This window comes from Carex rostrata, chromosome 14 (genome assembly GCF_964058835.1).
Source record: "Carex rostrata chromosome 14, lpCarRost1.2, whole genome shotgun sequence".
Lineage (NCBI taxonomy): Eukaryota > Viridiplantae > Streptophyta > Magnoliopsida > Poales > Cyperaceae > Carex > Carex rostrata.
The window spans coordinates 5,167,482-5,283,455 of NC_135931.1; the positions used below are offsets into that span (position 1 = coordinate 5,167,482).

At 33.4% G+C, this 115,974-nt stretch overlaps 12 protein-coding genes and 1 pseudogene across 14 annotated transcripts; 8 read left to right on the plus strand and 5 right to left on the minus strand.

The window, feature by feature from the left end:
• The first annotated feature begins 4,698 nt into the window (after positions 1-4,698).
• On the plus strand, positions 4,699-10,913 carry LOC144565213 (uncharacterized). The gene is made up of 6 exons (XM_078314897.1): positions 4,699-4,842; positions 5,936-6,025; positions 6,297-6,362; positions 6,634-6,725; positions 7,136-7,183; positions 10,490-10,913. The coding sequence occupies exons 1-6, from the start codon at positions 4,765-4,767 to the stop codon at positions 10,605-10,607; spliced, it is 492 nt and encodes a 163-aa protein (XP_078171023.1). The 5' UTR covers positions 4,699-4,764; the 3' UTR covers positions 10,608-10,913.
• Positions 10,914-16,950: 6,037 nt separating this feature from the next.
• On the plus strand, positions 16,951-19,254 carry LOC144565670 (peroxidase 5-like). The gene is made up of 2 exons (XM_078315484.1): positions 16,951-17,243; positions 18,401-19,254. Exons 1-2 carry the CDS (start codon positions 17,025-17,027, stop codon positions 19,166-19,168), a joined length of 987 nt encoding a protein of 328 aa, XP_078171610.1. The 5' UTR covers positions 16,951-17,024; the 3' UTR covers positions 19,169-19,254.
• A 1,463-nt stretch (positions 19,255-20,717) lies between these two features.
• On the plus strand, positions 20,718-24,129 carry LOC144565866 (uncharacterized). Its single transcript, XM_078315711.1, has 6 exons — positions 20,718-20,861; positions 21,941-22,030; positions 22,302-22,367; positions 22,640-22,731; positions 23,142-23,189; positions 23,709-24,129. Exons 1-6 carry the CDS (start codon positions 20,784-20,786, stop codon positions 23,824-23,826), a joined length of 492 nt encoding a protein of 163 aa, XP_078171837.1. The 5' UTR covers positions 20,718-20,783; the 3' UTR covers positions 23,827-24,129.
• An 11,006-nt stretch (positions 24,130-35,135) lies between these two features.
• LOC144565566 (peroxidase 5 pseudogene) lies at positions 35,136-37,100 on the plus strand (annotated as a pseudogene). Its single transcript, XR_013514912.1, has 2 exons — positions 35,136-35,339; positions 36,312-37,100. The product of XR_013514912.1 is annotated as a peroxidase 5 pseudogene (transcript).
• Positions 37,101-40,540: 3,440 nt separating this feature from the next.
• On the plus strand, positions 40,541-40,897 carry LOC144565567 (uncharacterized). Its single transcript, XM_078315356.1, has one exon. It carries the CDS (start codon positions 40,541-40,543, stop codon positions 40,895-40,897), a length of 357 nt encoding a protein of 118 aa, XP_078171482.1.
• Positions 40,898-48,240: 7,343 nt separating this feature from the next.
• LOC144565568 (peroxidase 2-like) lies at positions 48,241-50,210 on the plus strand. The gene is made up of 2 exons (XM_078315358.1): positions 48,241-48,444; positions 49,443-50,210. Exons 1-2 carry the CDS (start codon positions 48,241-48,243, stop codon positions 50,208-50,210), a joined length of 972 nt encoding a protein of 323 aa, XP_078171484.1.
• A 2,051-nt stretch (positions 50,211-52,261) lies between these two features.
• On the minus strand, positions 52,262-53,942 carry LOC144565862 (peroxidase 2-like). The gene is made up of 2 exons (XM_078315705.1): positions 53,634-53,942; positions 52,262-53,117 (listed from the first exon to the last, which is right to left on the minus strand). The coding sequence occupies exons 1-2, from the start codon at positions 53,856-53,858 to the stop codon at positions 52,359-52,361; spliced, it is 984 nt and encodes a 327-aa protein (XP_078171831.1). The 5' UTR covers positions 53,859-53,942; the 3' UTR covers positions 52,262-52,358.
• Positions 53,943-58,669: 4,727 nt separating this feature from the next.
• On the minus strand, positions 58,670-60,095 carry LOC144565570 (uncharacterized). Its single transcript, XM_078315360.1, has 2 exons — positions 60,033-60,095; positions 58,670-59,164 (listed from the first exon to the last, which is right to left on the minus strand). The coding sequence occupies exons 1-2, from the start codon at positions 60,093-60,095 to the stop codon at positions 58,670-58,672; spliced, it is 558 nt and encodes a 185-aa protein (XP_078171486.1).
• A 5,870-nt stretch (positions 60,096-65,965) lies between these two features.
• On the minus strand, positions 65,966-67,620 carry LOC144565863 (peroxidase 2-like). The gene is made up of 2 exons (XM_078315706.1): positions 67,322-67,620; positions 65,966-66,767 (listed from the first exon to the last, which is right to left on the minus strand). Exons 1-2 carry the CDS (start codon positions 67,541-67,543, stop codon positions 66,012-66,014), a joined length of 978 nt encoding a protein of 325 aa, XP_078171832.1. The 5' UTR covers positions 67,544-67,620; the 3' UTR covers positions 65,966-66,011.
• Positions 67,621-79,141: 11,521 nt separating this feature from the next.
• On the plus strand, positions 79,142-80,105 carry LOC144565571 (uncharacterized). Its single transcript, XM_078315361.1, has 3 exons — positions 79,142-79,399; positions 79,460-79,996; positions 80,082-80,105. The coding sequence occupies exons 1-3, from the start codon at positions 79,142-79,144 to the stop codon at positions 80,103-80,105; spliced, it is 819 nt and encodes a 272-aa protein (XP_078171487.1).
• Positions 80,106-87,795: 7,690 nt separating this feature from the next.
• On the plus strand, positions 87,796-89,368 carry LOC144565423 (peroxidase 2-like). Its single transcript, XM_078315176.1, has 2 exons — positions 87,796-88,026; positions 88,590-89,368. Exons 1-2 carry the CDS (start codon positions 87,805-87,807, stop codon positions 89,343-89,345), a joined length of 978 nt encoding a protein of 325 aa, XP_078171302.1. The 5' UTR covers positions 87,796-87,804; the 3' UTR covers positions 89,346-89,368.
• A 12,965-nt stretch (positions 89,369-102,333) lies between these two features.
• Positions 102,334-105,077, minus strand: LOC144565528 (peroxidase 2-like). The gene is made up of 3 exons (XM_078315320.1): positions 105,036-105,077; positions 104,761-105,003; positions 102,334-103,202 (listed from the first exon to the last, which is right to left on the minus strand). The coding sequence occupies exons 2-3, from the start codon at positions 104,977-104,979 to the stop codon at positions 102,438-102,440; spliced, it is 984 nt and encodes a 327-aa protein (XP_078171446.1). The 5' UTR covers positions 104,980-105,003; positions 105,036-105,077; the 3' UTR covers positions 102,334-102,437.
• A 7,043-nt stretch (positions 105,078-112,120) lies between these two features.
• On the minus strand, positions 112,121-113,815 carry LOC144565407 (peroxidase 2-like). Of its 2 annotated transcripts, XM_078315154.1 has the most exons (3): positions 113,543-113,815; positions 112,218-112,983; positions 112,121-112,180 (listed from the first exon to the last, which is right to left on the minus strand). In XM_078315154.1, exons 1-2 carry the CDS (start codon positions 113,762-113,764, stop codon positions 112,228-112,230), a joined length of 978 nt encoding a protein of 325 aa, XP_078171280.1. In that variant the 5' UTR covers positions 113,765-113,815; the 3' UTR covers positions 112,121-112,180; positions 112,218-112,227. The 2 variants fall into 2 exon arrangements, with proteins under 2 accessions (XP_078171280.1, XP_078171279.1); XM_078315153.1 differs by lacking the exon at positions 112,121-112,180 and having other exon boundaries at positions 112,213-112,983.
• Positions 113,816-115,974: the final 2,159 nt, after the last annotated feature.

The following is a 115,974-nucleotide window of genomic DNA, read 5'->3' on the forward strand; positions in this document are numbered from 1 at the left end:
TTCTTGTAACTGACTTTGGACACGTGAAAGTCGTCTGCCAGAAAGACAACGGTGAGTTCCTTCACAAATCTTTCTTTGACATCACGTTCTTTCACGGTTCCTTTGAAAGCAATAAATCTAATTTATTCAATTCATATCAAAGCAGTAAATCTAATTTACTTATATACGGGAGCAAGTCAGGTATATTATCTATCAGTTACCAATTCTTTATTTTGCAGCTATGCTCAGTTCTTATTTATACCATTTAAAGCACATAAACAATTTATATGTTTTAAAATCAGATATTCTTTTCGTTCCATAAAGCAATTTGGTAACGTGACAAAGTTCCTTTTGGGCCAGCCATTAGGACACGTGAAAGGGGCTCCCAGGAAAGATCGGGGTCACAAGGACAGCTAAGACTCAATCTTTCCTAGACAGAACCATCTCTTTCTTGTGTGGAAATGACAGCTCTTACTCAGGTACTTTATTGCTTCATCACATTCTTCGATGAACTTTACTTATCCGAAGGTTTTCGAAAAGGCAAAAACTTACTCTAAATTTTGCCATTTCAAAAGCATAGAGTAATTTGGTAACGTGACAAAGTCCCCTTTGGGCCAGCTATCAGGACACGTAAACGAGGGTTAGACGAAAAGTTGAGACTTTTCTTGTCATTAACCTTGTCGTTTACGGGTGGAGATTAACAGTTCTTACTTGGGTACTTTATTGCTTCATCACATTCTTAGATATACTCAAATGCAGTTGAAAGTTTTGAAAACGAAAACATAAAGAAAGCATAAAATCCTATTTTATCTTTCTCGGTCGGAAAACCGATCCAAGAAATGTAAAAGTTTACATTTCATAAGAAAGCATAAAGAAAGCTTAAATCTAATTTAACTTTCTTAGTCGGTAGAACCGATCCAAGAAAATCTCATTTCTAATCGGTTTTGGACTTAAGCTGCAAATGTAAGAATTAAACTGATATGCGGTATATGCACCTAATTTGCATAAGTTATAACTTTTAGAAAATCAATCAGCGGGAAAGCCTTGTGCTCTGATACCACTGCTGGGTTTTCGGATACCACTTTTGGGGTTTCGCGGTAACCAAAACCCTTTTAGGCTTAAGCTGCGGAAAGAACGTAAAACAGAAATTTTTACTTCTAACTCAAGCCGTGAATTAAAAGGGATATGCCGGAAAGACCAAAGCAGAGTTCCTTCTGAAGTCTTTCATTGCAAGGACCCTTTTAATCCTTTTTACAGATCTACTCCATGATTGATTTCTAAAACTTTAATCTACTTACAAATTAAATAGATTAATATAACATATTTATACCTTGTTTCCAAATCACAGTTGGAATGCAGACCGAGCGAGTAGAGCCTCACCAGGGAAGGAGTCGACTCGGAGTATCACACGTGTGATACCTCTATCGGTTATCCACCAGGACTAACCGGAGAGCGGTTTATTTCTTCTGCCAGAAATACCGTAAACCGCGGAATTATGCAAAAACACTATTCACGGGAATAAGACGAAAACCCGTAATCACGAATTTTCGGTTGCTCAGTTTCATCAATATGCAAAACTGACATACCGCGAAATTCGGTAAAACACTATTCATCAATCCCGTAAATATTCTCCACAACAACCCGCAAGATTATACGTCAACTACGTATAACTTTCTTTTCTCAACCGAAACACTATTTGGGAGAGAAACCGAGAAAGAGAGAAAATACCGATTCGTTTCTGCACGAAAAGATACATGTGAATGTGCATATGTATATATGTGAATATATCTTTCTCTCTCTACCCCTCCACCCCTATTTATAGTGTTTAGAGTTGGTTGCAAAAGACCAAAATGCCCTCCAAGTTCGGCCTATTTACAAGACATGCCATTGACACCTCATCCTTTTTATATGTGAAATGACCAAAATACCCCTTCCACACCCTTCCACATCCTTCTCCATGCTTCTACACATGCAAGGTGGCATAGGTGTGAAATGACCATTTTGCCCTTGTGGATAGGATTGATGACATGTCATCTGGATAGGATCAATGACGTGTCATGCGGATAAGCTCGAATCTGAAAAGACCCGAATGCCCTCGGCCCGAACACAAATAATATTCGTATAATTATTCTAAACAATTATATATATATTTTTCTTTCGGTTATTTGTTTCGGTAATTTATACAATGTGTCCTGCACATTTATAAATTAACCGGTTAACTTTTATACAACGTGTCATACACGTTTATAAATTAACCAATGTTTTTGCTTGTTATTTTTACATAACATTTATAATTTAATTATAACACGTATAATTAATTATAACCATCTTATCATTGATCATAACCAATTTATAATCAATCAAAATAAGATTCTCCGATTAACTCCTATATGGTGTGACCCAATAGGATCTGTGTTATGTTGGTAAATAGAGTTAAAACCGTTTTAACTTCTATAATCATGGGTGGCGTCTGGCAACACATCATGACCATCCAATTACACAGATGATGCTGTACTGTACAATATCACGATCCAGTAAACAATTTACTTGTGTCTGTTCTTCTGTCTCATAGCTATCAGATCAGTTTCAAGGTAGATGTGTGTCATCCTTGCTAACTGAATCTTTTCTTGATCTTGAGCAGATTATCAAATATAATCACTCTTGTAATTATACCGCGCGCTGATAATCTTACTCTATCAAGGGGCCCAGTGATGCTATAACTCGTATAGAGATACGAGGGACAAGTAGTATTCTTGGCAGACTATCACTTCCTCAGCTAAGCTATATATATCGAAATGCTACCGTTATGACTGCTTTTTACGGACAGTGTTAGATAACACTCACACATATATATTTCTTAGTGGGAACGATAAATACCTCATACTTTAGAACGTGACACTGAATGAGAAACATTAATGACACGAACAAAATTCTATTTAATGTCTCATTCGGGGTCTGTCAAATACCATGTTCCTAGAACATGTATCTATGTGATTAAAATGACATCTCGTGTCAAATGGTTTGTAAAACTTAATCATCTTTTAATCCACATACTAACCTTATAGCGGTAATTAGTGTTCCTGCTAATTACCTTGGTTAGTGACCTTTTAAGATTAAGAGTATATATCATCTATATTATGGAGTTTCACAATTTCAGTCATGAACTCGAAATGATCCATAAATTCAATAATACTCAAGGCAACAAAATGATATTAATCATCCAATTCATGAACAAAGCTTTATGATAAATTATCGTATTATTGACTTCTAGATTATTACAAACTAACAGAGAGCGTGGTGCACCGTCGAGATCCGGCGAGGAGAGCGTGGTGCACCGTTGAGATCAGACGAGGAGAGCGTGGCGCACCGTCGAGATCTGACGAGGAGAGCATGGTGCACCGTCAAGATTCGGTGGGGAGAGCGTGGTGCACCATTGGAGGGGGTCCATGCTAGCCCAGCGAAGGTTGTCACAGTGCAACATATGAATACTTTATTAGTTAGATATGAATACTTCAGTTATTAGATATGCATACTTCATGTTACATATGAATACTTCTTAGAAGAGGTGGGATGAGAGAGATGAATCTGACTTTGAATTTTGAATTGTATAAATTATTTCGAACATGTATGAATACTTCGTAATCGTCAGTATGAATAATTCTTTAGTTAGATATGAATACTTCATTGTTTTAGATATGCATACTAGTCTGTTGAGAATATTTCTTGGTCCCAATCTGGGCAGGTGTGAATATTATTAGTGTCAGATGTGAATATTGTTAGTGTCATGTGTGAATACTTCATTAGTTAGATATGAATAATTATATATATGAATATTTCATTTGTTAGATATTGAGTACTTCATTAGTTAGATATGAATACTTCATTTGTTAGATATGCATACTTCATGTTAGATATGAATACTTCTTGGAAGAGGTGGGTGAGAGAGATGAATTTGACAATTAATTTTGAATTGTATAAATTATTTCGAACATGTATGAATACTTCATAATTGTCAATATGAATACTTCTTGGAAGAGGTGAGGTGAGAGAGATGAATCTGACTTTGAATTTTGAATTGTATAAATTATTTCAAACATATATGAATACTTCGTAATCGTCAGTATGAATACTTCATTTGTTTATATATGAATACTTCTTTATTTAGATATGAATAATATATAGATTCGCTATAGTGGTCCCCAATCTTGGCAAATGTCGCTTTCAGACGATTGCGGTCCCCAATCCAGGCTGTCACAAGACGTCAGCGGTCCCCCTGGTCGTTACTGGTCCCCTCCAGCTTCTGTTTACATATGACGAATGCAACTGATAATAAGTATGAATACTATAAATTCATAGGTATGAATACTATACGTTTTGACTATTAATAAAATAGCATTAATCTTGCTCTTTGGTGGTAGTTAGCACGTTTTAACTATTTTTTTTTGTCTTTTAGTGCGGGGGACAGATAGGGGACTGAAGTAGGGGGACTGTTAGTCGATCCCAAAATAATATCATTTTACATATAAAAAATAAAATTTCTTATTAATAATGCTTTTGAACTGGTCTGACGGACTTTCTAGTTCCAATAGAGGCAAAACAATTTTCAAGGAGCAACAAAGTGATACTATGCCTGTATTTTTTCATTGAATTTTAAAATCTAGAGAGGGACAACTGCACTGCATCTAACGAATAGTTAATAATAATTTACAAAATACTGAAGAGGCTGATGAACTTTTAGATTCAGATTTGGAAACAAATAGAACTAAAATTGATGATGGTACTGTAATGGGGCCTTACGACATGAAAACTGGAAAAGAGAGAAGAGCAGGGCATTGGGGCTATGTCATGCAAATTGTATACCAGGTATGGAATGAGTAGCTTTGTAATTGTATGGCACTTGTTAGTATGTACTATGTAGTATCATATTGATTTCCTGCAGGCAGGGGCAAACCCAGGAATTTGGCCAGGGTAGGCAAAAAAAATTAGACCCGGAGGATGGCCGATGGGCATCGAACCAAATTCTGTCCGATGCACGGTCAGAGCCGTTCAATTCGTGTCAAGATTTGTGCATACTTGATAAGCACGAATATTGAAGAGGCCGCACAAATCTTGAAGTCGATCGGACGGTTACAACCGGGCATCAGAAATGAATTTGGTCCGATGCCCATCAAACGTCCCCTTCTTCCAAAACAATTAGGGCTACCAGATAAGCGTGCCTCTCATCTCACACAAGTCAGAAAAAAAAAAAAGAACATCCAGAGATAGGCAATTTTTTTTTTAGGGGTAGGCAAAAGCCTGATAATACATGGGCTCTATTTTTTTTTTTTCAAAATCCAGGGGTCGGCAGTTGCCTCCCCCTGGACTGGGTCTGCCCCTGCCTGCAGGTAGGTACTTACTGGTATAGCTTTGAGGCACATATCTGGTAATTACATGTGGGTATTTGTTAGCCCTTAAGTACTGGTTTCTATTACCTGTTGGGTGTCACTTTTTTTTTTTTTTTTCTCTCTAATGAAGGTTAGCTGGCAAAGTGCCAACTATCATGTTTCAGTAAACAAAAAAGTTTACAGACGTACAATGCAAGAAATTAAAGTTACATAAATAGAAAAAACATTTGTGAAAAAAAAAGAAACTCATAATCTCTCTATTTGGGAGAACTTTTTATTTGTATGGCTCAGTATGTACAGGTAATGTGGTGCTGCTGCAGTTGATATAAAATCTGAGACCATCTTCTTTGGTCAGGGGCATTTACTAATTTCATACAGGGGTTAGTGTTGTACTGTTAGCATACCTGTAATTAAACTACATTTATCTCCTTCTAATTTACATTCTGACAGTTAAACATGTATGGTTTCATGCGTGTTATATGGAGATCCTTTTTAGCTACTCTCTCTGTCTCTCTCTCTCACACACACACACACACAAATGGTGTTATTAACATGATATTCGTAATTAACAGACTAGTGCAGGTGCTGCTGTTCTCACAGATTTGACATTTTGGGGTCTGCTTGTTCCTTTTTTCTACTATGATTCCTTCACTCTAAAAGATGTGAGAAACTATTTTAACTTGCTCTACAATAAGTATAAATTTAGGCGTTCATGCAAATATCTTTTTCTTGAATACGATTCTGAGGTAAGTCAAGAAGTCGGTAACATAAGAGCTAGTTTTAAGAGGCTGTTTAGATATTTGGTTGATATTACCGGGCAAATTAATGTATCAGAGACTTGTTTCCACTCACACATTAAGTGAATAAGGGGATTATTGAATGGCGAAGACTTAAATGCTACATTATTGAAGGGTATACATGCAATATTTTCAGGTGACTGACGGAATGCACTCGCTCAACCTTTTGTTTCTCCTGGTTGACACATCTCTCAATAGGATGGTAATTATATTATTTATTCATATTTCTTTTGGAAAACCTTAATATTATTTATCCTTTTACTTTCAGAAGCATGCTTTTCCTTTTTTTTACCATGGTTGTTGGCTTCATAAAATACAAACTGTATTTACTATCAACATAAAGCAAATGTTTCTTTCATCATTTTATCCCCCATAAATTTGTAGGTTTCTAATGATTTTTGTGTGAAAGCTGCCATTCTTTGCCTATAAACTCTATTATATTTTCTTAATAAACTTTTGGTTCTTGTACTCAGAATTTTCCATGGTATGGCATAATATACTTTGCATTCTGGAGCGGTGCATATATCACGTTTCAGTGGGTTTCACACGCCTGTGGGGTTTCCTGGTGAGAGAAAAACTTTCTATTATCCCATTTGTTTGCATATTTAGAAAGAATTATGCTAACGGGATGCTTTTATATCACTATGCAGCACCTGCAAATGCCGCCAGAAATCTTATCTTGTTTTTATTGTTTTGGACTAGTTATAAACATAATGCTAAAATTTAGCGTAATTCAATGGAAAAACCCAAATATGTGGTATTGTGGTACTGTACCTGCATAGATACTGGCATCAGCGGTAATTATTTATGATTCCAAGCTTGATAAATATTGAAATGAATTTAAGAATTTTTATGCCTGATAGCTAGATCTCATGGATATGTTTACAATGAAAAAATTACTGTGGTTTGTTTCTGTTCTGTGCTATCAGTGGTATATTTGATGCTAATTTTAGAAAATATTTAATTTATCTCCAGGTGGCCATACCCCTTTCTCAAGCTTGACACACCTTGGGCACCTTTATGGTAAGCACAATATTTTGCTTTACTTTAAACTATTCGATTTTTATCAGATGTCTAAATAACCCATTTCTTATATTAACCACTCCGTGATTCAGGATTGTGAGAAATTATGTGTTAAAAAAAACGAAAACCATTGCTATTTATTAGTTTAGACTTTTTATCTAAGCCCATTTCATATTCTTTTTAATCAAGAGATGTGGTATATTTACAATTTTGGATGGTTGTTGGGAGAAATTTACTAGTTGTGGGTTTAGATTGGTATTATTGGTCTTATATTTTATTAACATATAATAATTTATGTATTAACCATCACGGAGCCACCCCCTTCTCTATTTTTTAGACCTGAAAGTCCAAAATTTTTTTATTGGCAATTTGTTGTCATTTCTTAAAAAAACTTTACAAATCCTAACTATGTTATAATTGCTGGCAGTTTCATTGATTGGTAACTATAGGTATTAAATAGCCGACACTAATACTCATTAGTGGCGCATTTTTATTAAATAGCCGACACTAATACTCATTAGTGGCGCATTTTTATTAAATAACCGACACTAATACTCATTAGTGGCGCATTTTTATTAAACATCCGACACTAATACTCATTAGTGACGCATTTTTATTAAACATCCGACACTAATACTCATTAGTGATGCATTTTTATTAAATAGCCGACACTAATACTCATTAGTGGCGCATTTTTATTAAATAGCCGACACTAATACTCATTAGTGTCGGCTATTTAATAAAGAGCCGACACTAATACTTATTAGTGTCACATTTTTAATAAATACCCGACACTAGATTTTTTTTTTCAAAAAAAATAAATTTTATTATTTGGCCAGCTAACATATATTTTTGTTGGCCTATATATAAAACAAGCCGTCTGAAATAAAAATATCAAATAACACATCCTAATTTACAAATAACACTCACTAGATAAAATATCACATTTACAAAATCAAAGTTTATCATTATTCAAGACACACAATTTCATAAATCTAGGAACTAAGCTTAGCTCATGTAAGCCCCTAGTGGTACCTCTAAAACCCCAAAATGACTTCCTGTGACAGATCAGTCAATGCAGACTTATCACAAGTCCAAACCTGAAAATCAAATACACAATCAGATAGAAGACTTCAAACAACCAGATTAGAGCTGAAATATGCATTTTTAGCATTTTTATTCGATTTTATATGATTTTCCAAAGTCCAACTTTCAAAACAAGAAAAACAGCAAAAATGCACCTTGAATTTTCTCACAGCGAACAAAGGAGCGTTATAGTCATTTCCTCCAAACTCACCCAAGATAAATAGGGATCTAATGAACAGGTCCTTGCATTCTACAAACAATTCACTGAACAAATTAACTAAACATCTTTAATAACTTAGTGGTGTAAAATGTCTATGATTTGAAAAATTACCTTTCGAGGTCCCATTTATTGATTGCCATCAAATTAGTCAATGTAATATTGATTGCTTCAAAATCATAACCCTTGTCAGAAGCTGTGTATTTGAATAATAAAAGGCACACCCATTAGATTAGAAAAAAAAAATATATAGTGAATACAAATAATGAATTATGTCCATAAACATACAAATAGTGAATACAAAACAATCTTGAGTACAACCTTGTCAATATGTCAATTGGGTATCCGTTTGTCATCCGAAACTGATTGGCGGTTTAGACAATTCTTTAATGTTTTAGTAAAATGGATAGCAGGGGACGGCTGCACAATTAGACTATGGGAACATGATTGGGGAGAGGGTATATTAAAAAATGTGCTTCCAAACTTGTATTTGTATGCCTTGCATTGTGACACACTTATGCACGAGGCAATGGAAGGAATTGACATCAATTCACTGTTCAGACCTAACCTATCAATTCACTGTTCAGATAGCTTGGTACTTAAAGTAATACACTGACAACAAGCGGGAAGCACCGTTCAGAGATACTGGTTGAATTGAGCGTGCTGGTACAAAACAGGATGCCACTGGTACGAACAAGACCATCACTGGTACAGAGGAATTTCTTTAGTGTCTTTCTTCAGAGAAGCCCTCTGAAAATTTTGCTTAATCTATTTTAGTTTCATGCTTTATTAATTTTCTGTTTTGTTGTTTATTTACGTACTACAGCTCAACTGTCTTGAGCTTGCCCTTTTAATTTTTCTATAAAATGTCAGAAACCTGTTGATTTTTATTCATCAATCAGATGGTACAACTTTGGAGATACCTTTTTCTGCGATTTTGAGCTGAACCACTGACTTGATGCTGATGAGGCAGGTTGAATTTGAACCCCACCTATACAAAATAAGAAAACCAAGGAAAGAAGGCTTCACCTGTATTGATGTCACAAATTCACCAAAACCAAGGAAACCTTGTCGCTTTGAGTCAGCAAATGCCCACACCTTCGAAATGTATAGAAAAGCTATATCATTGCAAAATTGATTCACATTTCACCAGAAATTAAGTTAATTGAACATTACACGACCAAAACCTAAGGCACAGATATACATCGGGATTGAGGAGATAAAGAGAAGAAATTACTAAATGGCACAGATATACATCGGGATTGAGGAGATTGAGAGAGAGAATGAGTTTACCTACAATCGGGTTATGAGTAGGATCGCCGGAGCTAGACAAACCGGAGGCGGCGCTAGCAGCTTGGCAAGATCGATGCTGGTGCTGATGCTGAGGGCCGTCGGTCTGAGGCCAGAGAGAGTTGGTGCGTCCAGAGAGGCGAGAGAGCGAGAGAGCATGAGAGAGAGATGCTGTCGGTCTGAGGCGATTTAGAAATGGCGGAGGGAGACAGGTGCGGAGGGAGAAAGGAGTTGTACACAACCCTAGACGCGTTTTGGATGAGGTGCTTGCGCGCGACTTAAAATGATTTTTTTTGAACAATTAGTGTCGGCTTTTATAACAGCGACACTAAGTATTAGTATCGGCTTAAATTTAAAACCTGACACTAAGTATTAGTGTCGGTTGTTTACAATTATCCGACAGTAATTGTTAGTTATTAGTGTCGGCTGTTTATAAACAGCCGATACTAAGTATTAGTATCGGCTAAAATTAAAAATCCGACACTAAATATTAGTTATTAGTGTCAACTAATTATAAACAGCCGACACTAATTGTATTAGTGTCGGTTTTTTGTAATCGACCGATGCTAAAGTATTAGTGTCAGCTTTTTGAGGCGACACTAATTGTACGTTCTCCACTAGTGGTAGGATGTTGATGCGGTTTTGCTCTAATTCATTCCTTTTTTTGCTTATACAATTGTTGCATCTGTTGAACTAAAATTTTATTTTTCAAGGTACCTTGCTCTGGCATTGGTTCATGTGCCATGTTATCTCATATATTGGATTATTGTCAAGGCCAAGGATAAATATCTTTCAAGGTTCTTCCCAGATGCTTATGAAAATTTACCCTAGAATTCTACTAAATCGCTTCTATGTATATCTTTCTCATGATATGGAAATCATCAAATAAGTTGTGATATCGACTGTGCTAACATTAATGTATGATGTCAACATATTCTTCAATAACGGTACGTGACATCTCTTTGTTATAATGATGACTAGATATGTTTTACCGAGGAGAGCCATGGAAAGAACAACAGACTTGTATGAACTGTATCTTTGTAAATATACATTTCATTGAGAGATTGACAGGTTTATGTATTAAAACCTTTGTTGGTTACATGAAAAAATATATATGAAGTGTGAAGTCACATAATATATGGCGATGAGTTCGTCTCTACAGAGAAATACAGGTTTAATTATGTAAGAATCATCCAAAAAGAAATGAATACCGGAGTTCCTATAAAACATTCACATCACTAAATTCTTATTTGGTATGTACAATTTTTTTTTTTTTTTGAAAGAAATATGAAGATGAAGCCTCCAAATTCCATACTCTTATTACAACAAATGATTTATCTATCCGAATTTCGAATCCATAACTTCTCACATCAGATATCATGTCTTTAGTATGTACAATTGTTAATTTTTCCAACTTACAACATTCATATCATTAAAAAAAAAAAAATCCTAATTCTAATTTGGTTTGTACAATGTTTAATTTTATTAATTTACAACATGCGCATTCCTAAATCATAATTTCAGTTTAATCGGTACCAATGTAAATTTTATCAATTTACAACTTAGCATTCTTAAGTCATAATTTCTGTTTGGTATGTATAATTCTAAATTTTAATGAATGGACACTTCACCATTCCTAAATCATAATTCCAATCTGGTCGGTACAAAGAAATTTTACCAATTCACGATTTACATTATATGTTACAATTTTTAATTTATCAATAACATGCATGTTATCAGAACCGAACCGTACCGATCTGTTCGACCAGCAAAAATTGGATGTCATTCCGTCTTGGTTCTTTAAAAGAACTGAAAGTTTTAGAACCGTTAATACTGAGTCCGGCTAGTATGACATTGGTGTCATATGACATCAATTCGAAAATTTATTGGATAAATTTTAAACGATAAATCCAAACCGTTCAAATCAATTTAATGTATGAATGATATGTTTATATGCCAATTTTATATAATTTCAAGTTATTTTAGTATCAAATCAAGTGGTCAGAAATGTTGAAAAATGAATGCATTAAAATTAGCTTAAAAGCTCCCACATTTGACTGCTTGATTTGATACTAAATAAACTCCAAACTTTATAAATTTTGCATGTAAATGCACAACTAATGAAGTAGATCGGATTGAACGGTTTGGATTTTTCATTTGAAGTTGATTTAATAGATTTTGGAGTTAGTGTTATATTGACTGAAATGACACTAATGTCATATTAGCTAGACTCGTTAATACCGGGTCAATTGACCGGTTATTGGATATAAACGGTAAAAGGAAAAAAGCGATGTTTTACATAATCCACAGACTTCTTAAATATTCAATCTTTCTCACGGAGCCATTGTGACATTTTAGCAACACTGTAATAAAAATAGGTGCCCAAAGAATTTAATTTCTTGATCGATGTAACTTTTGCAAGCTTGAGCCGAAAGGGTAGCAATTTTAAAGGCTTATAGGATTATTCATTTAATGTAATCCAAAATAATTAATGTTAATTTCAAGGTCATTACCAATGAATGTTACATCTGGGAAATGAACCTTGAGAAAATTGATACTAATATACATAATTTTATAGATGTAAAAAATTGAGCATTGTTAAGTAGCTTAACCGTATTCTTTCAGCAGAAAATGTTTATATTCTTCGGCTTTTGGACTCTGAATCCTGGTCTTTGATTAACACTTGGAAATTAATTTTAGAGTTTAGACTTATTTACATTTTATCCAAATAAAATTATGTCTGGTAGCGATACTTCATTTGTCATTATTATTGATTTAGAAGCCTAATTAAAGCTGGGTAAGAGGCCCAAACAATTGATCCGAAATCTAATGCAAGATCCCTATAGAAAACAATGCAAGGTAATTGAAGTTCAGATAATTTATTGTTACAACCTCCATTACACAATTTATTGTTAGAATATTACATTACATTAGTTAATTGTTTTACTACTAATCCTTTAAATATATATTTTTGAAATTTGGAGATCGGAACGAGATCACCTACCCTCCGGGGTGCAGGAAATTAATTCCTGCCCCTAGAGCCATTGGCGGATGGAGCCGGGGTCACTTTTAAAATTTAAATATTTAATCTGGGGCCCATCTCGGACCCACTCGCAGTGATTCTAGGGGCTGGAATTTCCTACCCCTTGAGGTGCAGGAGATTCGGTTCTTTGGAGACCTCTATTGCAACATCCACAGAACGACAAGTGGGAGGGGGGCGGATTCTCTAAGATAACTCAAAGTCTGAATTTGGATCCTAACTATCTGATCATAATTCGGTCAATCCAATCCAAATTAAAATTCAGAGGAATTCTTTAATATTCGTGCATATTCTGATTGAATAGTTTGAATTCAAACTCAAACTTTGAGTTACTTCAGGAGATCCGAACTGGAGGTGGGGTAGTGTGCGCGTCTGGGGGGAGGAGTTTGTCGCAATAACTGAATAACATAAGGGTGCAGGCAAATCAGACAATGATAAGACTATATAGGTACATCTGTTTTTATTTTTAAGATACAAATATAGATCGGATATTAATTAAATATGAATATATATACAGATATAATTCAAATATCTAATTTAATTATTGTGATAAAATTAACAGGTTATTCAATAAATATTTTTTTTATCAGAAAATAAAATAACATAAAGAACATATATATTTCGGATATTCGATCATTGTGGTGGACAAAATAATATCTTTGTTATGTTAAATTTGTTATCTCATTAATAAAACTTAATCAATATAACCATATTTTTAATTAACAGATATATACCAACAAAAAAAATATTCTTCTCTATACACGTATGATTCTAAAACAAGCGAATAAAAACATATGGATACTAATAATCATTCGCATCTGTATCAAAATCCTCACAAATGAATATCCAAAAAATTATAAAGATTCGGATACAAATGATTATCCGTATCCATATCCGCTTTTGAAGCCAAAACTGTATCTGTGTTCGTACAAATCATATCCGTATATGTATTCCAATATCTGAATATACTAAAAATCTGGATACGGAGATATAATATCCGATCACCCCTGGCCTACCACGGCATCAGCGCAAAAGAAAATGTTAATGGGTTGCATGAACTCTCTAGTCTGGAGATACTTCACAATGACGCTCAGTAATGGTAAGCCCGAAACAGCTGCAGAGATTTGGGCTCATACACGTTTTTCTACTTAATTAAATATATGTAGGATTGTGTGGTCGGTTTTTATTTTATTCATGCTAAAAATTACAAGTAAATTAATTTAGTCAAATCTGCATGGCAAACGTTGTAACGCATAGAATTTCATATGAGTCTGTCTAGTTGTCTGTTTGACAATTGATGACCAAGTGGAATAATAAAAAGCAATTGTGGCTAAATTAGCTAGTTGATCAACTAGCTAGCAGGTTAATCGTGTTACATAATTGAGTTAGTTACACATTATCTAAATTCGTGCATATCGGTTGTTAATTGGTTGGTAAATATTCCTAGAAAAAAAATATTCAAAGTAAACTCTCGAAAGAATTAGGTGGAACTAGGCCATGTGGAGATGTTGGATGTTTCTTGTGGATTTTTTATTTATTTTTAATTAGGCACATATATCATATATTCCATTGTCTGCTTAAGATAGAGTTGCCAACTAGCGTACTATGTAGGGGTGGTAAAAAAGCTCGTAGTTTGTAGTTTGATTGTGACTCGCACTTGATTCGTTCGCTAATAGTTTGTTTGTTACTGGATTGAGTTGTTAATGAGCCAGCTCGTTACTATCTCGGTTCAAAATTAAGGAGTTCAAGTTGGAGTCTAGCTTGCTCGTCAGTTCAGTTAGGCATCAATTTGTGAATTTGTATGAATTTGTGTGCATTTTATACTGTCCAGCTCGATCAAAAAAGTTTGTATAATTTATTTTCTTCTTAAAAATATACCCAATGAGCCAGCTCATTAGCTCGCAAGTTAGCTCGATCAAGCTCATGATGATTTCAAGTTAAGATTTCAGCTCAGATTTCTAAAGTTATCTCGCTCATAACTCGGAAGAGCCAGCTCGTAATGAATTCAAAATAGACCAAACTCGTGACGAGACAACTCCTTGCCACCCCTAGTACTATGTAATATATAGGAAGGTTATACAAATATCAAATGTACACCAATTAACCGTAGTCTTTTTATTGTATATATAATATAGAGGAGGGTTCAAATGCCTCCATTTTTTGTGCCTCCACTATGCCTCCATTTTTTAAAACTTTAATAACTCAAAATTTAAAACTTAAAAGTCAAAACAAAACCATTAGATGTGATCTAGGTTATTTTATCTAGGTGCTCATAAAAAATTATCACATTCCAATTTTGTTTTTACGTGAATCAATAAGTAGAAAAACCAACGTCTAGAAATTATTCATATTAGTACATTTTTTATAAGCTCTTGATGACAACTAAAATCAAATTGAAATGTCATAATTTTTTACACGTGCATAGATAAAATGATGTAGATCACATCCAACCATTTATTTTGAATTTGAAGTTTTAAATTTTGAATTATTAAAGTTTTTAAAAATGGAGGCATGATGGAGGCACAAAAAATGAAGGCATTTGAACCCTCCTCTATAATATATAGGCAAAGTCATCATATATTCATATCCCTATCTGTAGTACACTGCTGGTTCTTCATAATGAAAACCACATTTAATCTACAAACTATAAAACATTGATCGTAATTCTTATAAGAGTCTTTTAACTAAAATTGAGTCAATGCCTGGATCAGAGTGAGTTGAAGGACTTCAATTTTCATCTCATTTAAAAAAAGGTAATATGATATATAAATAATTAAAAGATACAATATATATTCCCAAGAGTAATAAGACATGCAATAACTAATTAAGAATTCCATGTCTGACATTAGACAAGTTATAATTTGTGTGGAGGTTGCAAATTCGAAATCTAGCAGGTGTGAGCATTAAAAGTTACAATAATTGACCTCATTCATTGTAAATAAATAAATAATTTTATTTAAATCTCGATTTATATATAGAAGTAAACTAGGACTGTAAATCTTTTTTAATCATCAATCGAATTGTTGGAGCTATTTGGCTTCCAACGTACCTTAAAAAAAAGAAAAAAGAATCAACCTCATTTTTATCTAAAAAACTATAAGTTCTTCAATTAAAAACTTATCAATCACTTGATTTGTAACTGCAAAGCTATAAGAATCTGTTTTTATCCACGAGGATAAAAATGACTATTGCCGAGAGTAAATTGACATAAATTGTTATTTTTAAGAGTAACGCTATTGCCGACGAGAATATCCGCAAGAATACTGACACTGTTAAACAATTTTATTCTCACAATAAAAGTGTTGAATCAGTTGAATAATATTTTTAATTTAGACAGATTACAATGTAATTTATAATGTAATATTTTAAAAATTATTTTATATTATTATGATAAAAAATATATAAAAGTTTAATTTAGAGCAGTAACTTATTTAGATAGTTTAAAACTAAAATGTTTGATGAGAGATTTTTAAGGAAACAAATATAATATAAGAAAAAAATGTCTATCAAATTCAAATATATACTTACAATCCTGAATTTGATTTGAACCCAACCATTCAGATTCAGAGGCAAATTAATTATTAGTACTTGTATATAGTTGTATATCTTCAACTCTGGATCATGGTACGTAATTAAACACATACCCGGATTCGAAATAAATTGTCAGTATTCTGTATACCGAATTACGTACCGAATTTTCGAGGGTATGTTATGAATTATGAATATTATCACTTGGTCCCTACCGACACCTTCAAGCACAAAAAAAAGAAAAAAAGAAAAAAAGTAAAAAAGAAAAAGAACCCTCCAAATATGACTATTCAATAATTAGCAAGAGAAGATCAATCAAAATATATACATTAGTATAATTATCCTATCTTTTTAGGTAGAATACATTAATCATATAGTTGTGTGCCGTCCACTTCTTGATACTGTTATTACGTGCCAAATTAATTTCAACGAGAAGGCCATCAATCATGCATGATTTCCTTGAACTCGAATGCTCGATCATGAAATCAGGAAATGAATATAATAGACTTATAATGTTCCATCGGAAGCATGCACCTATCCTATAAATAGCCACTCTTTGGCCTCTATCTTATGCCCATCAAACACTTGCACTATTCTTCTATTTCTCTACATCTATATTACCAACGCTGTATAAGAAAAAAAAAAACAGCAGCTAAAACAGGAGAGATAAGCTCGCCACAATGAAGAACAAAGTATTGTTGTTCTCATTCTTCCTCCTCTATGCATCGATTCCCACCAATGCACGAGAAATAGGCCTAGGATATTACAAACACAAGGGGACTTGCTCCTGCTCCGATGCAGAGTCTATTGTTAAATCCGTCGTTGAAGAAGCACTGAACAAAGACCGTGGTGTTGGAGCTGGCTTGATCAGGCTTCTCTTTCATGACTGCTTCGTTGGGGTATATATACATCACTTCTTTCTATTAAATAGTATTGCTTTGCTTTGAAGTGCTTGAGTCCAATACGTACTTTGAAGACATACCGTTAATTAAATATTAATAAATTTAAAGAAGTGAGTCTTGCATTAAGAATTGATCATAGTTGGACATATATATGTCAGAAACTTCAAATATGTATTAAGAATTAATGTTGAAGAAACTTCAAATTCCTGGACAAAAATGAAGCATGTCCGTGATTTCCTTCTGTTTAAAAAGAGAACAAAATGTTGATATATATTTAATTTATTCAGTATTGCATAAAAAATATTTTTATTGTACATTTTAACCATACTTCTATAATTTTTTTAATAGAATTTAACGGTTCCATGATGCCTTTAACAATAGACTCTGCATCTTTATTGTACATTTTAACAATATTTCTATAATTTTTGTCGTTTGAATTGTGTTTATTCACTATCGACGAGATGCCTTTATTGAATTTGAACACCAGAATTAATTCAAAAAACCTTTTAATAATTTAATATAAGTTTAATCGTGGTTTTTTTAAAGATTTACTTACAAGTAAAGATTTTTTTCCAGTACTATTTGAAATTTGACATTAATTATATGTTTCATTTATGAGTAGACAGTAGTATAGTTGGCCAGTTAACATGACCAACAGAAGTATTGTCCAATCTAGTGACTGGAGTACCTTGTTGACGAACTGGCATCTTACCGTTATTAAGCGGTTGTTATATATTATTGTCATTTAATGTATTATGCCAAAAATAATTAGCATTTTGCACATTATATTTGGTTAGATGTGTCTTGCAAACAATGACAATTACCATGTATATGTTTTCAGTACTGTTTTTGTTGGGTCAAATATACTCAAAGATATTTGCAATTATTTTTCATATAAAAACTGTGGCTAGCATATATTAGAATATACAGTATATTAGCAAATACATGCAAAAAAAAAATGTATACAAGTACGCAAGTAGTTGTCATCATCTTCTGTTCTTTTTCAAAGTGTTAATTAAGTCATTTCCGTGGCAAAATTAATTGCTCAACACCAACCTAAATTCTCAACAAGTTATAGCTAATAAGCATATATACTATATAAGTACATAATCATATATATATATATTTATATATAATGCCGTGGCATGTGGCAGGGATGTGATGGTTCTGTCCTCCTTGATGAATCTGATAGAAACCCTTACCCGGAGAAGAAGGCCAGAAACAACATCGGCTTACGTGGCTTCGAGGTCATCGACGAGGCAAAAAGCCGCCTTGAGAAACATTGTCCCGGTGTTGTCTCTTGTGCTGACATCCTCGTCTTTGCTGCACGTGATGCAGTAGAGATCCTCAATGGCATCGGGTACAGTGTAACAGCAGGAAGGCTGGATAGCAAGGTCTCCTCCGCTAGCGAGGCAGACCAGATCCTTCCACCGCCCACATTCGACCGTCAACAGCTCGAAGACTTATTTGTCAATAAGAAAGGCCTTACAGTCGAGGATTTGGTTGTACTTTCTGGGGCCCACACAATCGGGCGGTCCCACTGCTCCTCATTCACGAACCGCTTGTACCCAGACATTGACCCAACACTGGACGAAGATTTTGCAAACAAAACCCTCAGAAAGCAATGCCCTGAAAATGCCTATGTTGATGGTGTTGTTAATCTAGATCATGTGACAGAAAATGCATTAGACGGCCAGTATTATACAAATGTCCTTGATCTGAAGACTGTGTTCTTCTCAGACTGGTCACTGCTGACAAGTCAAGAAACGCGGGACCTGGTTGTGGAGTACGCAACAAAACCTGGCGTCTGGGAAAAAGACTTTGCAGTGTCGATGCCCAAGTTGAGTAATCTCAATGTGATCACTAATCCTGCGGAAGGTGAGATCAGGAAGTCTTGCCGTGCTGTCAACAGCTACTACTAAGCTAATTAAATTCTATTATTTGCATATGATTGTACTTTGCATATTTGTATGCTTTGTGTATTTACATTTTAATTTTCATCTTTAAATTCTGCATATTATTTGTATCATTTTTCTCAAGGTTCATTTTATTCCAGAGGTAACGTTCATTATTGTAATGACCATGAAATGGCGTATTAATTTACTTATTTTGGATTACATTAAATTAATGAATGATTTTATGCTTGCAAAACTTACATATCCTTCATGCATGTTTGACGGATCAAGATATTAAATTCTTTTGGACACCCATTTTGATAGTATTGCTAAAAAGTCCAATGGCACGCATCCAACTAGGGGCGGATGCAATTTAGGATGGGACAAAAATCGAGTTCAAATAACCTATCAGATTCAAACTCATTAACAATTGGATTCTAGATAAATAAATAATCAACATAATAAAAAACAATAAAAGTAATATACTCTTACATAATAAAAACATAAAAATAATATCATTTTACATATAAAAAATAAAATTTCTTATTAACAGTGCTTTTGAACTGGTCTGACGGACTTTCTAGTTCCAAGAGAGACAAAATTTTTTTCAAGGATAATAGAAGATCAAATATAAAGTATTGGAGATGATAGTGGGTGCGAATTATAGGAGTTGATTAGCATTGTAATAGTGGTAGGTAGGAGATGCTTAGTGGAGTTGGTTATGATTGTATCTTAATTAAGTCTATAAATAGGTCTTATGTCATTGTACTCAAATATACAAGATTAATACAAATTCTCTCTTTTATGAAATCCTTTATGGTATCAGAGCTGGAATGGAGAGTTTTGAGGCATAATTCTTGGAATAGGCGCGAGCCTAATTCCAGCTTTACCAAAGCTTTACCAATGCCGGGCTCCTTCTTTTCTCTTCTTCTCTATCTACAAATGCTTCTCAAAAATGAGACAAGAGAGCTAAAAAGCCTCTTGAAACCATGTACTTATCACAAAGCCATGAGCTATTCAATTTTTGTTTTCTTTCTTTTTATTTTTCAAAGAGGACTCAAACGAGCCTCTCTCACGTACATGGAAGCATTCTTGAGCCAAAAGAGCTCCTTCTCTCTCTACCTTCTTCTACCTTCAAGGAGACCCAAACTTGATGATTCACATCGCAAGAACAATGGCATTGAGATATTGGCATCGAACTTCTTCTTTTCGGAGCAAGCTCAACATTGCTACCGCACCATGTTTCGCTTGAGGGGGCGTAATAGAAGATCAAATATAAAGTATTGGAGATGATAGTGGGTGCGAATTATAGGAGTTGATTAGCATTGTAATAGTGGTAGGTAGGAGATGCTTAGTGGAGTTGGTTATGATTGTATCTTAATTAAGTCTATAAATAGGTCTAATGTCATTGTACTCAAATATACAAGATTAATACAAATTCTCTCTTTTATGAAATCCTTTAAAGGAGCATCAAAGTGATACTATGCCCGTATTTTTTCATTGAATTTTAAAATCTAGAGAGGGACAACTGCACTGCATCTAACGAATAGTTAATAATAATTTACAAAATACTGAAGAGGCTGATGAACTTTTAGATTCAGATTTGGAAACAAATAGAACTAAAATTGATGATGGTATTGTAATGGGGCCTTACGACATGAAAACTGGAAAAGAGACAAGAGCAGGGCATTGGGGCTATGTCATGCAAATTGTATACCAGGTATGGAATGAGTAGCTTTGAAATTGTATGGCACTTGTTAGTATGTACTATGTAGTATCATATTGATTTCCTGCAGGCAGGGGCGAGCCCAGGAATTTGACCAGGATAGGCAAAAAAAATTAGACCCGGAGGATGTCCGATGGGCATCGAACCAAATTCTGTCCGATACACGGTCAGAGCCGTTCAATTCGTGTCAAGATTTGTGCATACTTGACAAGCACAAATATTGAAGAGGCCGCACAAATCTTGAAGTGGATCGGAAGGTTACAATCGGGCATCAAACTGAATTTGGTCCGATGCCCATCAAACGTCCCCTTCTTCCAAAACAATTAGGGCTACCAGGTAAGCGTGCCTCTCACCTCACACAAGTCAGAAAAAAAAAGAACATCCAGAGATAGGCAATTTTTTTTGAGGGGTAGGCAAAAGCCTGATAATACATGGGCTCTATTTTTTTTTTTTTCAAAATCCAGGGGTCGACAGTTGCCTCCCCCTGGACTGGGTCTGCCCCTGCCTGCAGGTAGGTACTTACTGGTATAGCTTTGAGGCACATTTCTGGTAATTACATGTGGGTATTTGTTAGCCCTTAAGTACTGGTTTCTATTACCTGTTGGGTGCAACTTTATTTTTTTTTTTAATGAAGGTTAGCTGGCAAAGTGCCAACTATCATGTTTCAGTAAACAAAAAAGTTTACAGAAGTACAATGCAAGAAATTAAAGTTACATAAATAGAAAAAACATTTGTGAAAAAAAAAAGAAACTCATAATCTCTCTATTTGGGAGAACTTTTTATTTGTATGGCTCAGTATGTACAGGTAATGTGGTGCTGCTGCAGTTGATATAAAATCTGAGACCATCTTCTTTGGTCAGGGGCATTTACTAATTTTATAAAGGGGTTAGTGTTGTACTGTTAGCATACCTATAATTAAACTACATTTATCTCCTTCTAATTTACATTCTGACAGTTAAACATGTATGGTTTCATGCGTGTTATATGGAGATCCTTTTTAGCTACTCTCTCTGTCTCTCTCACACACACACACACACAAATGGTGTTATTAACATGATATTCGTAATTAACAGACTAGTGCAGGTGCTGCTGTTCTCACAGATTTGACATTTTGGGGTCTCCTTGTTCCTTTTTTCTACTATGATTCCTTCACTCTAGAAGATGTGAGAAACTATTTTAACTTGCTCTACAATAAGTAGAAATTTAAGCATTCATGCAAATATCTTTTTCTTGAATACAATTCTGAGGCAAGTCAAGAAGTCAGTAACATAAGAGCTAGTTTTAAGAGGCTGGTTAGGCATTTGGTTGATTTTACCGGGCAAATTAATGTATCAGAGACTTGTTTCCACTCACACATTAAGTGAATAAGGGGGTTATTGAATGGCGAAGACTTAAATGCTACATTATTGAAGGGTAGACATGAAATATTTTCAGGTGACTGACGGAATGCACTCGCTCAACCTTTTGTTTCTCCTGGTTGACACATCTCTCAATAGGATGGTAATTATATTATTTATTCATATTTCTTTTGGAAAACCTTAATATTATTTATCCTTTTACTTTCAGAAGCATGCTTTTCCTTTTTTTTTACCATGGTTGTTGGCTTCATAAAATACAAACTGTATTTACTATCAACATAAAGCAAATGTTTCTTTCATCATTTTATGCCCCATAAATTTCTAGGTTTCTAATGATTTTCGTGTGAAAGCTGCCATTCTTTGCCTATAAACTCTATTATATTTTCTTAATAAACTTTTGGTTCTTGTACTCAGAATTTTCCATGGTATGGCATAATATACTTTGCATTCTGGAGCGGTGCATATATCACGTTTCAGTGGGTTTCACACGCCAGTGGGGTTTCCTGGTCGGAGAAAATTTTTCTATTATCCCATTTGTTTGCATATTTAGAAAGAATTATGCTAACGGGATGCTTTTAAATCACTATGCAGCACCTGCAAATGCCGCCAGAAATCTTATCTTGTTTTTATTGTTTTGGATTAGTTATAAACATAATGCTACAATTTAGCGTAATTCAATGGAAAAACCCAAATATGTGGTATTGTGGTACTGTACCTGCATAGATACTGGCATCAGCCGTAATTATTTATGATTCCAAGCTTGATAAATATTGAAATGAATTTAAGAATTTTTATGCCTGATAGCTAGATCTCATGGATATGTTAACAATGAAAAAATTACTGTGGTTTGTTTCTGTTCTGTGCTATCAGTGGTATATTTGATGCTAATTTTAGAAAATAATTAATTTATCTCCAGGTGGCCATACCCCTTTCTCAAGTTTGACACACCTTGGGCACCTTTATGGTAAGCACAGTATTTTGCTTTACTTTAAACTATTCGATTTTTATCAGATGTCTAAATAACCCATTTCTTATATTAACCACTCCGTGATTCAGGATTGTGAGAAATTATGTGTTAAAAAAAAATGAAAACCATTGCTATTTATTAGTTTAGACTTTTTATCTAAGCCCATTTCATATTCTTTTTAATCAAGAGATGTGGTATATTTACAATTTTGGATGGTTGTTGGGAGAAATTTACTAGTTGTGGGTTTAGATTGGTATTATTGGTCTTATATTTTATTAACATATAATAATTTATCTATTAACCATCACGGAGCCACCCCCTTCTCTATTTTTTAGACCTGAAAGTCCAAATTTTTTTTATTGGCAATTTGTTGTAATTGCTGTCAGTTTCATTAATTGGTAACTATTGGTCGGGAAAAAGTAGCATCGATGTTGATGCGGTTCTGCTCTAATTGATTATTTTTTTTTTTGCTTATACAATTGTTGCATCTGTTGAACTAAAATTTTATTTTTCAAGGTACCTTGCTCTGGCATTGGTTCATGTGCCATGTTATCTCATATATTGGATTATTGTCAAGGCCAAGGATAAATATCTTTCAAGGTTCTTCCCAGATGCTTATGAAAAGTTACCCTAGAATTCTACTGAACCGCTTCTATGTATATCTTTCTCATGATATGGAAATCATCAAATAAGTTGTGATATCGACTGTGCTAACATTAATGTATGATGTCAACATATTCTTCAATAACGGTACGTGACATCTCTTTGTTATAATGATGACTAGATATGTTTTACTGAGGAGAGCCATGGAAAGAACAACAGACAATTGTATGAACTGTATCTTTGTAAATATACATTTCATTGAGAGATTGACAGGTTTATGTATTAAAACCTTTATTGGTTACATGATAATATATATATGGAGTGTGAAGTCACATAATATATGGCGATGAGTTTGTCTCTACAGAGAAATACAGGTTTAATTATGTAAGAATCATCCAAAAAGAAATGAATACTGGAGTTCCTATAAAACATTCACATCACTAAATTCTTATTTGGTATGTACAATATATTTTTTTTTTTTTTGAAAGAAAGATGAAGATGAAGTCTCCAAATTTCATACTCTTATTACAACAAATGATTTATCTATCCGAATTTCGAATCCATAACTTCTCACATCAGATATCATGTCTTTAGTATCTACAATTGTTAATTTTTCCAACTTACAATATTCATATCATTAAAAAAAAAATCCTAATTCTAATTTGGTTTGTACAATGTTTAATTTTATTAATTTACAACATGCGCATTCCTAAATCATAATTTCAGTTTAATCGGTAATTCGGTACCAATGTAAATTTTATCAATTTACAACTTAGCATTCTTAAGTCATAATTTCTGTTTGGTATGTATAATTCTAAATTTTAATGAATGGACACTTCACCATTCCTAAATCATAATTCCAATCTGGTCGGTACAAAGAAATTGTACCAATTCACGATTTACATTATATGTTACAATTTTAATTTATCAATACATGTTATCAGAACCGAACCGTACCGATCTGTTCGACCAGCAAAAATTGGATGTCATTCCGTCTTGGTTCTTTAAAATACCTGAAAGTTTTAGAACCGTTAATACCGAGTCCGGCTAGTATGATATTGGTGTCATATGACATCAATTCGAAAATTTATTGGATAGATTTCAAACGATAAATCCAAACCGTTCAAATCAATTTACTGTATGAATGATATGTTTATATGCCAATTTTATATAATTTCAAGTTATTTTAGTATCAAATCAAGTGGTCAAAAATGTTGAAAAATGAATGCATTAAAATTAGCTTAAAAGCTCCCACATTTGATTGCTTGACTTGATACTAAATAAACTCCAAACATTATAAATTTTGTATGTAAATGCACAACTAATGAAGTAGATTGGTTTGAATGGTTTGGATTTTTAATTTGAAGTTGATTTAATAGATTTTGGAGTTAGTGTTATATAAACTGAAATGACACTGATGCCATATTAGCTGGACTCGTTAATGCCGGATCAATTGACCGGTTTTTGGATATAAACGGTAAAAGGAAAAAAGCGATGTTTTACATAATCCACAGAATTCTTAAATATTCAATCTTTCTCACGGAGCCATTGTGACATTTTAGCAACACTGTAATAAAAATGGGTGCCCAAAGAATTTAATTTCTTGATCGATGTAACTTTTGCAAGCTTGAGCCGAAAGGATAGCAATTTTAAAGGCTTATAGGATTATTCATTTAATGTAATCCAAAATAATTAATGTTAATTTCAAGGTCATTACCAATGAATGTTACATCTGGGAAATGAACCTTGAGAAAAATGATACTAATATACAGAATTTTATAGATGTAAAAAATTGAGCATTGTTAAGCCTAAAGCTGGGTAAGAGGCCCAAACAATTGATCCGAAATCTAATGCAAGATCCCTATAGAAAACAATGCAAGGTAATTGAAGTTCAGATAATTTATTGTTACAACCTCCATTACACAATTTATTGTTAGAATATTACATGATCCCTATAGAAAACAATGCAAGGTAATTGAAGTTCAGATAATTTATTGTTACAACCTCCATTACACAATTTATTGTTAGAATATTACATTACATTAGTTAATTGTTTTACTACTAATCCTTTAAATATATACTATATTTTGGAATTTGGAGATCAGAACGAGATCACCTGCCCCTCGGGGTGCAGGAAATTAATTCTTGCCCCTAGAGCCATTGCCGGGTGGAGCCGGGGTCACTTTTAACATTTAAATATTTAATCTGGGGCCCATTTCGGACCCACCGACGGTGACTCTAGGGGCAGGAATTTCCTGCCCCTTGAGGTGCAGGAGATTCGGTTCCTTGGAGACCTTTATTGCAACATCCACGGAACGACAAGTGGGAGGGGGGCGGATTCTCTAAGATAACTCAAAGTCTGAATTTGGATCCTAACTATCTGATCATAATTCGGTCAATCCAATCCAAAGTAAAATTCAGAGGAATTCTTTAATATTCGTGCATATTCTGATTGAATAGTTTGAATTCAAACTCAAACTTTGAGTTACTTCAGGAGATCCGAACTGGAGGTGGGGTAGTGTGCGTGCGCGTCGAATCTGTATCCTCTGTAGTACTATAGAGGATCACCATCACTTTACGGTTTGAGATTAAATCTCAACCGGTTTGAGATTCGGGTCGCAATAGGAGGCAGTATTTTTGAGCTTTGAGATTTGTGCCAAGTTAAAAGAACGGTCTGGATCCATCAATTAGGGAATCATTCTAAAAGATTCCCTTGTGCGGTACTACACTGGATCCGAATTCGTGCGCGTCTGGGGGGAGGAGTTTGTCGCAATAACTGAATAACATAAGGGTGCAGACAAATCAGACAATGATAAGACTATATAGGTACATCTGTTTTTATTTTTAAGATACAAAATACAGATCGGATATTAATTAAATATGAATATATATACAGATATAATTGAAATATCTAATTTAATTATTGTGATAAAATTAACAGGTTATTCAATAAATATTTTTTTTATCAGAAAATAAAATAACATAAAGAACATATATATTTCGGATATTCAATCATTGTGGTGACAAAATAATATCTTTGTTATGTTAAATTTGTTATCTCATTAATAAAACTTAATCAATATAACCATATTTTTAATTAACAGATATATACCAACAAAAAATATATTCTTCTCTATACACGTATGATTCTAATTAAAACAAGCGAATAAAAACATATGGATACTAATAATCATTCGCATCTGTATCAAAATCCTCACAAATGAATATCCAAAAAATTATAAAGATTCGGATACAAATGATCGATTATCCGTATCCATATCCGCTTTTGAAGCCAAAACTGTATCTGTGTTCGTACAAATCATATCCGTATATGTATTCCAATATCTGAATATACTTGTCAAAAATAATAATAATAGAACTGTCAAAAAATAATAAAACAACTCAAGAACACAAGATTCTCATGAATCTCCCTTCCCTCCCTTATTTTTTATTTTTTTTCTTTCTTGATTGAATTACACAGCTCTTACATGCCTATTTATCAATTCAAAAATATTTTGTGTATCATGCTAAACATGGAAACCAATCCTTAGAATTAATGACAAATAATCAAATACTATTTATTGCCTATTTCACTAGATATTATTGATATCCTTCAATTTCTTTTTTCCTTCTTTTGAGTAGATATAGATCTTCTAAAGGATTCGGCTTGATCTCCAAGTTATGCTGGAACCGAGTGTAATCTTAACAATACTAAAAATCTGGACACGGAGATATAATATCCGATCACCCCTACCACGGCATCAGCGCAAAAGAAAATGTTAATGGGTTGCATGAACTCTCTAGTCTGGAGATACTTCACAATGACGCTCAGTAATGGTAAGCCCGAAACAGCTGCAGAGATTTGGGCTCATACGCGTTTTTGTACTTAAATATATGTAGGATTGTGTGGTCGGTTTTTATTTTATTCATGCTAAAAATTACAAGTAAATTAATTTAGTCAAATCTGCATGGCAAACGTTGTAACGCATAGAATTTCATATGAGTCTGTCTAGTTGTCTGTTTGACAATTGATGACCAAGTGGAATAATAAAAAGCAATTGTGGCTAAATTAGCTAGTTGATCAACTACCTAGCAGGTTAATCGTGTTACATAATTGAGTTAGTTACACATTATCTAAATTCGTGCATATCGGTTGTTAATTGGTTGGTAAATATTCCTAGAAACAAATATATTCAAAGTAAACTCTCGAAAGAATTAGGTGGAACTAGGCCATGTGGAGATGTTGGATGTTTCTTGTGGATTTTTTTTTTTTTTTTTAATTAGGCACATATATCATATATTCCATTGTCTGCTTAAGATAGAGTTGCCAACTAGCACTAGTGGAAAAACTGGAATCAGGATCGGCCTATCTGGATCGGTTATATAGACACCCGATCCTAATAAGTATCTGGATCGGTTTATTTAAAAAATCCGATCCTAAAAACTATTCAGATCGGTTTTTAGTAACAACTGATCCTACTTTAATACTATTAGGATCGGTTTTTTGTGGAAACGGTTCCTGATACTATCAGGATCGGTTTTATATTAGAACCGATCCTAATAGTTCAATCATTTGGATCGGTTTTTAGTAAAAACCGATCCTGATAGTATCAGGATCAGTTTCCAACAAGAACCGATCCTGATAATTAAAATATCTCAAATAAATCTTATTAATTGAAATATATCATAAAATAGCATCTGGATCGGGTCTATACATAATAACCGATCCAGATAACTTAAATACATCTAACAAATTAAAATATATCAGAAAATAGCATCTGGATCGGTTCTGTACATAAAAACCGATCCTGATAGTATCTGGATCGGTTTTATTGCTAAAAACCGATCCAGATAACTTAAATACATCTAACAAATTAAAATATATCAGAAAATAGTATCTGGATCGGTTTTTAGCAATAAAACCGATCCAGATACTATCAGGATCGGTTTTATTGCTAAAAACCGATCTTGATTTTTTTTTATTTTTTTTATTTTTATTTTTATTTTTTATTTTTATGCACAGTGACAGCTTCAAATAATAATACAACGTCAATATAGATGCAGAAAAAATAGTATTAGAATCAAATCCTACAAATGAGAAAGGTAGAGACAGCACTGCAATGGTGAAGGATTTAATTAGTTTTATATTTTTTATTAATTATAAAAAATTTAAAACTTAAATATAAAATAAAATAATTAGATATTATCCATATTAAACATTGGTATGTATTTTAGATTAATATCTTTATTTTCAAAATGAAAATAATCGATCTGATCATGAACCAATCTACATAATCTTTATAAAAAAATATAGATCAAATTTTATTTGCGAAGCTGGATTTTAAGACCTGTAAATAATTGTTTGAAATAATTTTAGATGTTTCTATTTATGTTTCGGCAGTCTAATTCGCCTAATTAAGATTTATAAATATACGATTTATATTGCAGAATGATTAAAATTAGTTTAAAGATATATAACCGGTGTTTAAGTAGGTTTTTCTAACACCGGGTTTTTTTTAATAACCGGTGTTAAAACTATTTTTAACACCGATAAATTTTAAACAACCGGTGTTTAAGGTAGGTTTTTCTTAAATACATCTAACAAATTAAAATATATCAGAAAATAGCATCTGGATCGGTTCTGTACATAAAAACCGATCTTGATATTTTTTTATTTTTTATTTTTTAGAACCAACTTTGAAAAAAAAAATAGTATTAGAATCAGTTATTTCAAATAACCAATTCTAATACTATTTTTTTTTTGTTTGCAGAACCAACTTTGTGTGGTGCGCTGTATGTAGTCTAAAATGCTCTGTTCGGATTGAAAGCAAATTGGCACAGTGACAGCTTCAAAATTGAGATATCAAATTTCATTTTATAATTAGTTTTTTTTTCAATATTTTAAAATATTTATGTTTGTAATTTTAATATTGAGAAGTATATGTAATTAGGCATTTGTGTTATATGTAATTAGTGTGGTGATTAATAGAATATATATATGGTTGTTGTATATGGCATATGGTTCAATTATAAAATTTTTTTGATGAAAATTAATGTAATTTATATTATTAAAATTTATGTGATAATATAATTAGTTATTTGACATTGATATTTCATTTTGAAGTCATTTTGACTATTGAATTTTTTTATACAATCATGCATGATGCATCAATGACTTGTGCCATATAATAATATACATAGGACTTGAACCCTTGTTGTGTGGGGTTGTGAAGGAACGAATACGAATATTAGCATTTGGTCGATCGGAACCGTTAAAATGAAAGAATGTCATATTAATTTCACCATTATAAAATTTGATACAATTCGGGATTCGTGTACTACTTCATCAAAGCAAAACAATATAGCAACATCGCACGGCCGTAAATAATTTACGTTGGATCAAAACTTACAGTTGTTGGGCCTTCGGCACTTTTACGTTATTAATGTTCCATGTTATATCTTGATCATTTTAAAAATTATTACATGTCATTTAATTACAGACCCACTGTTGGATGATCATGCAGAAATGAACGGTCTGCATTCCATTTAACAATTTGATGCCATTAATAATAATAAAATTGTACAAAATTGATCATAGTAGAGTTGATTTGGCCATACAAACACAAATAAATAAATTTTATATTTTTCACATTTTTCTTAATATTTATCTGTGTACATGCATTACCAACAGAAAAGAAAATAAATGGTAGCCGTTTGATGGTTGATAGACCATCAATATGAGTGGGGTTTACCGCAGTGATCTTTCTTATATATAGTATCAGGATCGGTTTTTTATATAAAAACCGATCTTGATAATCTTTTTTTTTCAAAATGGGTTCTGCAGCTAAAGCAAAAAAAAAAAAAAAAAAATTATTAGGGTCGGTTTTTTATAAAAAACCGATCCTAATAGTATCAGGATCGGTTTTTTATAAAAAATCGACCCTAATAATTGTTTTTTTTTTTTGCTGCAGAACCCATTTTGAAAAAAAAATTATCAAGATCGGTTTTTATATAAAAAACCGATCCTAATAGTATCAGGATCGGTTTTTTATAAAAACCGATCCTGATACTATTTTTTTTCAAAGTTAGTCCCGCCAAAAAAAATTAGTATTAGGATCGGTTTTTTATAAACAACCGATCCTAATGATAACTCCCTATATAACCTGTTTAGGGTTCTTCTTATTTTCATTCCGCGCCTCTCATTTTCAACTTAGCGTCTCTCTCTCTGTCTCCGTCTCTCTCTCTGTACTCTTTGTGTCTCTCTCTGTTCCGTCTCTCCCTCTCCTCCGTGTCTCTCTCTCTCTTTCTCTCCGTCTCTTCCTCTCAAAGCCGAGCCTCTCGCACCTCCGGCTCGGTCGATCAACTATCACGGTATTAACTTTATCTAATTTTCTCATTATTATACTTTAAAAACACATTTTTTTTGTATTTTTTATTGTAAAATGTTTTTCCATCTAATTGTTACATTTGTTTTTATTTTTAGGATCTTTTTTAATCTCAAGTGATGTGATTGCAAAAGAGGTAATTATTGATTTTTTTATTGTTGTGCTTTACATTAATTGCATAAATGTGTGTTAATTGAAGAAATAGCTCAATTAGTCACTTGTATGTTTGTTAATTAATTTTTTTTGGATTTAAATTTCTTGTTATAATATGTAATGCTTCACAAAACTTTGTATGAACATGAATTTTTTGTAATAATTTAAGATGTGTATGATATTTAATTTATGATGTGTATATGATATTTGATTATTGTTTCTTACTGTGCAAAAAAAAAATATTTAGGATGCTGGCCAGCAAAATATATATGGAAGCTGGTCAAATAAATAAAAATATATTTTTTTAGCTTCAATAAAACATCAGGATCGGTTATTTTAAACAACTGATCCAGATTTCAGATCCTCATTCCAAAAAAAAAAGGTATCAGGATCGGTTTTATATAAAAACCGATCTTGATAGTGCGTATCTGGATCGGTTTTTATTCAAAAACTGATCTAGATATGTAATTTTTAATAAAAAAAAAATTCGAAAAACTTATCAAGATCGGTTTTTATATAAAAACCGATCTTGATAGTTCGTATCTGGATCGGTTTTTATTTAAAAACTGATCTAGATATGTAATTTTTAATAAAAAAAAATTCGAAAATATTATCAAGATCGGTTTTTATATAAAAACCGATCTTGATAGTTCGTATCTGGATCGGTTCGTATTCTAAAACGGATCTAGATAACTACTATTAAGATCGGTTTTATTAAAAAACCGATCCTATTAGTTTCTATTTGGAACGGTTCTTTAAAAAATATAAAACCGATCCTGATAGTATCAGTATCGCCTTCATCAGTATCGGTTGGATTCCGATACTGATATGTGTATATAACCGATCCTGATTCCATATTTTCCACTAGTGTAGCGTCCTATGTAGGGGTGGTAAAAAAGCTGGTAGTTTGTAGTTTGATTGTGACTCACACTTGATTCGTTCGCTAATAGTTTGTTTGTTATTGGATCGAGTTGTTAATGAGCCAGCTCGTTACTAGCTCGGTTAAAAATTAAGGAGTTCAAGCTGGAGTCTAGCTTGCTCGTCAGTTCAGTTATGCATCAATTTGTGAATTTGTATGAATTTGTGTGCATTTTATACTGTCCAGCTCGGTCCAAAAAGTTTGTATAATTTATTTTCTTCTTAAAAATAGACCCAATGAGCCAGCTCATTAGCTCGCAAGTTAGCTCGATCAAGCTCATGATGATTTCAAGTTAAGATTTCAGCTCAGATTTCTAAAGTTATCTCGCTCGTGACTCGGACGAGCCAGCTCGTAATGAATTCAAAATATACCAAACTCGTGAGGAGACAGCTCCTTGCCACCCCTAGTACTATGTAATATATAGGAAGGTTATACAAATGTCAAATGTACACCAATTAACCGTAGTCTTTTTATTGTATATATATAGAGGAGGGTTCAAATGCCTCCATTTTTTGTGCCTCCACTATGCCTCCATTTTTTAAAACTTTAATAACTCAAAATTTAAAACTTAAAAGTCAAAACAAAACCATTAGATGTGATCTAGGTTATTTTATCTAGGTGCTCATAAAAAATTATCACATTCCAATTTTGTTTTTATGTGAATCAATAAGTAGAAAAACCAACGTCTAGAAATTATTCATATTAGTACATTTTTTACAAGCTCTTGATGACAACTAAAATCAAATTGAAATGTCATAATTTTTTACACGTGCATAGATAAAATGATGTAGATCACATCCAACGATTTATTTTGAATTTGAAGTTTTAAATTTTGAATTATTAAAGTTTTTAAAAATGGAGGCATGATGGAGGCACAAAAAATGAAGGCATTTGAACCCTCCTCTATAATATATAGGCAAAGTCATCATATATTCATATCCCTATCTGTAGTACACTGCTGGTTCTTCATAATGAAAACCACATTTAATCTACAAACTATAAAACATTGATCGTAATTCTTATAAGAGTCTTTTAACTAAAATTGAGTCAATGCCTGGATCAGAGTGAGTTGAAGGACTTCAATTTTCATCTCATTTAAAAAAAAGGTAATATGATATATAAATAATTAAAAGATACAATATATATTCCCAAGAGTAATAAGACATGCAATAACTAATTAAGAATTCCATGTCTGACATTAGACAAGTTATAATTTGTGTGGAAGTTGCAAATTCGAAACCTAGCAGGTTGTGTGAGCATTAAAAGTTACAAGAATTGACCTCATTCATTGTAAATAAATAAATAATTTTATTTAAATCTCGATTTATATATAGAAGTAAACTAGGACTGTAAATCTTTTTTAATCATCAATCGAATTGTTGGAGCTATTTGGCTTCCAACGTACCTTAAAAAAAAGAAAAAAGAATCGACCTCATTTTTTGTTGAAAATAAATAGAATAAGTGTTGAAAATAATAAATAGGATTAGATAGGATTAGGGACTCGATTAGCCTCAGCGGACCCTTTTTTAGGGTATAATCATCATAGGCTAAATTAAGGCAATAAAGGGAGCAACTAATTATAAAGTTACTCAACATTTTTTCCTTTACAAAAAAGTTACCGTTACTTTTCTTTCCAACAGCCCTTTTTCACTTTTGACCATATAAATACCCATTGTAACAACTCAGCCAATATTAATAATATACATAATTTTTCTCTCAATTCTATTATCTCATAATTATTGAAAAACATCATTTTTATCTAAAAAACTATAAGTTCTTCAATTAAAAACTTATCAATCACTTGATTTGTAACTGCAAAGCTATAAGAATCTGTTTTTATCCACGAGGATAAAAATGACTATTGCCGAGAGTAAATTGACATAAATTGCTATTTTTAAGAGTAACGCTATTGCCGACGGGAATATCCGCAAGAATACTGACACTGTTAAACAATTTTATTCTCACAATAAAAGTGTTGAATCAGTTGAATAATATTTTTAGTTTAGACAGATTACAATGTAATTTATAATGTAATATTTTAAAAATTGTTTTATATTATTATGATAAAAAATATATAAAAGTTTAATTTAGAGCAGTAACTTATTTAGATAGTTTAAAACTAAAATGTTTGATGAGAGATTTTTAAGAAAACAAATATAATATAAGAAAAAAATGTCTATCAAATTCAAATATATATTTACAATCCTGAATTTGATTTGAACCCAACCAATCAGATTCAGAGGCAAATTAATTATTAGTACTTGTATATAGTTGTATATCTTCAACTCTGGATCATGGTACGTAATTAAACACATGCCCGGATTCGAAATAAATTGTCAGTATTCTGTATACCGAATTACGTACCGAATTTTCGAGGGTATGTTATGAATTATGAATATTATCACTTGGTCCCTACCGACACCTTCAAGCACAAAAAAAGAAAAAAAGAAAAAAAGAAAAAAAGAAAAAGAACCCTCCAAATATGACTATTCAATAATTAGCAAGAGAAGATCAATCAAAATATATACATTAGTATAATTGATCATATCTTTTTAGGTAGAATACATTATCATATAGTTGTGTGCCGTCCACTTCTTGATACTGTTATTACGTGCCAAATTAATTTCAACGAGAAGGCCATCAATCATGCATGATTTCCTTGAACTCGAATGCTCGATCAAGAAATCAGGAAATGAATATAATAGACTTATAATGTTCCATCGGAAGCATGCACCTATCCTATAAATAGCCACTCTTTGGCCTCTATCTTATATATGCCCATCAAACACTTGCACTATTTTTCTAATTCTCTACATCTATATTACCAAAGCTGTATAAGAAAAAAAAAGCAGCAGCTAAAACAGGAGAGATAAGCTCGCCATAATGAAGAACAAAGTATTGTTGTTCTCATTCTTCCTCCTCTATGCAACGATTCCCAGCAATGCACAATATTACAAACACGAGGGGACTTGCTCCAAATCCGATGCAGAGTCTATTGTTAAATCCGTCGTTGTAGCAGCACTGGAGGAAGACCGTGGTGTTGGAGCTGGCTTGATCAGGCTTCTCTTTCATGACTGCTTCGTTAGGGTATACATCACTCCAGAATTTTTTTTTCTTTCTAGCTATTAAATAGCATTGCTTTGCTTTGAAGAGCTCGTGCCCAACAAGTACTTTGAAGAGCTGTCAAATATGTAGTAAGAAATCTTGAAGAAACTCCAAATTCCTGGATAAAAATGAAGCATGTCGTTGATTACCTTCTGTTAAAAAATATAACATTTTTTTTATATATTTTTAATTTATTGTACATTTTAATCGTACTTTTATAAAAAAAAATTAAAAGAATTTAAAGATTCTGTGATTTATAATGGTTAGTCGTTTGAATTGTGTTCAATCACTATTTTAACGCCAGAATTTTAATTCAAAAAACTTTTTAATCATTTAATGGAAGTTTAATAGTGGTTTTTAGGAGCTTTATTTTAAGTAAAGATTTTTTTTCCCAGAACTATTTAAATTTGACATTATATGTTTCATTTATGGGTATAGCATATGACCAACAGAACTATATTGTCTAATATAGTAACTGGAGTACTGGTACCTTGACGAACTGACATCTTACCGTAATTAAGCAGTGGTTTTATATATATAGTTATTTAATGTATTATGCCAAAAATAATTAGTATTTTGCACATTATACTTGGTTAATTAGATGTGTCTTGCAAACAATGACAATTACCATGTAAATGTTGTCATTGTTTTTGTTGGGTTCAGATGTATTCAAATATATTTGCAATTATTTTTCATATAAAAATAGTACTTTACTTTAATTAATAATATAACTTATCTGAAATGTTAGGATAAGATAATTATAATATACTGTATATTAGCAAATACATAAAAAAAAAATGTATACAAGGACGTAAGTACGTAGTTGTCAATAAGTTAAGTCATTTCTGTAGCAAAATTAATTGCTCAACACCTACCTAAATTCTCAATAAGTTATAATAAACATATATAACTATATCTGTGCATAATCATATATATAATTCCTTGGTATGGCAGGGATGTGATGGTTCTGTCCTCCTTGATAAATCTGATAGAAACCCTTACCCGGAGAAGCAGGCCAAAAACAACATCGGCTTACGAGGCTTCGAGGTCATCGACAAAGCAAAATTCCTCCTTGAGAAACGTTGTCCTGGTGTTGTCTCTTGTGCTGACATCCTCGTCTTCGCTGCACGTGATGCAGTAGAGATCCTCAATGGCATCGGGTACAGTGTAACGGCAGGAAGGCTGGATAGCAAGGTCTCCTCCGCTAGCGAGGCCGACCAGATCCTTCCACCGCCCACATTCGACCGTCAACAGCTCGAAGACTTATTTGTCAATAAGAAAGGTCTTACAGTCGAGGATTTGGTTGTACTTTCTGGGGCCCACACAATCGGGCGGTCCCACTGCTCCTCATTCACGAACCGCTTGTACCCAAACATTGACTCAACACTGGACCAAGATTTTGCAAACAACACCCTCAGAAAGCAATGCCCTGAAAATGCCTGTGTTGATGGTGTTGTTAATCTAGATCATGTGACACCAGATGCATTAGACAGCCAGTATTATACAAATGTCCTTGATCTGAAGACCGTGTTCTTCTCAGACTGGTCACTGCTGACAAGTCAAGAAACGCGGGACCTGGTTGTGGAGTACGCAACAAAACCTGGCGTCTGGGAAAAAGACTTTGCAGTGTCGATGCCCAAGTTGAGTAATCTCAATGTGATCACTAATCCTGCGGAAGGTGAGATCAGGAAGTCTTGCCGTGCTGTCAACAGCTACTACTAAGCTAATTAATTTCTATTATTTGCATATTTGTATGCTTTGTGTATTTACATTTTAATTTTCATCTTTAAATTCTGCATATTATTTGTATCATTTTTCTCAAGGTTCATTTTATTCCAGAGGTAACGTTCACATTATTGTAATGACCATGAAATGGCGTATTAATTTACTTAGTTTGGATTACATTAAATTAATGAATCAATTTATGCTTGCAAAACTTACATATCCTTCATGTTTGACGGATCAAGATATTAAATTCTTTTGGACACCCATTTTGATAGTATTGTTGAAAAGTCAAATGGCATGCATCCAACTAGGCATGGATGTAAATAGCTTATCAAATTCAAACTCATTAACAATTGAATTCTAGATAAATAAACAATCAACATAATAAAAAACAATAAAAGTAATATACTCTTACATAATAAAAACATAAAAATAATATCATTTTACATATAATTTTTTTTTTCATATTAACAGTGTTTTTGAACTGGTCTGATGGACTTTCTAGTTCTAAGAGAGGCAAAACAATTTTCAAAGAGCAACAAAGTGATACTATACTTGTATTTTTTCACTGAATTTCAAAATCTAGAGAGGGACAACTGCACTGCATCTAACGAATAGTTAATAATAATTTACAAAATACTGGCCCTGAAAACTTCAGGTTGTTTATTATTGCATATATAATTAAATCGAGCTCTATTTTCGTATAAATTCGAGTTGTTGCTCGGTAGGATACCTTTCACAACTGTGGTAATAGTGTTTGTCGAATCAAGCTAGTTTTTGTTCGACTTAATGTTCAAAAATTTCGTGAAACTCTTCATATGTTGACGGGGTCCACGGGGATCAGCACAATTAGCATTTATGCATTTGTGTATTATTTGCTGTGACATGATAAACGGGCTGGGCCTTTACTCTAGCATCTATGGCATTCCGTCAGGGTTAAAATTGAGGACCCAATTATAGCAGAATTCCCATCCCCTCAGGTTACCTGACTGAGTAGAATTGAATTGGACGGTCCGAAAATGAATTGACACGCATCTCAAAGCAAAAATAATCCTGCCCCCCTCTGTCATCTCGAAACCCAACTGTTTGAGAGTAAATTTGAGCCGTCCGTTTCAATTGTGTTGAGTCAGGTACCTGGGAGGATACGGATCCATTATAGCAGGGGTACGGATCCCCCAAAGTAACCTAACTTCTGAATTTTGGATTGAGCCTATTCGAATCTGTCGTTCAAGATCACCTCAGGATTCGGATTCATTGCTCGGAATATGTGCACTCCACTTCGGATGGATTGTCGTGGATACGAATTGGACGGGTCCGATCTAAAATCCAAAAATTGAGTTAGTTCACTGGATCTGAATTCATTATAGCAGTCCTCTTGGGGTGGTAATATTTTTCAGTACATGGTACCAGTGATTCGGTACCGCTAGCTGGTCTGTAACACTTGTTTCAATGAAACAGGTGGCTTGCTCCACTTTAATTTATATATAAACAAAAATATGCACCGATTAATTAGAGCTTAGGGCTTCCTCCGTTGAAATATGCCCGGCTTGCTCCACTTTCAATGAAACAGGTGGCTTCCTCCGTTGAAATTTTTATTTTTGAAACAAATTTCAATTGGTATCAGAGTTTAGGGCTTTATTTGACTAATTTTTGGCCTAATTAGCATGAGTAATTAATTAGATTAAGCCTTGGTAGCTTATGACCTTTTAATTTAATCAAACGGTGATGTTCTTGAACATCTTGTGTTTGTATTTGGGACTATTTTAGCACAATTATTTTGGGGCTTCCTAAAGTGTTTACACATTAATTAGTAACGTTTAAATCTCTGGACCAAATTTATTTGAGAGATAAATAAATTTGAAAGCATATAGATCAAAAGAAAAATTAGTATATGGGTTAAATAATGATCATGTTCTATGGATCATATGGTAAGGAGTTACCAATTTAATCACATAAATATCTGATGAAGATCAGGAGATTGGATATGACCCAAAATGAAACATAGTATGGATTGTGTTAGTGTCATTAATGTTTTATTTGTGTCTTGAATTCTTTGATATGAGATAACTATTTTTCCTACATGAGATTTATGTGTCTGTAGGTGTTGTCCAACGCTGACAGTAACTGGCAGCTATACAGATAATATCTCAATATATGTTTCTTGTGCAGAGGAAAAATATATTTATCAAGAATACTAGTGTACCTCATATTTTTATATATGAGTGATGATATATGTGAGCCCTTTGATGGAGTAATAAAGTATGCATGCAATTATGATCAAGTAGTTGATCATCATTTACTAATTACTTGGAATCAAGAAAATAATAAATAAACAAGGATGACACTCTCCTACCTTAAATTTATTCATGATATCATGTGACACGTGAATTGACACAAGCAATTAAATATTGCTTTAGGATCGTAATATTGATTGGTTCATATCATCTTTATCGGTTGAGAAATTATAATGCATATTGCTAGATGCCTCTTATAATTTATAGAATTAAAATTGAGTTTTGATTTTATTGTCAACACGATATAGATCCTACGAGGTCACACCTAAGAGAGAAAACGAAACAAATAAAAGTGTCATGAATATGACCAACTTGATCTTAAAATATATTTATTATTAAATGTTGGACATGATATATAAATTTATTTTCCAATAAGAATTGAGCAAAGACAATTAATTGTAATAATTGTTGGGTGGGCCAAAAATTGGCATAAATGGCAAAAACGAATTTGCAAAGTGAGAAAGGGCCCAAGCCCGTTTGAATTTATAATTTTAACATTAAATGGAAGAGTCCATTTGATGTAGGCTTAGGAATAAAGTTGGAAGAGAAAAGCATCTAATGGAGATGTCCATTGGATGACAAAAGTAACTTTATGATGTTACTTTATGCTCATGCTTCATCCTAGCCATTCATTGTAGTTAAGATGATTAAAGCAAACCCTAGGTAAGCATTATAAATACTACACTTTTCTCTTCCCAAACTCTTTCATTCACATCTTTCACTCTTTTTTTTGCTCTTTTGACGGCTACAAAAGAACAAGAGGAGATTTGAGAGATGCAACCATTTTCATCCTCCATTTTTGCTCATGTATTGAGTACAATACTTCTACACTAAATTAATAGTTAATTGAAGGATAGAAACTAAGATTAAGGTTGATCCTTGGTTTAGTATCTCTAGCAAGATAAAAACAAGGGTTTCGTTTAATCTCGGGTGGATACTTGTGGAGGCTTTCTTATTTGGAGGCAACAACCCTACATCTGAAGTCCATACTTCTTAGTTTAGATACTAAGATTTGAGGTATAAAGTTTAAACAAGTTAAATTGCTAAATAAGGTTCATAATTAGTCAAATAAGTGGATCTATGTAGGTTTCTTTCGGGTTAATTTTTTGAAATTTGCTCTTGCATGAAACCAATAGTTCCTTCTTGAGAGGTGTGGGTCATCCAATGGACATTGAACCCATGTTGTTCATCTTACTGGCGGATTCTCTGAATAGATTCCTCTTAAATACAAGGCACCTGATGCCTCAACACGTGCTATTACCATCGGAGACAATTCAATTCGTTGATGATACGATTATCATAACGGAAGCACACCCGAAAACATTGAGGATAATACAAAGGACTCTGAAAGTCTTCTCGAAGTTGTCGGGCATGAAGATCAACCAATCAAAGAGCATGTTTGTACCGATCGCCATCCCAGACAACCTAATCCAGGTAATTCAGGATATTATCTCCTCACCCCCATCACAGTTACCAATCAAATATCTGGGATTGCCACTCACAATCAAAAAGCCTAAGTGAATAGACTACCAGCCAATGTTGACAGCAGTTCAAAGTAAAATGGAGGGATGGACGTCCAACTTTTTGTCTTATGGGGGAAGAATAACATTGGTTAAGGCAGTCCTCTCGGCAATGCCCCTTCACTATATGAAAGCACTAAAAATTCCAAAGGGAGTTATTAAACAGTTAGACAGAATGAGGCGGGGGTTTCTATGGAAAGGCAATATAACATGTAAAGGCATAAACTGTTTGGTAAACTGGAAAAAGATCTGCTCGCTGAAAGAAAATGGCGGACTGGGGGTAATCAACCTTCGTTGTCAAAACGACGCGTTGTTGGTTAAATGGCTATGATGCATTGAAGCCGAACCAGATAGACTGTGGGCCACCATGATTAGGAGATTGTGGAACATAGCTTCAGTATCGGATCTTCGGATTACATCCGACTCATCATTCATCATCAAGGACCTTGCTCTTTTGATTCCAATTTTCAGGGCATCAACTTACAATGAAAACAGAATAAAATGGAGATGGACACCCTCGAGGCTTTTTTCCTGCGCATCTGCTTATCGAGCGATGCATCACAGAGGAGTAATAGATGGGATTCCAATGTTATGGAAATTAAAAATCCCGATGAAAGTCAAGATATTCGCATGGTTAATGTTGGCTGACAGGATCCTAACACAAGAGGTACTCATCTATAGAGGATGTAATGTCCAGATAGGATGCCACCTCTGTACATCTCAAATAGCAGAAACGAGAGACCACATCATGTGGAACTGCACCTACTTAGCTAGGTTTTGCAGGGGGATATGTGCGCACTACAACTTCACGATGGCAGGAGGGGCCGACCTATTGACGACATGGGTGCAGAAAAATTAATGGTCATCTCTCGCAAAGTGAAAGGTCACAAAGGGACAATTTGTGGGCGGCTGGAGTCTGAGCACTGTGGATGGAACCAAATGGGAGATTGTTCTCAAATAAGAGAAGACCGGTGTCTATATTAATCAATGATGCAATTTTTGATATTTTTCTTTGGTCTAAAAATATTTAGATCCATTTTCTACGCTATTAATTTTTATAACTTGCTAGTGGCAATTGAGTCTAGGTGAGAGTAACATGTACAGGTAGAGAGTGAGTTGCGCTAAACTTGTAAATTCATTTTTTATCAATATATTGTTAGTGGCAAACTTCGCCTTAGTTGACGAACCGACATGTGGGCCCCCTGACCTCGCCCGGTGACCCTGGGAGCACCTCAATTATGTTTTCCATTTTAATCATGGCGTTTGCAAAATCTTCCTTAAATTTTTCGGGCTCCTTAGTGTAGGTATTTACCTGACTCCTACATGACAGCATCAACCCCATTCTCTTTACAACCCTAAATCTTAAAAAAAAACTATCACATTATATACAAAAAATATACTCAATTACGCACACACCTACAACAACACTATCAATTGCAACCACAACTCCTGAAAGATAAACCCTAAACCCTTCTTGCAACCTTACCTATCTTACACAACCCATCCATGAAACCTTGGACTCTAAAGCATGAACCCTAAACCCTTTTCACAACTTCCTCTTTTTTATATTCTCTAAAAAATATTATATGCCACTAACTTCATTATGAAAAACAAAAATTTTCACAAACCCTTCCACACCAACATAAAAAGACATAAATCAAAGCAGGATGTTAAGATCATGTAATGCCTCAAATTCCGGTATATGCCCTTATTAGAACTTTTGATTTCCTTGCCACACCAAAATCAAATAACAAATATGGTACTATGACAAATACCATTTACAAAATATATCAGATAAAAAATAACTAATTTCAGATGTACATAACTTTTATATATGAACTTTCTCTGTCCAATTCTCCATACCTCAATAAAAATTGCCGAAGCAACGCGAGGCACCTGCCTAATACTATATATTTTGGAGACCTTTATTGCAACATCCACATAACGACAAGTGGGAGGGGGGTGGATTCTCTAAGATAACTCAAAGTTTGAATTTGGATCATAACTATCCAATCATAACTTGGTGTGGGGGTGGGGGTTGTGTGTGTGTGTCTTGGGGGGAGGGAGTGCGGTTGGTCGTGGTGGTGGTGGAGTTTGTGGCAATGATATAGGGGTGCAGACAAATCAGATAATGATAAAACTATATGAGTAAGGCTACGGTGCTATGGGTTGCATAGAAGGCTATGGTGCTACGGCTCAATATTCGAGTTTTCAAAATCCTAACAGTTGATCCGAACTGTTTATCTTGTTCTCCATATTAATATGTGTTTGGAGACCAAATTTTTATATTTTTTGAAATTTTTTTACTATTTTTTAAGATAGGTAGAAAATCAAATATCCGAATGGTGCAGAATTTTTTAGATCAAGTGATTTACTCATATAGTTTTATCATTATCCTTACTCTTTTTAAAGGAAATAAAAATGTCTTTATCAATTATAAGCTGCGCGCCGTAGCACCGTAGCTCTCTATGCAACCCATAGCAACGTAGCCTTACTCAAACTATATACATATATACATCTGTTTTTATTTTTAAGATACTTATATAGATCAGATATTAATCAAATATGAATACATATACGGATATAATTAAATATCTAATTTAATTATTGTGACAAAATTAACATGTTATTCAATAAATATTTTTTTTATCAGAAAATAAAAAAATATAAAATATATATATATAATTTGGATATTTAATCATTATGGTGAATAAAATAATATTTTGTCATGTCGTGACAAAATATATATCTCGTGAACAAAATTTAATCGTCAAAATAATCATATTTTTAAATGATAGATATCAATAATAAATTTTTTTTCTCTAAATATATATAATTCTAAAACAACGAATAAATTCGTATGCACACTGATAATTATTCGTATCTGTTTCAGAATCCTCGAATATATCCAAAAAATTAAAAAGATACGGATAAGCTCGAAATAGTTTACAATGAGGGTCAGTAAAGGTTAGCCCGAAATAGCTGCAGATATTTGGGCTCATACGCGTTTTTTTCTACTAAAATATTTTTTATGTAGGATTGTGTGGTCGTCTTTTTATTTTATTCATGCTAAAAATTGCATGTAAATTAATTTAGTCAAATCTGCATGTCAAAAGTCGTAACGCAAATAATTTCATAGGAGTCGGTCCAGTTGTCTGTTTGACAATTGATGATCACCAAGTGGAATTAATATGAAAATTAAGCAATTGTGGCTAACGCTCGCTAGTTGAACTAGCAGGTTACTCGTACGTGTTACATAATTGAGTTAGTTACACATTATCATGCATATCGGTTGTTATTGGTTGGTAAATATATCTAGGAAAAAAAAATATATTCAAAGTAAACTCTCGAAATAATTAAGTGGAACTAGGCCATGTGGAGATGTTGGATGTTTCTTGTGGTTTTTAATTTTTAATTTAGGCACATATATCGATCATATATTCCATTGTCTGCTTAAGATAGTCTTTTTATTGTATATATAATAGGCAAAGTCATCATATCCCTATCTGTAGTGAAATATGGTTACATTGCTGGTTCTTCATAATGAAAACCACATTTATGTTGGTATAAATTTTTAGAATATTTGGATAGTTAGAAATTAATTAAAATTAATTAAATTGAAATAGAGTTATCCGAATCGTGTACGAAACACTTTCCTGAAGTGTATTCCGTCTCATTGTGCAAGATGGAACCGCAACCAAGATAATCTGGGGTTGTTGCTCCTTAGGCACGCCATGAAAACAACTGACGCTCTGCAATATCCAGCATTCGATCAGATTGATTTAAACATATTTTGATAGAGTAGACAAATTTGATTGGAAGTAAATCCAAAAGAGAAAATATATTTTATCTCATATGCAAACGGATAGAGGAAATTAAATCAGAGGATATCAAAGCTTTTGTTTTTTCACTCTTATTCGTAAGTATAGAAGAGATCACTTAATTTATAATATGGTGCATTAATTAGGGATTTTAAAGGGATTGATGAGGATTATCAAATACAAAAGAAACGCATGTCAAGAGGTTAAAACGGTACTCAAGTGCCCTTTAGGCTAATTATTGTTCCTTTTATTATAAATCAATTCAAAGAGTAATTGACGGAAATGAAATTAATGGACATGAGATTTACAATTTAATCCTCTATGATTTCAATATTACAAATAGAGATTTTAAGCAAAATTATTGAAGAGAGAATTTTGAGTTTTTAGAACTCAAGTTTCAACAATTTAGTCTACTGACTATAAAACATTGATCGTAATTCTTGTAAGAGATTATACTTTTAACTAAAATTCAGTCAATGCCTGCATCAGAGTGAGTTGAAGGACTTCAATTTTCATCTCATTTAAAAAAATAAATGTTATACGATATGTAAATAATTAAAAGATACAATATGTATTCCCAGATGTAATTAGACTTATACAATAACTAATTAAGAATTCCATGTAGTTCGTGTGGAGGTTGCAAATTCAAAACCTAACAGGTTTCAAATTAGACTTAGACAAGTAGTTCGTGTGGAGGTTGCAAATTCGAAACCTAACAGGTTCTGTGGACATTAAAAGTTACAAGAATCGACCTCATTTTTATCTAAAAAATCACAAGTTCTTATCAACCACTTGATGATCTGTAACTGCAAAGCTACAAGTAAAAATGACTATTGTTAAAGGTAAATTGACATAAATTGTTATTTCTCAGAATAACACTATTGCCGACGGAATTTCAGAAAGTGTTGAATCAGTTGAATAAAATTTTAATTTAGACATATTACAATGTAATTTATAATGTAAAATAAAAAATTTATTTTATATTATTATGATATAAAAAATAAAAGTTTAATTTACAGCATTAACTTATTTAGAATAAAAATTATTTTTCTCTATACATATATAATTTTTAAACAAACGAATAAATACGTATGTACACTGATAATTATTCGTATCTGTATCAGAATCCTCGAATATATCCAAAAAATTAAAAAGATACGGATAAGCTCGAAATAATTTACAATGAGGCTCAGTAAAGGTAAGCCCGAAATAGCTGAAGTTATTTGGGCTCGTAGCCTCGTACGCGTTTTTCTACTTAAATATTTTTTATGTAGGATTGTGTGGTCGGTTTTTATTTTATTCATGCTAAAAATTGCATGTAAATTAATTTAGTGAAATCTGCATGGCGAAAGTCGTAACGCATATAATTTCATAGGAGTCTTTTTAGTTGTCTGTTTGACAATTGATGATCACCAAGAGGAATATAAAAAGCAATTGTGGCTAAAGCTAGTTGAACTAGCAGGTTACTCGTGTTACATAATTGAGTTGGTTACACATTATCTAAATTCATGCATATATATCGGTTGTTAATCGGTTGGTAAATATTCCTAGGAAAATTTTTTTCCAAAGTAAACTCTCGAAATAATTTGGTGGAACTAGGCCATGTGGAGATGTACTGTTTCTTGTGGTTTTTAATTTTTTTAATTAGGCACATATATCAAATGTTATACAAATGCCAACTAGCGTACTATGTAGGGGTGATAAGAAAAACTCGTAGTTTGTAGTTGGATCATGACTCACACTTGACTTGTTCGCTAATAACTCGTTTGTTACTGGATCGAGCTGTTAATGAGCCAGCTGGTTACTAGCTTGATCCAGAATTAACAAGTTCAAGCTGGAACCTAGCTTGCTTGCCAGCTCTGCTACATGTGCATTTTATATTGTCCAACTTGATCTAGCTCGGTTCAGTTTAGTCCAAAAAAGTTTGTAGAATTTATTTTCTTCTTACAACAAGATCCAGCCAGACCCAGTGAGCCTGCTCGTCATCTCGCAAACTAACTCGATACAGCTCGTGACGATTTCAAACTGAAATTTCAGCTCAGACCCCTAAAGTTAGCTAGCTCGTGTCTCGAACGAGTTAGCCAGTTCATAACGAGTTCAAGCTAAATCCATTGATGAGCCAGCTCGTTGCCATCCCTAATACTATGTAATATATAGGAATGTTATACAAATGTCGAATGTAACACCAACCGTAGTCTTTTTATTGTATATATAATAGGCAAAGTCATCATAATTATTTTATATTATTATGATAAAAAATAAAAGTTTAATTTAGAGCAGTAACTTATTTAGTTTAAAACTAAAATGTTTGATGAGAGATTTTTAAGAAAAAAAAAATAATATAAGAAAAAAATGTCTATCAAATTCAAATATATATTTACAATCCTGAATTTGTTTTGAACCCAACCATTCAGATTCAAAGGCAAATTAATTATTAGTACTTGTATATAGTTGTATGTCCGGACTATCAACTACTGGATCAAATGGTACGTAATTAAACATACCCGGATTCGAAATAAATTGTCAGTATTCTGTATATACCGAATTAATTAGAGTGGAAAAATTAGCACGGTAGAGCTGGTTCTGTCACATAATGGTACAGCTACGTCATGAAACGGTACGACACGTGTGTTAATTAGTTACGTGTCATGACTCACGTATTCCGTGCTGTGATTATTTGCATGCTGTGACTATCTTTTGAAACTTTTGGCATGGCACGTTACTTCATGTGAAAGATCTAGTCATGGCACGGCGTGGCACGTTGTCACGTGAGTCATGTGTAATTAGAACCATTAGATATTTGATCAAATGGTGAATTTTGAATAAACTAACTTAAATTATGATCAAATGATTACACGAATAAAGTGAAGCAAGTTTGAACATGGCGTGACTATTCACGTACTGTGACTATTCCTAGACAAATTAATTAGTCACATCACAGCACGGCATGGTATTGCACATTTTTTCCACTCTATACCGAATTACGTACCGAACTTTCGAAGGGTATGTTATGAATTATGAATATTATCACTTGGTCCCTACCGACACCTTCAAGCAAAAAAAAGAAAAGAAAAAACCCTCGACTATTCAATAATTAGCAAGAGAAGATCAATAAAAAAAAATATATATACACATTGTTATAAGAGGAGAGTTCAAATGTGTTCATTTTTTGTACCTCTAACATGTCTCAACTTTTTAAAACTTTAATAATTTAAAATTTAAAATATAAAAGTCAAAATAAAACCGTTGGATATGAACTACATCATTCTATATATCTATGCACATGTAAAATATTACAGCATTTCAACTTTGTTTTCGTTGTCATCAAGATTGTAAAAAACTGTAATAGACTTATAATGTTCCATCGGAAGCATGCACCTATCCTATAAATAGCCACTCTTTGGCCTCTATCTTATGCCCATCAAACACTTGCACTATTTTTCTAATTCTCTACATCTATATTACCAAAGCTGTATAAGAAAAAAAAAGCAGCAGCTAAAACAGGAGAGATAAGCTCGCCATAATGAAGAACAAAGTATTGTTGTTCTCATTCTTCCTCCTCTATGCAACGATTCCCAGCAATGCACAATATTACAAACACGAGGGGACTTGCTCCAAATCCGATGCAGAGTCTATTGTTAAATCCGTCGTTGTAGCAGCACTGGAGGAAGACCGTGGTGTTGGAGCTGGCTTGATCAGGCTTCTCTTTCATGACTGCTTCGTTAGGGTATACATCACTCCAGAATTTTTTTCTTTCTAGCTATTAAATAGCATTGCTTTGCTTAATTTGAAGAGCTCGTGCCCAACAAGTACTTTGAAGAGCTGTCAAATATGTAGTAAGAAATCTTGAAGAAACTCCAAATTCCTGGATAAAAATGAAGCATGTCGTTCATTACCTTCTGTTAAAAATATAACAATTTTTTTATATATTTTTAATTTATTGTACATTTTAATTGTACTTTTATAAAAAAAAAATTAACAGAATTTAACGATTCTGTGATTTATAATGGTTAGTCGTTTGAATTGTGTTCAATCACTATTTTAACGCCAGAATTTTAATTCAAAAAACTTTTTAATCATTTAATGGAAGTTTAATAGTGGTTTTTAGAAGCTTTATTTTAAGTAAAGATTTTTTCCCAGAACTATTTAAATTTGACATTATATGTTTCATTTATGGGTAGTATAGCATATGACCAACAGAACTATTGTCTAATATAGTAACCGGAGTACTAGTACCTTGACGAACTGGCATCTTACCGTAATTAAGCAGTGGTTTTATATATATAGTTATTTAATGTATTATGCCTAAAATAATTAGTATTTTTCACATTATACTTGGTTAATTAGATGTGTCTTGCAAACAATGACAATTACCATGTAAATGTTGTCATTGTTTTTGTTGGGTTCAGATGTATTCAAAGATATTTGCAATTATTTTTCATATAAAAACAGTAGTTTACTTTAATTAATAATATAACTTATCTGAGATGTTAGGATAAGATAATTATAATATACTGTATATTACCAAATACATAAAAAAAAAATGTATAAAAGGACGTAAGTACGTAGTTGTCATCATCTTCTGTTCTTTTTCAAAGTGATGTTAAGTCATTTCTGTAGCAAAATTAATAGCTCAACACCTACCTAAATTCTCAATAAGTTATAATAACCATATATAACTATATCTGTGCATAATCATATATATAATTCCTTGGTATGTGGCAGGGATGTGATGGTTCTGTCCTCCTTGATAAATCTGATAGAAACCCTTACCCGGAGAAGCAGGCCAAAAACAACATCGGCTTACAAGGCTTCGAGGTCATTGACAAAGCAAAATTCCTCCTTGAGAAACGTTGTCCAGGTGTTGTCTCTTGTGCTGACATCCTCGCCTTCGCTGCACGTGATGCAGTAGAGTTCCTCAATGGCATTGGGTACAATGTAACGGCAGGAAGGCTGGATGGCAAGGTCTCCAACGCTAGCGAGGCCGATCAGAACCTTCCACCGCCCACATACAACCGTCAACAGCTCGAAGACTTATTTGTCACCAAGAAAGGCCTTACAGTCGAGGATTTGGTTGTACTTTCTGGGGCCCACACAATCGGGCAGTCCCACTGCTCCTCATTCACGAACCGCTTGTACCCAAACATTGACTCAACACTGGACCAAGATTTTGCAAACAACACCCTCAGAAAGCAATGCCCTGAAAATGCCTGTGTTGATGGTGTTGTTAATCTAGATCATGTGACACCAGATGCATTAGACAGCCAGTATTATACAAATGTCCTTGATCTGAAGACCGTGTTCTTCTCAGACTGGTCACTGCTGACAAGTCAAGAAACGCGGGACCTGGTTGTGCAGTACGCAACAAAACCTGGCGACTGGGAAGCAGACTTTGCAGTGTCGATGCCCAAGTTGAGTAATCTCAATCTGATCACTAATCCTGAGGAAGGTGAGATCAGGAAGTCTTGCCGTGCTGTCAACAGCTACTACTAAGCTAATTAAATTCCATTATTTGCATATGATCATACTTTGCATATTTGTATGCGTTGTGTATTTACATTTTATTTTTCATCTTTAAATTCTGCATTAATACTTGGATCATTTTTCTCAAGGTTCATTTTCCAGAGGTAACTTTCATTATTAGTTGTAATGACTATGAAATGGCGTATTTACTTATTTTGGATTACATTAAATTAATGTATGATCTTATGCTTGCAAAACTTACATATCCTTCAAGTTTGACGGATCAAGATATTAAATTCTTTTGGACACCCATTTTGATAGTATTGCTAAAATGTCAAATGTCATGCATCCAACCAGGGGCAGGCGGATGCAAAATTTATTCAAGAAAGAAAAAGAAATTATATTCAAATAGCTTATTGAGTTCAAACTCATTAACTAATTAGATTTTAAATAAAGAGCAATCAATATAAAAAATAATAATAAAAATATATAGTATACTCCATAATAAAAACATCATAATAATATTATTTTACATATTATAAAACAACAAAATTGGTTCAGATCGGTAAAACAATTTTTGAGGAGAGACAAAGTGGTACCGGATTCGTATTTTTTTACTGAATTTCAAAATTTAGAAAGAGATAACTGCCCTGCATCTAACGAATAGTTAATAATAATTTACAAAATACTGTCCCTGAAAACTTCAAGTTGATTTATTATTGCATATATAATTAAATCGAGCTCTATTTTTGTATAAATTCTAGTTGTTGCTTGGTAGGATACCTTTCACAACCGTGCTAATAGTGTTTGTCGAATCGAGCTAGTTTTGTTCGAAATAATGTTTAGTTTTGTTCGAAATAATGTTAAAAAATGTCGGGAAATTCTTCATATGTTGATGGGGATCAGCACAATTAGCATTTATGCATTTGTGTATTATTTGTTGTGACATGATAAACGGGCTGGGTCTTTAGTATCTATAGCATTCGGTCCGAATTCCCTAAAGTATAACTCAACTTTTGGATTTTGAATTTTGGATTAAGATCGTCCGATTCGAATCCGTCGTTCGAGATCATCTCGGGATTCAGATTCGTTGCTCGGGATATGTGCGCTCCACTTCAGATAGATTGTCACAAATTCGAATCAAACGGTCCCGATCTAAAATCTAAAAATTCAGTTGATGGTACCGTGATTTGGTACCGCTGGTATGTAATACTGCTAGCTTGTTTCAATAAAACAGGTGGCTTGCTCCACTTTTATATAAAAAAAAATATGCACCGATTAATTAGATTTTTGCAGACAATTTAGCGTTTATATTTTATATACATAAATATTTAAAATACAAAAACAAATAAGTTTTTATATATTCAATGTTTTTTTTGTTTCTAGGAAATGAGAAAACACGTCTGAATTAATTATCTTCTGGCCACCTGGAAAATAAAATATGCATATACTTATTATTTTATGTTATAAAATAAGAGGTTTTAAATATCCATTATCTGATAAGATAGAAAAAATAACAAAATGACTGTTCTTCACAATATACATTTGTGGAGTCTTTACAATGCAAAAATCAGTCACATTGAAAAAAATTGGAAAATAAATTTTCTAGACATTCAATTAAAAAATAAATTGCACTTCAAAAGATCATTAAGTTTAAACATCTATAAAATTGAAAATCCATTTTCCAATTAGGGACAACAGAAATTAACAACATAATAATCGCTTCTCGTGTGATATGCTTTTTTAAGAAGTTATAATATAAAATTTTCAATGAACGAAATGTTATTTTTTTTCTTGCCCATATCCATACCCACACCCGTTAACATAACGAGCAAAATACACCCCTGTTAGACTGGTCATATTGATTACGTATACATGTCGTTATAATATCTTATTTCACGTGAATCATGCAATTAATTAGTTCAAGAAGAATGACACAGCGCGCAGCTTATAATTGATAAAGACATTTTTATTCCTTTATACATAACATGCAAACTAAGATTGGAAAAATAGGAAAGTAGAAAAATAACTTCATATATTTGGAAACAGAGTGTCAGTAATTTTAAAACACTGCAACATTTAATACAATTGAAATGAATAAAATAGCCCGAACAAAAAGGCTTAAAAAGGAGGAAATAAAAACACACGCATTTTGAACTAGATAACTACATAACATTCTCAGTTGACGAACCGACATGTGGCCCCCCTGACCTCGCCCGGTGACCCTGGGAGCACCTCAATTATGCTCCCCATTTTAATCATGGCGTTTGCAAAATCTTCCTTAAATTTCTCAGGCTCCTTAGTGTAGGTATTTACCTGCTGTCTGGTTGCGGGGCTGGTGAGCAAGCTCCAATCAGAGAAGAAAAGCGCAGTTAGCGATTCAACATTTTTGTAGTACTGTTCATCTAGCTTATTTGCCGTCACAAAGTCCTGTCGAACAACACCATCGACGGTTGCATTCTGGGGACAAAGGTTTCTCAAAGCGGCGCCAAATTGTTGATTCATGGTGCGGTCAATGGTGGGGTAGAGGCGGCTGGTGAAGGAGGAGCAATGCGATCTACCAATTGAGTGGGCCCCAGAAAGAGCAACCATTTCTGCAGCAGAGAGCCCCTTACTCGCAAAGATGGCCTCAAGTTGGGTGAGATTGAAAAAAGGTGGGGGGAGAAATTGCAATGCCTCAGCACCGTTGGAAATCCTGCCGTCAAGCCTACCTGTAGGGATTTTGTAGGAGATATTGCCGAGGAGGAATGATGCGTCACGAGCAGCCAATGCTATGATGTCAGCACATGAAACAACTCCGGGACACTCCTTTTCTAGTTCCTTCTTGGCTGCGTCAATCACTTCAAACCCTCGGAGGCTCGGGTTGTTTGGAATGGCTTGCTTTTCTGTCTGATTGTTTGCTGGAGTTGGGTCCAGGAGGACTGAAGCATCACAACCCTAGTGGGGAAAAAAAGAATATGTGTTGGTATGTCATTTGCTTATAATATTAATTCATGCAGTAATTAATTAATTCTTTAATTTCAATTAGATAATGTTTTGTAACAATGATGCATCTTCCAAACCCACATGTACTAGGACATCAAAAGAAAGTATTATTGGTCAGTTTTAGTTTATACTTTTGACTATTTACAAGAATAATTAGCAGTAGTTCACCACTAGTTACACCATTTCTACAAATGATATATGTTGTAGATGCTAGCATTTGAGTTTATTGTTTATACATTACCGTACCATAATAAACATCAAACTTCTTGCAACATTGATGTGTCTTGTAAAAAAAAGACCAGTTACAGATTGCAACTTGGCAAGTATATATATATAATTATTAATTTCCCGTCTCCCGTAGATCTACATTCACAACAACTTTGCATATGGCCATTTCACACTGAAATAAAATAATACGCAAGACAGAAATTAAACAGTGGGAATAAAAGGCATTAAGTAATTACTTACCCTGACAAAACAGTCATGAAAGAACATGCGGATGAGACCAGCACCTAAACCGGGATCTTTTCGAACAAAGCTTCTGACAGTGCTCTTCACAATGGACTCCGCCCTGTAGCAATTATGGTGCCTGTAGTAGCCGACCTTAAGAGATGCTTCTGATAGCGGAAGCAGGAGCTGGAATGCTGTAGCGAATATAAGACATGTCACCAAAATGGAAATCTTGCTTTCCATCTTAGTTTCAGCTTCAAAGAACTAATGACAAGTTTTTAATATTGGCTGGATAGTTGAAAGAGAGAATTAAGGAGAGCTGGTGAGGAAGAATTGAAGAGATATGTTCGGTATTTATAGACATGGATGGGTGTTGTGGAAACTGGAAAGATGATGGATATATATATTACTTTAATGGTTCTAACCACTTGAGGCTTACTTCCAAGCTCTTTCGAGACAATTATTAGTTATTATAGCATGTTGCAAGTTAGCATAATATAAACTAGTTCATGGAATATTCTCATGAGTGTCAATATTGATGCAGCTAAATCCAGCTCGTTAAAAGTTTAATGTTCAACCTGTCCAAAAGTTTTCTCGTTATTAGGGTTGTCAGTTATTTACGATACAGATCGGGAAGGGCTAGCAATTTTTATATTGATCATATCCAAGACATTATCACAAATCAAGTATACGATTTCTTTTGTTAGTAATGAGAAGCCAGCTACAAAAATATGTGACTATGCGCGAGAGTAAAAAGTAGATATTGCCAAGGATAAGTCAACATAAATTCATATTTTCGAGGATGTCACTATTACTAACCGGACTATCTACAACGATACCAACTGTAAAAAAAACACATTTATTATCGTGGATAATCACAAATTCTTGTAAGTAGAAATCTCTCACCATATTATGTCCATGTCCACTGCATGAAGTACAAGTTAGATTTGAGCCATGTTTATGAATTATGATCCACATTTTATTTTTATTTCATAAAATCACACTGGCAGCTAGAGCGTCATTGGATGCATGCCCTAAAAGAATCAGATGTGTGTATATATGCCAATTAGCTTAATTTGTTGTGCATTAAGAGAAATTCATACTAATATGAATGTAAAGTTTAGAGTTCACTAAGAACTAACATTTGATTTAGTAGCAAAAACACATGGTCTTTATGTAGGAGGTCGGAGGTTCGAAACCTATATGGAAAAATCATTTGTTATAATAACAAGAGTATTAAATAATTAGGTGACTTGACCTCCAACTTTACTCAAAAGAAAAAAAAAATTAGAGTTCATTGTAGGATCAGGTTTAAAATATCAAAGGAAAAAATTGATGCACCAAAATTAATTACAACGAAAAACTGTTAATCATTGATCAGCAAATTTATCTAGTTTATAATAAGAATCTTAAAATTTTATATTTGCGATGAATGAGTTATTCTTTTTTATCATACGTCTGTAGCACTAGCAATGTCGATAATGTAATTTATTATTTTCATGACTTGTTAGTTGTTACAAAGTAGCATATACGTACACCCTGGAGGGTAGCCCAATCCCAGTTCTATCCCGTTAATTATGACATGTTCGTTTACAAATAAAGAATTATTGAAGTTGGTAGATATCTTGGTGGCACAAGATTCAAATAAAATATCGATCCTTATAGTTATATTCTCTTTTTTAAAAGGTCTTGAAAATTATTGGATTATTAAACCTTCAATGATGAGAGCAAGGTAAACTTCAACATGCGCTGCAATTATTTTGGAAACAAAAAAATTTAGAAGGTTGGAACAAACAGTATGCTATTGACTTTAATTGCATTTGTTTGTTTTTTTTTTCTCTCAATTTATACGCACAAGTACAGCTATCTAAGGCGGAAATAAATGAAGGAATAACAGTAACCTGTAGTTCTGATGGCAACCATTCAAATTTTTCTATGGGCGAATTTCAACGAAACAATTTTTTTAATGCACGAATATTAACGAAAATCAACAGTTGGAATCGGTGGAATAACAGCAAATTTGTTTCCATCCAAAGCACATTCAACTTCCTTGTAACGTGCAACGGATGAATTACTAGTGCATTAATTACAAGATTTTTGGTGAACATAACTCTGTGTCTGGACATGTAACGGGTAAAAGTTGATGAACCAAGAAGAAAGTTGAAAGGCTCGAGGGTAAGGGTGAGGTAATATGCACAAATATTGTCCCAGAGGTCAGACCTGATAATCAACCTGAAGTGAGAAGAAGCCTGAGAATGCAACCTCAAGGAGACACTGACTCTGTGTTGAAGAAAGCCCAGAAGAGGAAAAAGGGAGAACACAGTAGCAGCTCATCTAGGAACATGACTAAGAAGATTAAAGACGTTGGTACATAGCTTCTCATCATTAAAGATGTCATTCCACTCAACCAATACATGTCAAATGAGATGGTACCCTTCCGAGCAGATGTAGAGACTCCACCCCAGACTGGAGTTGCCTCTGAGTCAAACTGGTGAAGATGAAGCACTCCCCACAATTTTGTCAAATATGATTAGTTAACTTCAGTCCAATTCTATATATGTGTCTTAGTATTAGCAAACTTAACTTTCTTTTGGTGTCTTGCTAATAGCAAGCTATGGTTGTTGTATGCACTTATCATTAGCTTTTGATTTGTAATGATCTGAAACTTCAGCCTACTAGAATCAAACATCTAGATCTGTGTATTTAACAAATTTCAGAAATGAAATGGACATGTTTGCCTTTTTACAAAAAATAATAATAATAATAACAGCAAATCAGGCAAACACAAATAGTGATATGCTTTCTACTGACGAGAAATTAATTAATTAAGACACAATAATTTCCATAGAAGAGCAAAAAAAAACAACTCAATTTATAATGATGAAATTCAGAAGTGAACTTCTCAGTTGGTTCGGAATTATGTGGCTATTTCTCACAATTTGTCAGCTGGTTAAGCATGTCTTTTTGAAATCTCTTTTGTAATTGTTTTTTTTTCCTTTCTTTTTGTAGTACATCTTACACTAACACCATAATATCTGTAATTTTGTATTAGGAGGATGTAGATGGAGTTCGGACCTTCACATTTCTCTTTAAAAAGAAATGAATAAATAGCATGTGACATCTAGGGGTATCAATGGCACTTTTATACCCGTTTATCTAATCCGTATTGTATCAAAAAATACGAGTAAGGATAAGATTTTTTTTTCGTTAGCTTATCGGGTACGGGTACGGGTAACGATTTTTCCGTTATCTTACTCATTTTCGATATATGATACAATAAAAATTTTATATTTTATTAAATTTTTATAATACAAATTAGTTGTATTCATTATTTTTTTTTCTTGTTTTGAAAAATATTTTATCGAATGCATAAATCGAAATGTTAATGACATTTTTTTATTTGTTTACCTGATCCGTACCGTATTCGAAAAGACGGGCAAGAATAAAGAATTTTTTTTCGTTATCATAAAGGGTACAGGTATGAGAATACGCAAGGGAGAGCCTGGAGTTGGAGTTTGTTATCATTGTATGGACTGGTATAAGGGAAGCATAAGCAACCCAATACCCGAAGTAGTGAGTAATCCGGGTCCTTGTTGAAGAGTGTAGTGAAGGGAATATTTGAGGAATGAGAGGGTAGTCTATTGATGAGGTAAACAACACTAGCAAGAATCTCATCCCAATATTCAATTGGAATATAAGCATGTGACATGGTAGCAAGAGAAAGTTCAACAATATGTTTATGTTTCCGCTCGGCTAAATCGTTTTGTTGAGGTGTATATGGACATGTAGTTTGGTGCACAAATTGAGGAAATTGGGTAGAAATAGGTTTATACTCGGTTCCTCCATCCGTTCTTAGAATTTTAATAGTTGAGCCCAATAAATTTTCAGTTTGTGCCTTGAATTGAGAGAAAATGAGAGGGACTTCACTTTTGTTTTGCAAAAAGTAAATCCAAGTGAAATGTGAATAATCGTCAATAAAGGTGATGTAATACCTAAAACCATTCAAAGAAGTAATAGGAGAGGGTCCCCAAACATCGAAATGTATAAGTTCAAGTGGAAAAGAAGAAGTAGAAAGAGATGAAGTAAATGGTAATTGATGAGCTTTAGCCATGTAGCAATCATTACAAGGTTCAAGTTTATTGGAATTACAAGGTAATTTTTGTGAATTTAGTAAATGTAGAGTAGTAGATGTAGATGTAGATGGATGGCCAAGGCGAGCATGCCATGTGTTGGCCGAAGCTCTTATTCCAATAAAGGCTTGTGGAGGGGAAGTAGAAATGTGCCTCAAGGGGATGTAAAAAAAGTCCATTAGTGCATTTGGCTTCAATAAGAGTAGTCTTGGTGAGGTCTTTGAAAAGACAAAGAGAAGAAGTAAATTCCACAAGAATAGTAGGATTATCATGTAGAAATTGAGAAAGGCTAATAAGGTTTTTTGAAAATTGAGGCACATGAAGAATATTGTGAAGTGAGATAGTATGATTAGCAAGAGAGAAAGTAGAAAAAATGATGTTTGAGATTGGTAAACCCTCACCATTACCAATTTGAAGGTGGTCGGTACCCTCATATGCATAGAAAGACGAGAGGTTATTTATGTCACTTGTCACATGGTTCGTGGCACTGGAGTCTAGGATCCAATAAAAAGACCCTTCTTGTGCATCAGATGGAGTGGCAATGTAAGCATGGTAGGTAGAAGGGGATGGTGACTGAGAATTGGCTTTATCTGCATTGTATCACTAGTAGCAGATTTTAGCCGTGTGGCCAAATTTGAGACAAATCTGGCATTGAGGTTTGTCATCAGGTGGTTTGGGCTGATGTTGACTTGTAGGCACACTAGGGGTGTAAGGCCTCTGCTGGCGTGGAGCTGGAGAGTATGGACAAGGGTTAGTGGACCTGTAAGCGTAATTGGTGGTGTTATTAGGCCTGGGAGCATAACGGGTCTGGTTGGGATAGGGTGGTCTGGGACCCGAGTAATTGGGTCTAGGACCTGATCTAGTGTTGAAAGTGACAAGAGCAGCTACGGAAGGAAGAGAGGGAGAGATGACCTGACCTTGAAGTCAGGCTTCATGAGCAAGGAGCTGAGTGTGGATCTGAGGGTATGTGGGCGGAGCATGGTGGTTGTTGGTGGTAACGGTAACAACAAAAGAGTTGTATTCGGCTCCAAGTCCATTGAGAATGGAGGATATGAAATCCTCATATGAAATCAGTGATCTGATAAATCGAAGCTCGTCAGCGATGTGACGCATCTTCTGGAGAAAATCTGAGCATGATGATGATCCTTTGCTAGTGGTTTGGAGTTGGCGATGGAGATCAGTATGTCGAGCTCGCGAGGTGGATGTATAGATCTGAGTTAGTGTCGTCCACAACTCCTTGGTGGTGGCGTATGAGACCAGCTGTGACTGAACCGTTTCTGTCATAGAAGAATAGATCCATCCGAGAAGGAGATGGTCTTGATTGAGCCATGTAAGAAGCACAAGATCATTCTCAGGTACAGCGGGTGGATCTAAGGTGATGAACCAGGTGAGATTATGGCCATTGATTATCGGGAGAATCTAAGCTTTCCAAGTAAGGAAGTTAGTCTGGGTCAATTTGGTGGAGATAGGTTGAGTAATGGTAATTAGGGGTGTACAAAAATATTGTCGACCCACCCGACCCGTCTGACCCGTCCGACCTGACCCGTATTTTACCGGGTTGAGATGTTACTGGGTCGGGTACGGGTTGAATTTTGACAAACCCGTTACTCTGGGTTGGGTCATAAATTTGCTCTTAATAACCCGTTTATACCTGGACCCGGTCTTAAATCTACGGCCCGTACCTGATAATTAAAAGCCCCTTTATTTCTACTCCAAAAATATTTAAAGCACCCTTTATTTTCTACCCAATCAGAGGCGAGCTTTTAGGTGTGCACGAGATGTGTTCGATGCAATGCCTAAGCTAGAGAACAAGCGTCTTGCTCTGGCCTTGAAGAAGGTATTTCATCTTTCTGCCTGCCAGTTGATTATCTAATTGGAGGTTATTATTTGATTAATTTGCTTGAAAATACCTTGGTATTTAGCTTGATGGCTTGCACCGTTTTGACCCCCCGAGCTCTTATTATTACAGGAATGATGGATAAACTTTTAGCACCGTCAATTTTATGAAATTATAGATATTATATGCTAAATTATTTCTATTTTATTTATCTTTATCACTTTTATTTGTACCTAGATATATAATAGATTTTCGATCAAAATTTTAACCCGTTTAACCCGTCTAACCCGCATAATCCGTAAGAACCCGTATATAAAAAAAATATATGGGATGGGTTGGGTTATGGGTGGGTCAAGTAAATAATTTTTTTAACCCGGTGTAATTGGGTTGGATTCAAATATTAATAAAATTTCATCGACCCGCCCGTTGTACACCCCTAATGGTAATCACATTAGTGACTTGGTGAACTATCTGTGTAGGTGTAGGATTTGGGGTAGGTGTGGCATCTGCCATTTTTGATGCTCTGATACCATAAAAACAAACAGAGAATATGAAGAAAGAAGAAGACTAATGAATTTTCATTGTATTGATTGTGTAATTTGATTGAGTACAGTCCAGTATATAAAGGGAAAGAAATGTAAAAGATTCTATTCTCTATACAAGTTGTTGACATATTGTTATAACAGAAATTAGGTGTCTTCCTGCGCCTCTATTGCTCTGTTGTGTGGAATGCCATGATCTCCAGTGTGATGTAAATTGGACATCTCCAGTGTATTGGTTAATAGAATGCCTCTGTCCGACCCGTATCGTACTCGTTACACCCACTGACATCCGCAAACATAGTGATTCTCTGTATTATCTAGTACGAAACAATTACTGTACTGGGTCAAAATTGAGAACTGTGATGAGGTGTTGGGTCATAGTACCAGAAATGTATTATCTAGTACGAAACAATTACTGTACTGGGTCAAAATTGAGAACTGTGATGAGGTGTTGGGTCATAGTACCAGAAAAGTAAATAGAAAACAAGATTTCACTTTTAGTAGTTAATATGAGCTCCATTCAGAATGAATAAATTTTTAACCTTTACAATAAATCTTTAAGTCGTAAATATCATACTGAAATAATTTTATTCTGAGAATTTCACACGCTTTTCATTGAACGATTGGAGCCTAGGGGTGTAAACGGAGACGGATTATCTGCTCTGAATTTGCTTTGAATCCTCTTACTATTTGTATCTGAATTAAACGAAGCGGATAGTTCATGGATACGGATACATATATATATAATTCATTAAATAAAGAGAAAATGTGTAGATACAGATACATATATTTTTACGGATTTGTAAACGGAGTGGATATCGGATGTATTCAAAATTTATTATTGAATAGTTATGTCACAATTTTTATGTCCTATTTAAATTTCTGATCTCATATTAAGCTAAATTTTGTACAAGTTTTATCTATATTATGAAGAACATATCTAAAGACTAAAATCAAAATTTTATTTTGACAACTATTGAGTTGGTTTGTCAAAATTTTTTAATATGTATTTCCATTTTAAAGTTCATATGACTCAATTATTCAACAATTATCCGTTATGTATCCGTATTGGTGAATTATTCGCTCCGTATCTGTATCTGTTTAAGATATATTTGATTTTAAGATTTGATATATATTTACTATCCGTATTCGCATTCAATCATTAAAAAATAAATACGGATTTAGCATCAACATTATCCGTTCTGAATCCGCTCCGTTCACATCTCTATTGGAGCTTCTTTCAAGTTAATTAATTAAATTAGTTGGATGAAAGAGTAGTTGGAAATACAGTCTGTATGTATGTTATCGTCACATGTTTGCGCCATTATTTAGTTTGACTAATTTAAAAGATGAAATTGCCGACCTTTTTGTCTTCATTTGTCCGATCCTGAATGGAAGTGGGGCCGATCCGATGAACATTGCTCAAATTTGATCTGATATTTAATCGGAACCGTTCAATCATATTAATATTGTGATGACAATTAAATAGCTTCGATTAAACATCAAACTTAATTTAATCCGATCCCTATCAAAGTGAATGAACCAATTGACAAAAGGAGTTACCTACACTAAGAGCCATGTGCACGCGAGTTGTCGATTTTGATTACTGTATTGTTTGCTCCAACCTCCGCACAATTGACAAGTTGAAGAATGAAAGTCAACAGAAACAATGTATTCTTTAATTAATATTTTTTATTTAGAAAAAAATGAGGATAATGCCCACGTTCTATTAAATATAAAAGTTCCATAAGCTAGTAAGTAGTAACTTTGTGCTACATTCACATATAGGTCCCTAGAAAATATACAATTATTGAAGAAGTGCAATGAAGAGAACCATTTCGCTCAATTTATTTATGAGGAGGGTTCAAATGCATCCTATTCTTTTTCTTTGTTTTCAAAGTCCGAATAGTCAATCCGAACCGTTAGATGCGATCTATATATTAAGATATGCTTGGAGACCAAATTTTATATTTTTTGGAATTTTTTTACTATTTATTAAGCCACTTTAAAAATCTCTGATTCAATGGTCTAGAAAATGCAAAATCAGCGATTTTCAAAGTGGCTTAATAAATAGTAAAAAAATTCTAAAAAATGTAAAATTTGGTCTCCAAGCACATCTTAATATATATATCGTATCTAATGGTTTAGATTGACTATTCGGACTTTAAAAACGAAGAAAAATGATTTGAAAGATAGGATGCATTTGGGTGCACAAAAATTTGAGTGCATTTGAACCCTCCTCTTTATTTATATCTAATACCCAAGATTATTTAGACCTGATTTTAACGATTTGGGTTAATATTTCATTGTTTTATATCTTAATTATACGACCTTCCATTTTTATATTTGTTTACGAAGTCTAACATCCGAAATGCTTAATATTATCTTAATATTAAAATATATTTTAAGATTAAATTTTATATTTATGAAAAAAAAATTACTACATTGAAATAAGTATAAAATTATTGTTTATGAATGGTCCAAAATCTTTCTAAAAACTGAGAATTTTTCATCCGAACAAGAAGGCTCTCGGATAAGTCATCATGGAGAGAAGCTACAGAAACTCACTCTCTCGATTTGGAATGGCAAAGATAAATAAAATTAAAAAGGTTGAAATGGAGTACAAACTGTACAATAATTGATGATCAAGTGATTGTTCCGTCGGAAATTTGAAGGTGGCCGAAACCCAAAATTAAAATTAAAATGAAAGAAAAAAAAAGAGAGTTTTTTTATCAATAGAAAATATTGAAAAGAAGAGAAAAAAATAGAAAGAGTACATTTCTATGGGTAGAAATAATTGGTAAGAATTCTATTGAACTAAAGTTTGGATCGATATAATTTTTACTGATCCAAACATTCTTTTTCAGTTTTCTCTATTAAAATATTTGAAATATTTTTTTTTAGAAAAATAGATAGAGTATTTAGAATTTAGATGTACATAAGAACTATGACAAATGACTTGAATCTAAGTTTGGACCAAAATCAATGGTTCGGATCCAAACATTTTTCAAACCGGATTTTTTGTGATCAACATTTTTTATTGTTGCTAGTGTGTTGCTGAAAAGAAATATTTGGATCCGAATCATTCATCCAAATCCAAAATTTCGATCCAGATCATTCAAAGAAAATAAATCTCTTTTTCTCATAATATATTATAAAAAGACTTCTAGAAAATAGATGAATTTTTAAAAGAATTTGGATGTACTAGAAAGACCGTGACAAATGATCCGGATTCAAAATTTGCACTGGAATCAAGGACTCAGACCCAAACTTTTTTTTCAACAACACACAAAGCAACAATTTGATGAAAATGTTGACCACAAAAAATCCGATTTAAAAAATGTTTTGATCCAGACCATTGATTTCCGTCCAAACTTTAGATTCGAGTCATTTGTCGCAGTTCTTCTAATACATCTAAATTATATGACACTTCATATATTTTGCTAGAAACTTTTTTTATTTTTCTAGTTTTTAATAGAGAAACATAAAAAAAAGGGTTTGAATTGGTGAGAATTATACCGATCCAAACTGATCCAAATTTTGAAACTTTTTACTCACAAAAATATATTAGTGCTCTTTCTATTTTGTTTCTCTTTATTTTTTAATATTTTGTATAGATTAAAAATTCTCAAAGAAAAAGAGGTGGCCAAAAATGAAAAATGAATTATGAGAATCGTGTCCAAAATTAAGATGGCTGAAAAGTGAAAGGAATTAGGAAAAATTTAAATCGAGATGTGAATGCAAAAACTGATCACTCAAGTGAAAAGATATACAAAGTAGTTTTCGAGAGAGTTAGTTCGACTAGTCAACCAACAAATTAATATGCAGAGACACATGTTATAAAAATGAATCGAATAAAACCATATAAGCGGTAATATTTGTGAAAACGATAACTAGCTTGAGTCAACAAAAGTAAATACGATAGCTTCAAATTTTTTGTTTTCTTTTTCAATTCTTTTCTCCTTTATTTCTCTTCCTCTATCATTCAAACTCCACTATGTTCTTTATTTTTGTCATTCACTTTCATATAATTTCACACTCTGGAATATTAATAAATTGTAACTAATTGCTAATTGCAGTTAATATAAAAATAAAAGATTGATTTTTATTGTTTCTCAAATTGTTTTTTTTTTTTTTACCCTTTTGACTATGTATCATGAATGTACTTTATTTAGTTCATTGCTATATGTTAAGACTCTTTGCAAGAGAGATAATAATCAAGGGAAATTAATTTACGCTATCTCGTTATCTGTTTCTTGGTCTCTTGCTCTCATCCTCCTCTAGCACAAAACCCTAGCTAACACATGCAAATTAGATTGCAAGTACTTGAAGAACATATATATGCTGCCATGTAGTTCAAAATTCAAAACGAGTTGAAAGGGATAAGTTGCACAACAAAAATGAGATACTTTTTATGAGGATAAAAAAGTGACATTTCGCGACAAAGTACCGTCATTGTTCAGTTTTTTATTTTTGTGACGGTACTTTTCGCAAAAGAGTACTGTCATAAATGCGCTTTGTCCGGTTGAAGACTTAATTACAAACATATAATTCAAAACTAGGTAGGTGGGAAAAGGGATATATTACAGTCGGGTTTTTTTTTTTTTTTTTCATTTCTTCAGTGAAGGACATTATTTTATTTTTTTGGGGTAAAGAAGGACATTATTTGTGGGCTTGTGGCATGCAATTTGTTTATGTATATATGTTTTAGAAAAAGGTTGATATATGACACTAAACAATGATTTCATGTCTACACGAATTAAGTACATTTTTGTACATACAAAATTTGCCCAAATATTAATGAAACATAATTATTTCTCATTGCTGCAAACTATTTTGTGATTGATTTTTGTTCTCTCTATTGGGCTGTACAGCGGTCCGACAGCCTCAATGTGCAAGCTCCTTCGTCTCATTTAGCCCATGATTAATTACAAATCGAGATGATGAGGCTGTCCAATGTTAAAGCTGATCCATATCTTAAGATTTATGATTTAGTGTTGATCATTCTAAAAGGAAATGTAATATATGCTGATCATTCTAACTGCTCCCAACCTATTAGGTACATGCTTTCGTAAGGATCTTTTAGAAAATACCTAGTACCTTGCTATATTCAAATTCATGTTTTAAATTAATAAATTTTGTTTAAAGAAATGAAATTAATCCTTCCAGTTGAGTTATTGGCCAAATCGCCAAGTATGTAATTAATTACTTGATATGTGTTAAAATTTATCTTGCTCATTAATCCAGATTTTTAATTGAAATTCGTGACTCTAATTAGCCTTTTTTTATCCACAGGGGAAAAATAATTAAGGAACAAGACAAAAGATCGAAATTTTTTTAGTTACCACCTCAATATATATTTCAATTCTGACTTTACCATTGATTTATGTAAATTTCATATGTCACCGCGTGCGCAGTTTGATGCTGCACATGAGTTTTGTCGGTCCCACCATATGAAAGGCTCCAAATTTAGTTCAAATTGAATTGAAACGGAGGAAACTCATGCGTAGTATCAAAGTGCGCATGTGATAAGTTTTCAATTTTGCAGAAATTAATAATAAAATCAGAATTTTAAAATATCAAAGTGGTAACTAAAAATTTTTGGGACAAAACACTGACTCAATAACACCATATTGAACTTTCAACCAGACTGAGTCAATAACGTACAAACAATTGAGCTTTACAACCAAATATATAATATTTTTTTAGAGAACCAAATACATTAAATGAATTATGAAAGAGTTACATTAAATGTTTTCTTGCACTTTCTAAATATCAAACAAATAAATAAGCCAAATCAAGATAAAATCGAATCAACAAACATTGATACGTGCAAGAAAAAAAAAGTCACGCATGCACTCGTTGGCAATACAAAACCTTAACACGCTTAGTAATTCACAGCGCGACATGACTTTCTAATCTCACCCTGCGTCCCAGGAAGCAACGGAATGTTGCCCATTTTCACCATTGATTCTGCAAACTTTGCCTCGAAAAGCTGAGGTGTTGTCCGAAAGTCGTTCAGAAGGTTCGCAGTCTCATCACTTGTCAAGAGGCTCCAATCCGAGAAGAAGAGTCCTTTGAGATCTCTAACGTTTTGGTAATACTTGTTATCTAACTTGGTCGGTGTGACAAAATCCTGAGGAACAACATCATCCACTGGTGCATTTTCTGGACACTTGGATCTCAGTAAATATCCAAAGCCTTGATCCAATGTGGAGTCAATGGTGGGGTAGAGACGATTTGTGAAGGACGAGCAGTGCGAGCGGCCGATTGAGTGGGCTCCAGAAAGTGTAACTACATCGTCTGCAGAGAGCCCCTGGGCTGCAAAGAGAGCCTTCACTACGGTGAGATTGTGAAAAGGAGTAGGAAGTACCTTGAGGACCTCGTCTGCGACGGAGATCCTTCCGTCGAGCCTTCCAGAAGGGATTTCGTAGGATATCTTTCCAAGGAAATATGTTGCATCACGTGCTGCAAAGGCGATGATATCAGCACAGGAGACAATACTAGGACAAACTTCCTCAACAGCTGATTTTGCCGCATCGATCACTTCAAAGCCACGGAGACTGGGATTGTTCGGGACCGCCAATTTCTCAGGATTTGGATTTAGGTAGGAAGGGTCAAGTAAGACGGAAGCATCACAACCCTAATATTGAGAAATACGAGAAAACAAAATATGTTATATACTGACAGTTATTACTATTAAATGGCAATATAGCAAGGTATTGATTACTAATTAAATTAATGTTGTAATAAATTGCAGGGGAAATAACTGTTAATGAAGTTTATCAAGACTGCTCTTATATGTGTATTATATTTATCTACCTATGGGTTATGCGCTACTAACAGACTGAATGTTTATCCTAATATTATTGTAAATGAAGAAGAATATTTTATGTTGTTATAATAATTAAGTACGCTCTAAGATATAAATTCAAATGCTTGTTTGTTTGACCCTTCTTCACCTGCGGATTTGTGAGCTAGTGACAAATTTAACATTGTATGCAAATTTTAAGAGATTTAAATAATTAGTTTCTACGGTTTTAGTATATATAGGCTCAATTTATACAATCAGAGCTTAAAATTTAATATAACTGCATTCTTTTGTAAAGACTTATTGCAGAATGCTACATTAAGAATCCATTAATTAAGCAAGAAATGTAATTAAGAATTATATATATATGTTTGTCATGATCATACCCTAACGAAGCAGTCATGGAAGAACATTCTGATCAGGCCGGCACCGAGGCCAGGTTCTTGTAAAACATACTTGTAGACTACACCTCTGACAATTTCTTCTGCTTGAGGGCAAGTATTTGTGCACTTGTAGTACCCAACTTCGAGAGATTTGGTCGACAGTGCACCAAAAAGGAGGATACATGAGAGGAAAACTTGAATTTGAAATGTATTTTTTGCTTCCATTTTGTAACTAGTGTACTGCACACTGTAGAATTTGAGAGCGTGAGAGCAAGGGAGGGAGAGAGCTTCAAATTTAGGCTTTCGTTGATGTATTGGAGCTGGTTGCAAGGCTGCCTATTATATAAGAGAGAAAGCAGACCAGTTATACTGGCGAGATTTATTCAGCTGGCCATTCATGGACTTGGTCTCTTTCTTCAAAGGATTTTTAATTTCCGATTTTGACACAGCAACTGCAATTGCATGCTTAGCTGTTTGACAATGATGGTATTTTTTTTTAATAAATACTAATTCAAACTATTTGTTATATATAATCTTATATTAAATCTCATATGAGCAGTGTCATCAAATGCCTCATGTCTTTCATTTCTCGATTGTGCCTCACATCTTTATTTTCATTTTCTAAGTCCAAACAATTGATCCGAAAACAATGATTTTATAATATACTATTTTAGATAACTATCTTTATGACATCTTTATCTCGTATGAAGCCAAATTATATATTTTTTTAGAACTTTTTATTATTTTTAGATAAGTACAAATTTACTATTTTTGAATGGTCCAGAATCTTCTAAAAAACAATGATTTTGTATCTATGTAACAAAATTTCAAAAAATATAAAATTTGGTCATCAAGTACATTTTAATATATATTGTTTGGATCTTAAAAATGAAGATAAGACATGTTGAGATGTTAAAGACATGAGGTAGTTTAAGCTTGCCCATCTTATATTCTTATATTATTGCATCTATATAATTTTGTTTGATGCTTTAATAAGAGATAAATTAGAAAATTATTGCCCATTATAGTATTTCAATCAATTACATATCCTTAATTTGGCAACAAAAAACATAGAAAACCCATTAGCTAGTTACTTTTATCATTTTCCTCCAAAGTCATTTGACAATAAAAAAATTTGAGGTTATTGTTTACAGAAATTGTACTACATATGAATGCAAAATGAAAGTCTCTTTGCAAAAAATACTTAAAAAGGTACTGCTGTTGTTAGCAAGGGCTTAAAGATCAAGAGATTCTGGATAAAAGAGTCCAGGGACATAGGAATTAATGTATGTTTTCCTATGTTTTATATGATATATTGTACATTGAATAAAACGAAATTACACTCTACCACCAAATTATGTTCTACAACAATAGATATTATCATATTACCAATAATAAAGAACAAAAAAATTGTCTATGCTACTTGTTAATATTGTAGTTGCCCTGCTAATAAAACAGCAGATTTTCATTCAGCCCGTAGGCATTATTTACAGGAACCCTATTACATTCCTGCTACATTCCATATTCCTATTACAATCAAAACTAAAACAAATATTCAGAATAAACTCTAACTTAATATCTCTGGAAACAGAGGATACGAATGTCCAGTATAATTCCATCCTCCAATTCTCCCTTTTTTTGCATAGATTTTTAATTTCCACCGTTAATTGACATGCACCAGAAGAAAGTCTTCCCGGAGACCTAAAACAGGAATCAACTCGCACATGCCCAATCAGAATAAATAATTCACGTGGGCTGTCTTTCATATATATGTGGCGATATTTATATATAGAGTGGGTGGGTGCCGTCGACACGCATCGTTGCATCGATCGGATCAATAACTTAATTCCGTTCTGGTCAGAGCTATTCGATTCCTATACATTTAATATACGAAAAAAAAAAAATTGTTCTTGTGGATCTCAAAACTAATCAGACGATTTTCAATGCATATAAAATCGAATTTGATGCGATGCCTATAAGACCGTCTCTTATTCTGGGGATATACCTAATTTGAGCACTCATTGGGCAAATAACAGAACATGTATGACATTTGCTTTAACAATAGTTATGTAAAGACAGGTAGATTTTTAATATTGCTAATTAAATTCTTGGTGTTATACTGGATAGCTAACCTCGGAAAAAAGGCCCACACATCTACTGAGAACTGGTTGCCAATTGTTGAAGATGTCATTCCACTAGACCAATATGTGTCTCTTGAGATTGTGGTTTATTATGTGGCTTAGTTAGTGCAAATTTTGAGTACTTTTGGAGATTAGCAATCTCACAAACTTGATCTTTTTGTATCTAAATATTCAGCAATGAAATGGACATCTGCCCTTTTAAAAAAAATATAAAAAAAAAAACAGAACAGGTAATTGCTGGAAAATGTGTTTTGTTAATTCTATTTATGTTTGACCGCGCGGCCGGAGAATGCAATTTTATAAGAATTCGCTGAACAACTTGGTCTTGAATGAACACCGGTCAAACCCCGTGTGTTGGATAGATAATTTATTTGTTCCTTCATTTAGTACGATTCTTCAAAAAAGGGAACTACAACATGCAATTTAATACAATTTGATGGTGTATCTTTTGTAAATATTTTAATAAACTGAACAATCCGTAATGTTATTAATATAACGGTAGAACTGTTCTTCAACTTCGACATATTATTTTCTCCCCAAAAAAAGAAAAAAAAAATACTTTGACATATAGAAATTTGGGTGTTCGTATAATATATCCAGTTGCGGCCTTGCGGGGACAATTGAGATAAGAGGAGTAGAGGACCATAGGCTATCCAAAATTATAGACCCTTGCGGAGCGGGTCCTAATGGGTTGCGACCAATTAGAAAACCTTTTAAAATTGAACAACACTTAATTATATATGGATCATATTTAACATTAGGCAGGCCTTATCATGTTTTTTTTATCTAATCACGGGCCGGCCTAATAGAGCTTTCGTCTGACACCCCAAACGCAATCTCAAAATAGTTTGCATCTTCTAAGACAAATATAGGATTATGCTGCATTTGGTGCAGATTTAATATATATCAAGATGTACTTCGGATAGACTGACATGATCATATCCTTGTTACTGTTTTATCAACCATTTTCTATTACATAAATGAAATTGCAAGGCATAAATGAAGATCAGAAGTAAATTCCCCAACTGAAATGACAATGTAACTTTGCCCTAACTTCAAATTCTTTAAAGAATTGAAAAAAAATGGAGATAAAAAGAAAAGAAAATAGCATTATTGTAGCGCTATTATTCGCGGAAAAGAGATTAAATTGAAAACCATATTGTATTATCATTTATCTCACAACCAAGATTGAAATGAATATATGATAATTATATGAGTAGAACTAGGGTGCTCTTAAGCTCACCAAAGTTTTGGTGAGCTTAACTCTAAAACTCATCAAATCGATTTCAAATGACGAATCTGAACCGTTGAAACCCGCCTACCTTACGTGTGATGCATCTACATGTGAAATTTTTAAATATTCAAATTAATTTAGTATAAAGTCAAGCGGTCAAAATTAGAAGGTTAATAAATTAATTTTAGTGCATTCATTTTTGAACGTTTTTTGACCGCTTGACTTTATACTAAATTAATTCGAATGTTTAAAAATTTCACATGTAGATGCATCACACGTAAGGTAGACGGGTTTCAACGGTTTGGATTCGTCATTTGAAATTGATTTGATGAGTTTTAGAGTTAAGATCACCAAAACGTTGGTGAGCTTAAGAGCACCCTAGTTCTACTCTAATTATATAACAACTTTTATCTGAAGCAGTAAAGTCGGAGCCGATTGGGAATAACTTCGGATTCGGATAATTGCGGATATAGATATGGATATTCAACTTCATGAAATCATCTGTATCTGTATTCGCTTATTTCACCATATGTAAAAATAGGAGTAATAGAAATATTGCATATTGCATATATAGTAACAAAGGCATTACAGCAAACACCACATGTGCATCCTTATACACCCACAATGTGCATACATACTCACCAAGGCTGAACCCAAATAATAATTGAAATAAATCTCATTAGCAACGATTGAAGAATAGATTTGTTTAAACTATCTGATTTCTAGGAGTTGTTTTGGAGGGGCATGGTATTTTTTTTTTTTTGCAAAGTTTCATGCCCTTAGGCTTATATTCCACAGTATTCATAAGTTTACACGCATATGTCAATACACTTGATTTCGTAGCTAGCTCAATGCTTCTGATACACACTAATAAAAATTAAATGACGGAAAGGTAAAATCAGAAAACCCTTCTTCCAGCACACTTCCTTTCTTTGCTAACTCGCCAGCCATGCAATTTTGGCTTCTAGGAATGTACCTACAATTGAAATCATTCTCCCTTAGCAATTTTCATATTTCATTTATCTCCTGATACGCCCTCCAGTCAGCTTGATCAAGAGGTGGATGCAATGACGAGCACATCTTTGCTAACTCCTGATTATTAGTAAAGAATGAACATGTTTCCAGCCCCATATTTTTAACAAAAGAAATTGCCTCCCTAAGAGCTACGACTTCCGCTTATATAGGAGAACACACTCTACTTGGCGCGGCTCTATACCCCTTCAGCTCGGCACCTTCCTCCACCACAAACCCCGGCCCTCCCCTCCACGGCGACTTCCATGAACCGTCAACCTTACAGCTATACCGTGGGGTTGCAAAGTCTTGACCACTCGGCAGACTCACGTTCTTCTTATGAGCTGATGCCGCAATTCTTGTTTTCATCCCGACCGTACTGAGAATTTTGGAAAACCACTCAAAAGTTGGTACCTGACCCCCGTAAGTTTTCTCATTTCGGCATCTCCAGATAGCCCATACCGAATTAGCCATAATGGTCCATACCTCTTCAGAAGACTGATTGAAGACATGGTTTAGAATTTGTGGCAAGTCTTGAGGCAGTTCTTCAGTCCTGAGTGCTAATGGCCCGAGCAACCAACATGCCCGAGCAAAAGGGCATCGAAAAAGCATGTGTATTACGTCTTCTTCACCTTGGTTACACACGGCACATGAGGGGTCGCCTTTCGACATTTCGACATTCGTGACGATAAAATTTTCACAAGAGGTAGTGCTCCATGCATCAATTTCCATAGGAAAATTCTGATTCGAGGTAAAATTTGACCCTTCCTCCAGATTAATTTCCACACCTCACTACCTATCAGTTCTTGGCCATCCTGAGTGATACCCTTGTATGCAAACTTCACCGAAAAATTACCAGAAGACGAGTCTGAGAAAACAAGCTTGCCCTCCCCTGCCTCATCTCTTGAAGGCAACACATTTGCCAATATGAACATGCAGTTTACATGACCAAACAATTGGATTAAGAGATTAACATTCCATGTGCCCGACTCATCTACCACCAAGTCTCTGACACTCAATCTTCTCTGTTCTGCTGACAAAACCGGGCACTCAACAGCCTCCGGAAACCACGGCTGCACCATAGCTTTGCATGTTCTACCATCACCTAAACACCAAATTATCTTAGGCAATAACTGACCCCTAGCAGCCATGATCGCCTTCCAGCAGAGGGTGCATTTGTAAGTCCTTTTTGCAAGCCATAACTCACTTCTAGGGATATATTTTGCCCGAACCAAATTGACCCACAAAGCACTGTTTCTGGATGCAACTTTCCATAGCAATTTCATAACTAAAGCCTCGTTCATTTTGCTCAAATCTCGAATGCCTAGACCTCCTAACTCAACCGGCTTTGTAATTTTGCTCCAAGCAACATACGCCAAATATCGATCCTTCTCTAGAGCCCCCCCCCCAAAAAAAAAAAACCTTCTCATCAGACCCGTGATCTGCCTAGTCACAGACTCAGGAATTTTGTCCGTCAACATGAAATAGATAGGCAATGCTTGAAGTACGAACTTTATCATAATTACTCGTCCAGCAGGGGATAAAATACGACCTTTCCATGCTTGTAATCTAGAGGGCACCTTCTCCAACAGAAATTCATAAGATATTCTTGATGAAACCACCGGTACACCTAAATACTTTCCTGATTCAATGTTCTCATTGTTGGATTTATTTAATGGTACGCCCGTTATGGGAAACCCAACCCAAAATCCGATCCGTTATGAATAAATGTGAACCCATTATGAAAAGGTGCATTGGTTTTATATAAACCATCCATACATGTCTCTCTCTCTCGAATAATCAGAAAAACGTGTGAATAGTACCAGCCAAAATTAGAGAGAAAAGATAGAGAGCACCAAGAAGCACTCTATTAAGGATTGAAGGTTTTAGGTCGTGGAAAACGTAGGGCTTCCGGCTTCAGCTTGTGATTCCTTGCAGAACCAGTGATACTGATACGCTCGCAAGATCCGCTTCCGCACGAAGATTAATGGAGTATTTTGTAAGTTCTATCCGTTAATTAACATTGGTATCAGAGCTTTTATAGCATGTATTCTGGTTTTAATAAATAACACGAATTGTTCTGAAAATTAATTTCATGTTTCAGAAAAAACGCATAATTTGAAATTATAAAATTATTTTTTCTGTATCATGATTAAATTTCAGATTTAATTTACAATTTTTTTTGTAAATTTGATAGATATAATACGGTGTTTATTTTTATAAAACGTATTTAATTGAGATTCATTGTTTTGGAGATTTTTTAAATGTATCTTTTGGAGATGTATTGCAAAACAGTGATGTTGTATAGTGGAAATGGGAGATGCAAAGCAAAACAATGCATTTTTAGTTTATTATGGATCTAATACAACTGGTTGGACAATTTTTTGGTCCAAATGAATCACAACCGTCCAAAGAACCATTTTTTCTCAAGAATTCTCGGAACTTGCTGAATTTCTATTTTTTTGGATTTGATGGTTCATGATCGGTGTGTACAATTTTTATACTTCTGAATTATACAGAATCCAATTTTAATTCAACCAACGCCAATGGATGGGTCCATTACTGTAGGAAATGGAGGGGTTGTATACACCAGTTCAAACTAAATAAACTTGGTCCATATCTTTCTTGTAGACTGTTAGTTTGTAATAATCTAGAAGTCAATAATACGATAAATTATCATAAAGCTTTGTTCATTAATTGGATGTTTAATTATATATCATTTTGTTGCCTTGAGTATTATTGTATTATGGATCATTTCGAGTTCATGACTGGAATTGTGAAACTCCATAATTAAGATGATATATACTCTTAAAAAGTCACTGACCAAGGTAATTAGCAGGAACACTAATTAACCGTTACTAGGTTAGTATGTTGATTAAAAGATGGTTAAGTTTTACAAACCATTGACACGAGATGTCATTTTAATCACATAGATACATGTTCTAGGTGTTAGTTTGTAATAATCTAGAAGTCAATAATACGATAAGTTAATCATAAAGCTTTGTTCATGAATTGAATGTTTATTTATATATCATTTTGTTGCCTTGAGTATTATTGCATTTGTGGATCATTTCGAGTTCATGACTGAAATTGTGAAACTCCATAATATAGATAATATATACTCTTAAAATGTCACTGACCAAGGTAATTAGCAGGAACACTAATTACCGCTATAAGGTTAGTATGTGGATTAAAAGATGGTTAAGTTTTACAAACCACCTGACACGAGATGTCATTTTAATCACATAGATACATGTTCTAGGAACATGGTATTTGACAGACCCCGAATGAAACATTAAATAGAATTGTGTTCGTGTCATTTATGTTTTCATTCAGTGTCAAAGTTCTACAGTATGAGGTATTTATCGTTCCCACTAAGAAATATATATGAGTGAGTGTTATCTAACGCTGTCCGTAAAAAGCAGCCATAACGGTAGCATTTCCATATGTATAACTTAGCTGAGGAAGTGATAGTCTACCAAGAATACTACTTGTCCCTCGTATCTCTATACGAGCTATAGCATCACTGGGCCCCTTGGTATAGTTAGATTATCTGCATGCAGTATAATTACAAGAGTAATTATATTTGATAATCTACTCAAGATCAAGAAAAGATACAGTTAACAAGGATGACACATATCTACCTTAAAACTGATCTGATGGCTATGAGACAGAAGAACTGACACAAGTAAATTGTTTACTGGATCGTGATATTGTACAGTACAGCATCATCTGTGTAATTGGATGGTCATGATGTGTTGCCAGATGCCACCCATGACTAACAGAAGTTAAAACAGTTTTAACTCTGTTTACCAACATAACACAGATCCTATTGGGTCACACCATATAGGAGCTACTCGGAGAATCTTACTGATTAATTATAAATTGATTATAATTAATATTAAGATGGTTATAATTAATTATACGTGATATAATTAAATTATAAATGTTATTTAGAATGACAAGCAGAAACAACGGTTAATTTATAAACGTACACGTTACGTTGTATAAAAGTTACCGAACAATAACCGAAAAGAAATATAATTGTACATGACAATTATATATATATGATTTGGAATTTTAATTGTTAATTATGGGTTTGAATTATGGATTTAAAAGCCCAAAATAATCAAAGCCTTAATTAAAATTAAAGGCCCAAAGTCAAAGCCCAAAATCAAAGCCCAACACTATTCATGCCTTAATGGGCCAAGGGCAAAATGGTCTTTTTCCCTTGGTGCCGACTTCCCATGTGTTGACATGTGTCATGTGAGGTGGCAAGGGTATTTTGGTCATTTCACATGATAAAAGGATGAGGTGTCAAGGGCTTTTGGTAAATAGATTTGTTTTGAGGGGTATTTTGGTCTTTTGCAAACCTCCTCAAAAGTCTATAAATAGAGGGGTAGGGGTAGAGAGAAAGACTCACTAATTCACGTGTTAATCTGATTACTTCGTTAATCGGTTTTTCTCTCTTCCTTGATTTCGGTTATTTCGAGATTAGGAAATAATATATTTTGTGTAATCCTGCGGTTTAGCTTTTAAGCAAAACCGAGTTACTTCGGGACACAAATATATTTATTTCATCATTTTCTCGGTGAATAGTGTTTCTGCAGAATTCCGCGGTTTACGGTATTTCTGGCAGAAGAAGTAAATCGCTCTCCGGTTAGTCCTGGTGGATAACCAATAGAGGTATCACACATGTGATACTGCGAGTCGATTCCATCCCTGGTGAGGCTCTACTCGCTCGGTCTGCATTCCAACTGAGATTTGGAATCAAGGTATAAATTGTTATATTAATCTATTTAATTTGTAAATAGATTTAATGCTTTAGGAAATCAATTATGGAGTAGATCTGTAAATAGGATTAAACGAATCTTCTTGATTCATTTAATCCGTAGCTTAAGTTAGATGTAAAAATTTTTTGTTTTACTATTTCCGCAGCTTAAGCTAATTAAATGGGTTTGAACCGTTCCACAATAAGACCCAACACTAGGAACATGGTATTTGACAGACCCCGAATGAAACATTAAATAGAATTGTGTTCGTGTCATTTATGTTTTCATTCAGTGACTGGTTCTAAAGTATGAGGTATTTATCGTTCCCACTGAGAAATATGTATGTGTGATTGTTATCTAACGCTGTCCGTAAAAAGCAGTCATAATGGTAGCTTTTCCATATGTATAACTTAGCTGAGGAAGTGATAGTTTACCAAGAATACTATTTGTCCCTCGTATCTCTATACGAGCTATAGCATCACTGGGCCCCTTGGTAGAGTTAGATTATCTGCATGCGGTATAATTACAAGAGTAATTATATTTGATAATCTGCTCAAGATCAAGAAAAGATTCAGTTAGCAAGGATGACACACATCTATCTTGAAACTGATCTGATAGCTATGAGACAGAATAACTGACACAAGTAAATTGTTTACTGCATCGTGATATTGTACAGTACAGCATCACCTGTGTAATTGGATGGTCATGATGTATTCTACCAGATGCCGCTCATGATTATAGAAGTTAAAACAGTTTTAATTTTATTTACCAATATAACACAGATCCTATTGGGTCACACCATATAGGAGTTAATCGGAGAATCTTATTGTGATTGATTATAAATTGGTTATGATCAATAGTAAGATGGTTATAATTAATTATATGTGATATAATTAAATTATAAATGTCATATAAAAATGACAAGCAGAAACAACGGTTAATTTATAAACGTACACGTTATGTTGTATAAAAGTTACCGAAACAACAACCGCAAGAAATATAATTGTTCAGAATAATTATACGGATATTAATTGGATTTGGGCCGAGGGCATTTTGGTCTTTTCACTTTAGAACTTATCCATACATGTCATCATCCTTATCCATACATGAAATGTCATCATGTTTATCCAACCGAGGGCATTTTGGTCTTTTCACTTTCGAACCTCCTTACTATTCATGGGGTATTTCGGTCATTTGGCAACCGCCATATAACCCTATAAATAGGGGTGGAGGTGTAGAGAGAGAAATCACTAATTCACGTGTTAATCTGATTATTTCGTTAATTGGAATTTCTCTCTTTTCTCTGTTTACGGTTTTTCGGATCGGTGAATAGTGTTTTATCTAATTTCGTGGTATTTCAGATTTTATTTATTAGTGAATCTGATTAAACAAAAGTTCATGAATAGTGTTATTACGCCTTTTTCGATGAATAGTGTTTTTGATGTATACCGCGGTTTATAGTATTTCTGGCAAAAGAAATAAACCGCTCTCTGGTTAGTCCTAGTGGATAACCAATAGAGGTATCACACGTGTGATACTCCGAGTCGATTTCTTCCCTGGTGTAGCTCTTCCCGCTCAGTCTGTATTCCAACTGTGATTTGGAAACAAGGTATAAATTGTTATATTAATTTATTTAATTGGTAAATAGATTTAAAGCTTTAGAAAATCAATTATGGAGTAGATCTGTAAATAGGATTAAACGGATCTTCTTGATTCATTTAATCCGTAGCTTAAGTTAGATGTAAAAAATTTTGTTTTACTCTTTCCGCACCTTAAGCAAATAAATGGGTTTGAACCGTCAAAATCCCAACATACTTAATCAATGGGTTTGAACCGTCAAAACCCAACATAGACATGGTTCATGATCGGTGTGTATAATTTTTATACTTCTGAATTGTACAGAATCCAATTTTAATTAAACCAGCGCCAATGGATGGGTCCATTACTGTAGGAAATGGAGAGGTTGTATACACCAGTTCAAACTAAATAAACTTGGTCCATATCTTTCTTGTAGACCGCGAAAAATAAAAATTTACCTCCCACCGGGGCTTGAACCCACGTCTTTCGGATGAGAACCAAACACCCTATCCACTATACTACCATGACCTTCTTGTTTTTATCTTAATTTTATAAATTAAATATACTACAAAACAATATAATTTACACTACGGTTTCATTTCCAATGATTATAATTTGAATTTTTTTTTAATTATGCATTAATCATTACAAATGATGTTTAATCCAAATATTTTTTTTAATCCAGTACGGATTTTTGATAACTAACCCACTACGGTTTCATTTCCAAATGCATTATTCATTATGCATCTATTTTTTTTTATGAATTTATGCATCTATTTTTTTTTTATGAAATTATGCATTATTCTATATCAATTTTGTTTATATAATTTAAAATTATATATTAAATGTATAATTTTCAGTGGGAGTTTTGCACAGTGAATAATTAATAGTAATAAAATTTATAGAATTAAATGATGATTGTGAAACTTAGTGATCTTTCGATTTTAATCTATAAGCATTATTATTATTAAATTATTTCACAGTTGTTGTAAAACTAGAAGTGTTATGCTAAGTATTAAATAATTTATATTAAGCCATCAAAACTGTGATATGTCTTAACTTAGTTTAATTGTAAATTCTTAGTGAAATGACATCTGCATCTAGGAATATTGTGGCAGGACTCAATAAGGGTGAAAAACTGAATGGCGATAATTATGAGATTTGGGCCATGAAAATTCAGTATGTCCTGGAAGAACAAGAGGTTCTTTCGGTCCTGGATCATATTTTAACCGAACCAGAAAAAGGTACAACTGAAAAGCACATTGCTGATAGTGCTGCATATGAGTCCTGGAAAAAGAAGAACTTCATTGCTCGTATTACATTGCTGAGCAGTATGGATAATGATGTGATGCGTGAGTTTAGGTAATATGAGATTGCAAAAGAGATGTGACTTGCTTTGAAGCAGAAGTTTGGTGGAACTTCTGTTACAAAACTGAGACAACTCACCATCAAGTTTGACACTTACAAGAAGCGTCCTAATCATAGCATGCGGCAACATCTTAGGAAAATGTCAAATATGATTAGTGAGTTGAAGGACGCTGGCCATGTTTTGACTGATGAGCAACAACTTCAAGCAGTGATTCGTTCACTTCCTCATACTTGGGAACACATGAAGGTGAATCTGACCCACAATGAGAGTATTAAAACTCTCAACGATGCAGCAAGGCATCTGGAACTTGAGGAAGATCGTATTGAGGCATCCAAGACTCAAGAAACTGAATCTGCTGTGCATTTGGCTGGTTCAAGCTCTCATGGAGGGCAAGGCCAGAAGCGTAAGTCAAATTATGGTCAGAAGGGCAAACAAGAGAAAAAGCATAAGAGGCAAGATCGTGGCAAGGGAAAGGCTTCTCAGAATTTTAAGAAGAATAATAAGGCCAAGATCAAGTGTTTCAATTGTGGCAAGAAGGGTCACTATGCTCGTGAATGCAAAGAGCCCCGCAAGGTACAAATTATAGAAAAACTTTCATATTTTTCATATGTTTCCAGTTCTATTTTTATTGCTGATTCTCATCCTTTGTGGACTGTAGACTCAGGGGCAACAGACCATGTAGCCAAAGACCGTGATTTGTTTGTGGATTTTCGTCGAATTCAGCAAGGTTCAAAATGGCTTTATGTAGGAAACAACTCTCGTGTACCAGTCAAGGGTATAGGCACATGCAAGTTGGATATGCGTGATGGTCGAACCCTCCTCTTACATGATGTTCTCTTTGCACCTGACATTCGACGAAATCTTGTATCTGTAGTAGTTCTTCTTAGATTTGGATTTACTTTGAACATGTGTGGTACTAGTATTAAGTTGTATCTGGATGATGTGTGTTATGGTTATGGATATGTATCGAATGGTTTTATTATTTTGGATGTTATTAATATGATGACTTATAATACCCATTTTTCTTTAATTACATCATATGCTGATGAAAATGTTGATGTGAATGTATGGCATATGAGATTAGGTCATATTGGACAGCAAAAAATGGATAGATTAGCCAAGGAAGGCATGTTAGGCCAAATTGAAAGGGTTAGTCTACCAACATGTGAAAATTGTTTAAAAGGAAAAATGGCAAGAAAATCGTTTGGAACAGGAACCAGATCTGAATTTCCATTGCAGTTAATTCATTCAGACATTTGTGGACCAATGAATGTGAGAGCACGACATGGAGGTAGATACTTTATCACCTTCATTGATGATTATACGCGATATGGTCACATCTATTTGATATCTCATAAATCTGACGTTCTTGCTTGTTTCACAAAATTTATAACTTTATGTGAAAATCAATTAAACAAAAAGGTTAAGGCCTTAAGAACGGATCGCGATCGCGAATATTTGTCTGATGAGTTCAAACAAATGTGCGAAGAAAAAGGAATACTAAGGCTACTAACCATGCCATATACTCCACAACAAAACGGAATGGCTGAAAGGAGAAACCGGACTCTTTTGGAAATGGTTAGGTCAATGATGGCTCAAGCAAATCTGCCAATTAATTTTTGGGGTGATGCATTATTGACTGTTGCCTATATTCTAAATCGTGTACCTTCTAAATCTATTTTTTCAACTCCTTATGAACTTTGGACTAATAGAATACCAGATCTTAGTAATCTGAGACCTTGGGGATGTGCTGCCTTTGTTCATGATTCATCTTATCAACATGGTAAATTGGGTCCACGAGGTAAAAAGATTATATTTATACGATACTCCGAACATTCCAAAGGTTATGTGTTCATTGGTGAACAATCGAGTGGGAGTATAACATAATTTGAGTCCCGAGATGTCATTTTCTTAGAAAATGAATTTCCAAGAAAGGGTGAGATAGGTCAGGAATTTTCTCTATATGAAGTAGAGGAGCAAGATGATTTAATTGTTGCAAATCGTTTGGTGCATGTTCCTAAACCTCCAACAGTATCTCATCCAAGTGGGAGCAAGTCTGTAGATGATGCTGAGCCAAGTTCAGCACAATCACAAATTAGGCATAGCAATCGTGCTAGAGTTCCTAAACGTCATTTTCCAATCGAAAATGAATCTTACATGATTGTCATGCAAGATAAAGAAGAGCCAAGAAATATTCGAGAGGCTCTCACTTGTCCTACTAAAGAGAAATGGATGAAAGCAATGGAAGAAGAAATGGAGTCAATGAGATCAAATAATGTTTGGGAATTAGTTGATCTCCCTGAAGGACGCAAGACAATTGGGAACAAATGGGTTCTCAAGATTAAACGTCTAGCTGACGGCTCAATTAAGAGGTATAAGGCACGTCTTGTTGCTAAGGGGTATACACAGCTAGAAGGGATAGACTACGAAGAGACTTTCACTCCTGTTGTAAGATTTACTTCCACACGGTTGATACTAGCTATCGTTGCCAGTTTAGATCTAGAATTGCATCAAATGGATGTTAAAAATGCGTTTCTAAATGGCAATCTGGAAGAAGAGATATATATGGAACAACCTGTCGGTTTTGTTGCCGAAGGACAAGACCACAAAGTGTGCAAATTATTGAGATCCATTTATGGTCTCAAGCAATCTTCTAGACGATGGTACATTCGGTTTCATCAAGCAATCATATCATTTGATTTCGAAATGATTGATGAAGACCATTGTGTGTAAGTCAAAAGGTCCAAAGACAAATTTGTGATTCTATCGCTTTATGTGGATGACATACTGTTGGCTAGTAACAATAAAGAGTATGTACAAATCATTAAGGAATGGTTATCCTCCAATTTTGATATGAAGGATATGGGTGAAGCAGCATACATTCTTGGAGTGAAGATTGAAAGAGATCGTTCCAAGAAGATGTTAACTCTATCACAAGAGCATTACATCAAGAAAGTATTTGAAAAGTTTCATATGCAAGACTGTAAACCCATTGATACTCCTATAGCAAAAGGCGAAGGTCTTAGTTTAAGAATGTGTCCAAAGACTCCAGATGAAAAAGCACAAATGAAAAAAGTTCCTTACTCAAGTGCTGTTGGCAGTCTCATGTATGCTATGATGTGTACTAGGCCGGATATCAGTTTCGTCGTTGGGATGGTGAGTAGATATCAAGCCAATCCAGGACAGTCCTATTGGAAAGCAGTAAAAAGAATACTTAGATATCTGAAAGGTACTGCAGATTATTCATTGTATTTTCAAGGAGAAAATCTGCAACTCATGGGTTACGCAGATGCTGATTGGAGAGGAGATTTAGATGAAAGAAAATCTACCTCAGGCTATGTTTTCTTACTTAGTAATGGAGCTATCTCTTGGAGTAGTAAGAAACAAAGTTGCATATCCTTGTCCACAATGGAAGCTGAATTTGTAGCATTTTCAGCAGTAGTACAAGAAGCAGTTTGACTTAAAAGATTTTTGAATCACTTGGGTTTCAGTGATAATGAAACTAACTCAGTGTTGGTATACAGCGATAACCAAGCAGCAATCGCTTATACAAAAGATCACAAGTATCACTCAAAGACCAAACACATTGATACTAAGTATAACTTCGTTAGAGACATGGTGGCGAGAAAGCAAGTTTGCATGCAGTACATATCTACACACAAAATGGTGGCAGATCCTTTTACAAAGGCAATACCTAGATATGTGTTTATTGGCCATGTGAAATCTCTAGGGTTACGTAGATTGTAGTTATATTTTTGATTGAACAGTATATATTATGTATATTTGTATTTGTGGGATATATGCAATGAATGTTATTTACTTATACATTTATGTTATAATTGTTACAAATTATTTAATACCATTATATTTAGCACCATTATATTTAGCATAACACATGAGATATAAAATGAAAGGTATGTCAGACAGTTGATTGGCCTTCTCACACAGGCAATCGCTTCTATGTCTTGGTAGGATGTAGAAATGAGATTGATTTTAAGCTAGACATGATACAAAATGTGAGAGCAAGTGCTTAAAATATACATCGCCTTGATAGAGAATCAAGATGAGGTCATATGAATATATTATTATGACTGAAGGTGAGATACCCACTATTCACCTTAACTGTCTTATGCCAAGTGGGAGTCCTGTTATTGAATTTATATGATAAGTAGAGTTGTGGACTCAAGTTAGATATTATGTATATCTGAACTATCACTTGTACGGTATTGGATTTTATTTTAGACATACTCTCCATAGGAAATGGAAAATAATACCGTAACATATGTTTCATACCATATGTGCAATTGACCAACAGGGTAACAGAAGATATGATCTCTTCTTCTTTGTTGTGTGAGACCCACGAGATCAAAAGGATCTCAGAGTACTCTTTGATTTTTTACTAAATACTTGAAGTTTTTTTTCAATTAGTTATTTTGGAATGTTACCAATGATCATGTATGATGCGATCTAATGAAACATATCTGAATAGCAAATTGATTTGGAATGAAGAGATTCTAGATAAAAGAAAAAGATCATTTGAGTGTTACATTAGATTATATTCACTGGTGCACCAATTATGTTTATGTAACATAATTGTGAATATATAAGTATGGTTGTATCAATAAATAAAAGAGATCCTATAATACTTAAAAATGTAACTTGATGATCTGGGGTACTGCATATTTACTCTACTTAGATGTTGTTATACATACCTAACAGTTGGATAACAACATAGACTCTCAAATTAAGATATGCTGGTCACGGCCTATTTCCTTGTATGAATTTTAACAGAGATTACAGATTATGTTCTCTTAGTTTATAGCAGGTATCCCACTTTGTGCGAGTGGGAGATGTTGGATTTATTTAATGGTACGCCCGTTATGGGAAACCCAACCCAAAATCCGACCCGTTATGAATAAATGTGAACCCATTATGAAAAGGTGCATTGGTTTTATATAAACCATCCATACATGTCTCTCTCTCTCTCGAATAATCAGAAAAACGTGTGAATAGTAACAGCCAAAATTAGAGAGAAAAGATAGAGAGCACCAAGAAGCACTCTGTTAAGGATTGAAGGTTTTAGGTCATGGAAAACGCAGGACTTCCGGCTTCGGCTTGTGATTCCTTGCAGAACCAGTGATACTGCTACGCTCGCAAGATCCGCTTCCGCACGAAGATTAACGGAGTATTTTGTAAGTTCTATCCGTTAATTAACACTCATTAACTTCAAAAATTTGTGAGATTTGTACCCTAGTCTCTTGCGACGTGCACATGTGGTGTTTGTTGTGATGCCTTAGTTACTATATATGCAATATGCAATATTTCTATTACTCCTATTTTTATATATGGTGAAATAATAGCGGATACGGATACAGATGATTTTATGAAGTTGAATATCCATATCTATATCCGCAATTATCCAAATCCGAAGTTATTCCCAATCGGCTCCGACTTTACTGCTTCGGATAGAAGTTGTTATATAATTATCATATATTCATTTCAATCTTGGTTGTGAGATAAATGATAATACAATATGGTTTTCAATTTAATCTCTTATCCGCGAATAATATCGCTACAATAGTATTATTTTCTTTTCTTTTTATCTACATTTCTTCATTCTCCATTTTTTTTCAATTCTTTAAAGAATTTGAAGTTAGGGCAAAGTTACATTGTCATTTTAGTTGGGGAATTTACTTCTGATCTTCATTTATGCCTTGCAATTTCATTTATGTAATAGAAAATGGTTGATAAAACAGTAACAAGGATATGATAATGTCAGTCTATCCGAAGTACATCTTGATGTATATTAAATCTGCACCAAATGCAACATAATCCTATATTTGTCTTAGAAGATGCAACTATTTTGAGATTGCGTTTGGGGTGTCAGACGAAAGCTCTATTAGGCCGGCCTGTGATTAGATAAAAAAAACATGATAAGGCCTGTCTAATGTTAAATATGATCCATATATAATTAAGTGTTGATCAATCTTAAAAGGTTTTCTAATTGGTTGCAACCCATTAGGACCCGCTCCGCAAAGGTCTATAATTTTGGATAGCCTATGGTCCTCTACTCCTCTTATCTCAATTGTCCCCGCAAGGCCGCAACTGTAGTTTGTCTCATATGTATGATTATCTCTCTGGTCCAGGTAGGTCATGAAAATCATATTAAGAGTATGAATAGTATGTTATATGTCTCTGCTGGTGGTCATTATAAAACATTTGATACTCTATATAATGCTATGGAATTCGCAGTAACTACACAAGCCAAATACTTATAAGAGGAAAGTGTAAATATAAATGATTTCATTCCATTTGCATCTTTGTCAAAAAAAATTCATTTCAATTACTAAATAACACAGCAGAAAAATTAATTAAGGAGTTACCTGTTTAAAATTCGACTTTGCTATCGCCTCTGTCTCTGTCTGTTATTAAGCCGATGGTTGAGTATTAATAGGGCGTCTGGACGGCATAAAGAAACTCATGAACTGGACGGTACAAGGGATCCCGTCCTCCTTTTTCTTTTTTTAACACCGGATGGGTTTGACGTCCCCGTCCCATTTTTTTTTTCTTTTTCTCTCGGACGGGTTTGACGTCCTTGTCCCATTTTTTTTTCTGATCTTTTGGTTAGTTTGGTTGTTAATTAAGCGGTACGAGTTATTAAGCCGGACAGGATAACTAAGTCCGTCCACTGGGACGGAATAGCTAAACCCGTTCTTCTTATTTCTCGACAAAAATCAAAAACAATCTCTAATCTCGATATTTTATTAATTTATTTTCTATTAATAAAAAATTCGGTGGACGGCACCCACTCTATGTATAAATATCGCCACATATATATGCAAGACAGCCCACGTGAATTATTTATTCTGATTGGGCATGTGCGCGTTGATTCCTGTTTTAGGTCTCCGGGAAGACTTTCTTCTGGTGCATGTCAATTAACGGTGGAAATTAAAAATCTATGCAAAAAAAGGGAGAATTGGAGGATGGAATTATACTGGACATTCGTATCCTCTGTTTCCAGAGATATTAAGTTAGAGTTTATTCTGAATATTTGTTTTAGTTTTGATTGTAATAGGAATATGGAATGTAGCAGGAATGTAATAGGGTTCCTGTAAATAATGCCTACAGGCTGAATGAAAATCTGCTGTTTTATTAGCAGGGCAACTACAATATTAACAAGTAGCATAGACAAATTTTTTGTTCTTTATTATTGGTAATATGATAATATCTATTGTTGTAGAACATAATTTGGTGGTAGAGTGTAATTTCGTTTTATTCAATGTACAATATATCATGTAAAACATAGGAAAACATACATTAATTCCTGTCCCTGGACTCTTTTATCCAGAATCTCTTGATCTTTAAGCCCTTGCTAACAACAGCAGTACCTTTTCAAGTATTTTTTGCAAAGAGACTTTCATTTTGCATTCATATGTAGTACAATGTCTGTAAACAATAACCTCAAATTTTTTTATTGTCAAATGACTTTGGAGGAAAATGATAAAAGTAACTAGCTAATGGGTTTTCTATGTTTTTTGTTGCCAAATTAAGGATATGTAATTGATTGAAATACTATAATGGGCAATAATTTTGTAATTTATCTCTTATTAAAGCACCAAACAAAATTATATAGATGCAATAATATAAGAATATAAGATGGGCAAGCTTAAACTACCTCTTGTCTTTAATATCTCAACATGTCTCGTAGTCTTATCTTCATTTTTAAGATCCAAACAATATATATTAAAATGTACTTGATGACCAAATTTTATATTTTTTGAAATTTTGTTACATAGATACAAAATCATTGTTTTTCAGAAGATTCTGGACCATTCAAAAATAGTAAATTTCTACTTATCTAAAAAATAGTAAAAAGTTCTCAAAAAATATATAATTTGGCTTCATACGAGATAAAGATGTCATAAAGATAGCTATCTAAAAAAAGTATATTATATAAAATCATTGTTTTCGGATTGATTGTTTGGACTTAGAAAAAAAAAATAAAGATGTCAGGTACAATCGAGAAATGAAAGACACGAGGCATTTGATGACACTGCTCATATGAGATTTAATATAAAATTATATATAACAAATGGTTTGAATTGGTAATACCATCTTTGTCAAACAGCTAAGCATGCAATTGCAGTTGCTTTGTCAAAATCGGAAATTAAAAATCCCTTGAAGAAAGAGACCAAGTCCATGACCAGCATAATATATCTTTTTAGTATAACTGGTCTGCTTTAGTGCTTTCTCTCTTATATAATAGGCAGCCTTGCAACCAGCTCCAATACACAAACGAAAGCCTAAATTTGAAGCTAACTCTCTCCCTCCATTGCTGTCACGCTCTCAAATTATACAGTGTGCAGTACACTCGTTACAAAATGGAAACAAAAAATACATTTCAAATTCAAGTTTTCCTCTCATGTATCCTCCTTTTTGGTGCACTGTCGACCAAATCTCTCGAAGTTGGGTACTACAAGTGCACAAATACTTGCCCTCAAGCAGAAGAAATTGTCAGAGGTGTAGTCTACAAGTATGTTTTACAAGAACCTGGCCTCGGTGCCGGCCTGATCAGAATGTTCTTCCATGACTGCTTCGTTAGGGTATGATCATGACAAACATTTATATATAGTTCTTAATTACATTTCTTGCTTAATTAATGGATTCTTAATGTATCATTCTGCAATAAGTCTTCACAAAAGAGTGCAGTTATATTAAATTTTAAGCTCTGATTATATAAATTGAGCCTATATATACTAAAACCGTAGAAACTAATTATTTAAATCTCTTAAAATTTGCATACAATGTTAAATTTGTCACTAGCTCACAAATCCGCAGGTGAAGAAGGGTCAAACAAACAAGCATTTGAATTTATATCTTAGAGCGTACTTAATTATTATAAGTTTATAACAACTTAAAATATTCTTCTTCATTTACAATAATATTAGGATAAACATTCAGATTGTTAGTAGCTCATAACCCATAGGTAGATAAATATAATACACATATAAGAGCAGTCTTGATATATAAACTTCATTAAAAGTTATTTCCCCTGCAATTTACAACATTAATTTAGTAATCAATAAATTGCTATATTGCCATTTAATAGTAATAACTGTCAGTATATATATAACATATTTTGTTTTCTCGTGTTTCTCAATATTAGGGTTGTGATGCTTCCGTCTTACTTGACCCTTCCTACCTAAATCCAAACCCCGAGAAATTGGCGGTCCCGAACAATCCCAGTCTCCGTGGCTTTGAAGTGATCGATGCAGCAAAATCAACTGTTGAGGAAGTTTGTCCTGGTATTGTCTCCTGTGCTGATATCATCGCCTTTGCAGCACGTGATGCAACATATTTCCTTGGAATGATATCCTACGAAATCCCTTCTGGAAGGCTCGACGGAAGGATCTCCGTCGCAGACGAGGTCCTCAAGGTACTTCCTGCTCCTTTTCACAATCTCACCGTAGTGAAGGCTCTCTTTGCAGCCCAGGGGCTCTCTGCAAACGATGTAGTTGCACTTTCTGGAGCCCACTCAATCGGCCGCTCGCACTGCTCATCCTTCACAAATCGCCTCTACCCCACCATTGACTCCACATTGGATCAAGGCTTTGGATATTTACTGAGATCCAAGTGTCCAGAAAATGCACCAGTGGATGATGTTGTTCCTCAGGATTTTGTCACACCGACCAAGTTAGATAACAAGTATTACCAAAACGTTAAAAATCTTAAAGGACTCTTCTTCTCGGACTGGAGCCTCTTGACAAGTGATGAGACTGCGAACCTTGTGAATGACTTTCGGACTACACGTCAGCTCTTCGAGGCAAAGTTCGCAGAATCAATGGTGAAAATGGGAAATATTCCGTTGCTCCCTGGAACGCAGGGTGAGATTAGAAAGTCATGTCGCGCTGTGAATTACTAAGTGTGTTAAGGTTTGGTATTGTATTTTTTATTTTATTTTTTTGCAAAAGGTTTTGTATTGTGAACGTGTGCAAGCGTGACTTTTTTTTTCTTGCACGTATCAATGTTTGTTGACTCGATTTAATCCTGATTTGGCTTATTTCACTACTACAGAATAAGTGATTATACACGGACATAAACAAGCGAGCTACACGGATTTCCCGCCGCGTGGGCTGTCACGGTTTAGAAATCCTTGTATATATACACAAGGATATTTACCGCGTACAATTACTGAATAGCTACACGGATTATTACATACACAGCCGTTTACAAATCCTTGACACTGGCGCTCTCCATAACCGAGCTTCACGGATTATTACATAAAAAGCCGTGTACAATTAGATTTCTACACGGTTATTTATCTAAATATCCGTGTAGCTCTCTTATTTTTTAATTTTGTTTAATATTGAAATATCTTTCTACATGGATGTATAATTAAATATCCGTGTAGCTCTCTTATTTTTTAATATTTTTTTAATATATAATTTTATGTATTAATTTTCTTCTTTATTTTTTTAATGTGGAAAAACATTTCTACACGGATATATAATTAAATATCCGTGTAGCTCTCTTATTTTTTAATATTTTTTTAATATTGAAAGATATTTCTACACGGATGTATAATTAAATATCCGTGTAGCTCTCTTATTTTTTAATATTTTTTTAATATATAATTTTATGTATTAATTTTCTTCTTTATTTTTTTAATGTGGAAAAACCTTTCTACACGGATATATAATTAAATATCCGTGTAGCTCTCTTATTTTTTAATACTTTTTTAATATTGAAAGATCTTTCTACATGGGTGTATAATTAAATATCCGTGTAGCTCTCTTATTTTTTAATATTTTTTTAATATATAATTTTATGTATTAATTTTCTTCTTTATTTTTTTAATTTGGAAAAACCTTTCTACACGGATATGTAATTAAATATCCATGTAGCTCTCTTATTTTTAATATTTTTTTAATATTTAATTTTATGTATTAATTTTCTTCTTTATTTTTTTAATGTGGAAAAACCTTTCTACACGGATAATTTTTAAAATGTCCGTGTATAATTGAACTACTGTTTTTTTTTTTTTTTTTTTTGCTTTTTTTTTCTAGCCTCCAGTTTTGCCAGCCATTTAAAATCAGATCAATTCCAGAATAGAGAATTTCCAAAATAAGAATACCAAAAACACCTAAATTTTGGAAATTTCCAAATTATATCAAAAATTAATACAAAATTCATGTACACTAAATTATACAAAGATCATACAAATCCATATTCTGGTTTATAAAATTGTTTTATAAAAAAAATCTGCCCACATACATCTAAAGTGATCTAACTGCTCCTTGGAGTAACTCTTTGACTTTGATGAATACTACAAAAAATTCAAAACATGCAAGTTACAAAAATATGGCAACTACATCTCTGTTTTGCTTTATAGAAATAAATTATTGCAATTATAACAATGCAACTAATAAAACAAGTTTAGAGGAAATCAATATTAATTGTATGGACAAGTCAAGGCAAAACATATGAATTACATACAGGATATTCTGGCCATTTGAATTGTATGCTCTCAACAAAGTGAAACATAAAAATCATCGTGTAATAACCGCATTCCCAACTGCCAATCTGTTGCGGGCACTGAAATTTACATTCAGCAGCCTATGTCAGAATGACAATAAATTTTTGAACCCAAAAATATGAAATTATAAAATTATAGTGTGCTCACCTCCTTCCAGAGCCCATTCATTTTATTTCTGCTCTTACCCGTGCTTTGCACTCCACCCTCTTTAAGATATTGCCGAAAAGCCCTTACAAAATTGAGTGACTGTAATTAGCAATTCCACAATTATAAAAAAAAAAAAAATCAAACCAAGTGATATTTAGATAACTTACTTAATTATAACAGTCATGACTCTTTTGGACTGCTGAGTGGTGATGGATTTGTCGGGCCGGCTTGAATCCATGACATAAATCGTATTTTCAAGTGGCACAATCACCAACAAACACCAGTGGGAGCTGTGGGGGGAGAAGAATTGTAGTACTTTAGCATAAAATTAGTGACATATATATTTCAGCATGTAATAGTGACACAAGTGTTTGCTATGGTTCATTGTGTAATTCTTTAACTGAAAATATAAACAATTAATAAGGGTTACAAGTATTTGAGAAATATAAACAATTAACTGAAAATGTAAACAATTAACTGAAAATATAAACAATTAAAAAATTAATAAGGTTTACAATCCTAACCCACTCCTTGAATATTTTGCCTCATATGTGAACACATTAGCGGGATTTAATTAGTATTTGAGAAAAATTCGGCAGCATTTCCCCTTAAATCCCCAAGTATGCGTAAAAACCACATACCCGTAGGAGCAATAAGGAGAAATGCTGACGAATTTTTCTCAAACACTAATTAAATCCCGCTAATATGTGTTCACATCCTAAATGAGACACAATATTCAAAGAGCAGTCCCAAACGGGGGACTATCCAAAATTAATCCCTATTAGATTAATTTTGAACGGGCATGGACCTAAAAGCATCAATAGGTCGGTTATTGGACCACAATACACTAATTATTTACATTACCTAAACAGATCAAGCATGCATGCATTAATAAATAATTGACCTAAATAATTAAGCAATAATAAGTACCAGAAAATTAGCGACAGAAAAGAGGAAGACTAACCTAGCAGGATAGAGAGGAGAAATGCAAATTAACTTCAAAGATCTTAACTCCGGTCTCAATCCTTGTGCGCAGAAATCAGACCAATTCAATACAGAGAGAGAGAGAGAGTTATTGATCAAAACGGCGCTGGAAGCCTGCTCAAAGAAGCTTTTTGTAACCCTAAACCTTTCTACACGGACATTTAGCTATAAATGTGTGTAGAAAGTCGAGAGAGCTACACGGACTTTTATATAAACAGCCGTGTAGAATTGTTTTTTACACTATTAATTAAAACGAAAAACCTTTTTTTATTCTACCTTTCTACACGGCGCTTTATTAAACGTCCGTGTAGCATTGTATTTTTTTTAAATGTTTTTCGGATAGCAAAACAAATAATTTCTAAAACAGAGGAAGACATTTAAAATCCACAATTCCAAAACATACATAGCAATTTGAACAAAAAATTCAATAACACTAATTTATACAAAAATTACAAATTCTTATTGAGCATTAATTACAAAAGTTAAATCCATATAAACTAAAAAATTCTATTAAGGACTGGAAGAGGTGGATATATGAAGGACACTCTGAATCGGATGGAGAGTCGGATGAAGTGTCGGACGAGATCGTCCGACACTTCATCGACTCCCTATCCGGCTCTGGTCCTTCATCCGACTCTTCATCCGGCTCTGAAATTATCCTCCAAAAACACTTTAGCGCACAAATCAGACCGGCTCTTCATCCGGTTTGAAGGTCCTTCTCCAACTCTTCATCCGACTCTTCATCCGGCCGGCTCTGAAATTATCCAGTAGGGTTCTTTTTCTTTAGGATGAAGATACATATTTAATAAAGAAAGAGCTAGCTGAAAATAAAAAGTTGGATGGACCTTCAAAAAAAAAGGCAAGAGGTGGATGAATAACCTTCGGAGTCAGATGAAGAGTCGTCCGACTCTTCATCCGGTTCTTCGTCTGGCTCTGAAGGTCCTTCATCTCTCCTCTTCCTTTTTTTTAAATCTTCATCCGACTCTTTATTCGATCAGCTCTTTCTTTATTAAAACATGATCTTCATCCGCCTCTGAAATGATCAGATCACAGAGAGAGAGAGAATTCATCAAATCGGCGCTGGAAGGAGAAGGTCTTTTATATAACCAACTCTTCATCAATAGGACCGTCAGAACCAGATAAAGAGTCAAATAAAGAGCCAAACGAAGGACCATCCGACTCTTCATTCGACTCTTCATCCGGTTCTGACAGTCCTTGGTCATCCACCTCTTCATCCGGTTTGAAGGTCCTTCTCCAACTCTTCATCCGACTGGCTCTGAAATTATCCAGTAGGGTTCTTTTCTTTTGGAGGATGAAGATACATGTTTTAATAAATAAAGAGCTAGGTGAAAATAAAAAGTTAGATGAAGGATCTTCAAAAAAAAAGGGAAGAGATGGATGAAGAACCTTCAGAGTCGACTCTTCATCCGGCTCTGAAGGTCCTTCATCTCACCGCTTCCTTTTTTTCGAAGATCTTCATCCAACTCTTTATTTGATCAGCTCTTTCTTTATTAAAACATGATTTTCATCCACCTCTGAAATTATCAGATCACAGAGAGAGAGAGAATTGATCAAATCGACGCTGGAAGGAGAAGGCTTTTTATATAACCAACTTGGTGATGGAAAAGGTGCGCCCTTTACCAAAACCCTAAAATAACCTTTCTACACGGCCTTTTTTATTAAACGTCCGTGTAGCTCTCTAACAGCTTTCCACACTATTAATTAAACAAAAAAACCATGTATAATTGACACCTTTCTACACGGCGTTTTATGAAACGGCCGTGTAGCTCTCACAAGCTTTCTACACTTTAATTTAAACAAACATCCGTGTACAATGCCGACCTTTCTTTACGGGTCTTTAATTAAATATCCGTGGAGCTCTCTCAAGGCTTTCTACAATGTTATTTAAATAATAATCCGTGTACATTTCCTGATAAACGTCCGTGTAGCTCTCTCACGACTTTCTACACTGATTCTTTAGTAAACATCCGTGTAGAGATCCCACACATATTTCGGACTTTCAAAAAATTAGAATTTCTCCACGGTTTTTAGGTAAAATTATCAAATCCGTGTAGAATGTGCAGTGTACAATGACCATTTCTATAGTAGTGTTTATTTGTGTGATATTTAGAAAGTGTAAGATAACATTTAATGTATTTGGTTCTCTAAAAAAATATTATATATTTGGTTGAAAGATTCAATTGTGCATGTTATTGAACCAGTCTGGTTGAAAGTTCAATGGTGTAATATATTGATCGCTCAGTCTTTTTGTCCCAAAAAATTTTTAGTTACCGCCTTGATATTTCAAAATTCTGATTTTACTATTGATTTCTGCAAAACTGAAAACTTACTACATGTGCACCTTGATACTACGCACGAGTTTCCTCCGTTTCAATTCAATTTTAACTAGATTAATTTGGAGCCTTTTATATGGTGGGACCGACAAAACTCATGTGCAGCACCAAGCTGCGCACGTGGCAACATATAAAATTTGTATAAATCAATGGTAAGGTTAGAATTGAAATATTGAGGTGGTAATTAATTTTTTTTTATATCTTTTGTCTTGTTCCTTAATTATTATTTTCCCATGTGGATAAAAAAAAAAGCTAATTAGAGTTACGAATTTCAATTAAAAATCTGCATTTATGAAAATTTTAACACATATCGAGTAATTATGTACTTGGCGATTTGGCCAATAACTCAACTGGAAGAATTTCATTTCTTTAAACAAAATTTATTAATTTAAAACATGAATTTGAATATAGCAGGGTACTAGCTAGGTATTTTCCGGCCATTTTTATTAATAACCCAAAAAAAAAAGTTTTTTACAAAAATAACCTCAAAATCTGATTTTTTTCAAATATAACCAAACCGCCAGGGTTGCTGGCAGTCCACTTCTATAGCGGACCGATCCCTGGCGGTCCACTATTTTTTTTTTTTTTTTTTTTTAGAGATCTGATTTTTTCTTAATATTTTCATTTGTGAAGTTTTAGTTTTTTTTGTTTAGGGTATTTGTCAAAAAATTAAGGACTTGGCCTTTATTAAAATTTTAAATTTCAAGTTCTGACAGCTTGGGCGGTCCACTAGGGACCAAACCGCCAGTATCCCTGGCGGTCCGCTAGCTGTCTTATAAGCACGCTTTCTCTCTCTCTCCAGCACACAGTCTCCATTCTTATCCTAACCAGCATGAGTGGCCTGCGTATGTCGGTGATAGAATACTCCCTTCAGAAGGATGGATAAGGAAGGGGAGGAGGAGACACAAACGTGCTATAATGACCATGGACGAGATGGGTGGTAGGAGGCCATCGGGAAATCAGGCTCGCCGTTCCATTTCTGACAGGCGCAGGGCAGGTATGTAGCATTTTTCGGAATTAATTTATGATTTTATTATATTAATAATTGAATTCTGTTGTTATGTTCAGATGCCATAAACGAACACAATGAAAGAGAAAATGCGAGAGTTGTTGCTGAAGCAACTGGTAGAACACAACCACCTCTTGCGACCCAATCATCTAGTAGCCAAGGGTCTACAAGTACTGCTGCTCCTGCAGCTGACACCAGAAAATCTTCTCGTCTATTGGGTCTATTCCGACGTCGTGAAAGATGAACTTATTATTTTGCTTAGGTGAACTAAGTTATGAATATTTGTGAACTTCAGTTGTATCGTTGAACTTTAATTGTATTTGTGAACTTATTATTCCGACGTCGTGAAAGATACGTTGTAATTTCAGAAGACCATTTCGATGTAAAGCAGAAAAAACATAAAAACCAACATGAAATATAAAATAAAACTGCAATCATAATAAAGAGCTACAGTCCAAAATACATCATAAAAAAACTGCAATCATAATAAATACATCATAAAAAAACTGTATATGTATATATGTATGTGTATGTGTATATGTATGTATGTATATATGTATGTATGTATGTATGTATGTATGTATGTATGTATATATGTATATATTATACATATATTATAAAAACCGAAAAAAAAAAAGACCAACAAGCTGTCAGAACTTGAAATTTAAAATTTTAATAAAGGCCAAGTCCTTAATTTTATGACAAATACCCTAAACAAAAAAAAAAAACTAAAACTTCACAAATGAAAATATTAAGAAAAAATCAGATCTCTAAAAAAAAAAAAAAAATAGTGGACCGCCAGGGATCGTGGCGGTCCGCTATAGAAGTGGACCGCCAGCAACCCTGGCGGTTTGGTTATATTTGAAAAAAATCAGATTTTGAGGTTATTTTTGTAAAAAAAAGAAATTTTTGGGTTATTAATAAAAATGGCCGGGTATTTTCTAAGAGATCCTTACGAAAGCATGTACCTAATAGGTTGGGAGCAGTTAGAATGATCGATCAGCATTACATTTCCTATATATTGGAATTAATGATCAGCACTAAATCATGAATCTTAATTAAGATATGGATCAGCTTTAACATTGGACAGCCTCATCATCTCGATTTGTAATTAATCATGGGCTAAATGAGACAAAGGAGATTGCATATTGAGGCTGTCGATCGGACCGCTGTACAGCCCAATATAGATAACAAAAATCAATCACAAAGTAGTTTGCAGCAACTTGTGAGAAATAATTATGTTTCCTTATTTATTCGTGCAAATTTAATTTGTATGTATAAAATGGTACTTCGTGTAGACATGAAATCATTGTTTAGTGTCATATATCAACCTTTTTCTAAAACATATATAAATAAACAAATTGCATGCCACAAATAATGTCCTTCACTGAAGAAATGAAAAAAAAAAAAAAAAAACCCTACTGTAATATATCCCTTTCCCACCTAGCTAGTTTTGAATTATTTGTTTGTAATTAATTAAGTCTTCAACCGGACCAATCCTTCATTCCAACTTATCCCTCTCAACTCGTTTTGAATTTGGAACTACATGGCAGCATATATATGTTCTTCAAGTACTTGCAATCTAATCTGCATGTGTTAGCTAGGGTTTTGTGCTAGAGGAGGATGAGAGCAAGAGACCAAGAAACAGATAACGAGATAGCGTAAATTAATTTCCCTTGATTATTATCTCTCTTGCAAAGAGTCTTAACATATAGCAATGAACTAAATAAAGTACATTCATGATACATAGTCAAAAGGGTAAAAAAAAAAAAAAAATTTGAGAAACAATAAAAATCAATCGTTTATTTTTATATTAACTGCAATTAGCAATTAGTTACAATTTATTAATATTCCAGAGTGTGTGAATGACAAAAATAAAGAACATAGTGGAGTTTGAATGATAGAGGAAGAGAAATAAAGGAGAAAAGAATTGAAAAAAAAAACAAAAAATTTGAAGCTATCGTATTTACTTTTGTTGATTCAAGCTAGTTATCGTTTTCACAATTACCGCTTATATGGTTTTATTCGATTCTTTTTTATAACATGTGTCTCTGCATATTTGTTGGTTGACTAGTCAAACTAACTCTCTCGAAAACTACTTTGTATATCTTTTCACTTGAGTGATCAATTTTTGCATTCACATCTCGATTTAAATTTTTCCTAATTCCTTTCACTTTTCAGCCATCTTAATTTTGGACACGATTCTCATAATTCATTTTTCATTTTTGGCCACCTCTTTTTCTTTGAGAATTGTTAATCTATACAAAATATTAAAAAATAAAGAGAAACAAAATAGAAAAAGCACTAATATATTTTTGTGAGTAAAAAGATTCAAAATTTGGATCAGTTTGGATCGGTATAATTCTCACCAATTCAAACCCTTTTTTTTTAGGTTTCTCTATTAAAAAACTAGAAAAATAAAAAAAGTTTCTAGCAAAATATATGAAGTGTCATATAATTTAGATGTACTAGAAGAACTGCGACAAATGACTCGAATCTAAAGTTTGGACGGAAATCAATGGTCTGGATCAAAACATTTTTTAAATCGGATTTTTTGTGGTCAACATTTTCATCAAATTGTTACTTTGTGTGTTGTTGAAAAAAAAGTTTGGGTCTGAGTCCTTGATTCCAGTGCAAATTTTGAATCCGGATCATTTGTCACGGTCTTTCTAGTACATCCAAATTCTTTTAAAAATTCATCTATTTTCTAGAAGTCTTTTTATAATATATTATGAGAAAAAGAGATTTATTTTCTTTGAATGATCTGGATCGAAAGTTTGGATTGGGATGAATGATTCGGATCCAAATATTTCTTTTCAGCAACACACTAGCAACAATAAAAAATGTTGATCACAAAAAATCCGGTTTGAAAAATGTTTGGATCCGAACCATTGATTTTGGTCCAAACTTAGATTCGAGTCATTTGTCATAGTTCTTATGTACATCTAAATTCTAAATACTCTATCTATTTTTCTAAAAAAAAATATTTCAAATATTTTAATAGAGAAAACTGAAAAAGAATGTTTGGATCAGTAAAAATTATATCGATCCAAACTTTAGTTCAATAGAATTCTTACCAATTATTTCTACCCATAGAAATGTACTCTTTCTATTTTTTTCTCTTCTTTTCAATATTTTCTATTGATAAAAAAACTCTCTTTTTTTTTCTTTCATTTTTATTTTAATTTTGGGTTTCGGCCACCTTCAAATTTCCGACGGAACAATCACTTGATCATCAATTATTGTACAGTTTGTACTCCATTTCAACCTTTTTAATTTTATTTATCTTTGCCATTCCAAATCGAGAGAGTGAGTTTCCGTAGCTTCTTCTCTCCATGATGACTTATCCGAGAGCCTTCTTGTTCGGATGAAAAATTCTCAGTTTTTAGAAAGATTTTGGACCATTCATAAACAATAATTTTATACTTATTTCAATGTAGTAATTTTTTTTTCAAAAATATAAAATTTAATCTTCAAATATATTTTAATATTAAGCATTTCGGATGTGAGACTTCGTAAACAAATATAAAAATGGAAGGTCGTATAATTAAGATATAAAACAATGAAATATTAACCCAAATCGTTAAAATCAGGTCTAAATAATCTTGGGTATTAGATATAAATAAAGAGGAGGGATCAAATGCACTCAAATTTTTATGCACCCAAATGCATCATATCTTTCAAATCATTTTTCTTCGTTTTTAAAGTCCGAATAGTCAATCTAAACCATTAGATACGATCTATATATTAAGATGTGCTTGGAGACCAAATTTTACATTTTTTGGAATTTTTTTACTATTTATTAAGCCACTTTGAAAATCGCTGATTTTGCATTTTCTAGACCATTGAATCATCGATTTTTAAAGTGGCTTAATAAATAGTAAAAAAATTCCAAAAAATATAAAATTTGGTCTCCAAGCACATCTTAATATATAGATCGCATCTAACGGTTCGGATTGACTATTCGGACTTTGAAAACAAAGAAAAAGAATAGGGTGCATTTGGGTGCATTTGAACCCTCCTCATAAATAAATTGAGCGAAATGGTTCTCTTCATTGCACTTCTTCAATAATTGTATATTTTCTAGGGACCTATATGTGAATGTAGCACAAAGTTACTACTTGCTAGCTTATGTGACTTTTATATTTAATAGAACGTGGGCATTATCCTCATTTTTTTCTAAATAAAAAATATTAATTAAAGAATACATTGTTTCTGTTGACTTTCATTCTTCAACTTGTCAATTGTGCGGAGGTTGGAGCAAACAATACAGTAATCAAAATCGACAACTCGCGTGCACATGGCTCTTAGTGTAGGTAACTGCTTTTGTCAATTGGTTCATTCACTTTGATAGGGATCGGATTAAATTAAGTTTGATGTTTAATCGAAGCTATTTAATAGTCATCACAATATTAATATGATTGAACGGTTCCGATTAAATATCAGATCAAATTTGAGCAATGTTCATCGGATCGGCCCCACTTCCATTCAGGATCGGACAAATGAAGACAAAAAGGTGGGCCATCTCATCTTTTAAATTAGTCCGTAATGAAACTAAATAATGGCACAAACATGTGACGATAACATACATACACAGTCTTTCCAACTACTCTTTCATCCAACTAGTTTAATTAATTAACTTGAAAGAGGCTTCAATAGAGGTGTGAACTGAGCGGATTCAGTACGGATAATGCTGATGCTAAATCCATATTTATTTTTTAATGATTGGATGCGAATACGGATAGTAAATATATATCAAATCTTAAAAACAAATCTGTCTTAAACAGATACATATACGGAGCAAATAATTCACCAATACGGATACAGAGCGGATAATTGTTGAATAATTGAGTCATATGAACTTTAAAATGGAAATACATATTAAAAAAATTTAAATATGAAAATTCATCTATTTAATTACCAAATTTTGACAAACCAACTCAATAGTTGTCAAAATAAAATTTTGATTTTAGATATGTTTAGGGGTGTACAACGGGCGAGTCGATGATTTTTTATTAAAATTTGAATCCAATCCGATTACACCAGGTTAAAGAAATTCTTTACTTGACTCACCCATAACTCAACCCAACCCATCTTTTTTTTTTTTTATACGGGTTATTACGGGTTATGCAGGTTAGACGGATTAAATAGATTATAATTTTGATCAAAAATCTATTATATATCTTTTTACTATTTTTATTAAAGTACAAATAAAATAGAAATAACACTGCCCGACAAAATTGGCCCAGAGTGCTGCTGGTACAGGCTAATCCCTACTCTCTGATCAGGTATGCAACTTCACATGCTTTGTTGATGGTTCCTAGGATGAAGGGGCCGTGCAGGCATAGGAATATGCTTATTGAAGAATGGTGATATGGTTAAGTGGGTGTCAAAGGCTGTGCAGGCACACACTCTGGCTCAGGCAGAGGCTCAAGCCATTCTAGAAGGTTTCAAAAATTTCGGCACGTCACATTGCATCAAATCCCCTGTTTCACAAGCGGACCAAACACATAGAAGTCGATTATCATTTTATTCGAGAAAATATTCAAGCCAAAGAAATAGAAACTCTATTTGTTCGAAGTGAGAATCAACTAGCAGATGTTTTCACTAAAGGATTGGATCCAAAACTGTTTGAAGAAATCACAAGCAAGTTAGGATTACTCGACATTTATAATCCTAACTTGAGGGGGAGTGTTGAGAATAATTAAATAATATAAGGGTAAAAATGTAAAATAGGAAAAAGGGTAAAAGTGCAAATTAGGAAAATTAAAGGAAGTTACCGTTAGATACCAATATTGAGTACCAACAGTAAAATAGAAAACATAATGTATAAAAGGGGTCAACCTTCTCTCTTGTAATATATGCAACAGAAAAAAAAAATACAAGATCTCTCTGTTACTATAGAAAATAACAAAACAAGAGTATTACAGACTAGCTAGCGGTACCAAATCACCGCACCATCTACTGAAAAATATTACCACCACAAGAGGACTGCTATAATTGGGTCCTCAATTTAACTTTTAAGCTGGTTCCCAGACGGAATGATATAGATTCTAGAGTAAAGGCCCAGCCCGTTTATCATGTCACATTAAATAATACACAAATGCACAAATGCTAATTGTGCTGATCCCCGTCAACATATGAAGAGTTTCACGACATTTTTAAACATTAAGTCGAACAAAAACTAGCTCGATTCGACAAACACTATTAGCACAGTTGTGAAAGGTATCCTACCGAGCAACAACTCGAATTTATACGAAAATAGAGCTCGATTTAATTATATATGCAATAATAAGTCAACTTGAAGTTTCCAAGGCCAGTATTTTGTAATTATTATTAACTATTCGTTAGATGCAGGACAATTGTCTCTCTCTAGATTTTGAAATTAAATGAAAAAATACGAATTCAGCACTACTTTGCTTCTCCTTGAAAATTATTTTGCCTCTCTTAAAACTAGAAAGTCTGCCAAACTAGTTCAACAGCACTGTTAATAAGAAATTTTATTTTCTTTTATATGTAAAATGGTATTATTTTTATGTTTTTATTATGTAAGAGTATTATTTTTATTGTTTTTTATTATGTTGATTGTTTATTTATCTAGAACCCGATTAGTTAATGAGTTTGAATCCGATAAGCTATTTGAACTCGATTTTTGTCCCATCCTGAACTACATCCCCCTGGTTGGATGCATGCCATTTGACTTTTTAGCAATACTATCAAAATGGGTGTCCAAAAGAATTTAATATCTTGATCTGTCAAACTTGAAGGATATGTAACTTTTGCATGCATAAGATCATTCATAAATTTAATGTAATCCAAATTAAGTAAATACGCCAATTTCATAGCCATTACAATAATGAAAGTTACCTCTGGAAAATGAACCTTGAGAAAAACGATCCAAGTAAATATGCAGAATTTAAAGATGAAAAATAAAATGTAAATACACAAAGGATACAAATATGCAAATAATAGAATTTAATTAGCTTAGTAGTTGTTGACAGCACGGCAACACTTCCTGATCTCACCTTCCGCAGGATTAGTGATCAGATTGAGATTACTCAACTTGGGCATCGACACTGCAAAGTCTGCTTCCCAGTCGCCAGGTTTTGTTGCGTACTCCACAACCAGGTCCCGCGTTTCTTGACTTGTCAACAGTGACCAGTCTGAGGAGAACAGAGTGTTCAGATCAAGGACATTTTTATAATACTGGCTGTCTAATGCATCTGGTGTCACATGATCTAGATTAACAACACCATCAACATAGGCATTTTGAGGGCATTGCATTCTGAGGTTGTTGTTTGCAAAATCTCGGTCCAGTGTTGGGTCAATGTTTGGGTACAAGCGGTTCGTGAATGAGGAGCAGTGGGACTGCCCGATTGTGTGGGCCCCAGAAAGTACAACCAAATCCTCGACTGTAAGGCCTTTCTTGGTGACAAATAAGTCTTCGAGCTGTTGACGGTTGAATGTGGGCGGTGGAAGGTTCTGGTCGGCCTCGCTAGCAGAGGAGACCTTGCCATCCAGCCTTCCTGCTGTTACATTATACCCAATGCCATTGAGGATCTCTACTGCATCACGTGCAGCGAAGGCGAGGATGTCAGCACAAGAGACAACACCGGGACAACGTTTCTCAAGGAGGATTTTTGCTTCGTCGATGACCTCGAAGCCACCTAACCCGATGTTGATTTTGGCCTGCTTCTCCGGGTAAGGGTTTCTAGCAGATTTATCAAGGAGGACAGAACAATCACATCCCTGCCACATGCCACGGGATTATATATATGATTATGCACATTTATAGTTATATATATGTGTTTATTAGTTATAACTTATAGAGATTTTTGGTAGGTGTTGAGCAATTAATTTTGCCACGGAAATGACTTAACATCACTTTGAAAACGAACAGAAGATGATGACAACTACTAACGTACTTGTATACATTTCTTTTATGTATTTGCTAATATACAGTATATTATAATTATCTTATCCTAACATCTCAGATTAGTTATATTATTAATTTAAGTAGAGGAGGATTCAAATGTCTCCATCATGTTTCTTTTTTTAAAATTTTTAATAAATCAAAATTTAAATCTTAAAATTCAAAATAAAACTATTGGATATGAACTACATCATTTTATCTATGCACATGTAAAAAAATTATGGCATTTCAAATTTGTTTTGGTTGTCATCTTGAGCTTGTAAAAATATATACTAATGTGGATAATTTCTAGATGTTGGTTTTTCAACTTATTGATTCATATAAAAGCAAAATCAAAATGTGATAATTTTTTATGAACTCATAGAGAAAATAACATAGATCGCATCTAACGGTTTTATTTTGATGTTTAAGTTTTAAACTTTGAGTTATTTAAGTTTTTAAAAATGGAGGCACGATGAAGGCACAAAAAATGAAGGCATTTGAACCCTCCTCAAACTACTGTTTTTATAAGAAAAATAATTGCACATGTCTTTGAGTACATCTGACCCAACATAAACAGTACTGAAAACATGTATATGGCCAATTGTCATTGTTTGTAAGACACATCTAACCAACTAACCAAGTATAATGTGCAAAATACTAATTATTTTTGGCATAATACATTAAATGAAATGCCTATAATATATATATAACAACTGCTTAATTACGGTAAGATGTCAGTTCGTCAACAAAGGTACTCCAGTCACTAGTTGGATCATGTTGACAGGCCAACTATATATATACTACTGTCTACTCATAAATGAAACATATAATTAATGTCAAATTTAAATAGTACTGGAAAAGAATCTTTACTTGTAAGTAAATCTTAAAAAAAAAAACCACGATTAAACTTATATTAAATGATTAAAAAGTTTTTTGAATTAATTCTGGTGTTAAAATTCACTAAAGGCATCTCGTCGATAAATAGTGAATAAACACAATTCAAACAACAAAATCATGGAACCGTTAAATTCTATTAATTTTTTTATAGAAGTATGGTTAAAATGTACAATAAAAATATTTTTTATGCAATACTAAATAAATTAAATATATATCAACATTTTGTTCTCTTTTTAAACAGAAGGAAATCATGGAAATGCTTCATTTTAATTTGTCCAGGAATTTGAAGTTTCTTCAAGATTAATTCTTAATACATATTTGAAGTTTCTGACATATGTCCAACTATGATCAATTCTTAGCGCAAGACTCACTTCTTTAAATTTATTCATATTTAATTAATGGTATATATGTCTTCAAAGTACGTGTTGGGCTCGAGCTCTTCAAAGCAAAGCAATACTAATAGAAGAAAAAAAATCTGGAGTGATGTATATATACCCTAACGAAGCAGTCATGAAAGAGAAGCCTGATCAAGGCAGCTCCAACACCACGGTCTTTCTTCAGTGCTTCTTCAACGACAGATTTAACAATAGACTCTGCATCGGAGCAGGAGCAAGTCCCCTTGTGTTTGTAATATCCTAGGCCTACTTCTCGTGCATTGGTGGGAATCGATGCATAGAGGAGGAAGAATGAGAACAACAATACTTTGTTCTTCATCGTGGTGAGCTTATCTCTCCTGTTCTAGCTGCTGCTTTTTTTTTTTTTCCTTATACAGCTTTGGTAATATAGATGTAGAGAAATAAAAGAATAGTGCAAGTGTTTTGATGGGCATAAGATAGAAAACAAAGAGTGGCTATTTATTATGGGATAGGTGCATGCTTCCGATTGAACATTATAAGTCTATTATATTCATTTCCTGATTTCATGATCGAGCTCAAGGAAATCATGCATGATTAATGGCCTTGTCATTGAAATTAATTTGACACGTAATAACAGTGACAAGAAGTGGACAGCACACAACTATATGATTAATGTATTCTACCTAAAAAGATAAGATAATATACTAATGTATATATTTTGATTGATCTTCTCTTGCTAATTATTGAATAGTCATATTTGGAGGGTTTTTTTTTTTTTTTTTTTTTTTTTTGTGTGTGTGTGTGTGCTTGAAGGTGTCGGTAGGGATCACCAAGTGATAATATTCATAATTCATAACATACCCTCGAAAGTTCGGTACGTAATTCGGTATACAGAATACTGACAATTTATTTCGAATCCGGGTACATGTAATCCTTCATTCCAACTTATCCCTCTCAACTCGTTTTGAATTTGGAACTACATGGCAGCATATATATATGTTCTTCAAGTACTTGCAATCTAATTTGCATGTGTTAGCATCACATATATATGTTGCCATGTAGTTCCAAATTCAAAACGAGTTGAGAGGGATAAGTTGGAATGAAGGATTTGTCCGGTTGAAGAATTAATTACAAACAAATAATTCAAAACTAGCCACTAGTGGAAAATATGGAATCAGGATCGGTTAATTACGCATATTAGTATCGGAATACAACCGATTCTGATAAAGGCGATACTGATACTACACTAATCTGGATCAGTTGTTTCAAACAACCGATCCTGATGTTATATTGGATCTAAAAAAATATTTTTTTATTTGGCTAGCTTCCATATATATTTGTTGGCTAGTATAAAATATTTTTTTATTTACCATTGATTTATTGGAGCTCAAAACCAATTAAGAAAACAAAATAAAATTCATGAAACACAAAAAGAAGTACAATAGTTGAAGAAATTTGGTGCAATAGCAAAATAAAATTCAGCCACATGTATGGCAGTCCCTCTTTTATCGTCTCCACCAGTGCAAACTTCAAAATTTGAACAAATATTTATATCATTAATTGCATGCTTGTGCATCTTCGATACATGTATTATTTAAATTGAAAGACAAGGAAAATCTAGCTAGCATACCTCAAAGTGTACCTCTTCACCGCCGATGGAATAATCTCAAAAGGCCTTGCTCAAATGAAAAAAAAATTAAAAAAAATTAAAACCATGAACTGTAATACTGCAATTTAGTGTAAATTAAAAATACAAAAAAATGCTCAAATGTACATAAGAGATTTGAGGAAATAAACAATATGTACCTTAAGTATAATTTAAGGGCATAAGCTGTGGCATCATCCTTCATCTCATTCCATGAACCTGGAAGAGATGGATGGCACATTCTTGTCAGTTTTCGTCTTTTTCGCCTTTTTTTGACATGATCGAGAGAGAGAGAGACGGACGAGTTGAGAGACGGGTTTGATTTTTGCTAAGTTGAAAATGAGAGGCACGAAATGAAAATAAGAACCCTAAAAGAGGAAGAGACTGAGACAGAGAGAGAGACGGAGGAGTTGAGAGGCGGGTTTGATTTTCGCTAAGTTGAAAATAAGAGGCGCGGAATGAAAATAAGAACCCTAGGGAGTTATCAGAATCGGTTGTTTCGAAATAACCGATCCTGATAGTTAAATTTTAATATGTGGCAGCCTGATATCACTTAACAAAGTTCACATTAATTAAGTGTAATTTGTTTAATCCATCAAAAAGTCAAACCCTTTATTATTTTTAAGACTGGTTAATTTTTATGGTGATCGAAGTTCACGTTAATTTTTTTTTTTTGTGGTCTGATCTTCTATTGGTACACACAAGTTTACCATGAAGACTCCTTTTTCAAACCCTCGTTAGAAATTGATTTTACAAGAATTTTTGTAAGAGAGGTATATTTTGCATGATCTATCATGCATATATTACTTGTTTTTTAATTTAAATATTTTTTGAGTTGTATGCATGATAGTATATAGAATTTGTTATGTAGAGAACAAAATTTGTAAAAATATCACTTTTTTTCTTCTATAGTCAACAACTTGATAATAAGATGTTTCTATTAATTATATTCACTTTATACATTTTTTAATTTTATAATAAGATATTAGAGAAAATCTATATTTGAATATAAAATCCTAAATAATAATTCAAAATTAGATTTTTTTTTTTTTTTTGCAATTTTCATACAAATACTTTTTCCCTACTGTATTACTAAATGTAATGTGTAGCTCCAGTTAGACATTTATATTTTGTTACTTTTTATTAGTTTTTTTCACTAAATATAATATTTGTATAATATGTGGTATAAATCAATTTTGTCATAAATTAATATTTTTTTATAGAATATTGTATAAATAAATGTAATCATAATATTAAATATTATATAACTGTATCTACAAATATAAAATTTAGTACTATATATAATTTTGTATATATCTATACCGTCTGGACATTATCCACCTAAATTAGGTATATGAAGGATGCTGACTTGCAACCTTCAAATACGAAATATTATATTTTTGGACAGTTGAAAATTTAGCAAGTACCCTGGAAATCGTACTCAATTGTAAAATATTTTTTTAGATCCAATATAACATCAAGATCAGTTGTTATATATATATATATATATCTATATATATATATCTATATATCTATATATATATATATATATCTATATATATATATATATATCTATATATATATATATATATATATATATATATATATATATATATATATATATATATATCTATATATATATATAGAGTTAGGCTGGGGTGCTATGGATAGCATAGTGGCCTCCCGTGCTACGGCTCAATATTCAAGTTTTGAAAATCCAAACGGTCGATCCGAACTGTTCATCTTATTCTCCATATTAATATCTGATTGGAGACCAAATTTTATAATTTTCTGAATTTTTTTACTATTTATTAAGCCACTTTGAAAATCGCTAATCCAACGGTTTTACTGTTTTGTGCAGTCACCGTTGGATCAACAATTTTGTAAAATACTTAATAAATAGTAAAAAAATTCAGAAAAATGTAAAATTTGGTCTCCAAGCAGATATTAATATGGAGAATAAGATGAACGGTTCGGATCGACCGTTTGGATTTTGAAAACTCGAATATTGAGCCGTAGCATAGAGGCCTCTATGCTATCCATAGCACCCCAGCCTAACTCTATATATATAGATAGATATATATCTATATATATATAGATATATATATATATAGATATATATATATATAGATATATATATAGATATATATATCTATATCTATATATATATATATATATCTATATCTATATATATATATATATATATATATATATATCTATATCTATATCTATATCTATATATATATATATATATATATGAGTTAGGCTGGGGTGCTATGGATAGCATAGTGGCCTCTATGCTACGGCTCAATATTCGAGTTTTCAAAATCCAAACGGTCGATCCGAACCGTTCATCTTATTCTCCATATTAATATCTGCTTGGAGACCAAATTTTATAATTTTATGATTTTTTTTACTATTTATTAAGCCACTTTGAAAATCGCTAATCCAACGGTTTTACTGTTTTGTGCGGCCACCGTTGGATCAACAATTTTGTAAAATACTTAATAAATAGTAAAAAAATTCAGAAAAATGTAAAATTTGGTCTCCAAGCAAATATTAATATGGAGAATAAGATGAACGGTTCGGATCGACCGTTTGGATTTTGAAAACTCGAATATTGAGCCGTAGCATAGAGGCCTCTATGCTATCCATAGCACCCCAGCCTAACTCTATATATATATAGATATATATATAGATATAGATATATATATAGATATATATATATATAGAGTACGGCTAACGCGCTTCCTCTAGCATATGGGCCGAAATGCTTCTGGTGAAAAGTTGAAATTTCAAAATCCAAAAAGTCGATCTGAACCGTTCATCTTCTTCTCCATATTAATATCTGCTTGGAGATCAAATTTTACATTTTTCTGAAATTTTTTACTATTTATTAAGCCATTTTGAAAATCACTGATCCAACGGTGGCTTACCAAACAGTAAAAATCAGAAGCTACCGTTGGATCAGCGATTTTCAAAATGGCTTAATAAATAGTAAAAAATTTCAGAAAAATGTAAAATTTGGTCTCCAAGCAGATATTAATATGGAGAAGAAGATGAACGGTTCAGATCGACTTTTTGGATTTTGAAATTTCAACTTTTCACCAGAAGCATTTCGGCCCATATGCTAGAGGAAGCGCGTTAGCCGTACTCTATATATATATCTATATATATATATATGTTGTGGCTAATTTGCTGCCGGCAGCATTTCTGCTGGCAGTGCTGCCGCTGTTTTTTTTTATTTTGTGATGTTCAAACAATAAATCCAAACCGTTAGATGTTTAATCTATATTATAATCTACTTGGAGACAAAATTTTACATTTTTTGGAATTTTTTTACTATATATTAAGCTGGTTTGAAAACCGCTGATTTCAGTAAATTTCTGCAGCATTGAAATCAGTGGTTTTCAAACCAGCTTAATATATAGTAAAAAAATTCCAAAAAATGTAAAATTTGGTTTCCAAGTAGATTATAATATAGATTAAACATCTAACGGTTTGGATTTGTTGGTTGGACATCACACGGCTAAATATAGTCCCGGCAGCATCTCTGCTGAAATGCTGCCAGCAGCAATTTAGACAGACCCTATATATATATATATATATATATATATAGATATATATATAGAGAGAGAGATAGATAGGCTAATAAACAATTGATTGTTCCTAGCCTCCCGTGCAACCAAGTCATTTTCCGATTTTTAAAGTCCAAATGATCGATCCAAACCGTTAGATGTGATCTCCATATTAAAATGTGCTAGGAGACCAAATTTTACATTTTTTGGAATTTGTTTACTATTTATTAAGACACTTTGAAAATCGCTGATCCAACGGTGGCTTAACCAAACAGTAAAATCAGAAGCTACCGTTGGATCAGCGATTTTCAAAGTGTCTTAATAAATAGTAAATAAATTCCAAAAAATGTAAAATTTGGTCTCCTAGCACATTTTAATATGGAGATCACATCTAACGGTTTGGATCGATCATTTGGACTTTAAAATTTGAAAAACGACTTGGTTGCACGGGAGGCTAGAAACAATCGATTGTTTATTAGCCTACCTCTATATATATATATATATATATATATATATATGATCAATTAAAACTCCTCACCAAGCTCAGTTATTGATATCTATTTTTCATCGTATTGTTTTATTAAATTTTAATTACTAGCTAGTGTTATTGCTGGAATAGATATCAAACTGTAGATTAGTCAAAATTACATAATAAATATTTTCTGTAGAAGTTACAAGATTTTAAACTTCATCAATTTTCATATATATTTATTTGAAATAATAATACTAATAAAAAGTTATTTTATACTTCATAAATGTTATCTCATGTAATAATAACAAAAGGTTTCTGTTATTTTATTAAAAATTAATTTTAGTGATCGAGTTTGATTTCTATACAAATTCTATAATTTAGATAATATTAATTCCTTAAATAATTGTTCACCAAACTAATTTTAAAAAAAATCTCAGAGTTCTTATTAAAATTTAGAAATCTGAATTTTCTAATCTTAACTCAATAATTAGAGTCACAAGTTATTTTCGGAAAAAAAAAATGAAGTTATTAGAATTATTTAGTAATTAGGCATATTTGTAAATAAAATAAAGTTAGAAACATAATACAAATAAATTTGTAGGTTCATCGGTAAAAGAAAAAAAAATACTATTAAATATAAAAAGTTAATTAATGGGAAACATTAACTGTGAGCTTTAGCATTACTTTTGTATTTTATAACCGATTAATATAATTAATTATTATAAATAGAAAAACTGAAAAGCCCTGATTAATGCTCTTATAATTGCCTCTGTAATTAATTTCATTTTTTGTATTTTCCAAGTATTATTTATTATAGTATCAGAATTAGTTGTTTCATAAACAAGGAAACATAATTATTTCTCACAAGTTGCTGCAAACTACTTTGTGATTGATTTTTGTTATCTATATTGGGCTGTACAGCGGTCCGACAGCCTCAATATGCAATCTCCTTTGTCTCATTTAGCCCATGATTAATTAATTACAAATCGAGATGATAAGGCTGTCCAATGTTAAAGCTGATCCATATCTTAATTAAGATTCATGATTTAGTGCTGATCATTAATTCCAATATATAGGAAATGCAATGCTGATCGATCATTCTAACTGCTCCCAACCTATATATTAGGTACATGCTTTCGTAAGGATCTCTTAGAAAATACCTAGCTAGTACCCTGCTATATTCAAATTCATGTTTTAAATTAATAAATTTTGTTTAAAGAAATGAAATTCTTCCAGTTGAGTTATTGGCCAAATCGCCAAGTACATAATTACTTGATATGTGTTAAAATTTTCATAAATGCAGATTTTTAATTGAAATTCGTAACTCTAATTAGCTTTTTTTTTTATCCACATGGGAAAATAATAATTAAGGAACAAGACAAAAGATTAAAAAAAATTAATTACCACCTCAATATTTCAATTCTAACCTTACCATTGATTTATACAAATTTTATATGTTGCCACGTGCGCAGCTTGGAGCTGCACATGAGTTTTGTCTGTCCCACCATATAAAAGGCTCCAAATCTAGTTAAAATTGAATTGAAACGGAGGAAACTCGTGCGTAGTATCAAGGTGCACATGAGGTAAGTTTTCAGTTTTCCAGAAATCAATAGTAAAATCAGAATTTTGAAATATCAAGGCGGTAACTAAAATATTTTTTGGGACAAAAAGACTGAGTCAATATATTACACCATTGAACTTTCAACCAGACTGGTTCAATAACGTACACAATTGAATCTTTCAACCAAATATATAATATTTTTTTAGAGAACCAAAAAATCAGGATTAAATCGAGTCAACAAACATTGATACGTGCAAGGAAAAAAAAAGGAAGTCACGCTTGCACACGTTGACAATACAAAACCTTTTGCAAAAAAAAAAAATACAATACAATACAAAACCTTAACACGCTTAGTAATTCACAGCGCGACATGACTTTCTAATCTCACCCGGCGTTCCAGAGAGCAATGGAATATTTCCCATTTTCACCATTGATTCTGCAAACTTTGCCTCGAAGAACTGAGGTGTAGTCCGAAAGTCATTCACAAGGTTCGCAGTCTCATCACTTGTCAAGAGGCTCCAGTCCGAGAAGAAGAGTCCTTTGAGACCTTTAACATTTTGGTAATACTTGTTATCTAACTTGGTCGGTGTGACAAAATCCTGAGGAACAACACCATCCACTGGTGCATTTTCTGGACACTTGGATCTCAGTAAATATCCAAAGCCTTGATCCAATGTGGAATCAATGGTGGGATAGAGGCGATTTGTGAAGGATGAGCAGTGCGAGCGGCCGATTGAGTGGGCTCCAGAAAGTGCAACTACATCGTCTGCAGAGAGCCCCTGGGCTGCAAAGAGAGCCTTCACTACGGTGAGATTGTGGAAAGGAGTAGGAAGTACCTTGAGGACCTCGTCTGCAATGGAGATCCTTCCGTCGAGCCTTCCAGAAGGGATTTCGTAGGATATCATTCCAAGGAAATATGTTGCATCACGTGCTGCAAAGGCGATGATATCCGCACAGGAGACAATACCAGGACAAACTTGCTCAACAGCTGATTTTGCCGCATCGATCACTTCAAAGCCACGGAGACTGGGATTGTTCGGGACTGCCAATTTCTCAGGGTTTGGATTTAGGTAGGAAGGATCAAGTAAGACGGAAGCATCACAACCCTAATATTGAGAAACACGAGAAAACAAAATATGTTATATATATACTGACAGTTATTACTATTAAATGGCAATATAGCAATTTATTGATTACTAAATGTTGTAAATTGCAGGGGAAATAACTTTTAATGAAGTTTATATATCAAGACTGCTCTTATATGTGTGTTATATTTATCTACCTATGGGTTATGAGCTACTAACAATCTGAATGTTTATCCTAATATTATTCTAAATGAAGAAGAATATTTTAAGTTGTTATAAACTTATAATAATTAAGTACGCTCTAAGATATAAATTCAAATGCTTGTTTGTTTGACCCTTCTTCACCTGCGGATTTGTGAGCTAGTGACAAATTTAACATTGTATGCAAATTTTAAGAGATTTAAATAATTAGTTTCTACGGTTTTAGTATATATAGGGTCAATTTATATAATCAGAGCTTAAAATTTAATATAACTGCATTCTTTTGTAAAGACTTATTGCAGAATGATACATTAAGAATCCATTAATTAAGCAAGAAATGTAATTAAGAACTATATATAAATGTTTGTCATGATCATACCCTAACGAAGCAGTCATGGAAGAACATTCTGATCAGGCCGGCACCGAGGCCAGGTTCTTGTAAAACATACTTGTAGACTACACCTCTGACAATTTCTTCTGCTTGAGGGCAAGTATTTGTGCACTTGTAATACCCAACTTCGAGAGATTTGGTCGACAGTGTACCAAAAAGGAGGATACATGAGAGGAAAACTTGAATTTGAAATGTATTTTTTGCTTCCATTTTGTAACTAGTGTACTGCACACTGTAGAATTTGAGAGCGTGACAGCAAGGGAGGGAGAGAGTTAGCTTCAAATTTAGGCTTTCGTTGGTGTATTGGAGCTGGTTGCAAGGCTGCCTATTATATAAGAGAGAAAGCACTAAAGCAGACCAGTTATACTAAAAAGATATATTATGCTGGTCATGGACTTGGTCTCTTTCTTCAAGGGATTTTTAATTTCCGATTTTGACAGAGCAACTGCAATTGCTTAGCTGTTTGACAATGATGGTTTTTATTTTATAATAAATACTAATTCAGACTTTGCTATATATAATTTTTGTATTAAATCTCATATGAGCAGTGTTATCAAATTCCTCATGTCTTTTATTTATTAATGCCTACATCTTTATCTTCATTTTCTAACTTCAAACACTATTGATCTGAAAACAATGATTTTATAATATTTTTTTAGATAACTATCTTTATCTCGTATAAACCAAATTTTATATTTTTTGAGAACTTTTTACTATCTTTTAGATAGGTACAAATTTACTGTTTTTGAATGGTCCAGAATCTTTTGGAAAACAATGATTTTGTATCTATGAAATATAATTATAAACAAAATTTCAAAAAATATAAAATTTGGTCATCAAGCATATTTTAATATGTATTGTTTGGATCTTAAAAAAGGGAATAAGACATGTTGAGAAATTAAAGACATAAGGCAGTTTAACCTTGCCCATCTTATATTCTTATATTGTTGCATCTATATAATTTTGTTTGGTGCTTTAATAAGAGTTAAATTGAGAAAATTATTGCCCATATTATAGTATTTCAATCAATTACATATCCTTAATTTGGCACAAAAAAAAACCATTAGCTAGTTACTTTTATCATTTTCCTCTAAAGTAATTTGACAACAAAAAAAACTGAGGTTATTGTTTACAGAAATTGTACTACATATGAAGTCAAAATGAAAATCTCTTCGCAAAAAATACTTAAAAAGGTGCTGCGCTGTTGTTAGCAAGGGTTTAAAGATCAAGAGATTCTGTATAAAAGAGTCCAGGGACATAGGAATTAATGTATGTTTTCCTATGTTTTATATGATATATTGTACATTGAATAAAACGAAATTACATTCTACCACCAAATTATGTTCTACAACAATAGATATTATCATATTACCAATAATAAAGAACAAAAATTTATCTATTCTACTTGTTAATATTGTAGTGCCCTGCAAATAAAACAGCAGATTTTCATTCACCGGTACTGCTACTATTACCTACTGGCATAGATTTTTTTTTTTTTTTTTGCAAGCCCGTAGGCATTATTTACAGGAACCCTATTACATTCCTGCTACATTCCATTCCTATTACATTGAAAACTAAAACTAATATTCAGAATAAACTCTAACTTAATATCTCTGGAAACAGAGGATACGAATATCAGTATAATTCCATCCTTCAATTCTCCCTTTTTTTGCATAGATTTTTAATTTCCACCGTTAATTGACATGCACTAGAAGAAATAGTCTTCCCGGAAACCTAAAACGGGAATCAACGCGCACATGCCCAATCAGAATAAATAATTCACGTGGGCTGTCTTGCATATATATATGTGGCGATATTTATATATAGAGTGGGTGCCGTCCACACGCATCGTTGCATCGGATCAATCTCACTTCGGGTCGGGTCAGAGCTATTCGATTTACATCATGATTGATTCATATACACTTAATATACAAAAAGTATATAATTGTTTGTGTGGATCTCAATACTAATTATCAGACGATTTCCAATGCATATCAAATCGAATATAATGCGATGCCTATGAGACCGTTTCTGATTCTGCAGATACCTAATTTGAGCACTTCTCATTGGGCAAATAACAGAACAGGTAATTGCAGGAAAATGTGTTTTGTTAATTCTAATTATGTTTGACTGCGCGACCGGAGAATACTATTTTATAAGAATTCGCTGAACAACTTGGTCTTGAAATCTTGAATGAACACCGGTCAAACCACGTGTGATGGATAGATAATTAATTTGTTCCTTCATTTAGTACGACTCTTCAAAAAAGGGCACTACAACATGGAATTTAATACAATTTGATGGTGTATCTTTTGGAAATGTTTTAATAAACTGAACACTTCGTAATGTTATTAATATAAAGGTAGAACGGTTCTTCAACTTCGACATATTATTTTCTCCCCCAAAGAAAAAAAAAAAAA

Excerpts from the sequence above, each read along its gene's own strand:
- LOC144565213 (XM_078314897.1), top strand. The coding sequence starts at position 4,765 with ATGGGGCCTTACGACATGAAAACTGGAAAAGAGAGAAGAGCAGGGCAT. Across the intron at positions 4,843-5,935 it reads TCATGCAAATTGTATACCAG|ACTAGTGCAGGTGCTGCTGT; the intron begins GTATGGAATGAG and ends CGTAATTAACAG. Across the intron at positions 6,726-7,135 it reads CACGCCTGTGGGGTTTCCTG|GTGGCCATACCCCTTTCTCA; the intron begins GTGAGAGAAAAA and ends ATTTATCTCCAG.
- LOC144565670 (XM_078315484.1), top strand. The coding sequence starts at position 17,025 with ATGAAGAACAAAGTATTGTTGTTCTCATTCTTCCTCCTCTATGCATCG. Across the intron at positions 17,244-18,400 it reads TTCATGACTGCTTCGTTGGG|GGATGTGATGGTTCTGTCCT; the intron begins GTATATATACAT and ends GGCATGTGGCAG.
- LOC144565866 (XM_078315711.1), top strand. The coding sequence starts at position 20,784 with ATGGGGCCTTACGACATGAAAACTGGAAAAGAGACAAGAGCAGGGCAT. Across the intron at positions 22,031-22,301 it reads ATTCCTTCACTCTAGAAGAT|GTGACTGACGGAATGCACTC; the intron begins GTGAGAAACTAT and ends AAATATTTTCAG. Across the intron at positions 23,190-23,708 it reads ACACCTTGGGCACCTTTATG|GTACCTTGCTCTGGCATTGG; the intron begins GTAAGCACAGTA and ends TTATTTTTCAAG.
- LOC144565567 (XM_078315356.1), top strand. The coding sequence starts at position 40,541 with ATGGACATTGAACCCATGTTGTTCATCTTACTGGCGGATTCTCTGAAT.
- LOC144565568 (XM_078315358.1), top strand. The coding sequence starts at position 48,241 with ATGAAGAACAAAGTATTGTTGTTCTCATTCTTCCTCCTCTATGCAACG. Across the intron at positions 48,445-49,442 it reads TTCATGACTGCTTCGTTAGG|GGATGTGATGGTTCTGTCCT; the intron begins GTATACATCACT and ends GGTATGTGGCAG.
- LOC144565862 (XM_078315705.1), bottom strand. The coding sequence starts at position 53,858 with ATGGAAAGCAAGATTTCCATTTTGGTGACATGTCTTATATTCGCTACA. Across the intron at positions 53,118-53,633 it reads TTCATGACTGTTTTGTCAGG|GGTTGTGATGCTTCAGTCCT; the intron begins GTAAGTAATTAC and ends TTTCCCCACTAG.
- LOC144565570 (XM_078315360.1), bottom strand. The coding sequence starts at position 60,095 with ATGGCAGATGCCACACCTACCCCAAATCCTACACCTACACAGATAGTT. Across the intron at positions 59,165-60,032 it reads TAGTTCACCAAGTCACTAAT|ATTCTCCCGATAATCAATGG; the intron begins GTGATTACCATT and ends TGGAAAGCTTAG.
- LOC144565863 (XM_078315706.1), bottom strand. The coding sequence starts at position 67,543 with ATGGAAGCAAAAAATACATTTCAAATTCAAGTTTTCCTCTCATGTATC. Across the intron at positions 66,768-67,321 it reads TCCATGACTGCTTCGTTAGG|GGTTGTGATGCTTCCGTCTT; the intron begins GTATGATCATGA and ends TCTCAATATTAG.
- LOC144565571 (XM_078315361.1), top strand. The coding sequence starts at position 79,142 with ATGACATCTGCATCTAGGAATATTGTGGCAGGACTCAATAAGGGTGAA. Across the intron at positions 79,400-79,459 it reads TGAGCAGTATGGATAATGAT|AAGTTTGGTGGAACTTCTGT; the intron begins GTGATGCGTGAG and ends GCTTTGAAGCAG. Across the intron at positions 79,997-80,081 it reads AATGCAAAGAGCCCCGCAAG|ACTCAGGGGCAACAGACCAT; the intron begins GTACAAATTATA and ends TGTGGACTGTAG.
- LOC144565423 (XM_078315176.1), top strand. The coding sequence starts at position 87,805 with ATGGAAACAAAAAATACATTTCAAATTCAAGTTTTCCTCTCATGTATC. Across the intron at positions 88,027-88,589 it reads TCCATGACTGCTTCGTTAGG|GGTTGTGATGCTTCCGTCTT; the intron begins GTATGATCATGA and ends TCTCAATATTAG.
- LOC144565528 (XM_078315320.1), bottom strand. The coding sequence starts at position 104,979 with ATGAAGAACAAAGTATTGTTGTTCTCATTCTTCCTCCTCTATGCATCG. Across the intron at positions 103,203-104,760 it reads TTCATGACTGCTTCGTTAGG|GGATGTGATTGTTCTGTCCT; the intron begins GTATATATACAT and ends GGCATGTGGCAG.
- LOC144565407 (XM_078315154.1), bottom strand. The coding sequence starts at position 113,764 with ATGGAAGCAAAAAATACATTTCAAATTCAAGTTTTCCTCTCATGTATC. Across the intron at positions 112,984-113,542 it reads TCCATGACTGCTTCGTTAGG|GGTTGTGATGCTTCCGTCTT; the intron begins GTATGATCATGA and ends TCTCAATATTAG.